The sequence below is a fragment of the Melanotaenia boesemani genome, chromosome 13, assembly GCF_017639745.1.
Source record: "Melanotaenia boesemani isolate fMelBoe1 chromosome 13, fMelBoe1.pri, whole genome shotgun sequence".
NCBI classification, from domain to species: Eukaryota; Metazoa; Chordata; class Actinopteri; order Atheriniformes; family Melanotaeniidae; genus Melanotaenia; species Melanotaenia boesemani.
Genome location: NC_055694.1, coordinates 29,170,144 through 29,278,133, shown reverse-complemented (window position 1 = coordinate 29,278,133; position 107,990 = coordinate 29,170,144). Strand labels below are relative to the sequence as shown.

At 41.4% G+C, this 107,990-nt stretch overlaps 5 protein-coding genes and 1 long non-coding RNA gene across 14 annotated transcripts in view; 2 read left to right on the top strand and 4 right to left on the bottom strand.

Moving 5' to 3' along the window:
* Window positions 1-8,747: 8,747 nt before the first annotated feature.
* On the bottom strand, window positions 8,748-18,338 carry tspan31 (tetraspanin 31). The gene is made up of 6 exons (XM_042004143.1): window positions 18,153-18,338; window positions 12,045-12,212; window positions 11,712-11,792; window positions 11,493-11,633; window positions 11,308-11,418; window positions 8,748-10,134 (listed from the first exon to the last, which is right to left on the bottom strand). Exons 1-6 carry the CDS (start codon window positions 18,213-18,215, stop codon window positions 10,060-10,062), a joined length of 639 nt encoding a protein of 212 aa, XP_041860077.1. The 5' UTR covers window positions 18,216-18,338; the 3' UTR covers window positions 8,748-10,059.
* Window positions 18,339-21,921: 3,583 nt separating this feature from the next.
* On the top strand, window positions 21,922-63,481 carry agap2 (ArfGAP with GTPase domain, ankyrin repeat and PH domain 2). Of its 6 annotated transcripts, none has more exons than XM_042004219.1 (19): window positions 21,922-22,224; window positions 38,184-38,242; window positions 48,603-48,690; window positions 48,793-48,878; window positions 48,963-49,098; window positions 49,537-49,671; window positions 49,796-49,914; window positions 52,345-52,497; window positions 52,627-52,689; window positions 52,967-53,068; window positions 54,779-54,959; window positions 56,062-56,187; window positions 56,274-56,408; window positions 56,568-56,627; window positions 56,932-57,083; window positions 57,538-57,628; window positions 58,346-58,568; window positions 58,985-59,264; window positions 62,343-63,481. In XM_042004219.1, the coding sequence occupies exons 1-19, from the start codon at window positions 22,062-22,064 to the stop codon at window positions 62,547-62,549; spliced, it is 2,559 nt and encodes an 852-aa protein (XP_041860153.1). In that variant the 5' UTR covers window positions 21,922-22,061; the 3' UTR covers window positions 62,550-63,481. The 6 variants fall into 6 exon arrangements, with proteins under 6 accessions (XP_041860153.1, XP_041860154.1, XP_041860151.1 ...); XM_042004217.1 differs by lacking the exon at window positions 21,922-22,224 and adding an exon at window positions 27,177-29,287 and having other exon boundaries at window positions 54,779-54,896; XM_042004215.1 differs by lacking the exon at window positions 21,922-22,224 and adding an exon at window positions 27,177-29,287.
* LOC121651800 lies at window positions 36,694-37,398 on the bottom strand. Its single transcript, XR_006012493.1, has 2 exons — window positions 37,369-37,398; window positions 36,694-36,754 (listed from the first exon to the last, which is right to left on the bottom strand). It is a non-coding gene; the product is annotated as an uncharacterized LOC121651800 (long non-coding RNA).
* Window positions 63,482-72,558: 9,077 nt separating the features above from the next.
* On the top strand, window positions 72,559-78,780 carry LOC121652253 (zinc finger and BTB domain-containing protein 39). The gene is made up of 4 exons (XM_042004928.1): window positions 72,559-72,669; window positions 74,417-75,501; window positions 75,579-75,935; window positions 76,947-78,780. The coding sequence occupies exons 2-4, from the start codon at window positions 74,443-74,445 to the stop codon at window positions 77,898-77,900; spliced, it is 2,370 nt and encodes a 789-aa protein (XP_041860862.1). The 5' UTR covers window positions 72,559-72,669; window positions 74,417-74,442; the 3' UTR covers window positions 77,901-78,780.
* A 3,198-nt stretch (window positions 78,781-81,978) lies between these two features.
* gpr182 (G protein-coupled receptor 182) lies at window positions 81,979-92,201 on the bottom strand. Of its 2 annotated transcripts, none has more exons than XM_042005010.1 (3): window positions 92,122-92,201; window positions 90,271-90,433; window positions 81,979-87,570 (listed from the first exon to the last, which is right to left on the bottom strand). In XM_042005010.1, the coding sequence occupies exon 3, from the start codon at window positions 87,565-87,567 to the stop codon at window positions 86,476-86,478; it is 1,092 nt and encodes a 363-aa protein (XP_041860944.1). In that variant the 5' UTR covers window positions 87,568-87,570; window positions 90,271-90,433; window positions 92,122-92,201; the 3' UTR covers window positions 81,979-86,475. The 2 variants fall into 2 exon arrangements, with proteins under 2 accessions (XP_041860944.1, XP_041860943.1); XM_042005009.1 differs by having other exon boundaries at window positions 90,271-90,459; window positions 92,122-92,200.
* An 8,221-nt stretch (window positions 92,202-100,422) lies between these two features.
* The window catches only part of pip4k2ca (phosphatidylinositol-5-phosphate 4-kinase, type II, gamma a), a 19,702-nt gene continuing 12,134 nt past the window's right edge, over window positions 100,423-107,990 (bottom strand). For 2 of the 3 annotated variants that reach the window (XM_042003826.1, XM_042003827.1), the window contains exons 5-10: window positions 107,582-107,728; window positions 107,377-107,415; window positions 107,154-107,267; window positions 106,474-106,738; window positions 102,954-103,057; window positions 100,423-102,873 (exon numbers count right to left, since the gene is read on the bottom strand). In XM_042003826.1, coding sequence (XP_041859760.1) covers window positions 102,793-102,873; window positions 102,954-103,057; window positions 106,474-106,738; window positions 107,154-107,267; window positions 107,377-107,415; window positions 107,582-107,728 — 750 coding nt within the window. In that variant the 3' untranslated portion in view covers window positions 100,423-102,792. The remainder of the gene's footprint in view (window positions 102,874-102,953; window positions 103,058-106,473; window positions 106,739-107,153; window positions 107,268-107,376; window positions 107,416-107,581; window positions 107,729-107,990) is intronic. The other variant, XR_006012448.1, reaches the window with a different exon arrangement.

The window sequence follows — 107,990 nt, the reverse complement described above, 5'->3', positions numbered from 1 at the left end:
AAGTAATTTTCCATGGCTTCTCTAAACTCTTTCCATGCTCAAGTATCTGCCGAAGCAATGCTTCACTTACCCTGCCGATACCCATCAGCTCCCTCCGGAGTCTCACAAGCCAAAAAGGCCCAATAAGACAGCTTGATGGCATCCCTCAGTGCTGGTGTCCACCAACAAGTTCAGGGATTTCTGCCTCTTATGCCTGAACAAGCACAGAAGTCCAGTAAAAGGGGGTTATTGGACTTTTGTTGATGCATAAGCACAAACAATGGTCAGGACCCGTCCCCCCATCCGAAGGTAGAGGGAGGCTACCCTCTCGTCCACCAGGGTAAACCCTAATGTACAGGTGCCAAGTAGGGGGGGAAGTGAGTATTCCCACACCTATTCAGTGCTTCTCACCAGGAACAACTTCAGAATGGAGGAGGGTCCAGCCTTTCTCGAGGACAGTGGCTCCAGAGCCCAAGCTGTGCTTCGAGGTGAGTCCAGCTATATTTAGTCGGAACCACTCAACCCCGCGCCCCAACACAGGCTCCTTCCCAGCCAGAGAAGGGATGTTCCACATTCCTAGTGCTTGCTTCTGCAGCCGAGGATCAGACTGCCAGACCACGCAGCTCATACTGCACGGCACTCAACCCCTACAGCCCCTCCCACAGGTGGTGAGTCCACAGGCTGAGCCTGACAGGGCCCCATGGACAAAGGCCCGGCCACCAGGCGTTTACCTTTGTGCCCCACGTCCAGGCCTGGCTCCGGAGGGGGGGCCGGTGACCCACGTCTCGGCAAAGGAAACCTGAATCCATTGATTTGACTTGGATCTAGTTGTTATTAATACTAATCTTAAATAAGTCAGATGAATGTTGGAGTGCAAGAAATTGAATAAATAAATGTTCTTAAGTTTAGTAAATGGAAATAAAATGACTACATAAAAAATAACGATGGTGGTGAGAACAGAAAAGAGGTAATTCATTGTGCACAACTTTGTACTTTTCCTTTTGGGGGGTTATAACTAGTTGAAATTACTCACTACTTCTTTATAAAAATTGGTTTATAAATATTCAAATGACAGAAAAAAAAGTTTAAAATTATTTAGATTTAGGAGTAAAAAAGCTAAATAAACTTTAATTTTTGATTTCCAATCATAATAAACTGGAATGTTTCAAAGCTTCTCCGTTTTAGCCCTTTCTTGCATGACATTTTATTAAACAGTGCCACACGGTTTACAAACAATATTTTACTTCAACAGACAAATACACTGATCCTTTTTTATTTCTTAATCACATTTTATTTTTTTATTAATTTATTTTGATATATAATTAAGAGATATTCATAAAATAATGTTTTCATATGTGTAATACAGATATTCCATATAAAGAATGTGGCATTTTTTTCTTACCTGTTTGTCATTGAGGCAAATTTGGTAATATCAATGTATACATGTATATATATTTATTTATTTATTCTACAGCATGCAGTCGATTATTGGATGATTCACTGATGTCAATTGAAGTGACCAAACAAATATACCATTCCTACCTATGAATATTCAAGAAAACAGTTGTAAAAAGGGGTCCACTGTAGTGGACACTGTGCACTAAAGGTTAGCTTCAGGTTTAAATTTAGTTGCTGCCCGTGTTGGAGGCCTGGTCCCTGTGGTCCGGTCGACTCCTCGTGCAGACGGTTCCTTTGATAGTGTTTCCTTACATGGCTCCTCTGTACTCAGCCACATGTTAATCTGAGTGCATGTGTGTGTATATGTACGTGTGGTACAGATGGTAGAGGTAGAGATGGGGTGGCGGGTGGTGGGAGGTGGGGTTGATGAACTCTTCTTTTTAATGCTTTTAAAATCCGTAAAGCACCCGGTGCTACATTTTATTATATGAAAAGTGCTTAATAAACAAAGTTTGATTGATTGATTGATCATAACCGAGATTTGTTAGAAGCAAATGTCATTTTCTCTGCCAATTATATGATAATTATGTGTTGGAGGTGTTTAGTAGATTCTGGAAATTTCCATGTTTCCTGATAACAGCATAATAGAGGAGACGCCTTCAGCTTCCAGCATTCTGTTGTCACTCATGATTCCACGCCTCTATCGTCTGTAGCCACGCTCCCACCACACCTGACCATAACTCTGAAACTGAAAAACCGGAGTCTGAAATTATAAAATAAAAGTCTGAAGGTGAAATAAAAATCTGAAACTGTGGGGAAAAAAACTTTTGACCTTCATAGGAAAGATCTGAACCTGAAAATATAAAATCTAAACTGAAAGAAAAAAATATCTCAAACTTTCATATTCAACTTACATTTTTTTACTTTCAAATATTCCTTTCAAACAAACAAATATTATAGAACTGATTTAGCTCCATAGCTCATCCTGGTTAGAACTTACTTCACTGAACAGAAGTGTCTAAAGTGATGCTCACTCCACATTAGAGGTAACTGATGGTGTGTAACTTTACACTCTTACTTTGGTGAGCTTATGAATAGTTAAAAATACCCAGTGCTTTTTAAAATTATTCTTCTATTTTATTTATTTGGTTGATCAATAATTCAAACAACATAAAAAAATTTCTAATCATTTCACTATGAGGTAAAAAAAAAAGAAATAAAATCTGTCATGTCTATTTTCTAATCATAATAAACTAAAATGTCTTAAAAGTTGGTTTTGTTTAGCTTCCTTTTTCTTCTTGTTTCATTTTGTTGTATTTTAATGAATCAAACTGAGTTATTTAGGAAGAATAAAATGTCTAAACATTATGTTCTAGTAGGGCTGGGCGATATGGCCTAAAAATAAAATCTCCGATTTTTTATAACCAAATCCGATTTCCGATTTTAATCGATTTTTTTTCTTTTCTTTTACAATAGACTTATTAAAAACATTTATTTGTTTATATAGATGAATGCCAGCAAAAATAAAGCATATAATGTCATAGCTTTTCCACCATATAAACAACTTACATAGAAATATGAGACACAATGCATCCGTGATCTCTTTCCATCTGGATCCTTATCGTACAGGATCCACTGCAGAAATAATTCCCCTGATGAAGATTGTCTTAACTAGGGTTTGTGAGTTAAGTTCACTTTGCATCTCATAGAGAGCAGCATTTCTCACTGCAGTTATACGCACAGCTAAATCCCAGGCATGAGTGAAGGGTCACTTCACTGAAAATCTGTCAGACAAACACCGTTCTGGTGTGGAGTGAGGGCTAAGTCTGCTGCTAACTAACTGTAAAAAAATCCCGATTTTCATAAAAATAAATCTGAAATAGAAAATTCGATTTATCGATTTTATCGATTAATCGCCCAGCCCTATGTTCTAGACATAAAAATACAGTTTACCTGTTAGAATCATGATTGATGAAGGATTTATAATTAATGCTGGTGGTGTCATGTGACTGGTCTCCAGTTGCGCATCCCTGTGTTAAAACCGATCATCCAAGCCGCTCTGCAGCGTAACAGCGAGCCTGGTGGTCTGACATTATTTTAAGCTAAAACCACGTCCACAACAACTTCCTGCTGCAGCGCATCAACTATTTACACCTCATCACTCACTTTGAGGAAGCTGGACTACAAAACAATTATGTAGGCTGGAAACAAAAACATGATTTTGTTAAATTTCTCTTCTGATTTTTGTGGAATGTATTAAGTTTCTTCTACAACCTCATGAGCTTACAGCAAACTCAGATTTATCAGCTCCATTTAACTTTTACAAACCCACATCATTCCTGTTAAATAAACTCACTCAAGTTCATAAAAACTTGTAGTAGTTTTAGTAAAAACAACTAAATAGATTGTACAGTGTATGTTTATTATTTACCCACCAAGAAAAACTTCTGAATGACATGTGAGACAACAGATGGATATTAGAGCTATTTGTTTTCAGGGTGCCATATCAGGAAAGAAGTATCAGTCCAACAATGTAAATGTAGTAAATCCAGTTCTCTTTGTTGAAACTAATGCAGGCTGTAGTTTGTGATTGAAGTAGTATACATCATATTCACAGATGCTTCTATCAATTTATTAATCCCATTTGTATCAAAGAAGTTTCTCTGTGAAAATAAAATTACCGCAAAAGTAAATTAATACCTCTCTGAAACTGGTAATCATACTTTACCTTCAATCTTACTGGTGAATGACATGAGTGGCCTCATAGAGACAGCTGGATTGAAAATCCCCCTGCCACCTTCATTCTTGTTATCAGCTTTTTATCCTTTGGGAAACAGTGTTGTCACAATTAAATTTTATGCTGATTTTTTTTTAGCAATAATTGTATTAAATTTGTCTCTTGTGGCCCGCAGAATGAATTTTTCTGCAGCAGTATGGGGCTGCCTCTCTACTGTATGACCACATGGTAATAAACCAGATTAGATGCTAGCTGGGCTTTGTTGTTTAATGTCAGATCTTTACAAAGAAGCTCAGCTGATTGCTCAATCTCCTGTGCTTTCCTTTGAAAGAATTCGAGGGGTTTATTTGCCAAGTCGAGGTGAATAGTTTCCAAATGTCTTTTTAGTTTAGTTGGTTCCAAACTCTCATTGGTGAATTTTTCACTGCATGTAGCACACATGGGTCGAGCTTCTTGGTTTGGAATAATTAACAAAACCATATTTCAGGAAATAGTCTTTGGATGGCCTTGACCTTGTTTTTGTCTTCTTTTGTGGAGGGCCTTCTCCTAATTCCTCACCTGCTCCGTCGTCAGGTTGAAAGCATTCATTAGTTCTGCTTTCCTCACATCCATCATCACTCTGACGTGAAGTAGCTTTGCTAACATCAGCTTTGCTAACATCAGCTTTGCTAACATTAGCTACAATCTTTTCTTTGGCTGAACCTGTCTTTATTTGCCATTGAAGGATCAGTTCAGGTTGATTTTCATGCTGACTTCCTCAGGAAAAGTAGTTCGGCAAATGTCAGTGTTAGACCGGTCTTTAGCTGGGTTTTTCTTCTTAATTAGCAAAGCATCCGTTTCTTTTGGCATCCGTTTCTCTTCTGGCGGAAGTGTGTATATTGGAAACCATGAACATGTTTTAAAAAAACCACAAACAGCTCTCTCATGCGGCTTATAGGTGAACTGCACATATAAAATTTGATCAAGAGTAGTACAGCAGGCTAAAAAATTATACTTTACATGGTGACCCATATAAAATCTACCATGACCCACTTGTGGGTTGGGACCCCATCTTTGGAAAAGACTCGTACAGAATACATTATTCAACTATTTGTCAAGACTCTAGAGTAAAGATACCAGTACTGTGATCATCTGATCAAATCCATCAAGTGTCATTCTTTCTCGCCTTTCTCTGTCTGTCTCCTTTCACTTTTTAAAGGTTTCCAAGTTTGAGGAAATGTTCTGTGTTGTGCTGCGGCTGTGGAGGTCTAAGGTCATAGTTCATAGTGAAGGAATCTAACATGGCTGCCAGCCTGTGGTGCCACAATATGAACTTAGACGAGTAATTTTACTGCCAACATAAATTCTGGGTAATTTTCAACATTTTTCTCACATACAGATTCCCTTAAAAACTTTCAAAAACTCTGGCACTTAAAGGGTTAATAACTTGTCCAGATGCTTGTATCTGTCATGGTTCTTTGATCTCAAAGTGTCTTCTAACGTTTTTCTATTTTATTACAACCAGCAAGGTAAACACTCACAGCCATGATTGATGTACCGAAACACTGGCAGTGCATTGTGGGATTTGTAGTATTATGTTGCCAGCTCTAATAGGGATTAGATGTTTTTCATGCAGGCCAAAGATAATTCATTCACAGGTCGGATGTGGCCTGCCGGTCTTGAGTTTGGCACGTGTTGTGGTGCAAAAATGTTGACAGTAGAGTAACTTTAATGTCACATTCTGTTGTTTAGCCCCTAATGTGAGTCCACCATCACCTTTCCCTCTGAGACTGCATACTGAAGCTGACTACATGTTAACTTATACTCTGTTTCTCCAATCTTATAAGTATTTCTCTGTATTTAAAAAATACAGGAAAAAAGGAAATAATACAGAAAATACTGTAAAATTACATTTTTACAGTATATATATGAGCTACAGTTTTTCCTGATGGGACAGGAATTAAACGTTGTTAGTTGTAAAGTGACTGGTGGATGCTGCCTGTACAGCCACCAGTGGAAAGATCCCAGTAAAATTATGGTAAATCAGTTTAACTAGTTCATCTTTTTCAACTGTTTAAAGCTGCTGACCTTCCATGTAACAACATCTAACATGCATCCCTGCTCTGTTTCATTATTTACAGGATACTGACCTGCTTGTCTCGCTCACTGATGAGAATGATTTTCGTTACTGTTTGTCTTTATTCTCCAGATACGACTCAATTAAAATGTCCCAGGTCTGGTCCTCAGCAGTCTGGCTCCCATTGCTGATGCAGCAGGTTGGCACACTTTACAAAACACATCTCCTCTTTCTGGATGAAAACTAAAACCAGGTTTTTATTTTTCTGTGTTTGCAATTTACTCATCAACATTTACATATGAGTATTTTACCAAATAAACAAACTATAAGGAATTCATTTAAGTTAAATCTGAAAAGATCAAAATGTTCAAATATGTGATTAAAGTCTATTATTACAGAAAAACCATATTACTTCTCAAACCTCTTTTAGCATTTTATGTTATTTTATAAAAGTGATAGAAAAATGAGTGTTTGGTCTGAACAGATTTAATCTGTTCTGATGCTCACACTAAACCAGTAAATACTGGACTGTTAGAGTAGAAATGGTGAATGCAAAAATTTTACTCTGGTAAAATTACATACATTCAATGATAATATAGCAGACATATGTACAAACTGTAATCTAGAGAAAGGGACATTTTTTCAGTGCAGTTAAATCCAGACTTACTGGGAGGAGGTTGCAAAAGTGACGTGATCTCTACTGAAATCCCAACGGACTCAAAGTGTTTTCTTTTAGGGCTTTATCATAAAAGATGTAAAAACTGAAAGAATGTCGATGGATATGTCTATTTAATGTTTATGAAATTTATTTGGAGATGTACCAACAAAATAATATTTTCAAATCTAGTTTTTGACCATCAAGAGGCCTGTGAGAGACCTCAGAACAGGAGGGACGAGTTTGTCTAGTCCATCCATCCATCCATCCATCCATAATTCAGTGAAGGGTAGTGGGGGCGGAGCCTGTATGTACAGGAAGATTTATTGCACAGTCTTGGTCAAGTTGAGGCGCTAAAGGTGTTTTTTGTTAACAGATAAAGATCACAACAAGTCAATGCTGTTTATTTGAATAAAAACTTGTAACAGCATCACTTTAGATCAACATTTGAAGCTGTACTATACCTCATTCTCTATCTCCATAATTATGGCTGTCAAAGCCAATTCCTGAATTATTTGTTGTACAAAATCTATATTTAGAATATTTGCTTAGAGATGTACAGTGATGACTTCACATTGGAAGTTGCGTTCTCAGATAAATTTACCACATTTTTCCCAAACATTTCTCAGGTAAATGTTAAAATGATTCAGTTCTTATTTAAAACTTTGGCTAACTAGACTGGTGCTATAATGATACTTAACTTTGATATATAAAAACATACATAATTAACTATTATTTACAAATGTAAAAAAAAAATAATAATAATAATAACAAATGACATTAATGGGAGTTATTCTATCAGTGATTGCTACAAAACCATTCATTGTGGCTCTGATATAATAGACCAAACGTTCTGGATCCAGTCTTCATGCTCTTGCAGAGAACATGCTATATTGGTAAAAGCACAGATGGCCATCCCTGTTGGTTCCACTCTCCACCGCTTCTCCAAACGAATACTCAGCGCACGGATGTGCATTGGAGGGTGGGGGTGGGCACCGTGCCCTCAAGAGAGCATGCTGGCAAGACAAGGGAAGTGAAATGTGGAGCTATTTTCATAAAGCTGGTCCCCAGCCACCGGAAACACTCACGACCCAAAGGCCTGAGTGGGGAGATTTAACTTGCATCCACATTTCTGGGTCTTCAGAACATGAACCTGCAGGTGTTTGCTGGAGGAGTGGAAATAACCACAGGTCACCCCATCATGAGAGTGGATAGGGGAGGGGGGTAATAGCATTTAGAAATGAGAATGAGGGTCAGTTTATCAGCATTTATAACAACCTTGGCTGAAAGGGATGGAGACAATTTCCTTGTACGTTGTCTGTACCCTTATCAACATGTACTTAAACTCTCCTTCTGTTCTCCCCCCTTTCCCTCTTCCCACGTCTGGGCCAATTCCAGCTGGTGTGTTAAAATGTCTTCAGATGGAAGAATTGCAGCTTGCAACCAAAGCTTCACTTTAGGTGTCATGTTGACAGCACCCACACTCGCCTGGTACCTGTTTATAGAAATCATTAATCCTGCTTCAGGTAATCAGTCAGAGCAGGATGATTAGGTGGTTCGACAGCTGGTGGTCTGTACTGCCATCATGTGGTTAATAGAAGGTTCTTTACGGCTTGTTTCAATGATTTTCAAGCTGAATTCATAAGAACATGGTTTATAAATATTTGCTTTAAGTTTTGATGCTGTTTCTTCTTCTCAGACAATTCATTGATGAAAAATAAAAATAAAAACAGGTGAAGATGCTTCAGGCTGATTTACTATTCTGATCAAATCAAATTTCAAAAAAAACGCAGTTTCAGTCTGATTTCTGAGGGTTTTCCTTTGTTTATTTTGTACATCAGAGCTTTTAATAATCTTGTACATTCTCAGATATTCCTTATTTTATGGTGGTAATAAAAACATGGCAGATCTAGAAAAACTACTCACGATTTTAAAACTTTTATTATTTGGAAAATTATGTTTCAGAAATTCGAGACATTTTGATAAGTAACACAAATTCAAAGTGAGGTGTGAAATACGGCATAAAATCTGTCCAAATGTTTTATTTACACCGCCAACTCCAAACCAGCAGCGAGAAATCATAAGAAAAGACGACATGCTGAAGTAAGACTTGTTAGTCCTTCAAGTTCAAACAAATTCATAAGAGAACACATGTAAAACAAAACGTGTGCAATTATTTATCAACTTCAAATGACAAATAGAGTAAAATCATATCATTAAAACAATTGCTTAATGTGCAACAAACTTAAATAGATCCTAAAAATATTTCACAAGCATATTTTACAACAAACCATTAACACTGATGAACCAAACAAAAACAATTTCACTTTTCCAAAAAGCACAGTCTCACAATTTACATCAGAAAGAAACTAAATAAAGCGGTTTAGGGCAAACTTACTTGATTTTTCCAAACAAACTACACATACTGTTGGACTTTTTAATGATTTGTTCCAGTTACATGTACCTGGATCCAGTTTTCTACCATCAGAATCTATACTAAAGCCACACCACAGGGCAACACAGAGGATGATGGGGAACACAGGAAGGATTGCTCTGGAAGAAAAACCTGAAAGCTAGATAGGAAACTATTTGGCAAACCCACTGAGAATGAGCTAAACATTATGTACAACATGGAGGCTGCAGTCTGTGGCATCGAACAGGACTTTAGTTGGCTCAGTTACAGTTCACAGAAATCTGAACACGTATCAGCCCTAAACTGAGCTCCTAATCCCAACTACGTGATATGTGGAGAAAACATTTAGATAAATGTGGAAAAACTAGCTTACAGCTTCCTCTTCACAGCGAACAGTTCACAGATCACTGACAGCAGACGAGTATATCTTAGTTCAGAGGGGACACTACGCTAGATTCAAGATGCAAACAAGTTATTAGTTGGTGTGAGATGGATGAAGGGCTGTTGGTGTGTGCAAGTGCAGGATTCATGCAGGCATGTCCATCACCTGTTGGGCTAGCCGGCTGCAACTGAGAAATCTGGAACTCAAATCAAGGCATAGCGAGTCATCCTTTCATACACAAGTATCCAGGTGTAGCAGACATGTTCCAACAGGTTCTGGAAGTTTCTCAGTCTCTGGTTAAGCTTGTTGTATCTCGGTGTGTGCTTGTCCATTCTATGTTGTTGTGGCTGCTGTGGCTCTGAGTGTCCACCGCTAGGTGTGTACTATTCTTTGTACCAGTGTGTCAAACTGTATCTACGGCCCTGCACCAAAAGACAGACTATAGGAAAGCACTTGGGTTTGCTCGTGGGTCCTTCTGGTTCCGGTAGCGCACAGCGAGCCACACTCCCAGGATCTGTGAGTGAAGCATTACATATCAGACAACATCTCAAACCACAATTTACCACCAAAACCTGGATTATTTCTCATAATGTGAACAAAAATGGATGACATGAAAGATTCCCAGACGTAAAAGCCATAATATCACAGTAATAACCCTGAAGAGATCTTTTAAAAACACACATATTTCATCCTAAGGACAAAAAAGTCACTATTTCAAAGCTGGTGTAAAAACATTAGATATTAATATTTTTTTCACTTAAAATGAGTAAGTCTTTTAAAACAACTTCTGCCTTAAATATACATATTAGATAATATTTTGTAATTTTTAACCCTTTAAAGGCCAGTTTGCTTACAAAACTCCAGTTTAATGAAGAAAAAAAAACATAAAATAAATAAACTGTTTCATTAATCTGATGAACTGTAGCAACCAATACCTTAACATAAACAAATACCATACTTTATATTAGCAATTCATTTTGGACTACTTCCCTTCTAGTTTAAAGATTTTATACTTGTCCATGTAGCAACCAATTTCGAAACAATTCTGGCCATTTAAATGTAATAAAACCAATAACGTAATGACATTTTACCAGTAATGTAATAAGTTATGCTACTGGTTGGTTATTTGGCCTAACATGAAAAAAATTCAATAACTGCAGCTGATAATGTAATAATAAATAAATAAACATTTCTCAGAAAGACTACTTTTGTACAGTTTTTGTGCAATAAAGAAAATGAAGGCCAAGGAAGATTGGCTGCTAAAAAGACAAATATAAAAATTATACCTAGAAGGCTACTAGTCCAAAATGAACCCCTAACATAAAGGAATGCATTTGTTTATTATAAGAAAAATGTGGCTTCAAAATTGCCATTTATAATGTTTTTCTAATCTTCTGTCCTCTTGGGACCAATGTGTAAGCTTTTATGTAGCTTAACCATTTTAGACTAAGTCAAGGAACCAACACTAAAATTCTAAAACTATCTATAAAAGAATATCCAATGGGAAATTTCAATTCAGTCAACACAGCTGAAATGGTCTGAAAATGATCACTGATATTGGATCCTAGGGTGTCCTTAGGATCTGTAAAGGGTTAACTAGAGTTAGTATTGTGGTTTCCAGCTTTCCTGCCCTTCACAATCAAACCAGCATCACCACTCTGATAAAATGTAGTTGAACTGGGCTCACCTCTGAGAAGCTGAAGAAGAGTCCAACACCCCCGAGGATCTTCAGTGCCTCTGTTGCATGATTCAACATCATCTCTCCACAGGACGAACAGTTACGTCCGTTTCTACAAGGCTGGAGACAAAGACTGAGTCAGCAGCTTGTCACCTAAGCAAGCATTAAAGACCAACACCGGTTTTAAAACTTACAGCATGACAGTTTTGAAAATCCACATCAAACTGCTCTGTGCTGCCGGTAATGTTGAGCAGCCCACAGCAGTCCAGCTGGTCCTCCAGGTCTATCTTGGTTTTATTGTTCAACATCCCCCAGGCAGACTGCAGGAGCCCCTCCTGGAAACAAAAACAGAACTAATTAAGTCACATGCAACTGGAAATACTAAAATTACATGTATGTTGCTGTGTGCTAACCTGCTGTCCTCGGTTCATGGCCAAGCAGGAACATGAAACTCCAAATTGGAAGAGGAATACAATAAACAGAATGACCATGTACTGAGAGAGTCAAAGAAACATGACAAAAATAAACCACACAGTATAAGAACTGGATGTAAACAAAACTCTGCTTCATTTCTAAATAATTCATGCTTGAATGAAAAGGAAGACATACTATAAAGTCCCACAAAGTGGAGCTTTACCAAAACATTTACATTACTCCTTAGAAAATATGAAAAAAAAACAAACAGACCAACCAACTGGGATCTTTCCATGTAAGAGCAAATCAACACCTACACAGATAAAGGATACAAAGAAAAGCATAACTTGGTGGTGGTGTATTGCTCCGATCAGTCCTACGATAGCAATGAGCAGCAGGAAGACACCCACCGCGATGACCCCTCCGATGATGTGGATGCTCGACACCAAGCCAAAGCCCTTCCCCCACGCTGCCACTCCAATCAGCAGCAGCCCGACCAGCTGGAGGGACAGAAGAGGTTATCCATGGTTATCTTTCTCCTGAACAAAGCTCTGGGATGGTCAAAGTTCAAGACTGAGAAGTCATGTTTAGGGTTTGGTGTTAAATAATACATAAGTGATTATTATCCACATTCAGGCCTCGAACACCACCTAGAGGTGTGCAAAATACTTTTAATTTTGCACCTGAGGCCCACAAGCGCTGCAGAAATTAATTTGAGACCGAAGAGATGTTACTGTTATCCATGAGAAGCTCAGTCATAATACAGCTTCCTATCAATTAGTGGAGGTCAGCTGTTTACCAAACTCCAAAAAGCAGAGGGAGACATTTAGGTAGCCTGCGGCCAAGGTATTTAAAACAAAAGAATGAAGATGAAAGTTTCTAAAACCCCCTAATAAACAAAACAAGGCTTCTAGAAACCAAGCATCCAACAATCGTGGGAAAGTCGGGGGAATTTTCAAACAATTAAAAGAAGAAGAAAATGAGCTACAGATACAGAAATTTCTGTCGTGTCTGGCAACTCTTGAACAATACAAAGTTAATAAAATTAATTCTTTATTTAAATGTTTTTATTCAAATAAAAGATTTCGTTTATTTAGTTTTAATTTATTATCACTGAATCATTTTATTGACCAAATTTCCAGTTCTTTCTCATTGGTTTCTTTAAGTCCTTCCTTTATTTTGCTGCAGTAAAATTGAATAATCAGTTTTTGTATTAACAACCCTGACTTGAGTTTTTAAATTATGTTTTTGTAGCAGCTGGTTTTCATTCAATGACCTGTTAGGTGATTTTTGAGGGCTATAAGAGTCATAATTTGTTTAGGATTTTGTGTTATTTATCTTATTCTGCATCATTATTCTTCTACTTTAATTCTGTTCGTTCATTAGATACTTTTCTGTTTTGTTTATTTTTTTCTTCTTTATTTGTAAAAAAATATACAGTACATGTTGATGGCTAGCTTAATTAGTTAAATAGGACAGGTTTATATATAAGCATTTTGCTTCAGCCTGTGCCTTTTCAGTCACCTTTATAATGTTTGTACTAAATAAATTTGTTGTTTATTATGTGACTAAATAAACCTGAACTTGAGCATGAGATCAATTAAACTAATACAGTGTTCATACCTGTATGGGACCCAGGGTCACTTTGTACTGTAAAAGCCCCAACATAAAGAAAGTTTAAGAACCTCTGAACATCATAACACGACATTGAGTTTTAATGTCAACAGTGTTTTATTTCTAACAAGAGTTGGGGCCGATGGGACTCTACTGGGATCCAATGATGACTGAATGCAGTTCAATTCAGCTTTAATTAAACACGACAGTCATTTTAGAAAACACGGTGGGTGGGTGGATAGATAGATAGATAGATAGATAGATAGATAGATACACAGATAGTTAAAATATATTACTTTATTTATTTATTTTAATATATTTATAGATTTAAAATACAGTTGCATCATTGTGTTTACATTTCCACCAATATGTAGTTTACATATTGACAGGTGGACTGCTGGACATCAAATGACCAGCAGATGTCAGTGCTACCAAATGAACTGTTAAATGGGGCGTCGAGTAACGACACTGTTGGCGATGCAATTGCCTCGAAAGACTCAACACATTCACGGGGCTTCATTACACCATCACTACTAGGTAGTCAGACAGCGTTGCAGACAGATTGTGGTCTGCAGTATCACCTCAGAGAACTCGTTTCTGCTGAAGCGAAGTTCAAATCATAGAATTTGCTGTTCAATCTGGCCGGAACGTCTTCATGGAGCTGATTAGCAAGAACTTTAAGTTCAGTTTGAAGATCCCACAAATGGGACTGTACAAGTTGTGAATGCTGCTCAGTTTTACACGCATTAGGGAAGGTATGGCTACCGCTGTGAAAAAAGCCTGTCATGAACAAGCTGCAGCTATGAGCAAATCAACATTTTAGCTAGATTTTCCAGAAGATCAATGACAGATGGACTGCTTGGCCAGAATGATGAATAAGAGCAGTAGTTTTTCAGCAGGGCCCCCTTTTCATCAACGTCAGTTTGGGAGCCAATTAATTAGAGCAGCTTTTCGTGGGCTAATCTCTTCAATTTTCACCTTGTCTGCTGGAAGTTTACTGCTCCAGTGGAAAGCTTCGCTTCCCTTCCTTCTTAGCTGAACCACATTTTATACCAGAAACCTTGGCTGTTTGCATATTTAAAGTTGCCATCTTGCTTTTTTTATGATCCAGATTAAAAATATTCAAATTAGTGACATGCTAAAGAAGCAAAGGCAGCTCATTCCCCATCAGAATTGTCACAGCAGGTGCACGATAGCACTACATCTAAATATGAAACTTGGAGTAATAAACTAAATGATATATAATTATTTACATAAACGAGGTCTAATGGAAATATTTCATGAACTGATTCTGCATCAAAATATTTTGTTTGGCTTAAAGTTGGATAATACTTATAATTTTTAAACACAGGGATGACGAAAGCTCCCTCTGTGGATCGGTGAGGTGGTTCGTCAAATTGACGCAGATATATGGTCTGTGAGTCATGTCCATATTGGAGCCTGATAGTTTTATTGGATCAGTCACAACTCAGTAACGTGTGAAAATCATTTCAATGCGGAATAAGGAAGCTGTAACACCCAAATTACAAGGCGTTGATTCAGGAAAAACCTGTCTTGATTGCACTTTGGGTTACTGACCACTAAACCTCCTACTGGAACGCTGTTATTGAAACTTTGAATAATGAGTCAGGTGTCAAAAATTCAACAAAACCTTACTTGGCCATTACTAGATGTGATGGCTGGTTGAGCATCCATAAACATGGTCTATAATATATCCAGAGAAGAGCTGAATTTGACCAGATTCCAGTCCAAGCAGATTTTTCTCATGAAAGAGTTTAAATATAAATCCAGGGAGTATCACTACCCATGTACACTTATTGGTAATGATATAAATCAAACCTTGAAATTTATTCAAATGTGCTGCTAAACACAGGGCTGGGAAAATTTGTGGGCATCTCAATTTCTTCATGGTCCACTCAAATTAAAGAGTTAGACGCACCAGTTAAACCAGAAAGTTAGTCTAAAGCCCTGATCATCATCATCCTCGAGACACTTCCTTTTTAAATTAGGTCAAACAGGAAGGGAAACAAATCCCCTCAGGGTTTCATTTCCTATTTTAGTTTTTCAGAGAAGAGTTAGTTTTTTGTAGCCGTTGTCAGACCCTGCTCAACGTGGCCTTGATTCTGAATGCTTTACTCAATGGTGACATGGACAGAGACAAAGCTGTCAACACGACTGCTAGTATGTGAACATAGTTCAGCGTTTTCTAAATGGGCGGACGTTCTTTTAGCACAGAGCTGACTGGGACAAAAAGCTCTCACTGTCGGACAGCTTTGCTCATATGACTTCAACAAATAGCAGACTGTTGAGTCAAGACTGATTTCATGTCTAAATTAATAAGCTAAAAAAAAAATTTAAACATGAGGAACACTGACAAATAAAACTGTTGCAAGTAAAATATTGTCTTTATCAGATTAATGATCACAAAAGCTGGAGAAAAATCAATATCACTACATAAAGGCTAAAATAATTCACTGCCCAAAAATTCTGTTGTACCAACAGTTGAAAAATATAAAGGAACAAAATCAAAAATCACAGCTAACGATGTTAGCACTGCATTGTCAGCAAAGTAAAACTAGTAAATGTAGCAAACAGCTGAAAGACTAAACAACTATGATGACAGAATATTAATATACACACAAGATTAATTAATATAAAGTCCAGCAATTTTATTACAAAATTAAAAAACAAAAAAAAAATTTTAACCACCATAACAGCCAAAATAGTAAAGCTATAAACTGTATGGACTCTATGCTATGGATTTTATTTTAACATTAAATGTTTAAAAAATCCCCAGCAGTATGTTTACCTTAAAAACTCAAAAAGACAAACAAACAAAAGAAAAAACATTTTCTCTTCTGCACATCATTCACTTAAGTCATTCAGTAGAAAAAACATGGCATTAAAAACAAACACACAACAGAAAGTATTTATATATTTACACATTTTCCTCCAGCTGTTTTCCCCTTTGTTTACAGTTATTTATGCTACTATTTACCTACTATCCCCACAAAACCAACTCAGCGTGTTTTTGGTGCCACCATGCATCACAAACGTCTTCTTGACTTTAATCCAGCCATAGAGGAGCATTATTTTTCTTCTTTTTAAACACACATAGAACTTTCTGCTCAATTGTTCATCTTTGGCTGCTGCTGATTGGACATTACCCTCATTTTAAGCTCCCTGATTGGTGGAAAGTTTGATAGGTGAAATGTCAGCTCTAAGTTAAATAGAGGTCTCTTAGCAACATAGTAGATGCAGTGATCTTTTTTTTATGATAAAAATGTAATAAATGGGTTGGCAAAATAAGCATGTGCTTCAGATTTTGATTAGTTTAACCAAATTTAACCTAATTTTTTTTTTGTTTGTTTTTTCTGTGGTTTTATTGAAAGATTTTAAAATGCTAATCAATAAACAATATATCTAATAAATAATGGCGTTATCATGGATCACTCATTGTGAATTTACCCTAGAGAGTCTCTGAATAAACACTACTTTTTGTGGCTTGTAAACCTTTTGGATGGGATATAAATGCCTGGAAAACTTCTGTTGATCACAAAGGGTAAACTATCCATCACAATACACCTCACAGCAGGCATGTCAAACTGGTCCAGCAAAGGGCCGTGTGGCTGCAGGTTTTTGTTCCAACCAAGCAGCAGCACACCAGATTTGACTGATTCAATCAACTGATCTCAGTCTTCAGACAGCTGATTGGTCAAACTGTGTGCTCTTGGCTGGCTGGAACAAAAACCTGCAGCCACACGGCCCTTTGCTGGACCAGTTTGACATGCCTGCCTCACAGAGTTACACACTACCAATCCAGAGAAATCATCGTCAGTTTAAGTGAAAGCGTTTTTTGGTGCCAGCAATCTAGTGTAGTTTTAAGTGTTGATAACATTAATTACAATTACTAAAATCTTTTAGGACAACTTTGACACAAACTACTTACCAAAACAGACACATGATCCGGTTCCAAATGACTAATTATTTTTGTATTAATGTAAGCTGAGCTTGCTGGCTGGTTAAAACTATAGATCTGAAGGTGCTGACTGAACATAAAGGATTTGACAACCTCCTAAAGGACAAGAAACTGTTGAAACAAGCTACATATTCTTTCAAACCACTTCTTCAGAACAGTACATCAGTTTTATAGGCGTTTTAAAAATGCATTGTATAATCATCCTTTTACCGTTGAATATTATTTTTGCTATATGCATATATTCAGTTTTACAGGCAGGCAAAACCAGGCTTTTTTTCTGGGAAGGAAGTGCGAGGCTCTGGTTTTTCTTATGTAAACGTCGTCATGAGTATATAAAGCATTTGGACGGTTTGAGTCAGCAGTCTGCTTGTTTACAACCACAACTAACGTTACTTCAACTAGACAGCAGAGACACGAACAGTTAAAACACTTGCTGAAAGGAACCTTGATGACTGATTACACAGTTAAAGAAGAAGATAACCCACTCAAGCGTGATACTGTAGGTCAGCTGGCCTCGCAGCCAACGGCAGCCTTTGGACGCATAATGACGATAGCTAGCAGACTAGTAGCCACTACTTACTACGTTCCTAACTAGATACATTAGCTAAAAGACATAAACTCGGCTGCTAAATTGGTTAAAACTACAATAATGTACATACCAATCACGTGTAGGATGAGACCAGACAGCATGTGAAACAAAAGGTTATATGATCAGTATAATCATGTCTGCGCTATTGCTACGTTGCTAGCTAGCTCGGAGCTAGCATTACACCACTTCATTCAGTAGCTAAGTGCTAGCCTAACTTAACTAGCTAGCTAGAAGTTAGCATCCACAGTGTACACTCACCATGTAAACAACATTCAGGGAACAGAGTGCATTCTTGGAACAGGTGAACCCGCCACAAACCATCTTGGAAATAAACCTTCTTTCAGCAGAGTTCGGTAAGCAAACAGAACTGAACCTGCCGGATGGTCAGGGCAGCTCAAGCAGCGTAAAGGGTGTGATTGATGACGTCTGCGCCAGAGCCGTCGATATACTCAGAGTTGCGACTTCCGTTGACTTCGCTGGAAGAGCGGTCACGTGGGTCATGGAGCTTCCAATAGTTCCAAACAAACCCCGCTCAGTGCGTAGACTCTGCTACGGAACAGACAGCAGCGGTCGGATTACTGAGGGTGGGTACTATATAAGCATATTATTGCTGTACATACACGTTTGTTATTGAATACATTATTATATTAATGTTGATTTAAGTGATGATCAAGTCATGTTTGACAATAGATTAAATAAGTGTAACCAGCACAATAATTTAATAAATTTTTGAATGGAAATATTCATCTCAGTTAACAACCTAGCATTTATTAAAGACCAGACATGATGGTCCTCATTAGTCTCTATATTTCTTACTGCTAACCGTCCTTACAATTCACTTTTGTAAGGTTAAATGATTAGTTTGTTACGGCTTACTTTCATCTAATTATTGAAGCCAGACGTGTGGTAGCATGTAATGTCCCAGCAGTATGGACTTAAAGTCCGACACAATGCATACAACACTGAAGATCCCCTTCAGACAGAACTGTGTCTTTCAGCTGCATTTCAATTGTTTGTATTTAAAAGTCCAAATCTGCACTGTCTCTCTTAAACTAGATTAAAAAAAAAAACCTTGATCATTCATAGTTTATGCTCTTCCCCCGTGTCTTGTTTTTATATTAAATTATGCTTCATATATTATGTTTTTAATGTCTTTGTAAAGCCCTTTGAATCACCATGTTGTTGAATTGTGCTGTACAAATAAAGTTGCTTTGCTTTGAATGTAAAAAGAAACGTCTCACTGAGTAGCTTGGTTTAACTAAAAGCTTATTTGAGCTACTGGTGGCATCAGCAGGACAAGAAAACGAGTGAAATCCTTCAAAACACAAGTTTTTAATGACATACAACAATAGGGCAAGGCAGTGAAGTAAATAAATCAGTTACAGTATCCATAATGAAATGATAAAAATAAACCCTGGGGAAGGAAAAATGGCAAACTAATGGATGTCAGTGTTCCTGCTCCTGAACGAATAATTTTTTAAATGAAAGTGTTATCAAATAAGTGATCAAGTATGTGTGAAAAAGTAATGCAAGAGTAAGGAGGGAAGATAAAACAGTGATAGTGAGTGAATAGAGATGCACAGGGAATCTGTGAAATATAAGTTAATTAGGAATAATTTAGGTGATTATTAGTCAGTTATTGGTGCATGGAACATGGAAAGAAAAAGGGGACAAGGCAGTTTTAATAAATATTTAAACAGTTTAAATAAAATTTAATGGAGAAAAATCAGTAGGCTCTGGATAATTCCCTCACAGGTCATCTGCTCTGATTTTCTATTATATGCAATGGTTATATGTAACATTTTACAGACAAGAAAACAGTTAATCACGGTGAACTGTGCAGTATTTGGATGCTCCAACCAGAATTCCCAATGTATGGATTTCCGAGGGACCCAGAACAGAGAAAGAGGTGGCTTGTAATGGTTGGCAGGAAGGATTTTAATATAGCTGCACATATAAGCAAAAATAAGAAACTGTGTAAGGTAGCTTATGTCTCCACAGGTGACAGAACAATACCTTTTTATTATTTTTTAATACTTTTCCACTAACCGAACTCATATTGAACATCAAATTCTATGAATAACAATGCACTTGATGAGTACATTGAAATAAATAATATAAGACTGTGACCACACTTATTCGACCTAAACAAAAAAGCTGGTGGCCATGGGGTAAAAGTACAATATCTATAACATACTAAGGTAAAATACATTTAAACAAAAACTTATCACATTTAACAGACATAATTATTTCATTGCAGGACGTCCGACAGAGTGTACATGCATTTTCGTGACTTATAAGACTGATATTTCATCGACTTACCTCTGAAAACGAAGGGAATGCACTGGCGATGACCACAGTACGGTCTGGTGTTTGGAACTATTGAACCGATCCTGTAACCCGGAAGTGCGCCGCCATTTTTTGCACACGGGTGTCACGACTCCGAGGGCTCTGGTCTGCGCCACACGGGACGTCATGGCGGTTGCCCCGCCCCCAAACGCCCCCACCCCCCTCTTCTTCTGCTTCTTCTTCTTCTTCTGCTTCTTCTTCTTCTTCTTCCTTGGGCTTTCAAGCAGCTACTGTATGTGGACTTTTTCATTACTGCCATCATCTGGGGATTAACAGTAACCACGAACCAACCAGATGTCTCATTTTCGCTGTATTCTTACAACATTCTGTTCTGTCTTTCCGTAAAAAACAATGTTTATGAATAATATGCATAACAAAATCCATTTGTATAGTTCTACCCATTAAAATGTTCTCATTGTATATTTAGAAAAGCAGATGTCTTTACATTCCTAAAGTTACCAGCCAATCAGATTTTCCACTAGGCTGTTTTTTAAAAAAAATATTTTCAGGAAAAATAATCCAGATTACCAGTACAACTGAATGGATTCCTTGTACACTCTTCGGGCCTGTGGGACCTGTTTTCATTTTTTGTTAAAAGTAAAACGATACAATTTTTTCAGCCTCAGACTCCTTGTCTTATTGTCCCTGAAGAACATATATCCTTAAACATTTTCAATGACCATACACTGTGCATTCCCCTTACACATTTATGTTACATACAGGATGTTCAGGTCTAGTTGACCCATGGCAAATGGGTCAAATTTAATGGGTCCAACAGCCTATGAAGTTCTTCATAATGACTCATTTTCAATTTGACTCAGTCAGTTTGTGAGGTGGTGCAGAAACAATCACCTCATCTTGAACACAAACAAAACAAAAGAGATGATTGTTAACTTCAGGAGGAACAGGAGTAAACAAAGCACTGTTTATAAATGTCTTAAGGTTCAAGAGAACCTTTAGAAGTTCTTCTTATTTATCTGACCTGCTTTAAAGTATGAACCTTCGCGGACCTTGAGGTCTTCTGGTACCGGCCTTTTGGTTGTTCCCAATGTTCAGACCAAAACCTTTGGGTTGGACACTTTCACCATTATGGCCCCCACCTGTGGAACGTCTTGCCTGAGGGCCTAAGGGCCTCAGAGACTGTTTTTAAAAAGAGGGTTAAGACCTACTGTTTTAATTTAGCTTATAACTAAGTTTTATTCCTGTTCAATTTTTAAATTTTACTAGTTAAATTTTTGTATTTATTTACTTACTAATTTAATTATTTATTATTATTCTTCACATCCTCTACACAACACAGTGAGGAGTGAGCTTACTGTGAGGCTTCGTCAAGTCCAATGCAGGACAGAAAGGAACCAGAGATCATTCCTGCCAGCAGGCATCACTCTCCAGAACATGGCAATATCATCTTCTAATTATTATTGTTTTAATAAAAAAAAAAAAAAAAAAAAAAAAAAAACATGCTACAACATTGTGATTTTCCTCTGGGATAAACAAAGTATTTTATTTTAAGAGAAGTATCTGGAATATGGCAGCCTCAGCTTATTTTTCTTTGACAGCAGTCAGTGCTCACTGAGAAGTGTATGGCATAAAAATAGGAAGTGAATTAAATTCAGTTCAGAGCTGCAGAGGAAACTGAGGTGCTCGTTGTCATGATCTGACGTTTGTGGTTTAAAAAGAGAGAGAGAACGACAGACTGAAGTGCCTTCACGTCTTCTTCTGCCGCCACTACATCTTGACTTCTTCTTGTGGAACAAACTGTGACAAATGGCCTGAAGCAGCTCTTTGCTTCAGTTTACAGCTGATTCATATGTGAGGATGACCAGCAACAACAAATCGGTGATTTCCACTGCGATAAAAGCAGAAATAAAGAGGCATGGATCTCTCCAGACTGCAATCAAAAGACTCTTTAAGCAGTTTGAGAGAGTAGGGGATCAACAGCTGTGCTCTGACCTCAAATTTTCCCTCCAGAGCATTCAAGGTAAGATCATCTTTATTAATCTTTCTGTGTGTTGTTATTACTGAAGAAAGCCACATTTTACTCATCCGCCAACCTAGTGAAACACTTAATTAACTTTTGTCACTTTAAGACAGTGCTCAGCAACACGTTACTTGGTGCGATAAACAGTAAAAGCTGTGTGCAAATCATAGAATAGTTACTTCTTTTCTAAGCTTTATTTCTGTGATGTGAGTTGGTGATTGATATCTACCTCACAGCTTCCTGTGTGTAGCTTTGGGGCATGTGGGGGTGGGGTTGTTCATTTTTAGTGTTTTTTTTTTTATTATAAGGTTAAAAATCCCTCAGTCCCAGCTGCTGTTTAGTAGTAGCATTGGACATTACTGGACACAGGCGACCAATGGCGACATCCCTCAGCAGCCATTGCCATGGCAGCAGGATGAAACTTGCCGTGCGGCCTACTTCCTGTCTACCAATCTGCAACTGGCCTCAAAGCCACTTCCTTTCAGACAAACAGAACTCAGTTACATGATCAGTTTTACATCATTTCCTCTTACGGCTTCTTCCCACTGTTTCTTGTTGAAGTGACGTGTCACTGATGTGTTTCTTTCTTTCCTCCTTTTCATTTTGTTTTACAAAACCTGGTTTGTGCTGCAGCAATGCTGAGATTTAATCTGGGTGGAAGTACTCCAATCTTTGAGTTCAGTCAATATTACTAATAGGAAAATGTCAAAAAACAGCAATAAATGTAAGTTCTGCTTTCAGAAGAAGTATAAAAGTAAAATGATACCACTTTACCTAATGGATTTAGTTACACGTTTCAGGCAGAATATCTTTTTTAATCTTTGATATTTATCTCACAGGTGAAGATGATACTGAGATAAAATCTCAGTGGTTCAGAGGAATATGAATACAAATGTGTCTGTCCATCTTTTGTGTCGAGCATAAATGGGCCTTTAGTCAGCACTAAAAGTGATGTGGATACTGAGGTACTCCAGAAAACAGGCTCAAACTTTATAGTTAATTTTCAGCTTCAATGTGGAAATCTTGATTAACTGAGTTGTTTTCTATTTTTTTATACAGGGACAAAATCTCATCTAGAAAGGTGCAGCCAGATATTTTTTAAAGGATGACTAATTTGGAAACTACTTTAAAATTTACTTCAAAGTGGTGTAGTGATACTGGTGATCCATGCAGGTCTGGAAATTGTTTCTGTCCTCGTCCTCCAGTAGCCTGCATCACTTGGGTGGTCCAATCTGATTTCAGAGATGGTCAAAGCCATCCTGCCCCATGGCTGTCCTAGCCCCTCCCCTGCATCATCGATGATTTCCACACAGCAGCCTATAATGTTCAGCTTGTGAAATTTCAATGTAAAATGGGACCTAACTTTTTGGGCAGGTGACATGATTTACGACAGTCTGCACAGCAGGAACATCTGTACCCAACTGCAAGCAATAGGATGATCGGTGACTTAACTGACCCCAGGAGTGAGATTGTGTGGTTTGTCTCTGTGTTGGCCCTGTGATAGGTTGCTAGATAGCAGCTGAGATGGACTTCAGATAAAGTAAACTGAAGTAAAATTTATAGATGTGAGACTGAGGAAGATTAGAGTGAGGTGAATGAGGACATTTGAATGCAAAGATGTGGTGTCTGCAGCAGCATGGCAGCAGAGGAAGAGATTTAGGGGAAAGACAGGGAGGACAGCTCACAGCGAAGGAGAAATGAAAAATCACCCAGCATGACCACTGCCCTTGGCCACTGGCCATCTGACAACACCTGCCCATGGGTGTGTGTCTGCTTGCTGGAGCTTTGTGTGCATAAGAAAATGGTATTCATGTAAGCGTGTGTGTGACTTCTGTTGAGTGAGGGAGTGTCACAATAATGATTTTCACCTTGCAGCAATGCAAACTGTAGTAAATATCCTACATGTATGTCATGTCCTCACATAGCAAAATGCAGATATTTGACACAAACAGCCGTCATTGCCCTAAAAGTGTTTTAAAGACTTTAAACAAGACACATCTCCATCGCTCTGTGTGACATTTTGCCCTCATTTCTGCTTCTATGTCGGAGGCTGCAGCAGTCCACTCTCAGGTTAGGTTTTGCCTCGAGCTAGAGGCACTTGTCAGAGGTCTTTTGTATTCAGTGCGAGTAGTTATTGGTCTCTGACTGGAGGGGAGGAGGAGCAGGCCGAGCAGGTGTATATTCACATTTTGTATGTCGGGAGGATGGTGGACATATAAGACAAAAGACAGAGGGATGTTTTTTCTGACAGTGATTAACATGAAATTACACCTACTGTTAACTCAGTGATGAATATCTGCATCAGAACCTCTCCTCCATCTCCTGTCATCATTTTTACTTGTGTTTAGTCATGCAAACCATCAGCCAAATACATATGTATATATATATATATATATATATAATCACAATTTCAACTGAACAAATACTGTCTGTTAAATTGGCATTTCTATTACATGTGATGAGGAAAATATTTTGCATTTTTCACTCTTTCACATGTTTTGTAGACCAAACTATTTGAGGCAGAATAATCATTATTGAAAATAATCAATAGTTATAGTTGACCTATATATTTAAACACACATTTATTTTACATAATTATATGTTTAAATTATGGAGGACTGAAACTCCCAAAATAAGAAATAAATACAGAAATATAAAACTGGACCTATAAACAAATTGATATGCCAATAAATAAATTAAAAACATTTTTTCACTTAAGAAACATGTAAGATGTGACAACAAATGCAAATTTCTTTTGTCATTTTCAGTTATTTTAATTAGACATTGTATTATATTTCAATTTATTTACTTTTCTACTTCATTCTCAGTTTAGTTTATTTGTTTAGTGATTTTTTTACATGCCTTCCCTACTTCATTTGTATGCTTACATTTATTTCTTTATTATTTTCCGTTCACATTTTCTTATCCCAAAATCATAAATTTCTGCCTTTTTTTGTCTGAAAATTTTATGTATTTATTAATTACGTTTTTTTATTCAGTCATATTTATGTCCTCATTATTTCCAATCTTGCATTTTCTTTCTCTTTTGTTCAGTCCTATTTATTTGGCATCTCTTTTAACATTCCTTCATCTCCTTCTTCCACAATAGCTCTTAATGCCGGGCTCAAACTGCTGGAGGTTGCAGACCCCTGCACTAAACAAATAAACAGATTTAGTAATACTTTTCTCTTTAAACAGCAAGGTTAATGTTGCTTCTCTTTCTTCTTTCTTAAGTGCCAGACTATTATTCAGATTTCTTGTCTATAAATTCTCTAACTTTGCATTCCTTGGTTGACTGTATAGATCAGTGGTTCTCATACTTTTTCTACCATGCCCCCCTTTGGAGGAATAAACATTCCCATAAATATATGACTTATAACTTTGTAACTAAACCCTGCTCTGTTCTGCAGTTCTTCTTCTTTATATTTTTTGGCAGTTGGCTAAAACGAATCGTGCATTACTGCCACCAAGTGGTCTGGAGTGTGGACCAGAATGTTTCCAAGTCCAAGTTGTCAAAAGATTCGTTTGTCTGCTGCATTTTCCCAATTCCATTTGCCTACCTTGTCATGTTGTCATACCCCCCAGTTTGAATTTAGCTTAGCCTCTTGCGCCTGCACCCTCCGCTACCGGGAGTTAAGGGGTTAACGTCTGGTTTTACGAGTATAACATCAGGTCTGTAAATGTAACTATAAACATGTGTGGTGTCCACAGAAAGTCCAGAATCTCAGCTAACAGCTCAGCAAAACCATTTCTATCACCAACAAACACAGTTAAGACAAAGTCTGAAAAAATATGTAAACACAAACTTCGTCTCCCCGTGTCCACCCGAAGGCGTGAACATTGACAAACGACTCCTCTACTGAAAGCTCACATCTTACAGATTCCAAAACTCTAAGTTTCATCTTGTTATGACCAAGATTCACCGAACCAGTGATAAGTTCTATTGTAAGAACATGAATCAAAGTAGCCTGTACTGTATGCAGATGATGCGACCCACATTGGAGCAAAATACATTTTAAAGAAAATATTCTCATCAAGCAGAAGCATTTCAGCTATTTTTGTCAATAATTAATGTTCTACTCTGGTTTATTGTTGTACACAGAGAAATGTGGGACAGTTATGAGCAACACGGTATGTCACTTTATAGTACACCATATAATAATAAAAAAAACACATAAACAAATTAAAATAGTTTATTTTAAATCCTTTTAATTTAGTTGTTCAAATATTGATGTCCAATATACTGTCATGCTCTCATACTTATGTGTGTACTTCATGCAGAGCACCCACTTGTGCTAATGAACACACATTGTATAGGCAATAGACTACAGATCAATAAACTCACAGGAAACCTCTTTTACTCACACACTCACACACACACACTATTCTGATATCCTGAAAGAGATTACAATGCCGAATGGACCAAAGACAGAGGAGGAAGAGGAAGGACATGGGGGTGATTATTATGCCTCCAGAGCCAGGAAGATTGTAACACCTTAGCAACAAACAAGCCAAGCCTCCTCCTGAGGAGGAGCTACACGCCCACCGACACACTTATTTAGTCAAACAGCTGCAGACGGATGAAGAATAAGGATCTAATGGTTCTGGCTGACATGTAAATCAAACAGACACATGGAATTCACATCCTGTCCCTCATTTCCAGCCAGATCCCCTTTTCCTGCCCTTTTTTATTCCCGAATAACCCCATCACAGATCTTTCCTCTACAGCCTCCTGTCACTGAGCAGATCCAGCTTATATGCGCACTGCCGTTTCACCACCAACCGTTAGCCCCCCCTTTCCCTCTTCTGCTCACACAGAGAAAAAATGGAGGGGAGGGGATGGAAATGGGATGAGCAATAAAAAACAAAACCCTGCAAAGTGTGAAGGGAGCAGCCGGAGAAGCAGTGAGGGAGAAAATAAAGGAGGGGAAGCAGCATCTTTCTGCATTGTATGGATTACATGTTAGATTGAGGAGGGGCATACAGAGGGAGGAGCCCCAAAGAATTCTGTCAGTGTGTTGGTGAGAGAAGAGCTAAGCATGTCTGAGGGTGTGATCTGCTTCGGACTGGCTGAACCTGTGTGACGGAGTGTCTGTCAGAGGCTTCGGAGCCGGTGGTGGAGCTGCTGGAGAGCTGACCCCCACTCCCCAGCAGCCTCCTGTGGACCAGCTCCGTGTTGTCATGCTCAGCGTCTGATGTTTTTAAAGGACACAGGCTGCCCAGAAGCCAGGAGAGGGGCGTGATGGCCGGATGGAACCTTACTCATTCATGCATCTCCAGATATTTGCTTGGACTTCTGCTGGCGTCCCCTCCTGATTCCCTCCACCCACCCCTTAGCGAGGCTATCTGCCTTCCTGAATGGAGACCGCTGTACCCACACATGTGAGGATCACTGTGACAGCCCATGATCTGGATCAGACTGCCTTCATCGCACTGCTTTTAGACGATACCTGCAGATTTCTAAAGAATTTACCTATTCACTCATCAGCTGCTCTTCTTCTCATCCTCCATGATTTTAACACAGACAGCAGCTCTCCTGATCTGAATCTGAGCTGACTGATGCTGTCAATGACCAGGATGGACTGAGTTACATGTCAGATGGGGACGCATCACATTAAGATAAGGTGAAGTAAATAAATACCATCAGAGATGATTCATCTGACATGGTAATGAAGATTTATTTGCCTCATTAGCTGCATGCTTACAGGAAGAGATTTGAATGCTTCTAGGGACAAAAGACTGACAGCGTACTGAAGGTTACCAGGAGTGGATTTTGTTTTTGTTCTTTTTCCATAGAAATAACAATTACAGTCAGATCAGAAATCTATAATTGAAATAAAGAAGGTCAGAGACTGGAATCTGGGGGATGGATGATGAAACCATAGAGTCTTCCAAGGAGAAACTTCATCTCCCTCCATGTAAATTTTTAGTTTCCGTTGTGCTGTTAGATTCTCTCTCACCCAACCACGCTGCAGATGCTCTGTCGTTCATGTTCAGTCTGGTTGAATTAATCCACGGTGTCTTCTAAAGCCTGGCCACATGAGTGGAGGCGGCGCCCTGCAGCAACGCACTACCTACCTCATTTCCCTCACCTTGGTGAAGGTAGAGGCTGTGGAGGAGAATGGAGGAGAGGGCAAGAACGCCTCCCAGGGGATGGAGGTGGAGGGTGGACAAGAAGGGAGGATGAGAGTGGAGACTGAAGGTGGAGCTCCTACTCAGACTGAAAATGGGGCTGGAGTGGCTGGAGGAGACAGCAGAACATCCCCCCTCCCAACAGATAGCCTGACTCCTCATGTTGATGTTGGAAGTAAAGGAGGTAAAAGGCCTCCATGTGAGCTCCTGATCTCTGTTCCTTCAGAGACAAGGACAGTTCAGAAGTCTCCAGTCATAGCTGCGAAGATGGTTGTCACCCAAGAGGCAAAGCAAAGCAGATCTCCATCACTGGAGGTGGTAGAGCCCAGCCAGACCCCCACCAGAACGAGTCTCCCAATTCGTCCAGCAGGACAGCGTCCCGTGAGTCTCCTCAAATCTCACAGCAGTGTTGCCACCCGTGGTCGTGAATCCAGAGAGGGCCGAGAGCGAAGCCCTACTTCAGCACAGAGCCTGGATCGAAAGGACTGCCGCGGGCTGACGCGCTCGCCAGGCCCCTGCCGTGCCTCCTGGGCTGAGGCAAGCCGGTCTGAAGGATGGAGGGATGTTCGAGATGAGGCTCAAGCTGAAATGCCTCAGGACACTGGAGTTGGAGTGGCAGCAGTGATGAGGGACATCCCCAGGAAGGAGAGACTAAAAACAGGCTCAACCTCTCTACCTGCACCTACAACACAGGTCTCTAAACCGGCTCGTAAAGGTAAAAGCCGTACGCTGGATAACAGTGACCTGAACAGCCTGTCTGAAGACCTGGGGCTGGCGAGGGAAGCCCAGCAGGGCCAGCGAGGCTCTGCCAAGGACAGGAAGATGCTCAAGTTCATCAGTGGCATTTTCACAAAGAGCAGTTCAGGGGCCATGGGGCCATCCTGCACAGCACCTCCAGTTTATATCCAGAGAGATTCCAGTGAGGAGGAAGGTATGAGGTCACATTACTCACTACACCACTGTCACCAGCTCTAAACCCACAGCCATGGCACAAAATTGACTTCTCCACCTGTACAGAGGCATCCATTTAACATTTTCTTGACTAGTCCCCCCTGTACAGGGGGTAGCATGAGATACTACAGTAAAGAAGATGTTTGCAGACACTAGGAAGCAGATATTCTAACATATACCATACCAAAATGACAATGAGAACCTCAGCCAAAAGAATCCTAAGTATTGGCATCCAAGCCAAACACAGTTCAAACCCCAAGTCATCATATATAAATGTAAGAAAACCATGAGAACAGCTCACAAAGATGTCTGTCTCATCCCTGTGGGACAAAAACTTGCTGTTTTGAGGTGAAAAGTTTTATTCCTGCCTTTGTTTGAATTTAATCAGGAAGGTTCCGGTAGTTTCCATGGAGATAAAGGGGGTTTTACAGTGAAGTATTCAGTCTTTCTATTATTTACTATCTTGGGCTTCACTTCTTACTGGATCCTGTTTCTAAAGTAAATTTGGGGGCAATCCCTCGATTTTCCTGATTCTGACCATTGATAGAGGTGTCTATCATCAACATCATAACATTAAAATAAATATATAAATAAATAAAAATAAAATAAAACATTGACTGATGGCTTCTTGAAATATTTACCAGTGTAACACTTCTATTAAAACACCTGGAAAACTTTCACTTTTTGCTTCTACTGTAGCAGAGATCCTCATTAGACATTATTTTACTAATTTCTAGGACTACTTTACTCATTCCTAGGACCATGTTACTAATTAATATGATTATATGACTACTTCCTATGACTACTTCACTAATTCCTAGGACTATTTTACTAATTATTATGACTACTTTTCTAATTCACCCGACATCTTTACTGCATCTGGACTGAATTTGGAATCCTGGATGGATTGGCCTGCTATCCTTTGGTTTTCACTGAAAGTAATGTGGTTTTCTTTTAGGAAAAGATAAACATTTACATTTTGTACTCTGTTCCAGGTTAATTTACTCTGACAGATTAATACATATCTTGATTCTGGCACTTTTGTAGTAATCTCACATGCTTCAGCTTTCTTTAGAGACCAAGATTATACATACAGCCCGTGTAGTTGTGAATCTATATTTAATTTATTTTGGGTAGGCTATGTCATTTCAGATAGGAGGCAAAGATAACAGACCTTGTCAAGAAGAGGTTAAAACCAGGCGTGCTGGGACTGGGTGGGGTTGCTGTTTATAAAGAACCTTTGAAAGTGGAGATTTTTACAGACTGTCATTCTGTCATGTGTTTGAGGAAGATTTTCTTGACACTATGTATGACTGGAAGCTGATGACATATGATGCTCTTGGATCTGAGAACTGACAATAGAATAATCTCAGACAGTCTTAATCTAATTCTTTTGAAAGCGTGGGCTGATTTCACCCACACCGACACACTTAGCAACCTTCCCAGCATGGGATTAAATCTCATAATAAAGCCAAAGGGGAGAGGAGATAGTGGCTAACCACAGATGGATTGCTCTGCTCCAGTTGATTTCTGTTTTCAGCTATACATCCTCAGAGCTGGAAGGGTTGGAAAGGAGGGGGAGAGAGACACAAGGTAATATTTATTCATTCCAAGTGAAAACATTTAAATCCCATCTTTGATATTCCACCCACTGGAGCTTCATTTCTCCCTCTCTCCCTCTTTGTTCCTGTTGGCTTTTATCTAAATTTATGTCAGAAGCATACATGTGGCATTTCTCAGCTTCCTCTTTGCAGTATGTGTGTTTTAGTGACATGTTTGCTCGGAGACGAGGCGAGTGTCTTTTATGTATTCATTCACTCATTGTGTATTCACACTGTTACACATGCACACTGTGGATTTACTCAGTAGTAAGAACAGCCCTGCCGACCGCGCACACATCTCTCAGGGCAGGAGGAAGTGTTGCCATGGCAACCGTCAGGACTGCTGCTTCTGCTGCTGCTACAGAGGTAGAGCCGGATGAAACAGAGGGTGGAGGAGGTTTATGAGTGTGTGCGTGTTTGAGTGAGAGAGAGAGAGAGAGAGAGAGAGAGAGAGAGAGAGAGAGAGAGAGAGAGAGAGAGAGAGAGAGAGAGAAAGTATTGACTCATGACTTTAAAAAACCCAGAGTTGAGTCATAAATTTGAACATGAGAGTTGTTGTGGAGTGCCAGTGATGGCTTGGAGAGATATCTGCAGGAATCTATGGCTGAAGCTGCAGAGAGACTGCACTGTCTGATCAGTGTTGGCACCAGCAGCAGGTCATGAAAAGAGCTTTTCAGTCAGGAAGACACACAAAGGCAGACAAACTGTGTGTGTGTGTTTCTGTAACAGGAGTTATCCTTTATGCAAAGGACCAGCCTACAGCAGCGGCTCTAATTTAAGCCCATTTTCTTGACTGAAGCTGCATTCATGTGATGCTCACTTGGCTTCTACACGATAGCAGTGGAGCAAATCTTTTAGGGCACATTCACACCAGGATAGTCTGGGGTACTTTGTTCGATACTCTGAAAAAATTTACACTTTTGTTTGGTTTAGTTTGCTTTCACACTGCACTTTACTCAAGCAGACCATGTCACGCAGTTGCAACAGCTGCTTGCTAGGGGGAGGCGTTCTCAAAAAAGGCAGATTGAAATAAAGCACCCGGCCAGCCTTCCAAGGTATGTGAACTAAATGTCATTAAAAAGAATCTTGGCAACGGCGTGCTAAAGCAGATCCTCTACCACCCAAAACTAAATAATGTCGTACAGTACAGCTCCGTTGTCTTCAGCTTCCAGCCGCAGCTGGAAAACCGTTTTCAGCATATTATCAGAGACCTGCAGCCTTTGAGAAAAGAGGAACCCTCAGCTTTCATAAACTTGACAAACGCAAGACATACTGTATGGTCTTGCATGCTTTTTTTTGTTTTGGTTTTTACTTATTCAGTTGGGCTGATTATTGCACTTTTATGAAGTCCTATACTTTTTATTGGACAAACAATTCTGAAAAAAATACGTCCACAAAAAAATTGATAAGTGACTTAATGAAAAGATAAATAATGTTTAAAGGTTTTGTCAAATTTTTTAACTCAGTGAAAAAATTTGAATGATGTACTATGAACTGAACTAGTTTATTTTAAAATTTGTGAACTGAACTTTGAACTAGTTCATGTATAAACTGAACTTTTCCAACACTGGAGATTGATTCATGCTGTATTTTACATCATTACTGGACCTTGCAGGAATAAATGTCTACATCATCAAGAAATGCACTGAAACACACAGCTTAAGTAGTACAGTTTATGAAGGAAATCTTGCCTTCTCACTGCACCTGTCAACATGTACGCAAAGTGTGTGTGAAGCAGCATGTGCACTTGAAAAGATCGCAATATTATTTATACTGTAATGGCAATGTACTCTATTTATTCTATTCTAACAGTAGGAGGAAAACTCACAGTTGCTAAGTGTTGAACTTTCTGGCATAATATATATCGGTCTGTCCTATTATCTATGACCATTATTGGTATTTCCAATACAAACATTACAGCTTGTGCCACTGTCATGTTAGTTGATGAAATGTAGTCATGCTCTGGATCGCCTCTTCCAACAGCAAATTGGAATAGCAACGCATGTCTGTTTATTTGTTGTCTGTGAGCTGGCCAGCATCTGTTAGCACCAATAGAGAGCATTGATAAGCCCAGTGATGCAAGATTCCCGTGCTTTGGAAAATTTAGAACTGGTTTCTGAATGGAACCAGGTTTCAATTCCCATCCCTACTCACCACTCAGAAATTACACACAAAAAAAGAACTAATAAGCATGCCTTTGGACTCCGATCAAATTAGTTTTATCATCAAGAGGATGAATTTTCATCATCAGGTTGAATACTTTTTGTGGTATACTCCAGTGTTTCCCACAGACCAGGTGGCAATTTGTGGTACTCTCCTGGTGCCGGTGAGGGAATGGAGTGTGACGGTGTTGTGGTGGTCAGTGGAGTCGGTCATCGGAGTGTATGTAAAGTGTGTGCAGCAGGCGGCACTCAAACACACATTTTCTGAGCTGCCATATTAAATATACACCTGTATGCTTATCTATTGTTCTTCAGAGTCACCTGCTGAGACAGTTTTATATCTACAAGAAACATTTGCAATTATTCAGCTCAATTTTAATTCTTTTAAATATATTCTTTAAGATTAAAAAACTAAGAGAGCCAATCGGTTTCCAGCAGCATTACCCAAAGTAAACAACTGTTGATAAAAATATATCATTGGTTGTTTTTCTTTATTTTTTCTTTACATTAGATGATCACTTTAGTTGTAATGATCAAGCCAATATTTTATAAAATCTAGACCTTAAAAAAAGGTGTCATTAACGCAGCCTTTTTCCTGGTCAGTGCCCCTGCCTTGGCCATCCATTAAAACCTTTTTTTAGACCCTCCCCTGTATATCCAAAGTATAAATCCTTTCTACCACCTGTCAGCTTCTTTGTTAGAGAAGAGTTCAGACAAAAACAATAGTTTGGGGTAAATATGTGTCGGTTTGAACCATGAACCTCTAGTTTCCTCTTCAGAACCACTGGCTGTTTGTTTTCTCTAATTGTGCTTCACTTTTTACACAGATTACAACTTTAGTTTAATAATCAGTTCATTATTATAAAGCGTCTCATTTACATGTGCCACCATTTCCTGAGTCTGTGACCCTGCCTGATCCAAACCTTATGTTTTTGGTTTTGTTTTTTAAGTCTGTTTTCTTGGATTTCTTTAAGGTTTTGTGCACAACACAAAAGGATGACATGGGACCCCTTTCCTGTGGGCCCACCAACCACTGGAGGGGCCATGGGGATTGGGTGAGCTATGTGGCGATCCTCAGCTGCAAAAGCTAGCTTTAGGAATGTGAGCTGGTGCGCAAGGACGAGCAGTTTTGGCTAGATATAGTTGGATTCACACACTGCTTGGGCTTTGGAATCAGTCTCCTCAAGAAGTCTTTCACTCTGAAGTTGCTCCCAATGAGATGCATCAGGCAGATGTGGGCATACTCGTTCCCCCCTGGCTTGGTGCCTGTACATAGGGTTTTACCCCAGAGTATGAGGAGTGGGGGGTTCCTGACTGTTGTTTGTGCCAACGCACCAAAGTTCAGAGTACCCACCCTTTTTAGAGTCCTTAGGTGGAGTGCTGGAGAGCACTCCTTCTGTGGACTCCCTCGTTCTGCTGCAGGACTTCAGTGCTCACTTCACTGACAGTGAGACCCTGAGGGGTGTGATTGGGAGGAATCCCAAACTTGTTGGCAGATGCCGGAAATGGGGGATGCTGTCAAGCTGAAGAAGGCATACTACTGGACCTTGTGACCTGTGGGACTCCTGAGGCTGTTGTTACCCCTTTTTTATACTGGGTGCGTGTGCGTCACGTGCTTCACCACCGTTTTGTTCCGACCTGCGTGGCGTGGCATTTTATACCAGGAGCATGTCAGGCAGTACACCTAGCGGGATCTGTGAAATCACAAAATCACAGGATAAGAGGAGAATTTTGTGATTCTCCACTTCCAGGATAAAAGTCATGTTGTCTATAATGGAAAAAACAAAAAAAAAAAAAAACAACAACAAAAAAAAAAAGAAAACACTGAGACCCCCTGACCGGTTAAAATCTGCACGAGGACTTTTAGTTTAAAAAATACCGGAAGCACTGCTCCCGTGTCTGATTTCCTGACTGCCCCTATCTGAACTACTGAATTGATGCATTCTGGGTGCGTGAAGCGTCAAAAATGGACTCAGCGCGTAAATTTAGCGGAGCGCCACGACAAGGCGCTTCTGAGACGCTTCTGATACGTGCTGTGGTGCACCTGGTACAAAACAAACCATTGACTAAATCTGCTCAGCCGTAATGTGCCGCAAATGCACCTGGTATAAAACATAGTTTTTTTTTTTTTTTTTTTTCCTCCTGTCAACTTTATTTATATCGGAGTTAACAGGCTATCTAGCCTCCTTCTTCTGCTCCTCCTCTTCCTCCTCACTTTCTTTTTTTTATTTTATTACATACAAAATGATACATACAATGAAGAACATGGATAACATACAATGAACAAAACAGAGGATAATACAAATCCATATCTGCCCAAAATTGTTTGGTATGAAGACAATGGAAAAATAAATGAGCAATAGTCTCTTTGTCAGTTTTGCAAAACACACAGACATCATCCATATTTATTTTGAATCTTTCAGGAGTTTTCCTAACAGGATAAATTTGAAGTAAAATTTTATAAGAAACTTCTTTTACTTTGTTATTAATACAATAATTATAAGTAACTTTATTTGCTTTTTCCCACTGAAAATCTCTCATGGTAGAGTACCAAGAAAAATTTGCAGCAGGTGAAATCGAGTAGGACACTTCGTTCATTTGTTGGTACAGCGTTTGTCAGTGATATCAACATCACCAATTAGTTAAAAAAAAAAAAAAATCAGTGTTAGTCTCTTTGAATGAAGTATTTCTCAAAATATGGAGAGAGCCTGTGGGTATTGCATTCAAGATAACAGCGTATTCTTTAGTTGTAACATATAAATTAAATTTTTGGATGAATTCTAAATATGTCAGAAATACACCATCCAACAACTGACCTACTTACAGAATTCCTTTTTCAGGCCATGGCAGATAAAACAGGGATTTATTCTTATAAAGAATGTCTTTGTTGTTCCAAATATTATTTCTATGGGGGCTGAAGTTATGCTTATAAATCAGCAACCAAGATGAAAGAGCTTGTTTGTGGAAGTCAGCTAAATTTAAAGGGATTTTACCAACAGAAAAATTACATTTCAACAATAAAAACAGCCTTTAGTTACCGGTGAGCCAAGCAGAGTGCAGCTGTGGCACTGCTGAGGCCAAAACTCGGTCATGGGAGAAGTTTGGTGAGGCCTTGGAGAACCACTTCCAGATGGCTTCAAGGAGATTTTGGTCCTCTGTCCGGCAGATCAGGAGGGGAAGCAGTGCTTCTCTGCTTAAGCTGCAGCCCCAGCGACTGACCCCAAATAAACCGATTGTTATTATTAGGGTCCGAGCCATACAAAGTATGGCGAGACCCTATTGTAGTTGAAATGTTTATTCTCCTCCTTCTAAGCGCCTTAAAGCCATATTTGACCCCCTAAACACCCATGAAAAGTTGTGAAATTCGGCACACACATCAAGCCCCGAGCAAATTTCCATATTCTATGGTCCGCATACACTTCAATGCACAAATGGCTCAACAGTGCCACCTAGAGACCAAAAAAATCCCCAAATGAATGGGGTCCCAAAAGTCTACTTCGACGTAGGAAGACGAAACTGGGCACACACGTGTATCACCCCGAGTCGAGCAAAAAAGTCAATGAAACACCTGTTGCCATGGAAACGGGGTGCCCGCCATCTTGGCGTGTGTGGCCATTTTTTTGCCATTTTTTCCACTTTACACACATCGTATTTGAACGAACTAGTCTGAGGGGATTCGTGCGACTGACTCGAAACTTGGTGGGAAGCTTCCTGACAAGTTGGGGACCAAACGCTATTCAAATCTTTCTAATAGCAGAAAGCGTGTTACCGTGGCAACCGACGGAAAATGACCTTCTCGTCATGAAACACGGTTTGCTCATATCTCCATAGAAATACATGGGATCTGCACCAAAGTCCACAGTATTCATACCTGTGACACCCCAAGTCCAGCAAAGAAGTCAATCGAACACCTGTTGCCATGGCAACGGGGTGCCCGCCATCTTGGATTTCACTGCCATTTGAACGAACTAGTCTGAGGGGATTCTTGCGACTGACTCCAAACTTGGTGGGAGCCTTCCTGACAAGTTGGGGACCAAACGCTATTCAAATCTTTCTAATAGGAGAAAGCATGTTACCGTGGCAACCCACGGAAAATGACCTCGCCAAGAAACACGGTTTGCTCATATCTCCATAGGAATACATGGGATCTGCACCAAAGTTGACAGGATTCATATGTGTACCACCCCAAGTCCAGCAAAGAAGTCAATTGAACACCTGTTGCCATGGCAACGGGGTGCCCGCCATCTTGGATATACGCATCGTATTTGAATGAACTACTTTGAGGGGATTCGTGTGACTGACTCCAAACTTGGTGGGAAGCTTCCTGAGAAGTTGGGGACCAAACGCTATTCAAATCTTTTGAATAGGAGAAAGCTTGTAACCGTGGCAACCGATGGAAAAAGCCTTCTCGCCATGAAACACGGTTTCCTCATATCTCCATAGGAATACATGGGAACTGCACCAAACTTGACAAGATTCATACTTGTTGGGTCCTTCATGCATTACACCACCTGTTGTCATGGCAACATAGCATGTTAGCTAGCATATTAGCATAATAGCTAAAAATGCTAACTAGGTATGTCAACATTTCAGATTCTCAGCAGGGTGTTTTACCATGTTACCTACCATGTTACCAGGTTACCTACCATGCTAGGAAAAGGTGTATGAGACGGGTGGCGGGGTCCAGGACGCTCGGACCCGATGGATGCCGCTTGCGGCTTTAATTATTATTATTATTATTATTATTTTTATTTTTTTTTATATTGTTGTTGTTGTTGTTGTTGTTGTTGTTGTTGCTGCTAACTGTACTTTTTTATTTAGTAATGAATCCCTGTCATCAAAACAGTCAACTTTCTGGCACCATCATTCCCTTTTGGACTAAAACTTTTTTACTTTCAACATTTTTAAAATCAGTCTGTTCAGAGTTTGTTTCACTTCACCACCTTGTTGTTGTCCCACCCATCATTCAATCACACAGTAGAAGAGGGATTTATTAACCCTCTCTTCTATCCCCGCACAGGCCCTTAAAAAGGCTTTTATTCTTATTGTACATGCTCTGAACGAGGACTCTGTGGCTTTGCCTTGCTGACTGTTTTTCTGTCTGTTTCTCCAGTAAACATTGCCAACAGCCAGGAGTGGACATTGAGCAGATCCATCCCAGAGCTGAGACTGGTGAGTGTTGGACCCCCTGTACCATTTGCACATCAGAAAATGGAGGATTGTCTCTATTGGCCATAAATCATGTCAAACAATTGATTTACTTTTTTTTCAACTTTGTCAGAGGTTGGGAAGTGGTGGGGTGAAGATTTTAAACGTGAGCAAATATCAACAAGAATATTTTTGGAATAAATGGAACTGATGATTATCTATGAAATGTAGTATCGCTTACCCAGTGGTGTCATAGATGGAGTTATATTAATATCCTTTATTAAAACACTTAAACTGTAATTATTCTTCATTCCAAGTAGAAATACTGTCAAGTGTCAAAAGTGAAATTGTGAGCAAAAAATGTGCACGATGAGGGGATTCATATTCAACCCTGAAATCCTTCCATACATGAACTATTGTTGCTGTCAGATGTTAATCGCCCTGAAACTGTGGACCTCCAGAGCCCTTCAAGTCCTGAGAGGTGGTGCTTCTTCTCCTGAGCGAAGTGTCGACAGTATATGCACAGCAGAAATGCTGTTTATTTTATTTTATTTTATTTTAGTTTAGTTTAGTTTAGTTTTTTGTGTAAGATTATGGAGGCATATTGCATTCATAGAAAAAGCTGAAAAGCTCAGTTTTTCTGAATTAACAAGATAATTGTTAGCAAAGATGTCCACCATGATAAGAAATGTCTTCAGTGCTGAAAGCTGCTACTTCAGGACTTCATTTACCACAACAGCTGCTTCATAGAACTACTAATTTATTAAGAGTCAGAGAATGACAACCACATATTGTGACTTTACTCTGCTTATTAATTTAACAATTTTAATCATGTTTACAACTTGAAATGACACAACAAAAGCTGAAAATGTGCACGAATGAGACCTGAAAAAGGGAGTACTGAGACCTCATGACCCTCAAATTCTAATCTCATTTTTTTCTGCACAGTTAAGTTGTAGGTAGTGATGGTAAATGGTACCGAGGCCTCAGAGCTTAAATCACTGCCTCTAAAACAGAGCGATTCTAAAAACTGTTGGAACATTTATCAAAACACCACTGTCATATGACCGATAGCATCCAAAGATTCAAACCTCATCACTGCTTTTTTTACAGTGTGTTTTGTGGGCTTGACAGCTTTAAGTGGCATCTTTAAAGGTTTTCTTTACTGGACTAAAACATCATGCAAAGAACAAGATGTTTCCTTTTTATTATCCAAACACCTTTATCAGAACAGCCATGCAGTCTTTTCTAAATGTTTATTGCTAACAATAAAGATATATATAAATATCATATAAAGCTTTTATATCATCTGTAGTTGGAACACACACACACACACACACACACACATTATATATAAATATATAGTGTGTGTGTGTGTGTCTTCCAACTACAGATGATATAAAAGTTTTATATGATATTTATATGATATAAAAGATTTGTATACCTATATATACTTGCGGGGTGTCTGTGTAAGGTTGTTACGGTGTCACCACCTTATGCTCAACATAGGTCTGCAGAGGCTCAACACACACCTCATCCAGAGCTGACATGCACCCCCTAGTTGCAGGGCAGTTCTGCAGAAGTACTCCCTTGTGATTGGTCAGTTTACTGTGGAAGAGAAACTACAACATGACGCCATAACCTTATGCTTGATTACAAGAGCACATTTTACCAGCGTCAGCTGCGGTGACCCTACCGTATGCAGATGATGCGCAAGTATAAATAGTTTAGTTTAAAATAGTTTATAAATAGTATAAAAGTTAAGACTGAAACTGCTAGTGGTTGCCATGGCTTAAGTCAGCTCAGTGAGACTGAAGCCTCAAAGCTTTGAATCTGGTTTTGGTACATTCACAAGGAAAAGCCTCACGGGGCTTCTCCTGCACATCACTAGTTATAGGTTTACAGTAAGAATATAGAGTCCTATGGCTAATGGCGCTCGCGCTGTCATCGCGGTGGATAAACTGTTTATTAATGGACAACTGTACCGCGACCCGGACGTCACTCCGTGGCTCTTCTGATCCCAGGTGCTGTATGTCAATCTCTCCAAATGATCACTCTTAACTCGCCATTATAGATCACTGACAGTAGAACACACTGCTCGTCTCACCACAGCCTCTACATCTAGATCGATGTATTTTTTTCTGTTTTGTTTTTATATTTCACACAAATACTTTTCTCACTTTTCACTATCTTTCACGCTTTCACTGTTAATTGTAATCCAGCTCGTAATATCAGCAGCGCACGCGGCCGGTCGAAAAACCGTCAGGACGCACAGCCGCACCATACATGATAAATATAAACACTCGCGTTTTATGTATGAGAGAACACGCATTAAGGTACATATACGGACATTTAACATACGGACAAACGCGCGCAATCAGGCTGCATGCAAACACGCGCGAACACGCAAGAGGGGCGCACAAAGACACACGCGTCAGTAACACGCATGAAGCATTAAACCGTTCACAATAACCATGTTAAAAATCGTCTGTTGGAATGTACATGGAGCCGGTTCCAGGGAGAAGAGGTTGAAGATCTTTAATAAATTACAGGAGCTGCAGGCTGACATTGTCTTACTACAAGAGACTCATTTAACAAACTCAACCATAGACCTTCTTCAAACAGCTCAGTTTCCTCATGTTTACTCAGCTTGTTACAATTCTAGGCAAAGAGGAGTAGCTACTCTTATTAATAAGAGACTAAATTTTGACATAGATAGCACAGTAGCGGATCCGGAAGGCAGATTTCTGATAACTTTATTATCTATTTGTAATATCAAACTATGTATTACCAATGTGTACGGCCCCAATGCAGATGATCCCTCCTTTTTCCACTCCCTGTTTGCTACACTCCAGAATTATTCAGATAACAGAATAGTGCTAGCTGGTGATTTTAATGTAGTCTTGACTGAACAAGATCGCTGCAGCACATCAGGTAGTCATCGAGTCTGGCAGTCGTCAGAAACTATCAAACAGTACATGAAGGATTTTGGTCTTTGCGATGCTTGGCGCTCTCACCATCCTAAACTAAGAGAATACACCTTCTTCTCTTCAGTTCACCACTCCTTCTCTAGAATAGATTATATATTAAATAGTAACTCACTAATGGGCGACATTTCAGAGACTCAGATACATCCAATCAGCATTAGCGATCACGCACCAGTTTCATTCACTCTGAGAAACAAAAATAATAAACCGATTGGTAAAAGCTGGAGATTTAACACCTCTTTATTGAAAGATCCTGAGTTCATTGATTATTTTAAAAAAGAATGGTCAATTTATATAGAAAAAAATGACATGCCTGAAACTTCAGCGTGTCTCCTATGGGAAGCAGGAAAAGCAGTAATGCGAGGGAAAATAATTTCCTTCTCCTCACATAAGAAGAAGAAGGAAACAGCAAGAGTTTTAGAATTAGAACTCAGGATTAAATCATTGGAGGAGGCTTACCGCATTTCCCCCGAAGAGCACACAATGAATAATATAAGGAAAACTAAATTGCAGCTTAAAGAAATTATAGATAAAAAAACACAGTTTTTAGTGCAAAGACTTCGCTTGGAGAACTTTGAACACAGTAACAAATCTGGAAAGTTTTTAGCAAATCAACTAAAAACAAACAAGGAGAAAACAACAATCTCCTCTGTTAAAGATCAAGACGGAAACATCAGCCATGACCCAGACAAGATAAATGACACGTTTAGAAGCTTCTATAAAACATTATATGAATCACAGATTAATCCAACAGATGAACATATTGAACAATTTTTAAACAACATTAATCTACCAAAACTAAAAATGAAAATAAAATAAATTTAGATGCACCTATTACTGTAGATGAACTCCACGAAGCTCTCCAACATATGCCCAACAATAAAGCCCCGGGTCCAGATGGTTACTCAGCAGAATTTTACAAGGAATTCTGGACAACGCTAGCTCCTACATTTTATAATATGTTGTTAGAAATACAGGAAAAACAAAAAATACCGCAAAATATGAACTTAGCTAATATAACACTATTGCTAAAACCAGGCAAAGACCCCACACTTCCATCCAGTTACCGTCCCATATCTTTAATAAATGTAGACCTGAAAATAATTAGTAAAGCTCTTGCCAGAAGGATAGAAAAAATAACCCCTCTTATAATACATCCGGACCAGACAGGTTTTATAAAAGGTCGACATTCATCTACTAACACACGTAGACTAATTAACCTCATTGATTACTCTACTTTACATAATCTAGAATCCACAATCATTTCTCTAGATGCAGAAAAAGCCTTCGACAGGGTAAACTGGAAGTTTCTATTTGCAACACTAGACAAATTTGGGTTTGGACCTTCTTTCATAGAGTGGATTAAAATATTATATAATAACCCAAATGCATGTGTGAAAACCAACGATCAAACTTCTTCAAGCTTCCGCTTACAGAGAGGCACCAGACAGGGCTGTCCACTCTCCCCCTCACTTTTTGCCATTTTCATAGAGCCGTTAGCAGCTGCTATTAGACAAAATATAGAAATTAAAGGAATCCAGGGCAAAAATATAGAACATAAAATAAGTCTTTATGCAGATGATGTATTACTCTTCCTTCAGAACTCACAAACATCACTCTCTCAGACAATCACGGTTATTAATAAGTTCTCATCAATATCTGATTATTCTATTAACTGGTCTAAGACTACAGCCATGTCCATCAACTGTGACCTACAAAACATCCCTAATATCAAAATACAGACAGGAAACATTAGATATTTAGGTATAAATATTTCCCCCAGATTATCAGATTTAACAAAATTAAACTATGTTCAGCTACTAAAAACAATAGAAGATGATCTCTTACGGTGGAGGCGCTTACCCATCTCAATAATGGGGAGAGTTGCCACCATTAAGATGATGATCCTACCTAAAGTTAATTATTTATTTTCAATGATACCCACTAAACCCTCCACCAGTTGGTTTAAATCTCTGGACTCTTTCATATCCAAGTTTCTTTGGAAAAACAAGCCGTCACGTATCAGTCTTAAAACCTTACAGCAGACTAAAGATAGAGGAGGACTGGACCTACCAAACTTTAATAACTACTTTATAGCTAACAGGCTGCAGTACATCTCCAAGTGGCTCAAACCCAGTTATCTGGATGAGCCGTGGCTAGATGTGGAGCAGGCTTTGTGTGAGGACTTAGTCATCTCTGACCTGCCGTTCATCAGCTCAACCATTAAACCATATAAGTGCTTTAAAAGCCTTAACATCCGTTTTTCCTTAATGGCTTGGTGGGAATTCTGTAAGATAACCAGATCTTCCCTCTTTCCATGTAGACTTACACCCATCTGGAACAACCCTGACATCCTGCAGAACAAAAAGATGATAAACTTCACTCAATGGAAGACTAAAGGAATACAACAGTTAGGACAGATAATAGAAAATGGAAACTTTGTATCTTTCAACACAATTGTCTCACAGTATGGAATCAACAGCAATAAATTCTTAGAGTACCACCAACTAAAATCAATTATATGTAAGAAGTATACCCCTGTACAGTTAGACTTGCAGCTTCCTGTCAGAATAGCAGAATTCCTGAATCATAATACTCCAAAATTATTATCAAAAATATATAGATTACTTGCAAAGCTAGAAGACAGGATATCTCTCCCGACTTCAAAATGGGAAGATGATTTATCTAATAACTTTGATCAGAAAAGATGGTCACAAATATGTTTAAACACGTTTAAAATGACTCAGAATTCAAATATACAACTAATACAATTCAAAATTCTCCATAGAACTCATTATACAGGACACAGGATGTTCAGGATGGGCCTTTCACCATCAGATATCTGCCCACACTGCTCTGAGAACACCTCTGATAGCTACATCCATGCGCTGTGGTCCTGCACACCTGTCCAAAGGTTCTGGATTAAGGTGTGTGAAGATCTCTCAAAATGGTTTAAAACTAGTTTTCCTGCAAACCCCACACTTTGCCTACTGGGCGACCTGGGTGACACCAACATAGGAATACACTCCATAAACTTGGTCCTCGCAGTCTTATGCATCGCAAAGAAAACTATTCTTGTGAACTGGAAAGATAAGAATAATTTGTCTATCCAGCAGTTTAGAAATCTCCTGTTAGATCACATCAGCATTGAGACAATGTCTGCCTCCTCCAGGAACCAGTCAGATGACTTTCATTCCCTCTGGTCCCCTGTGACTGGCTACATCACTTAATGTAGGTGGAGGATTGCGGCTTCGCTGGGATGGGGGCGGATGTGGGTGGGGGGTCCCTGGTGGCTTCAGGTCTCCGGTTGTCTCCTGGGTGGGGATCTAGGCTGCTCCGCTGCTGGGTCGGCTGGGGGTTCCGGTCTGGGCGGGCGGCATTGGGTGGGCCCCGGGGTGGGGCTGCCTCGTGGCGGTGGGGGGTGGCTGCCGGGGTGCCTGGGTCGGTGTCCGTCGGCCCCTGGCCGGGTGGCCGGTCGGGCCCGGGGTGGGCCGGGTGGGGGCCCCGGGCTCTGGGGCGTCGGGTCTCCCCCCGCTCCTGGGGGTGGGGGGTCTGCCGCTGCTGGGGGGGGCTGGGCCCGTCCGGATGTGCCGTGCCGGGGGTTGGTCCGTGCCCTGGTGCTTGGTCGCAGCCCCGGAACCTGGGTGGGGGTGTGTTTGTGTGTGGGTGTGTGTGTGTGTGTGTCTGTGGGTATGCTGGTGTGTGGGTGGGTGTAGAGGGACGTGTGTGCCGTATGTGTGTGTGGGTGTGTATGAAGGTCTGGGTGTGTGTGTGTATGTGTGTGTGTGAGTAGTGTGCGGGTGTGTGTGTGGAGGTCTATGTGGGATGTGGGTGTGTGTGAAGGTATGTATATATGAGTGTGTGCACGTGGAGGTCGAGGTGTGTGTGGAGGAGTGAAGGAGTGGGTGGAGGCGTGAGTATGTATGGAGGTGCTTGTGTGTATATGCAGGTATGTATGTGAGTGTGTGTGTAGTGGTGTATGTGTATGGAGGGGTATGAGAGTGTGTGTGTATGTGGGCACCGGTGTGTGTGTTTATAGGTATGTGCTTGACGTGTGTGTGTGGAGGTATGTGCACGTATTGAGGTGTTGGTATATAGAGGTGTGTGAGAGTGTGTGTGAGTGGCTGGGGAGAAAAAAAAAAAAAAAAAAAAAAAAAAAAAAAAAGGGAGTGTGTGCGTTTGCAGGGGGTTAGGACGTGTCCTCTGGGGGGCGCCCTGGCTGGGTGTTGGGGGCGGGGGCCTGGGGTTCCCTTCCTTCGCCTCGCCCCCCTCCCACTCAGAAAGAGGAAAGTGGCCCCTTGGGCTGGTGGCTGGCCCCTGGGGGGGTTCGTGGCGTGCCTGGGTTGGGGTGCCTGCTCTGGGCCTGTGACGCCCTTCGGGGCCGGCGGGGGACGGGGGCGCCCTAAGCCACTGGCAGGTCGTCTTCCAGGGGGGAGGCTTACCCCCCTCTGGACCTACATCTCCTGACCCCTCCCCTCCCCACTCTTCACTACATACACAGGTAGGGCCGTGGGGGGTGTGCTTGTTGCGCTGGGCGGGGCAGGGGGGGTCATCATAGTGGCCCCGTTGCTTCGCCGAGCGGCAGCATGCCTCCCAGCTTTTAATTCCACTTAGTCACTGAGCACAAATAACATTTGCAACATACAAACACGTTTTGGGGGGTGGAACATGCGAGGTCAGGTGGGTGGGACTGCTCAGGTGGCCCCACCCCCTCCTCAATGCAGTTACTGCCCCCCAATTTTAACCCTCTTTTTTTAATTTCAAACAGCACATAATATATTCCCTCACTAGTGGGGGAGGGAGGGGCGATGGGGTCTTCAAGCGCCCCTGTCTCCATGGATGGCCCGGGGGCGGGGCGGGCCGGGTGGCCTGTCGCGTTGGCCCGGGGCGTGGGCGGGCTGTCCCGGGGGGTTTGGCTGCTGGCCCTGGGGGGAAGGTGCTGTTTTGGGGGTGGGGAGTGGGGGACTGGGGCGGGGTGGGGGGGGTGGGGGCCTGGCTCGTGTCTCCTCGCCTCCTGGCTGGGGCTGTCCCCCCGCGGCGTGGGGTGGCGGGAGGATGGTGGTGGGGGGATGGTGTTTGTTTGTGTGTGTGTGTGTATGTGGGGGGGGGGGGGGGGGGGGGGGGGGGGAGAGTGGTGTGTGTGTGGGGGGATGGGTGGTGGAGGGATGGTGTGTGTGTGTGGGAGGGTGGGGTGTGTGGAGGTGGATGTGTGGTGTGTGGGAGGGGGGGTGGTGTGGGTGTGGGAGGATGAATGGTGGAGGGATGATGTATGTGGGGGAGGATGGGGTATGTGTGGGAGAATGTATGGTGCAGGGAGGGGGAGTGTGTGGGAGGATGGATGGTGGAAGAATGGTGTGTGTGCAGGAGGATGGATGGTGTATGGGAGGGAGGATGGTGTGTGTGTGGGGGAGTGGTGTATGTTTGGGAGAGTGGGTGATGGAGGGGTGGTGTGTGTGTGTGTGGGAGGATGGGGTACGTGAAGGTGGATGTTTGGTGTAGGAGAGGGAGGACGGTGTATGTGTAGGAGAATGATGTATGTGTGGGAGGATGGGTAGTGGAAGGATGGTGTGTGTGTGTGTGTGTGGGAGGTGTGAAGGTGGAGGATGGTGTATGTGTGGGAGGATGAGTGGTGGAGGGATGATGTGTGTGTGGGAGGATGGGGTAGGTGTGGGAGAGTGTATGGTGGAAGGATGGTGAGTGTGTGGGAGGATGGATGGTGGAAGGATGGTGTGTGTGTGGAAGGATGGATGGTGGAAGGATGGTGTGTGTGTGTGGGAGGACAGAGTATGTAAGGGTTGGATGGTGTATGTGTGGGAGGATGAATGGAGGAGTGGAAGGAGAGTGTGTGTGTTTGTGTGTGTTGGTCTGGGGGGGGGGCAGGACTGGTTCTCGGGGTGTGCGGCTGGGCGCTGGGGTGTGGGGCTGGCCTCTGGCGGTGGCCGTCTGGGCGGGCCGGGTCCCCCCGGGTGGCGTGCTGGCCCTTGGCCTGTGGGGGTGGGGGGTGTCCCTGCGCTCCTGGGCCCGGGCCCTCTGCCCCGTCTGTCCCGGGCGGCCGGTGCCCGGGGGGGTCGGGGACTGCTGGCCTCGGCCTGCCGGGGCCGGTGCCCTGTGTCCGCGGGGCGGCTCCTGCTGGGGTCTCCTGCTGCTGCCTTCCTGGGCGGGCGAAGTGGTCGTCTCTGTGGACCGGTCGGGATCTGTAGCCTACGGGGGGGCTGGTGGCCTGGGTCTCGGGACCGCTGGCCTGACTCTGGCCTCTGTTCAAGTGAGGTGGCATCTGCATGATCACTCTGCATGGTCACTCCTTCCTGAACGTCTCCACACAGTCTTTGCGTCGCCATGTGGCCGAGTTCTCCAGCATATCCACACAGGTTTCTCTGCGCGTGTTCTTGAATACAGCAGTTTCACTTATATCTATTATCATATTTTTTTTTCTTTTTTTTTTTTATTTCTGTTCTTATTATTATTATTACTCTTACTCTTATTATTATTACTACTACTATTATTATTATTACTATTATTGTGATTATTATTATTGTTACTATTATCAACTAGTTGTGTAATGACCTACTGGCCAGGATGATCTTAGCTATATATGTTGCAAGTAGTATGGATTACATGGTTTTCTGTATAATGTTTTAAGTCCCCACCCGCACTCCCCACACCCTTTCTGTCCCTCTCTCTCCCCTCCCTCTTCTCTCTACTTTCTTTTCTATCTCTCTCTCTCTCTGTCCCCTCCGGTCGAGTCCAGCATTAAGAGTCTGATTTAATAAAGTTTTTCATGTCATCAAGAGGGACTTTATACATGTAGTATAAATCCCTGCTTGATAGAGTAAAATTGCCCAGCACCAGACAGCAGCCAGACAATCATTCTGTTTGCAACGATGCTGGACAAGACAAGTTAAAAAAAAAAAAAAAGAATATAGAGTCCAAAGTAAAGGCTTCTCCTGTAAATGACATTAATTTAAACTTCTATATGTCTTCTTGAACAAGATGAAACATCATCCTCATTCAGGAGTTCAGGCACAGGCGTAGAAAATGAAGACTTTTTCATAGTAATTATTTTTACAGTGTTTATTTGAACATATGGACAAACTTAAACTCTACTTTGAAAGCAGGACTTTAACTTCCACAACACCACTATTTACTATGCTAAGGGTGATGTGAGAACACTGCCTGCATGATCTAAACCATGTCCATATATGGATCACATACAGAGGAAATGACAGATGCAGGGACAGACAGGGTAAACTGATCACCAGGAACCAGAACATTTGTGATGGAGGAAGTGAAATTTCTGAATACTTTAATTAAGTTTGAGTTAAATTTGATTAACTCAGCTGTGAATATGAACAACAGGAATAAACTGTTTGGTGACGCATGTTTCCTTCTTCTTTCAGGGTGTTCTCGGAAGTCTAAAAAGTGGAAAGTCAGCGCTAGTGAACAGATACATCACTGGCAGTTATGCAGCAATTGAGAGGCCAGATGGTAAACTGTTGTTCAGAAAGGTTATGAATTATTGATTCAGATCAGCCTGGTGTGGAATTGTCCCTCTGGATAACTTGTCTATTGCCTTCTTTGTCCCGACAGGTGGAAGGTATAAGAAGGAAGTGCTGGTGGAGGGTCAGAGTAATTTATTACTGATTCGGGAAGAAGTCGGATGCCCTGATGCACAGGTGCTTCTAAGCCTGTAATCCACCTGCAGACCTCCTGACCCATCTGGTGCAGGTAGCTCACATCCGTCCTCTTTGTTTTTCCAGTTCAGCAGCTGGATTGACGCAGTGATCCTCGTCTTCAGCCTGGAGAACGAAGCCAGTTTTAAGGAGCTTTACCAGCTCTACAGCCAGCTCAGTACATTCCGCCCAGACATCCCCATTTTTGTTGTTGGCACACAAGGTCAGAGCACAGATCACACCAATCAAAACCAGCTGTGTTTACTTGATGCTTTGCCTTTCTAGGTGAACTGGGAATTTAATTTTCTAATACTGGGGTCACATGTTCACAGATAGTTAAATTCAGTCCTGTTCAGTCCAGCTTGAAATTGATCCTGAAAACTTCTGCAGTTAAATAAAAACTCTGAATAAGTCATTATTTGCTGAAGAACACTGAAATTACAAAACAAAAAGTGAGTCATCATCTCATACAGCATTATGTGCTGAAACAAGAGGAGAGATGGAGCATGGGAGCATGGTGTTGACAAGACTCATCCTCACACTGAGGATGGAAATGAGACATAACGTCCCAGTCACAAACTGGTCACACAAAACAAGTACCAATAAAACAGCCATGTATGAACTCTGAAAATCTAAACTCTGCTAAATCTTCTTTATTCAGATAAAATAAGTAGTACCAATCCTCGAGTGATTGAGGATCAGCGGGCCAGACAGTTGTGTAAAGATGTTCGTTCCCTGCTGTTTTATGAGACCTGTGCCACTTACGGCTTCAACGTTGACCGAGTGTTTTCAGAAGGTGAGTTGTCTCTCATTTCATTTGTGTCTTTAGCATGCTGGGATTCACAAAGAGGACACAACAGAAGCTGAGATATTTCCTGTTTGTCAGTAAAGCAGTTTAATGGCTGCTGTGTGTTTTTCAGCTGCCCAGAAGATTGTAGCTCAGAAGAAGCAGGTGGCGCTGCAGGCCTGCAAGTCTCTGCCGAACTCCCCCAGTCACTCTGGAGGCTCCACACCGGGATCAGCATCCTTCCCTGGACAGGTATTATGTCCTCACAACTGGAGCTTGTCTCAGGGTTTACAAGAACATTGGCCCTATCTCATTACATGGCACCATAGTTCAATAAATAAACATAAAACATTTACCTGGTACATCTTCAAAACCGACATAAAATCAGGGAACAAAAACATTCATTAACAGAATACCCTGCTCATTCAGTATATTCAGGTATCAGATGACCTCATTCTTTGGGCACATAATGTTGCAGAGCCTAGACCTGACCAACTGCAGCAACCTCAGGCCATAGCACTGCTCCCAAAGGCTTGAACAGTAGATATTAGGCATGATGGCTGCATCACTTTATCTGCCTCTCTTCTTACTCAGGATCAGGGTAAATCAGGACTCAGACCAGATATTCTTCCATTGCGCCAGAGTCCAATCATTATGTTCCCTAGCAAATTGAAGACTTTTACTTCAATTATCCTGTGTTAGTGGATTTCTTATGGTTACACAGCTGCTCAGTCCCAATCCCTTGAGTTTCCTTCACTGGTGTTTTTCTTTGACATGATTATACCAAACATTCGGCAACATTTAAGGGATCACCGATCATTTGCAAATTTTATCTGATCACATTTCTTCCTAGAAGATGATGGTTCCCCATTATCCTTCCAGTTTTTAATAATGTGTTGGACAGTTCTTAACCAAATTTTTGTAGTTTCAGCTTCTCCTTATGTTTTCTTTACTTGATGTCAGTGATTTGACCCTTCTGAAACAGATGAACATCTGCAAGCTGCTCTCCAGTAATCTTCAGAAAAAGATCACATGTTCAAATCATGCACCTGACAGACGGATTCACAAATAAAATCACATTAATAAACAATACTAAAACAAAAAAAAAAAAAAAAAAACAAAGAAAAAAAAAACAAAAACACAATAACGCCCTCTAAATCAACAAAAACAGGCTGCATTTCTACGTGATAGCCAGCTCTTAGCTCACCCGTGACTCTTGGATACTATTGGGGTGAACATACACACACACACACACACACACACACACACACACACACACACACACACACACACACACGTAGGAGGAGGGGCCAATGGCCCATCGGCTGCCGAATCAGGATAATTAGTGGGCAGACTGGTCACACACAAATCCACGTTACTACTGATTCAATGTTCTTAAAATCACATTAGCAGGACAACAATCTGACCCATACATGCATACAGAGGATACTGCAGGACGGTATACGAAATCTGCCAGTGTTTGTCTCGACCAGTCACCAAATGGTTCAAGTGGCTGACCAGTAAAGGTGAAGCCACCTGCTGCAGGTGATTCCTACCTGACTGCAGGGAACAGCGTCCACCACGCTGCAAAGAGGTTAAAGCCAGTGTGAGCATCTAAAGACCACCACAATCTAGCAGGGGAAAGAAAGCTGTCATGTACAGTCAGCCGAAATGCTCAACCACCTCCACTACAGCAGTTAAAGATCTGCCACAGAGCAACCAGGAAGTGAGAATGCTCACTGACTGGCGAGCACCTACACAGATATACTGGCATTCAGCTCCGCCCCCACAGTCAGCACTGATGGATCGCACCTGGTATGTGTGATTGAGGAAGAGGGGGACAAGGTAAAAACCTTTCCCACCACACTTAGTTAAATTCAGGTGGTGCCTTTTACTGTTTGGCCATTTCAGTTTGGTTAAAGTACTTGCGGCTAGGTAACTCATAACGTTGGCATTGTCATATTGACCTACCGCCAATTCTTTTTGTCATACAGAGTGGCTTCAGAAAATGCTTGTTAAATATCAGTCTGCTGGTGTGTAGGGTCACTTTTTTTCCACTTGACTGAGATCAGTAGTGATGGGACTGTTGGGGGGTAGTTTCCACAGTCTAAGAGCACCCCACTGTAAGTAGCTTGACCTTGGGGACTTCTAGCAGAAGCTGACCAGAAAAATGCAGGACCCTGCCATGATTACGGATAATTAAAATATCCAACAAGTAGATGGCTCCAGGCCATTTACAGCAATAAAAACAAAAAACAGAAGTTTAAAATCAATTCTTAAACAAACTGGAAGCCAGTGGAGAGACGACAGTGTAGGGGTTCTGTGTTCGTGTCTGGACGTGCCCATTAATTGGGCAGAAGTGTTCTACAAGTTGGAGATATGAAATTGAAGACTGACTGAAGTCAAAAATATCTGATGAATTGCGATTTTTTTTTTAGACTGAATTCACTTGTTCCTGTTTAAATTTCATTCTGATGTTTTCCAACACCTCAGGTGTTAAAGGAAAATTTAAACATTTGGGGGGGGGGGATCAATCGGAGTCCAAATAATCTGCAACTGTGTGTAAAATATAAACAGAATACAAGAATCGGCATCATCTTCCATATCATCCTCACCATCTCCATCCTCATCTTCTTTTCCATCTCCTTTCCATCCTGACCTCCTGACTCCTCCTCCTGTCAGGCCAGTAATGGCCCCAGTAGTGGCTATGCCTACTCCCTTCCCTCCACCCCAGTGGTGGGTCACAGAGAGCTCCGGGTTGCTCAGATGGAGGGGGGAGGCAGTACCAGCTCCCGTTCACAGAAGACCATCACCAGACGGCCCTCCCTCTTCAAGGTCAGTTGGTGCCTCATACCGCTCTGTCTCCTGACATCCCTCCAACGTCTCACTCCACTCATCCCTCTGGGTCGATCTGGGTTCAAATCCTGACTTTTCAACACCTCTCTGTTTATGGGTTTGTTTCAGAACCGGGAAACAGATAAAAAAGCTGGTGATCCCAAAGGAGAGCGCGGCGTTCCCATCAAACAGGTATCACAACATGTGTCTCAGTACAAAACTAAAACACTGAAGTGTTTCCATGCTGCCAGTTCTTTATTTTGACACCAGGAAGTTAAACTTGTCTTACATGAGCTACAACGCCAAAATTCTATTGTTTGTCTCCTTTTCGGTCTTTCTGATGGCTCGTATAAACACTCTGAAGCTGCTGCTGTCAAATACTTTTTGTTAAGCTGCCACATTCTGAAATGGTTGTATTAACTCTAGATTAAGTCATGAGTGCAATAACTTCCATTCTTGTCTTTAACAGAGCATCCTGTGGAAGAAAAGTCATAAATCTCTGAATAAGGAGTGGAGGAAGAAATATGTGACTCTGTCAAACAACACACTGTCTTATCACTCCAGCTCCAATGTAAGGAAACAAGCTCCCGCTGATCAATTAAACACAGAAAAGTGTCAGGAAACACATCACACATCTCATCTCCTTCTCTTTACATTTGTACTTTTCTTCTGATCCATCATTACAGCAGACATGCACAATTCTCCTCATATCTGATGCAGGCCGTGATACCAAACAGCAGAAGCAGTTACACCTTTTATATATCCTGCTACTGGACTGTGTCAGAGACCTCTCTGAACAGTCCAGCTGGAGTCCTATCTGGTGTGGCAGACTCTGGCCTTGGTCACCCATCCAGCTAGACCAGCCTTCTCTAGACCAGTGTTTCTCAATTCGGGTCCTTGGGACCCACTGCCCCGCATCTTTTAGATGTTTCCAGCTCCAACACATCTGATTCAGATTTATTGAACTCTTCATTAAGTCTTTTGCAAACCTGTTAATTATCCATTTATTGAGGCCAGGTGTGTTAAAGCATGAAAACATCTAAAACACTTAGATCAGACATATGAGTCTGTGAACTACCTGGACAACAAGTGTATGACCTGATACTCGAATGTGTGGAACGTTACTTCATCAGGACACTTAATTAAAAACTCAGTGACACTATGTCGGCCAACTCAAAGTCACTATTTTAATATGAGTGAACGACTCGACCACTTGGAGCCATTCTTCCTCTGAACCCAAAAAATAATTCCAAGATAAATCCAAGAATGTCAGGTGTAATATGTCTGTACCATCAGGGTAAACAAATAGCAAATTAATCTTGTTGAACTTGGACCTGCCTAGCTGACATAATCCGAGATCATTACGCTACCCACTGAAGTTTGTACAGTTTGATGAGTTCAGGACTTCATCCACCTTTCTTACCCTGACACAGCCATCACATTAAACCAGTGTAAACCTGGGTTCATCAGACTTTTAGCATTAGGGATAAATCCACCCCAATGACTCATCAAATACTAGAAAAATCAGTTTCCTGCACTGAATGGCATCAGCTAGAAACAAAGGAACGAAGACAAGTCTGAATATTTAGTTTCCTTTACAACAGCAGCTAATCTGCTACCATAGCAACTAATCTGATACCACAGTAGCTAATCTGCTACAATGACAACTAATCTGATACCACAGTAGCTAATCTGCTACAATGACAACTAATCTGATACCACAGTAGCTAATCTGCTACCATGACAACTAATCTGATACCACAGTAGCTAATCTGCTACCATGACAACTAATCTGATACCACAGCAGCTAATCTGCTACCATGACAACTAATCTGATACCACAGTAGCTAATCTGCTACCATAGCAACTAATCTGATACCACAGTAGCTAATCTGCTACCATGACAACTAATCTGATACCACAGTAGCTAATCTGCTACCATGACAACTAATCTGATACCACAGTAGCTAATCTGCTACCATAGCAACTAATCTGAAATGACAGTAGCTAATCTGCTACCATGACAACTAATCTGATACCACAGTAGCTAATCTGCTACCATGACAACTAATCTGATACCACAGTAGCTAATCTGCTACCATAGCAACTAATCTGATGCCACAGCAGCTAATCTGCTACCATGACAACTAATCTGCTACAACAGCAGCTAATCTGCATTTTTACTGACCAAAGGTGTTTCATGGCTCACATATCCAACTTTGTCTTTACCTGAATCATCTCAACACTGCTTCAGTTTCATCCGGATGTTTTGTTTCTTCAGGACTATACACAGAATATCCATGGAAAGGAAATTGACCTGTTGCATGTGACAGTCAAAGTACCTGGGAAACGTCCTCCAAGAGCTGTTGCACCTTCAGGCCCCTCACCTGTCCCCCCAGGTACTTCACCTGGGGTTAATGGGCTGAGTAAGGAGCTAACAGCAGCTGATGTCACCAGTACAGGTACATGCTGTAGGCAAAAGGAGTTTGAATGGATTAGTAACCAAGCAAATAAACGCTGCTGTTTTTAGATGAATGCAACTTTACATCATGTGCTGAAAGACCTGATATGACACAAATAGCCCAGTTTTCTCAATGAGGTTTAAATCTGCACGTAATACTTAGTTCAGGTATTTTTCAGGTGTTCGGTAAGTCAGGAAGCAACATCTCAAGGAGAATCAGATTGTCCTAGACAAAAGAAAATACTATACATTTCCAGTTATTGAATACATCGTGAATGAATAAAATCTGTTATTGACATTATTTTTTTAAGAAATTCTTGATTTAAGTTTGAAAATGTAAAATAGTATATTATACTATATATACAGTTATTATATAGTATGGTATGGATTACTAATAATCAGAATAAAGTCTCCTTACAGTGTCAGACTGATTTGACTTAAAGAAGGCAGCAACATGTCACAGTAAAAAATCTGGTTATTTCCAGGGCCGGTCTAGGAAATCTTTTATAGGGGGACCGGGCAGGGGCACAGACTGGAAAAAAGGGTGACAAAAGAAATGTCTCAATTTAAGGGAATAACTAACTTATTACTGATTACAGTGGTCATCTGATGTAAAAATTAAAGCAGAATTTGTTAAAGCAAACAGCTGATAATGTTTTTCACACTTATATTTCAACGATGATGAAAAAACATCTTTGATCCAAATGATCAGTTTTATCAGTCTTTCTTTATCATTATTGGTTGTTTTGCATCACATCTGGTGGTTTTCTGACTTTTACATCCTCTTCATCAAATATAAACAGACTGAAGAGACATATATTATCACCATGGAGACAGCGGGTGAGGTTACGCTGTATAAATGTTGTATATCGATCTAGAATATGGTGGTTCTGATGGAGAACAGCTAGAAGTACTTTATGCTTAATTTACTTACTCTTGGACATCTGAGCTTAGAGCAGGTACACATCAGTTTATGTTAGACCCTGGAGCAAGAAAAGTAAACAAGCTTTGACAATGGTAGAAAAAAAAAGTTAATTTAAAGCCCTGGTGGTTACAGTACATGTCAGCTGATTTAAATGATTTACTTCCTGTCTGCTCATCAGTTCCTCAGCTGTGTCCAGCGACTCTGTCTGTGGTCGATGACCAGTTAGGTGGTTTGTCTCCTCAAGGAGGTGAGAGAGGACTTCAGCGCTGCCCTTCCTCTCTGTCCACTAAAGCACAAAGTGTTGGTAAGTATCAAGTAAGTAACAAAACAAGAAACTAGCTCCAGGCCACAGGGACTTCAGATATCTTAATATTTATGGACCTATTACAGACGGCCTTGAAGGGACAGCTGGTAATTTTGCTGGGAAAGATTCTGGCCAGTCATCTCCCATGAGTGATAGGAAGAAGAACAGGAGGAAAAAAAGCATGAATCAAAAAGGAGATGCAGCTGTCGGACAAGCTGAAGGTAAGGAAATTTCTAGTTGTTAGTAGAGTTAAGTTTTTCTGTCTCTTCAGAACAGATTCAGACTGAAGACATCCGTCTTCCTCTGAAAATTGTAACAGGTTCCTGTCTTTTTCTCCCTGTTTCCCTTTCCTCGTCTTTTGCTTATCTCTTGCTCCTCAGCCAAACGCAAAATGTGGAAATTAAAGAGCTTTGGTAGCTTGAGAAACATTAATAAGACAGGTAACATGTGAGGGTGATGCTGTTTATCTGCATGTGCTGTTTTTCACATAAAGCATCTGTTTTTTGTTTCTTTTCTGTGTGCCTGACACTGATAATTTATATTTTAAGCATGCATTAACTTGTCATTGAAATAACCCTAGTATATTTCTTGGCTCACAAGAAACCATCAAGCTGTTGATTAATTCTACTTTATCTCTTTCTTTTTTTTCTTTAACTCACTAAAGGCTCAGCAGGATGCCCTCTATATATTTGTTGTAATGTGATTCAGAACTTACAATTGCATCTGCTTCTCTTTTGCTCACAGAGGAAGAAAATACAGACTTTATCATTGTTTCGTTTACTGGGAAGACGTGGCACTTTGAGGCTCAGAGTCAGGAAGAGAGGGACTCATGGGTGTCTGCTATAGAGAACCAGATCCTCGCCAGCCTCCAGTCCTACGACAGTGGCAGAAACAAGGTAAAAAAAAAAAAAATTCTTTTAATTTTTTTTTTTCCTGGTTCTGAAATGTGAAGAAATCTTCTGGAAAAAGTCCCTGGATGTTCTAAGTAGCTTGTGAAAAAGTTTATCTTTCATTATCCAAAATGAAACATCCAAGCTCCATGAATACATTATACATTTCCTGAGTACAATGTCACACTCTTATTATCATCCGTTAATGTGTACAAACATAAACTTTATCTGAAAAACAAGCATGGCGGCTTTTATTTAGCATTTTTATTTACATGTATATATATATATATATATATATATATATATATATATATATATATATGATTTTCCCTAAATTCCTTAAATTCATATTATGTGGAATAACAACTTTTTAACCACTTCTACATATAGTGTGTGCTCTTCCAGGTTTATAGTGTATGTAAGTGTGTGTTAATGTAGATTTTGGTGTTTGTGTGTTCAGGCTCGGAGGAGCAGTCAGAGCGAGGCCATGGCACTGCAGGCCATCCGAAATGCTAAAGGCAACAGTCTGTGTGTGGACTGCGAAGCTCAGAGTAAGTTCCTAAATGTCTGTTTGGTGAGAGTGGTGGAAGAGGACTGGATTAAGGTGGCGAGAGAGAACTTGTAAAGACTCTAACTTGTCCAGAGGCCTGTACGATGAAGCATGATTAAAATACCCCAGATATCTCTCTGTTACCTGGGTTGACCTACACGGACATTTAGGACCTGGATAAGCGGTATGATGAAGCTGGTTATCTACTCAGTGATTCAAGCAAAGGTTTTCCAATCTTGATCAGTGCGCGTTAACATAAAAGGGGTGGTGTCTGCAACGTGTGACCAACCACATAAAATAAATTTAGGCATTAAGGGGTTCACATTAAGAGCACTAACAAGGAAAACAACCAGCATTAATGCTACAAACAGCAGTAAATACAGTGGAAGACTGTTTCATGGTTGAAGCCCACAGATTCTAGAATTATGACCAGTTGTGATGAGCTCAGCTTGATCATCTGTGATCTGATAAAAACAAAATCAGTAACCAGGTAAACTTCTTTTGAGACTGGAATTTGGGGGACTTGACTGGACTGCATCCAAACACACCTACTAACAACACACAAGCACTACTCACAACCCTCTTAAAAAACAAATAAAGTAATGAAGTAATACAGAAAAATTTCCTCTCTACACATCATCCTCCCCCTCATCATCCTCATCCTGCAGTTGTTGTTATTCTCTCCCATTTAGTTTTCTCTCTCTCTCTCTCTCTGCAGATCCAACTTGGGCCAGTCTCAACCTTGGAGCGCTCATCTGTATTGAGTGCTCAGGGATCCACCGAAACCTAGGGACTCACCTGTCCCGTGTCCGCTCATTGGACCTGGATGACCTGCCGGGAGAGCTCACACAAGTCCTGGCCGCCATAGGGAACCACATGGCTAACAGCATCTGGGAGAGCTGCACCCAGGGCCGAACAAAACCCACACCCAACGCAACAAGGTGGGTTTGACCAGGCCAGTCACATGCCACAGACATGATCATAGTTCAAACAGCCATTGGGTTTTACCCTTAGATATCCTTAGAGTGCATTTACTCCAGGATAGTCCACTAGACTCTGGGACTGGGTTTAGTTGGGGGGGGGGGGGCAATATTCACCCTTCACTTTTCAAACGAATTGGACCATTTAAATAAAAGGTTCCACTCTTCGCCAGAGGTGGCGCTGCACCAATAATTACTGAAGTAGAAGATGGGATGAATAATATATGATATATATAAATTTGCTTGTATGACCACTGATTGGGTCACAATGAATCGGCTTGAATTGATAATGTCTGTAAAGTGCCCTGGGGTGACTGTTGGTGACTGAATTGGTGCTATACAAATAAAACTTGGTAGTTTTGTTCCTGTTTCACCAGAGAAGAACGGGAGTCCTGGATCCGAGCGAAGTATGAACAGCGTGTGTTCGTGGCTCCTCTCCAGCCAGTCCCTGGGACCCAACCTCCAGAAGAAGGCATGCCGGCCCTGCTGCTGTCTGCGGTGACTGAGAGAGATCTGCCCCGGCTGCTGCTGCTGTTGGCCCACAGCACCAAGGACCAGATCAACACCCCACTGGGTGGATCGTCCTCGCTGCCGCGCACGGCTCTGCACGCTGCCTGTCAGCTGGGTGATGTGGTCATGACCCAGCTGCTTGTCTGGGTGGGTTCCTCCTTTCTGATTACCATCACCAGTGAGATTATGTGTTGTTCCACCACTACAGGTGTCCTTTCTGTCTCCACAAAGCTGCATGCACAGCACTGACCTGTGACTACTTTCTTCTAATGAAATAATTATTTCCTTTCTTAGTAAAGCTCTAAACAGAACTATCTGTTACAAGTCTTAGCTGAAGTGTTACATGAAGTTGAACTGAACAGCCTCTTCTCTGAATGAAGATCTAACCTCTAAAAGTGACAGGACCCATCCCTTTTTTTTTTTTTTTACACATTTTACACAGTTTTCTTAGGTTGTAATGAATAATCTAAAATTTGTTGATCAAAATTAAACATTTCAGACTACAACAGCAGGAATTTACATCTCTATATTCGCTGGCTTGTTAAGAGACCTTTGCTCCACTCCAACCATGTCTAACACAGCATCTGCCTCTCATCTGGAAACATGTTATGTGACTCACTCTACCACACACCAAACTCAGAGAAAGTTACTGCACGTTTTCCTTGTTGCACCAAAGGTCAACTGGAAGATTAATACTTACTCAACTCAGTTGGTTAATAAAGTATAAAAAGTCATGTAAATTCTCTTTTAATAGAAATGCGAAAGCAAAAGACTCCCTGGGACAGTGAATGCATCACGAGATGAACTGAAATTAGGGTCGAGATGAGGATGTGGGTTTTCTTTTACTCTGAGTTTGGAAGTGTGACCTACAAATGGCTCAAATACAGGAAGCCATAAACACACTGCTAATGTTGTGGCTGTTTTTGTTTACCTCATTTACATGATGTTTAATATGATAATCAGAAGAAGTATGTTCTGGTTCCAGAACAAGGACATCCAGGGAGAACAGGGTCAATGTGTGGATTTGGCCTTTTTTCATATTTATATTGTTAATAATTAAAGATTCAAGATTCAAAGTTTCTCTGCACAAACAAATTCTTTCTTTGTTGGACACAAAAAATCTCAAATAAAAATAGAATAAGAAAGATAAAAGCAGTCTTAAAAAGGAGGCAGTTGCTGAAGGACAGCGAGTAAAGCAGAACTTCTATAAACAAACATAGAGGACAATTACCGAATAGGTGCTGTTATAGAGGCAGTTAATGATCCAGTTATAGGTGCAGTTACGTATGTGTGTATTTATAAGTGCAGTTGTGGGGCAGTTGTGATAAATGAGGAAGATGCTAGTGATCATGGTGACATGTTTCAGGTTCAGTGTAATGTATTATTACTCAGGTTGGGCATGTTAATGTTTTATTATTGCTGCATTGGGAAAGTTGTCATCACACATGTCAGCCAATGAGATAATCTGTGGATGAACTTCTGCACCAATCACATGAACAGTTGTCTGTCGATGTTTCTGCACGGGGGAAATAAGCAAAGACTTGTTCCCAACATAATGCGTCCATTTTGTTGAATTACTAAGAAAAGTGTAAATGCAAAAAATATGTTTAAAGCTTTTCTTATTATTTTATGGTTTAAGTCTTTTGTACAGACTAAACAAGTAACTTCCTTCTTACTGATCAGATGTCGCTTTATCTACTACTGCTTCTATGTCATGATGGGAATTTTAAGAGAAAATGAAAAAGACAGAGATCATGTTTTCAGCGTGTACAATTGTCTGTCAACATAACTTAAAAAGTATCGGAGGGATTTTGATTACATTTTCTGGAAATGTCAGAAATGGAATAAATGACCATTACAGCTTCTAACTAATCAGATTAATGCCCAGAATCATTAGCAAATTAAATAAATACATAAATAAATAAATAAATAACAAGATGTTACAGATGTTATAATCTGGCTTGTTTGACCTGGATCATTTTGATATTGTGGATCTGGTGATCCAGAAGGTTCCATATATAGCAGATACCAGGTGAGCTGTTGGGCCTTTTGGGGTTTTCTCGGGTGAGTGACCCTATGGCTTGGTGGAGGTCTGGAGGTCTCAGAGTGCTTCTAATTATCTTTATTTTTCTCTTCAACACACCTGATGTGTGGATATTAATCAGATATTATTTCTTCTCTGTTTAGAAGGAAGGCAGCTTCACACCATTTTAAATTCATCCTGACAAACCCTAACAAATCCTGAATTATTCATCCATGTAAATTTTATTTCATCACATTGTTTAAGTTGAGATTTACAGGAATGTTTGAAAAAATACTGTGTAAAGAGATCAATCCTGTTAAAAAGCAGTATGAATTTTAGAAATACCAGTTTTAAACATACAGTTACTGAACGTTGGTTCATATAGAGATATGTTTCATATTAAAGTTTGCAGTAGTACACTACTTTAACGTATTTAATTTTCTGTGATTAATCAAATCATACCAATAATAGTTATTAAAAATTCCAATTGTTTCCCAGTATTTATTTAACAAGGACAGAACATATATACATAAAAAAAAGAACACTTTTAAATATGAAGTGAAGAAAAGATTGTGAGAAAAACAATTATCAATCTAAAAAAAAAGACAATAACAGAGATAAAACATTGGTAAAATCTAGACACCGTAGAGACAAAACCACTAAATAACATAGAAAAACAACTACATAAAAAACAATATCACTCAATCTAAAAATCTAAAAATATTAGTCAATAAGCCAAAACTAATCAGAAGGTGATACAGCAGACACAGTTGATAACAACATTATCAAAATCTACACACCACTGACACAAAGCCGCTAAATCACAAATCAAGGCAACCTTAAAGAAAAGTAACTAAAAATGTGCAGGCAGGTTTTCTCTGTTTCTATGTGACTCGCAAAGAAATGAGGAGCAACTTTAAGAAAGAGAAATATCCAAATCAGGTGAAGAGCCTGAGTCCTGGATTTTAGTTCATTTGAGACTTCTGTGGTTGATATTTTTGACTGATTTACTATAAATCCGAGTGATTAGAAAAGTATATGAAAAAGCTTAATTTTAGTCTTTTTTATATATAAAAAAACATTGTTGGATGTTCAGATTCAAATTTCAATTTAAAAAGTTTGAATAAAAAAGTTTTACATTAAATTTTTCCATATGTTTTCCATGAATCGATTAAAATCTGATCTTTTTCCATCTCCTGCAGTACGGAATCGATGTGAAAGCAAAAGACAGCCAAGGTCAGACAGCCATAATGATGGCCAAGAAAAGCGGGAGCAAAGGCTGCATCGATATCTTGGTCCAGCATGGGTGTGCCAGCGAGACGTTGCCCACCCCCGCCACTCCTGTTCTGTCCCGTCGCTCCAGCACTGCCAGTCTGGGTCGAACCAGCTCCAGGAAACGGGTGTCGTAGCGTGCTGATGCTGCTGCTGGAGGATGCTCATAGCTTAAAAACCATAGGAGGAAGCAAACGTGAGAGGTGTAAGAACTGTACAAGACTGCTGTATATCATAAAAACATTTTTTCTGAAGACTGAACAACATATCAAACAACTTAAAAGCAATATTCAAAACAATCTGTTGATGACAAACATCACTGAAAAAATCCTGTTTATCTGTCAACTTCATTTCTAAGTAAGTGAAGTAGAAGTGTAGTAGTCTTCTGTAATCTGTTCCACTTCCTCCTGAAGAAGTGCAATAATCCAGCTGATGATGAAGAGCAACAAATGTTAGTGTGAATCTTGGGCTCAGAAGATTTGTTGTGACTGGACCAAAACTGGCATTTTTTCTTTTGGCTTTACGGATGTGTCATAAACCTCCAGTTTGTCATGTTGCTAGTTGTTCTCCTGCAGTTTTGCTATTATAACCGGTTTCTGTGACAAATCAGCTGAAATAATTCTGCTTAAACTACAAATATGAATGTTTGGATTTTGAAATAAGTCAGTGTTATGATTAAAGATGACCAATATGACATTTTATTATACTGTAAAAGTACCTATATATGTAATGTTCAACTCTGTAACAAAGACACACATGAAGAGACCAACACAGTTTTGTAAATGATTTCTTACCAATAGTTTTAAAAATCTAATGTTTGTTTTTCATTTTCTTATTCTACATTTCATAGAGCAGTGAACAGATGGTTTTATGTACGTAAACATGTGTTAAAGTGTTATCTGAGATGACCGAGACACCACAGGAAGATGTTCTTCACATTACTATTACTGATGCGAGGGTCAATCCTGTGAGCTCAAAGCAGTTGTGCTGTCTCCTCTGACACTTTGTGGGTCGTGTGAATTCCTCATGAGTTAAAAAACATCACAATAAATTTTTTTATTTGCATTAACATGGTTGTTTTCTATTTTATTTGGAGTTTTTGTGTTAACACTGGTTGATAACCTTTAGTTTTTTCTTTTGATTCACCAGAGAGTAACTGAAGCTTTGAATGTGTCCACTCACCGCCCACTTTATCAGCTCCACCTAATATCCAATCAGCCAATCACATAACAGCAACTCAATGCATTTTGTCATGTAGTGTTGGCCTGTCAATCCAAGTATCAATAATATCAATATGAACATTAGTATGTATGTTGATCGATACTTTAGTTTCACTTTCTCTCCTGTATGTCCCGACAAAACCCTGAGGTAAGTATTGCAGAGGATATCTAGGTAAATAACGTTAGTGAAAGCAATTAATTCAATTAATTCTCAACTCTCCATTTGTTACCTTAGCTAATTTTAAATGTATAAATAATGTTACGACCTTAACATACTTAATTTATTCCACTGAAATGTGCTTTTTAGATTAATACATTTACTGAAATTGAAGCAAATACATGATATTTTTGACTGAATATAGCCTTCTGCCTTTGGATTTGTTTAGTTCCAATTCAGCTTTATCTGTATAGCGTCAATTCATAACAGTCATCTCAAGTCACTTTACAGATATAATCAATTCAAGCCAGTTCATTATGATCCAAGTGAAACAAATCCTTTGTATGATCCACATTAATTAAGTTTACAGTTGTGTTCATATAAACCAGTTCATAACAATAATGACCTAGCAAAGGAAACCAATTGATTGGATCAAATCTTCTTTGATTTAATCCTCCATCCTGAGCTGCACGAGTAGACAGTGGAAAGGAAAACCTTTATCAGAACCAGAACCAGGAAGGAAAACTTCCATCAGAAATAAGAAGAACAGCCATCTGCCTGGACTGTTTAGAGCAGGGGTGCCCAAATCCAGTCCTCAAGAGCCACAATCCTGCAGGTTTTTGATGTGTCCGTGCTCCAAAACCACCTGACTCATTGTGAGTTATTGTGTAAAACTAAATAGGCTGTTGGATCTATTTAATTTTAGTCAGGTGTGTTGTAGCAGGAAACATTGGAAAGGGCAGGAAAGAGGCATCAACAAGCAGTATAACTCTAACCCAGAGATACCTGCTGCGAAAGAAGAGAAACACAAATTAATGGCAACAACATCAGATATTTCTACATGGAGAGTAAAGAGAGCTAGACTAAATTAAATGTTCTGTTGTTTACTTATTAACTATCCACATTTTATCCCTTTTTATCCAAAGCTGTTACTGGTTATCATTTGACACTGAGGCATTGTGGCAAAAACAGTTCAGCTTTGTGTTGATATTTTATCTCTTTCCGAGTCAAACAGTTCTTAGTCAGGCAGTTCTCAGTCAGACAGTTTCCAGTCAAGCAGTTCCCAGTCAGACAGTTCCCAATCAGGCAGTTCCCAGTCGGACAGTTCCCAGTCAGACAGATGCCAGTCAAGCAGTTCCCAGCCAGACAGTTCCCAGTCAGACAGTTCTCAGTCAGACAGTTCCCAGTCAGACTGTTCCCAGTCAAACAGTTCCCAGTCAGACACATCCCAGTCAGACAGTTCCCAGTCAGACAGTTCCCAGTCAGATACATCCCAGTCAGGCAGTTCCCAGTCAGACAGCAGGTTCAATACAAAACATGACTCTGCGACATTTACTGGAGAATGAATTTCAACATAATTATTTAGACTAGGACCTGGAAAAACTAGTCCATGCTTTCATCTTTAGTCGGTTTGATTATTGTAACAGTGTCTTCACAGGTCTACCTAAAAAATCACTTAGACACCTGCAGTTTATTCAGAACTCTGCTGCTCGAGTCCTCACTAAGATCAAGAGAGTGGACCACATCAGTCCAGCTCTGAGGTTTTTACACTGGCTGCCCGTTCGTCAGAGAATAGACTTTAAAGTTCTGCTGCTGGTCTATAAAGCTCTGAATGGTTTAGTGACTTCTTGACCCAGTATGAACCTGCCAGAACCCTCAAGTCATCTAGTTCCAGTTTCTTATCAGTTCCCAGAGTCAGAACCAGACATGGAAAAGCTGCATTTGGCTTCTATGCTCCACATGTCTGGAACAAACTCCCAAAAAACCTCAGATCAGCTGAAACCCTCAGTTTATTTAAATCCAGGTTAAAGACCCACCTGTTCTCTGTTGCATTTCACTAGGTTTTATTTAGAAGTCAAAATCTAAATCTGGTTCTTTTAAGGTGGAATCATGCTTTAATATTGTCTTTCCTCACACTGGAACTTTATTTCTTGCATTTTATCTATTTTATTTTAGCATCTTCGTTCTGTTTTTCCATCCATCCATCCATTTTCTGCTGCTTATCAGGAGCCGGGTCACGGGGGCAGCTGCCTAAGACGGCCCAGACTTCCCTCTCCCCGGCCACATTCACTAGCTCATCCGGAGGGATCCCGAGGCGTTCCCAGGCCAGCTGAGAGATGTAGTCCGTACAGCGCGTTCTAGGTCTTCCTCTGTGCCTCTTTCCGGTTGGATGTGCATGGAACACCTCACCAGGGAGGCGCCCAGGAGGCATCCTAACCAGATGCCTGCGCCACCTCATCTGGCTCCTCTCGATGTGGAGGAGCAGCGGCTCTACTCTGAGCCCCTCCCGGATCATCAAGCTTCTCACCCTATCTATAAGGGAGAGCCCGGCCACCCTTTGGAGAAAACTCATTTCAGCCGCTTGTACTCGCGATCTTGTTCTTTCAGTCACTACCCACAGCTCATGACCATAGGTGAGGGTAGGAACGTAGATTGACCAGTAAATCGAGAGCTTTGCCTTTTGGCTCAGCTCCTTCTTCACCACGACAGACCGAGGCAGAGTCCGCATCACTGCAGACACCGCACCGATCCGCCTGTCGATCTCCTGCTCCATCCTTCCCTCACTCGTGAACAAGACCCTGAGATACGTGAACTCCTCCACTTGGGGCAGGACCCTATTGCAGACCCAGAGAGAGCACTCCACCCTTTTCCGGCTGAGGACTAACACCCCAGCTGCGTCTAGAAATTCTGTCCATAAAAGTTATAAACACAGAGTCAGTAACAGAGGGCAGCCTTGGAGGAATCCAATCCTCACCAGAAATGACTTTGATTTACTGCCGGTGATGCGGACCAAGCTCTGACACCGGTCGTACAGGGACCGGATAGCTCGTACAAGGGGGTCCGGCACTCCATACTCCCGGAGTAGCCCCCACAAGAGTCCACCGGGAACACGGTCGAACGCCTTCTCCAAGTCCACAAAGCGCATGTAGACTGGTTCAGCGAACTCCCATGCCCCCTCCAAGACCCTGAAGAGGGTGTAGAGCTGGTCCACTGTTCCACAACTGGGACGAAAACCACACTGCTCCTCCTCAATCTGAGGTTCGACTATCCGACGGACCCTCCTCTCCAGCTTCCCTGAATAGACCTTACCAGGGAGGCTGAGGAGTGTGATCCCCCTGTAGTTGGAGCACACCATCCGGTCCCCCTTTTTGAAGAGGAGGACCACCACCACAGTCTGCCAGTCCAGGGGAACTGTCCCCGATGTCCACGCGATGCTGCAGAGGCATGTCAGCCAAGACAGCCCTACAGCATCCAGAGCCTCAATATAGCAGCTGAGGGCTCTAGAGGGCTGCAGCGGCCGGAATCCCCACTGTACACAGTGTTGACGGAGCACTGCTTTTCCCTCTTGAGCCGCCGGATGGTGGACAAGAATCTCCTTGAAGCCGTCCGGAAGTCATTCTCCATGGCTTCTCAACTCCTCCCATGCCTGAGTTTTTGCCTTAGCGACCATCGAAGCTGCATTCTGCTTAGCCTGCCAATACCCATCAGCTGCCTCTGGAGTCCCACAGGCCAAAGAGGCCCCACAGGATTCTTTCTACAGCTTGATAGCATCCCTCACTGCTGGTGTCGACCAACAAGTTCGGGGGTTACCGCCACGACAGGCACCGACGACCTTACGCCCACAGCCGTGGCTGGCCGCCTCAACAATAGAGGCACGGAACACAGCCCACTCAGACTCAATGACCCCCGCCTCACCTGGGACATGGTTGAAGCTCTGCCGGAGATGGGAGTTGAAATTCTTTCTGACAGGGGACTCTGGCAATGATACCCACTAAACCATCCTCCAGCTGGTTTAAGTCACTGGACTCACATATATCTAAATTTTTATGGAAAAACAAGCCATCACGTATCAGTCTAAAAACTTTACAACAGACTAAAGATAGAGGTGGATTGGAACTACCCAACTTTAATCACTTTTTCTTAGCTACCAAGCTGCAGTATATCTCCAAATGGCTTAAACCTAGCAGTCTGGATGAACCATGGTTAGATGTAGAGCAAGCATTGTGTGAGGATCTGGTTATCTCTGACCTGCCAGTCATCAACTCAACCATCAAAACACATAAGTGTTTTAAAAGCATTAATATCAGTTCCTCTTTAGTGGCTTGGTGGGAATAACCAAATCCTCACTTTTTCCATGTAAGTTTACACCCCTCTGGAACAACCCTGACATCCTGCAAAACAAAAAGCTTATCAATTTCACTCAATGGAAAAATAAAGGAATAAAACAGAACATATAATAGAAAATGGAAACTTCTTCTCATTTAATATTCTCACTTCACAATATGGAATCAGTAGCAAAAAATCTTTAGAATATCACCAGCTTAAATCTATCACATGTAAAAAAAAAATATACCATTAATCAATTAAGCTTACAGCTACCTATTAGGGTGGCAGAATTCATGAATCCCAATGCCCCAAAGCTATTATCAAAAACATATAGACTGTTATCTGAACTAGAAGACTCAATCTGTCTTCCAACTTCAAAATGGGAGGGTGACTTATCCAGTAACTTTAATAAAGATAAATGGTCACAAATATGTTTAAACACCTTTAAAATGACTAAGAATTCAAAAATGCAACTGATACAATTCAAAATTCTGCATAGAACTCATTATACAGGACAAAGGATGTTCAGGATGGGTCTGTCACAATCAAATATCTGCCCACACTGCAATGAAAACACACCTGACAACTATCTCCATGCCTTGTGGTCCTGCACATCTGTCCGCAGGTTCTGGCTTCAGGTATGTGTGGACATGTCAACATGGTTTAAATGTAATATTCCTGCAAACCCCACACTGTGTCTACTAGGTAACTTGGGTGACATTAATATGGCAATTAACTCTGCACACATGATACGCACAGCATTATGCATCACAAAGAAAACTATCCTTGTGAACTGGAAAACCAAAAATAATCTGTGTATTCAGCAGTTTAGGAATCTCTTAGTTGACCACATCAGTAGCGAGACAATGTCTGCCTACTCAAAGAACCATTTAGCTGAATCTCATTCCGTATGGGTCAGACGGCCGGGCTATTCCGGGGCAGGCTGGGCGGGGGTTCTGGGCTCTGGTGCCTGGGGGTGGTCACCCTCCCTCCGAGGTGGTGGGGTCCGTATGTGCCGGGGGCTAGGCCTGCCCAGATGCGCTGCTATGGTGTGGGTTGGTGCATGCCCTGGTGTCTGGTTGCCGCCCTGGTACCCAGGGTATGGCCTGGGGGCAGGAGGGTTGTAGGGGTTTGAAGGAGGGCTGAGTGGGATTCGGGGGATTATAGGGGGAGGTGCTGGGGTGTGAGACAGGTAGTTGTTGCAGTCACTGCGTGGCCTGGTCGTGGGGGGCGGCTACCTCTGGCCTGTCTTGCCTTGGGGGGCCTCCTGGGGTACGGGGGTGCCTAGTGCTGTTGGCAGCTCACCATCTGGAGGGAGTTTCTCTTCCCTTCGGACTTACATCCCTGGACCCCTCTTCTTCCCTGCTCCCTACATACACACATAGACACACACACATAGGGATTTGGGAGGTGTGCACGTCATGTAGGGTGTAGCCGGGGGGCCACCCAAGTGGCTTCCTTAGCTGCACCCTGTGGCGACTCGCCTCTCGGTTTAAATTACACCTAGATATCAAAACACCAACACAACACACAAACAACCTCTGGGGGGCGTGTCATGTGGTGCATGGAGGGCGGGAGTGGGGGGTAGTGCCCCAGTTTTACTTGCAAGAAACACACTCACCACAAACAGTCATGAGCGGGGAGGAGGACAATGGGGGCACCTCACACCCCTCTTCCCCGGGGCGCCGCTGGGGGCTGGTGGGGGAGGTGGTTGCCCCCCTCCTCTTATTTCCCGCTCTCTCTGTCTCTCTCTCACACACACACACGTAGGGAGTTGGGAGGCGTGCACGCCATGTGGGGTGGAGTGGAGGGGGCCATTCAGTGGTCTCCTTGGATGCACCCCATGGCGACTCGCCTCTCAGTTTTAATTGCACCTAAACACCAAAACACAAGAAACACAACACACAAACAACACCTGGGGGGCAAGTCATGGGGTGCATGTCGGGCGGGGCCACTTAGGTGGCCCGGCTCCCGGCTCATTGCGGTCACTGCCCCTAAATTTTAATTGCAAACAACACACACGACATAAACAGTCAAGAGCAGAGAGGGAGAGGGTACTGGGGACCTCTCACACCCCTGTTCCCCCTGGGTGTGGTGGGGGGAGGTGGTTGCCCCAGGGGCTGGGTCCCAGGGTGGTTGCGCTGGTGGGCTGCTGGCTCTGTGGGGGCTCTCTTTGGGCTCGCTGTCCTCTGGTCCGCCTGGGGTGTCCCCCACTGGGCATGGCGGGTGGGTTATGTGTGACGTGACTGTGTGATGGTGAGTGCTTGTGGGTACGGCACAGGGGAGGGTGTGGGGTTATATGGGATGCAGACTGGAGTAGGTGGGGGGAGGGGTCGATTGCGCCCTGGCTCCCAGGGTGTGCGGCTGGGACATTGGGGTGTGTGCTGGCCTACGCAGGGTGGCTGTCTGGGGGGGCCTGGTCCTCCTAGGCATGTTGCGGGCGGTTGGGGGTGGGGCGGCCCCCTCTGGGCTCCTGGGGCCCTGGGCCCTTTGCTTGGGCTGCCCTCGATGGCCGGTCCCTTGTGGGGCCGGCGGCTGCCGATCTTGCCCCACTGGGACCTGTGCCCCAAGACCGTGGGGGGCTCTTGCTGGGGCTCTCCTCTGCTGCCCTTCGGGTAGGGCTGGAGTCGTCTTCGTGGTGGGGTAGCTTGGGTTAGTGCTCCGGGTCTCTGGGCTGCCCTGGTCTGCCTCTGACCTCCGTAGAGGCATGGTCGCATTTGTACTGTCTCACTCACCACTCTTCATCACTGATCACTCCTTATTCCTTATCCTCTGCATGCTGACACAGTCACTGAGTTGTCCAGTGGGTTTATATACTACGAGAATCTTTATTTTTCCTGTGAGTTAGTATCTGGTCGCTGTTATGCTACTTTAATGATATGTCTTTTTGATTTGGTTATTATTTAAAAACTCTTAATGACTAGCAGCTCAGTTTGTCTTTGTTTTTTGTGTGTGTGTGTTTCTGTTTTTGTTTTTTGTAAAAGTTGTAGGAAATTTTTTGGTGTGTTCATGTCCAGGTGTAACAGTTTGTTGTCTGGTTATGGTGTGGATTGAAGGGTCGTTTCCTTCTGTCTGTGATGTTTTTGTCTCCTTTCTTCTTTCCCTTTTCCATCTTTTTCTGTCCCCTCCGGTCAGGTCCAGCAAGATTACATAGATTTCGTGATTCAAAGTAAATAAATAAATAAATGAATCAGGTTATCAAGAGGAGCCTTACCCATAGGCCTCTCCTTGGCAGAGCATATTTGTTCAGCACGATACAGCAACCAGATTATCATTTTGCCTGCTATGATGCTGGACAGGACAGGTTTAAAAAAAAAAAAAAGGGGGGGGGGACTCCGCCAGACATTGCCAACAGACCCTCACAACATGCTTGTGTCTGTCAGGCTTGACCAGCATCCTCCCCCACCATCTGAGCCAACTCACCACCAGGTGGTGTTCAGTTGACAGCTCCACCCCTCTCCTCACCCGAGTGTCCAAGACATGCGGCCGCAAGTCCGATGATACAACTACAAAGTGCACATGTGGACACTCTTATGCCTGAACAAGGTGTATGTTATGGACAATCCATGACGAGCACAGACGTCCAACAACAAAACACCACTCGGATTCAGATTAGGAGGGCCGTTCCTCCCAATCAAGCCCCTCCAGGTCTTGCTGTCATTGCCCACGTCAGCATTGAAGTCCCCCAGCAGAACAAGGGACTCCCCGGAAGGAGTGCTTTCCAACACCCCCTCCAAGGACTCCAAAAAGGGTGGGTACTCTAAATTGCACAAACAGTCAGCACCCGTCCCCCCACCTGAAGGCGGAGGGAGGCTACCCTTTCGTCCACCGGGGTAAACCCCAACGCACAGGCGCCAAGTCGGGGTGCACTGAGCATGCCCACACCTGCTCGGCGCATCTCACCGGGAGCAACTCCAGAATAGAAGAAGGTCCAGCCCCTCTCAAGGACAGTGGGCCGAGAGCTCAAGCCGTGTGTCGGGGTGAGTCCAACTTTATCTAGCCAGAACCGCTCAACCTTTGCACCAGCTCAGGCTCCTTCCACCAGAGAGGTGACATTCCATGTCCCTAGAGCTAGCTTCTGCAGCCAAGGATTACACCGCCAGGGTCCCTGCCTCTGGCAGCCGCCCAGCTCACACTGCACCCGACTGCTATGGCCCCTCCTGCAGATGGTGAGCCCACGTGAGGGGGGGCCCCTGTCACCCTTTCGGACTGAGCCCGACTGAGCCCCATGGGCCAAGGCCCGACCACCAAGCGCTCGCCCCCATGCCCCACCTTCAGGCCTGGCTCCAGAGGGGGGCCCCGGTGACCCACGTCCGGGCAAGCAAAACCTGGGTCCATGATTTGTTGTCATTATGGGGATGTTTTGAGCCGCAATTTAGGCCTGCAATTCTCCATATTGGATATTTTACCTACCATCTCTTTAACATAGTCCTGTATATACTTCTGTACATCCCATCATTCTTTCCAGACTTGTGTTTTGCTAGTATTCTTACCCTTATTTTATTGCTATTTTAAGTTTTTATTAGTCAGACATATTTTTTATATGTGCACAGTCTTGGAGTGATTTGGTTTACATTTCACTGATGGAGCATGTAAAAAAATTAACATCTTGCATCTTTCGCCTTTGACCTGTAGAGGGCGACGTCACTTATTTTGTTGACATACGTCACTAAAATGCGACGGAGAGTCCGAGCGATTGTGTCTGTCGGTTGTAGCAGCTAAGTCCGTCTGAAAACAGCCGAGGAGCGGAGACAGTTTCACATATGTGAACGGGTGAGTGGAGAACCGGGACGGGTGGTGTTTGTGGTGAAGATGGAGTGTTATATGTCTGAGCTGTTGGTGAATTAACAGGATGTTCCTGGCTGCATGAAAAATGTCTTAGCACCGACTGCTTTTATGCAGCTGATCCTGATTACTGAAACAGGAAACACACACGGAGCTCCGGGGAAATTAAACATTCCCACATTCATCATAAACTGGAAATCCCGAGATAAATATCAGCATGTACCTTCCTGTTGAAATTGAAACCATCAGCCGTTTATCATCAGGGGATTTTCAGACTGCTGTCAGGAGATTGATCTCAAAAATCATTGCTTCCAGGCTGTCTTTGAATCACATTTGTGCAGTTATCATAGCCAACCAAACACCCACCTCGAACACACAACACAGGAGAGCCAGATTTACACGTCCAGATTCAGAGCTCCATCAGCTTCTTAGAGACATCCCTGTTGCCACGTGTTGCATATATTTTACTTTTGCAATGATAAGGTTTGTATTTATTTAAAAAATAAAAAATGCTGTAATGTGGTTTTTCTAATAGGCTTTAATATTATCATGTAAGCAGCGTGACTCGCGCTGTTTAAAGAGTCCCAATTTTGACCTGTTAGACTTTCTTTGAGACGACTTAAATATTCGGTTGGTTTCCTCAGCTAGGTAATTGTTTGTTTTACGAACTGGCTGGTGTGAAAACAGTTGTTATAAATTGGAGCAATGTGGATTTGCTTGAATTGAGTCTGTAAAATGTCTTGGGAGGACTTTTTGTGAATTGGTGCAGTACAGAAAGAGAGAAAGTTTCAAAAACACTTTTATTAAAATGACCACAACACCAACAACAAAGCAAAAGAGAAGAAACTTAAACCAACAACAACAACAACAAAAAAAAAAAAAAACTCGAAACACAAAATATAAATCATTAATAAACAAATTTCAAACCTTTCACACCTAACAGTACTTAGAAACTACAGAACCAACAACCCTCAGAAATGCAAAAACAGTCCTCTCACACACAGCACATCCCGCACCCCCCCCCCCAAATGCATCAATCCTTTCAGTAAGTCTGTAAAACTCAAGCTCCAGCCTCCCTGTCAACATCATCACCATGTCCACCGTCCCCACACCCCTCAACTAGCTTTGCCTAACCTGAAAGGAAGTTAACAAGTGTGTACACCTCTTTGTTCCTCGCAGAATACCATGGACCATAAATAAACAAACAAAAAGAAAACTGTACTCCTAATCCCTAAAAGTCCCCAAGAGCCTAAAGAGCCAGACTGGTCAACAGTCTGCTGGACTTGATGTTGAGCAGCCTGGACAAATGTGTAGTAGAAAGCCTTAGCAGATCACCGAGCTTCACACAGACCCCCTCCCTTAGTCTGGATCTTAGGCTTTCAGAGTCCAGAGCCTGAGGAGTGATGAGGCTATTACCAACCAGAGGCTCCTTCGGGACCCACATCCCCACCGTCAAAGAGAAAGAAAGAAAGGAAGGAAGGGGAGAGAGGGAGTGTGAGTCAGTCAGTCAGTGAGTAAGTTAGCCTGGTCTGGGTCTGACTAGTTAACCAGTACTGTTATCATGGTAACTCAGCTTAGACAAATTTAAGCCACAGTGATGGAGAACTCTCACTTTGATGATCCAGCCTTATAGAAATAACCATCCCAGTTTTTCCTTCAATAACATTTCTATTTCCTGACGTATGGAAGCTGTTTGTCTGAGTTTGTTTTTCGTGTTTCTTGTGTATCCCTTTAGGTCCTCCCTATCCGTCAGCAGCAGGGATGCGGATCCAGCTGCAGGGTAACTGTCATGCTGCCAGCCTGCTGGCCGAGCTCAACAGCTACCGGCAGACGCGTCAGTACTGCGATGTGTTTCTACAGGTGGGAAATCGGACGTTTGCGGCGCACCGCGTAGTTTTGGCCTGTGCTGGGACGTACTTCCATGACCTGTTCACCCGTGCTCCAGCTCCGGCCGCCTTCTCCCTGGAGTTCATCTCTCCGTCCAACTTGGAGAAGGTGTTGACGTTTGTGTATACAGGACAGATTCTGACGGATCTGATCGACGTCGGGGTTCTGTACGAGCTGGCGGAGCGGCTTGGCGTGGGCGAGCTGGTGAAGGCGTGCCACGCCACCTTCCCTGACCTGCAGGCTGTTTCTGACAAATCTAAAGTCGGCATTGATTCGAGCATGGTCACTGCTCCTACCACCATGTCTGCGTCGTCTGTCTGCTCCTCGGCCACTTCCTGTTCCTCTCTGTCCTCATCAGCAGGTCCGTCTGCCGCCCCCTCCTCTCCTCTTTTCCAGACAAGGATGTCCAGGCTGGACGGTGAAGCTCCGGGTCCGTCTCTGAACCTGAAGGCAGAAGATGTCATGCCACATATGGATCATCTTTTAACCAGTCAGGATGTTCTTCATCTGAAGACTGAGCCAGGTATAGAGGATGGGGGTGTAGGAGGGAGCACAAACAATGGGATGATTTCAGAGAATGCCGGCAGCTCTCTGACTTTGAACAGGAATCCTGCAGCCTCTGACTCCTGCTCCTTCCCAGACTCTTCCGCTCAACTCAGAGCCGAGGCCTGCACCTCGTCCTCTTCCTCAGGGGAGCCTCTCGGTTCTGTCAGGGTGGGGTCGGTGGAGGAGGGCGTGGTGGATGTACAGAAGGATGGCAGGGTGGTGTTTGGTGAGGTTGAGATGGGGGAGCAGAGAGAAGGGATGGAGGGAACAGAGGAGTTTGGGGGGGAGATCATAGAGCTGAGTGATGATGAAAACTTCATGGAGGAGGGAGATGAGGAAGATGATGAAGATGACCTTGTTTGTGTGGAGAACAGCATCAGCAGCCAGGTAAGGACTATGGTTCAACTGTAAGGTCTTTATGGTGTGCATCTGTTCTGCTGAAACTATCTTTTCTCCACCTGTAGGTTTCAGGGAACATGTTGTCCTGTAACGTCTGCTCAGCGCCTCTCCCTGCAGACCCTGCTGCCATCAGGAGACACTGTGAGACCCACCTGACAGAGCGGGGGCTCTGCAGGGTGTGTGAGGCCTCTTTCGAGAACCACACTGACGCTGTGTCCCACTCCCTGTCCCACGTCGGGGTTCAGCTCTTCACTTGTGACATGTGTAACCTGCAGCTGTGCAGCCTGAAAAAACTGCTGCGCCACCACCACCAGACTGCCTCCACCTATAGCATCCCACAGGGGGCACTGACCACCGGCCAAGCCCCCAACTCAGAGCTGCAGTGCGCAGTGTGTTCCTCGACCCTCAGTAAAGTCTTCCAGGTGAGTTCAAGGCAGACGTTTTAAAGGTCATTATGTGTCATGCGTTGACATCTGAAATTTACTGAGCAGATTCATTCAGCTTCAAATCATGGCCAATAAAAATTCACTCCAGTGTGCGGCTGGAACATCGGGGTGTGTGCTGGCCTACAACCCGGGTGGCTTGGTGGCTGTTTGGGGGGGCCTGGTCCTCCTAGGCATGTTGCGGGCCCTCTGCCTTTGGGGGGTGGGGCGGCTGCCTCTGGGCAACTTGTTTGATTTGAATCATTGGTTTATTTTGAGGATTTCAGAAACCTGAATCCAGATGGTGTTAGGTTCATCGCGTGCTAACATCGCATACTAACATCTCCCAGATGCAGCATGAGGCTTGCTAACATCTGCTGAATGCAGCAAGTGTTGTTTCATTCAGAAATAACTGCGTTACATCAGCCTTGTGAGTTCGATGCCTTTTAGTCGACAGTGTGCAATGGTCTGTAAAATAAAACATATGTAATTCCAGATATGTGGTCTTGTTTGTTTTTCTCCACTGTTCCAGTATTATTTGTGTGTCAGGCAGCATCTATTCTGCCAAATTACAGCTGGAAGCTTTAGCTGTGTTTCTAAATTCTCTACTCAGCTTGAAAAAATATGTTCAAAAACATTTTTATAGTGAAGTTTCCAGAAAGAAGACTCCTAAGTCCAGGTAGAGATCCTGCAGCCTTTTCCGTCTGTTTCCTGTGAGAGAAATCCAGAGTTAATTTGTAGCATTTATTTATTCTTCACACAGCAGAAGGGAATTAGTTGGAATGAGACTTCTTGGTTACTTTACTTTGTTTCTATATTATTTCTTTATATATTGACACCAAAAGATAGAAATAAATAAAATAAAGACCTATAGGGAGTTTTCATGAGATTTTACGTTTTTATTGTGTTGGGAAAGAATGCAGAATAATTGTGATTATTATCTTTAGTAGCAATATAATCCAGAATGCTGACATCTGTAGTCTCACCTGTGTGTGTGATGTCTCTCTGCAGACTGTCCGGGACCACCTGCTGAGCCACGTCTGTGTCCAGACCCTCACCTGTGGGATCTGCCACCTCCCCCAGCTTTCTCTCTGCTCTCTGCTGTGGCACGTCCTCGCCCACCTCTCGTTGCCTGTTTTTTCCTGCCCACACTGCGTCCGCTGCTTCGTAGAGCGCCCCAAGTTGGACCGACACATGGCGGAGCACGCCCAGGAGGCGGCAGCAAAGGAGCAACTGGTGCTGAGGGCCCACAGATCGGGGTCAGACGGAGTTGGGGTGGAGGAGTTGCAGTGTTTCCTGTGTCCACAGACTTTCTGCTCCACCTCCACCTTTCAGTCACACCTGAGCCTGCACAGCAGTGAGGCTCCAGGGATTGCAGGGGCCCCGCGGGGCCACAGCTGGTCAGGCAGACGTAAAGGCAGCGAGTCTCTGGATCTTGCCCCCTCCTCCTCCTCTTCTCCACTTGACACTGGTGGGCTCAGTAAGATGAACAGCCTGGGTTTGGGTCTGGGAACTGGCTTCAGTCTACCAGAGAAGTTCTTTCAGGGCCCGGTCCCCAGCTTGTCTTCAGAGGCGCTGACCAACGGGAGCTCAAGGCATGAAGGGGGAACCGGGGCAGCAGGCATACGTGGGAAGTGGTACCGGTGTCGCTACTGTGGTAAACGCTTTGCTCATTCCGGGGAGTTCACGTACCACCTCCGGATCCACACGGGGGAGAAACCCTACCAGTGTAAGGTGTGTCTGCGCTTCTTCAGAGGTCGCTCCACCATGATCTGCCACCTGAAGACGCACGCCGGCGCCCTCATGTACCACTGCACCGTCTGCGGCCTCTACTTCTCCACCCTGAAGCTAGTGTCATCCCACATGGAGCTCCACAAGGACCACCTGCCCCCAGACTTCAATATTGAGCAGACATTCATGTACAACGACCACTCCAAAGAACCGCTGCCCACCGTGGAGACCTGAGGGTCTAAATGGATCTGAGGGTGCAGAGGATCATTTAGAACTGCAGTTGAACATCATTTTCAGTGTGGGACATATTTATGACAACATGGGATCTTCAGATTTTCCAGAACCCAGAAATGTTTCTAATAATCAGTCACTGAAATGTCTGACTCAGTATTTTTGTTGTTAGGATTTTTAACAAATTGTTCAGGCTGCAAACTGAAACAAAAGCAAAGAGAAATGTTTATTTGAATGAAGCTGGGAATCAGAAATCTTGTCCTTGTGTCTAAACTGTAGCTGAAATTCATTTTATTATTTCTGTTGCTCTTTAAGAAGGGGGTAGACTTCAGCAACTGAAAAATCTGAGACATTTCCAGTTGTTTTTTCCTCCTAATGGCCGACGTCATCAGAAATCTACCCCTCTAACCTGTTGATGTCATCCTCCAGATATCGTTTTAACCTGATGCTTTGTTGAGATCTGAGCATACGCCTGCAGATTGTGGATGTGAGGACAGAACCTCTAAAGAACCAGCCGATGGCAGTGTTTCTGCAGGTTTATGTTGCTGGTGACTGATAGCACTGTTATTAAAGTAGCTCCTCTCTGTAGCATCAACTTTCTAATTTTCTAGTTTTTTTTATTTTTTCCATCTCCAGTAAAACTGTGATGACATGTCAGTTTACATTTAGTATTTTATCTTCAGAGAACCATAAACACGGTGTGTTTTGTTTGTTGCATCTGAAGCTCTTTATGATCTTTAAGTGCCTGTCTCTACATTTCTTAGTGATATTTTGTCTTGACTCATATTTATGACAGCTGAACTATTTATCTTTTTTATGCCTTTTATACACGTGTGTTTGTAAAGTCGTGTATATTGAACAAAATAAAATTAAGGAAGAGCTAGTCTGAATTATTCTTTGAAAAACATCCGTGGTCAGGATTTCAAAAACTGAGTCGTGCTTTTACAGGAGCAGAGGTCAAAAAGAGCTGGAACAATTCTTCTTTCAGGTCTTTTGACCTCTGCTCCTGTGAAATCAGACTTTTCCTCCCATTGTCCCAGCTGTAGCCTGAAAAACCCTTTTTTTTATCTTGCGGTCTCCTCTAAACTGTTGAAGATGACGCTGCAGAAAGATGAGCTGTGAAGGAGAGAGGTTAGTAAAAATAAACATTCCAACAGTCTTTGACATTAGTCCACCATCACACTGAAGCAGCTTTTATCTGTAAAAGCTGTAAGTGTAAGTCATGGCTTAAAGATGGATTTGTGAAACAGACTAAGTAGAGACCATTAAGATCAGGGGCTAAGAGTTGCTTTTATCCACTCTGAGTATCATTATCCAGAGTTAGAAACCATAACAAAAATCAATCATCAATGTAGTTGTGATACCTGTAGTCACCATGGCAACTACTGACAAAAAGCTGCCAGTTATTTCCCATATTGTAATGAGAAGTTCTAATAGCAGCGTACAAGGAATATGAGGAGGAATTCTGGGGAAAAGGGAAGATTGTTGCTGCTGCTAAAGAGAGAGATGCATCAAGTTAAGGTAAAAGTTAATTTATATAGCTCTTTTCAAGGTAAAAATCACAAAGTGCTTCACATTTAAACAAAAACAACACAGGAGACATAAAACAAAACAAAGCAAGATTAAAAAGATGCATTTTTTTTTAGCTCCTTTTAAAATGAGATCACCGGTTCTGCATATCTCAGGCTAAGAGGAAAGGAGCTGCAGAGGGAAGGAACCACTGCTGCAAAGGCTCTGCCAGCTTTGGTTTTCAGCTGAGTTTGCTTCACAAGAAGCAAAACCTGATCAAGTGATCTCAGGGACTTGCTGGGAACTTAGGGCTGCAAAAGGTCACCGCTTTAAACTTGCTTGATCAGTTAGAGCGCTATGTGTTGAAACCAGAATTTTATAAAGCACTCTGTAATGAATAGGGAGCCAGTGCAGCCAGATAGGGCTGACATAAAGCCTTGGTAAAAGGTTCTGGATTACCTGATGGCGTTCCACAGCATCATGGGAGAAAACTGCTGCCAGAGTCAATGTGAAAGTTGGAATTCACTAGTCTGGATGTAAAACTGGAGCATGTGAGTTAAAATATTGGTGAATAGATTCAAATCTGAGTTTTATGTAGGTTCAATCCCACTGAGGAAAAGCACACATGGAGGAAACTGAAGATGAAGAATAAAAACATCCTTGTTTCAGACCATGTCTGGAGAGCTTTTATTTCTGTTTCACACCCACTGAAATATAAAGTAAATATTCAGTGGATGTTTCTACATTTAGTCATTTAAACCCCCTAAACTACTACCCTGAGACAGACTGCTGTCCTTCATCAGAGAAAGGACAAAGAGGAAGTCATATTATTTAAATTTACCTTTAATAAACCTTAAAAAAAAAAAAAAAAAAAAAAAAAAATTTACCTTTAAACATCATGTTTTTTTTTTTTTTGTTTTTTTTTTGTTCATTTGTCAGATCTAAATTACAAAGATGAAACTGTCATTTTAAAATTTCATTTTAAATGTTTGATCCTTTCATATCAATAATAGGTAAAGTCTGTTAAAACCACCTCTTCATGGCTGAACATCACTGCTCCTCTATGATCCACATGAGCAGAAATCTGATGTAAGAAATCATATTAAACAGATTTTTATCCCTGTCTGATAACAATGATCTGTTAGAGCCACTCTCCCAGTTTGGAAGTCATGGCCCTCAGTTGCTGGTGCTTTCCAGCTTCTCGTCTTCCTTTTCGATGTTTCTGTTGTTCAGGATCTCTACATCATTCTCTGCTGCAGCCATCACCAGTTTATCAATCTGGATCTGGAAGTCCCACAAGTTTTCAGTTATGTCATCTGGGGGTCTCCAATCATGACCCTGAGACTTCCAGTCCAAACATAGTAAATTTGTTTCTGTACACCATTTTTTTTTATTAAATGGGAGTACATATATATTTATATATAAATAGTATAACTATATAAATAGTCTCCATGTTAAAAATTAATAATAGTGTAATAAACTTTTCAATAAACCAAATATAAGCTTATAAGTTTAAAATTATTTTTAGTTTAGTCTAACAAACACAGATCATCTTCATACCAGGATTTCTGACTTATCCAGATCAAACCAGATAATTTAATCACCTGAAACCTGGTTAAATCATAGCATCGATGCCGAAAACCTGTCAAGAACCAAAGAGGGTGAAAGTAAAGCCAGTAAAAGTCTGTCAGCAGGGGCCCACGACTTGACAGGGGCCCAAAAGATATGCAAAATATATAAGAAAACTATTAAACCTTCATTAGAAATAATATATCCATTATTCAAAGATAATAACAAAATAAAGCAGTAAAATAAATTATCTCAATTATTTCATTTGTTTTTTGGCAGTAAACTGCTAAACAAAAAATAAATAGATAAATATTGATGTTGACCAACCACTCCTATAAAAGGGCATGAAATGGTTTGGTCCTGTTTCTTTGTCAGGAGAGGTTTGCAAGAACTGGAGCCGTTTATTAACCTACCGGTCATTAAAGGACAGAGAGAAAGGAGTGAGATAAGACACAAAATAAAGGGCCCTGAATTCCTGGCAGCACCACTGTCTGTCAGTATCATGGTGAAAATGTTTCATTGGGATTTCGGTCTATGAACTGCTACCCATGATTCTGATGAGGGTAGAAAGTAGCTAACAGCAGCATGAAGCCAGAACATCTCCAGCAGGATCTTCCAGAAACACCACCCGTCATACTGAGAAGACACCTGACTTTTTTAGGAAGACGTTCACTGAAGGCTCCATGCTAAAATCCTCCAATACATCATCTGAAGCCCTGGATTTTTCTTCTATGTTGTCTTGCTGGGAGCTAAGAGCAGATAAAAACCTGATGATGTGTAAAGACCTCCTCCTGCTACTGCTGCTGTTCTGCAGAGACGATGATGGACAAAAACTCAAATCTGGCTCTGATGACACAGTTTGCTGCAGGACAGATAAAATGGGAACAGACTCTGCTAAACAGACCTTTTCACTCCATCTGAATGAATCCACAGACGAGAGTGGAAATCCACAACTTGTTGCTTTTGTTCCAGACATTGATAGATGATATTTACCCACACGTTTTTATTGATAAAAAAAAAGGTTTAACACAAATTTAGTCATGGATTATTGTCATTTAGAATGTTGGAAACATGTATTTCTATTAAAATTTGTAATTAAAGATACAAATATTAAAAAAAAAAAAAAAATGGTCATGGCACTGCGTTGTTTACCTGTTTACAACCAGAAAAGATTTGCATTAGTTTGAGGGTACTTGGCTGAAAAAGGTTTGAGAAGCACTGCTGTCTACTATTCCAGTTGAAACTCTAGTTAAACTGTCGCAAATATCAGATCAAAGCATGACTTATAAATACTGCTTTAATTAAATCATGTTGTTCTCTTGAGCACTGAAAGAAGAAGAAAAAAAAGACTCGAATCCATCCAGATAGTTTTGAAAAAGATCTGCTGCTGATTATGATGTTTCAACCAATGTGTACTCCTATGACTGAGTCAATGAGTCCTAGGAATTAGTAAAGTAATCCAGAATTAGTGAAGTATTCCTACTAATTAGTAATGTAGTCCTAGGAAAGACAAAAGTAGTCTCGAATTAAGAAAGTACTCCTAGGAATGAGTAAAATAGCCAAGAAATGTGTAAAGTAGTCCTAGAGATAAGTCAAGTAGTCCTAGAAATGATTAAAATAGTCTTAGGGAATTATTGAAGTAGTCCACAGAAGTACTAAAGCAGTTGTTGGATATAGTTAAGTGGTCCTCAGAATATGTAGAGTAGTCATTAATTAAAGAAGTATCTTGGGATTTAGTACAGTATGAATGAGTGAAAGTGTCCTCGGAATAAGTAAAATAGTCCTACAAATAAATAAGTACAACTAGAAATGAGTGAAGTAGTCCAAGGAATGCGGAAAGTAGTCCTAGGAATCACTAAAGTAGTCCTAGGAATGAGTAAAAAAAGTCATAAGAATTATTAAAGTAGTGCTAAGAATGAGTAAAATAGTCATAAGAATTCTTAAAGTCGTCATAGGAATTAGTCAAATAGTTGAGTAAATATTAAAGTATTCCTAATAAATATTAAAACTAGTCTGGGGAATATGTAAGTAGTCCAAGGAATGAGTAGCGTAGTCCTAAAAATTAATAGAATTGTCCAAAGAATGAGTAATGTATTCCAAAATAATTATGAAAGTACTCCTAAGAACAAGTAAGTAGTGATAGGAATGAGTAAAATAGTCTTAAGAATGGGGAAAATAGTCCTATGAATAAATAATATTCACAGGAATGAGTAAAGTAGCCCTAGAAATGAGTGAAGTAGTCCTAAGAATGAATAAAGTAGTCAAAGGAATGAGTGACATAGTCCTAGGAATGTTTAAAATAGTCCAGTGAATGAGTAAAGTAATCATAGGAATTATTAAAATAGTCCAAGAAATAAGCAAGGTATTCCTAGGAATTAATAAAGTAGTTATAGAAATAAGTAAAGCAGTCCTAGGAATGAGAAAAGTACTCATAGGAATAAGTAAGTAGTCCTAGGTGTATGTACATTAGTCCTAAGAATGAATAAAGTCATCAAAGGGATGAGTAAAGTAGTCGTAGAAATAAGTAAAGTAGTCCAAGGAATGGGTCAAGTATTCTTAAGAATTATTAAAGTAGTCATAGGAATAAGTAGTCCCAGGAATATGTGAAGTACTCCTAGGAGTGTGTAAAATAGTCCCAGGAATAAGTAAAGTAGCCCTAGGAATGAGTTAAGCAGTACTAGGAAATAGTCCAAAGAATGAGTACCGTAGTCTTAGGAATGAGTAAAGCAGTACTAAGAATTATGTAAGTTGTCCTAGGAATAAGAAAGTGGCTGTAGGAATGAGAAAAGTAGTCCTAGAAATGAATAAAGTAGCTCCAGGAATAAGTAAAGTGGTCCTAAGAATTAGTAAAATAGTCCCAGGAATAAGTAAAGTAGCCCTAGGAATGAGTTAAGCAGTACTAGGAAATAGTCCAAAGAGTGAGTACCGTAGTCCTAGGAATGAGTAAAGCAGTACTAAGAATTATGTAAGTTGTCCTAGGAATAAGAAAGTGGCTGTAGGAATGAGTAAAGTAGTCCTAGAAATTAATAAAGTAGTTCCAGGAATAAGTAAAGTGGTGCTAAGAATTAGTAAAATAGTCCTTAATTATTGAAAATAGAAAAGTAGGAATTAGTAAAGTAGTCCAACAAATGTGTAAGGTGGTCATATGAATTATTAAAGTAGTCATAGATATAAGGGAAGTAGTCCTAGGAATTAGTAAAATAGTACAAGGAATGTTTGAAGTGGTCCTAGGAATGAGTAAAGTAGTCCTAGGAATGATTAAATTAGCCTTAAATAGTCTGCAGAATAAATAAGTATCCCTAGGACTGAGTAAAGTAGACCTAAGACAGAGTAAAGTAGTCATAAAAATAATACAGTTGTCAAAGTAATGAGTATCGTAGCGCCTGAGAATGATTAAAATAGTCCAGTGATGAGTAAATTAGTTATAGAATAAGTAAAATAGTCCAAGGAATGAGTAAAGCATTCATAGGAATTCCTAAATTAGTTCTAGGAATAAGTTAAGTAGGCCTAGGAATGAGAACAGTCATCCTGTAATTGAATAAAGTAGTCAAAGGAATGATTAAAGTAGTCATAGGAGTAAGTATAATATTCCAAGGAAGGAGAAAAGTATTTCTAGCAATTATTAAAGTAATCTTAGGAAAAAGTAAGTGGTCCTAGGAGTGAGTAAAATAGACCAAGGAATTAGTAAAGTAGTCCTAGGAATGAGTAAAGTGTTCCTATGAATGATTAAGTTGTCATAGTAATGAGTAAACAATGCTAGGAATGAGTTAAGTAGTTCTAAGATTAAATAAAGTAGTCCAAGGAAGAAGTAAAGTAGCCATAGGAATGATTTGAATAGTGTCGAATGCATAAAGCAGTCGTAGGAATAAGTATAATAGTCCAAGGAATGAGTAAAGCATTCCTAGGAATTACTAAAGTAGTCTTGGGAATAAGTAAGTAGTCCTAAAAATAAATAAAGCAGTCCAAATATTGAGTGAATATTAATACTGAATAAATAAATAATACTTTATTCATCCAGTGAAGAATAAATAAAGTATTCCAACGAATAGGTAATATAGTCATAGGAATGAGTAAAACAGTATTTCTAGGAATAATTAAAGTAGTCCTATGAATACGTAAGCAGTTCAAGGAATGGGTAAAGCAGATCGGTATGAGGAAAGTAGTCCTATGAATGAGTAAAATAGTCATAGTTATATGTAAGTAATGAGTAAAGCTGTCCAAGGCATGAATAAAGTAGTTGTAGGAATGTGTAGCAACAGTAGAAGATAAAAAGAAACTTGAGGAATTTTCCAGGTGTTTTAACAGAGGTGTAATGCAGGTAGATATCTCAGGAAGCCATTGGCCGATGTTGATGATGGACACCTCTAACAATGGTCACAGTCAGGAGAATCCAGGGATTGCCCCTAAATTTACCTTAGAAACACCATGAGGATCCAGTAAGAAGTGAAGCTCAAGACTGTAAACGATAGGAAGGGTGAATACTTCACTATGATACCCTCTCCATCACCATGGAAACTACTAGAACCTTCATGATTAATTCAAAGAAAAACAGATTCATATAAGAACACATTAGCAGAGTTTTTAGAGCTGGAATAAAACTTTTAACCTGAAATTAGTAAAAATATGACATGATTTCTGATTCTGGCTGCTAGCTCCCAGTTTTTGTCCCACAGTCACAAGACAGACATCTTAGTAATTAGCAGAGTCATATGACGCCTTGTTTACGTAGTTTGCTTCAAGTGGAGAAATTATCAGAAGCTCTAAAGTGGACAGTGCTGTTGTCATGAATGTTGTTACATTCCCATATAATTTCTTGGTGATGGATCCCAATGCTTAGTAGTCTTTTAGCTGAGTTTCTCCCCATCATTTTGGTATGCTACGTGGTAGAATTGCTGCTTCCTAGTGTGTGAAACATCTTCTGTACTGTAGTATCTCTTTTTGGCCCCTGTACAGAAGAGGTTAAACCTAAATCTTACCCTGGAGGAGCTCTGATTATTCTCCAGGAAATCAACTGATCAGTTGATTCAGGACCACCAGGACAGAGAAATAAGATTTCTGTTAGTCTGCGTTTTTAATGTTCTTACTCATCCTAATCTTAGCCCTAGAAGTTAGCAGATGCCTACTACATCAGCATCCAGACAGATAAATATGCATTAAATAATATATGATATGATTTAATTAGCTTTAAAACAGTTATATGTTTATATCTGAGGATGTTTAAAAGGACGTGGAGGTTGCAGCTGTCCGATAAGTCCAGATTTGTTCATGCAGATCGGAGGCGTGGAGCTTTTCTTCCGCTTGTCAGATAACAAAGATCCTGTGGGAGTTGAGCAGCTTCTCAGAAGAATCAACATTTCCTGTTCTGCTCTGTTTAAATGTCACATGCAAGCTACAAAAAAAAAAAGAAAAGAAAAGAAAAACCTAAAGTGGAGTATATTGATGCTCCACAGAAGAAAGAGATTTTATTCATTAAAGAAAAAAGTTTCAGTCATGATCTTGTTTATGATGCCACATCTGATTGGCTTGTGCTGGCGTTACTTAACTTGCGCTGGTTTTCCGAGTTTCTCTTCCCTCCGTTTGGCGTGTTGGGCTCTGCCCTGGCCTCCCCCTGGTCTGCAACACCCTCTCTGGGTATGCAGTTTATCACATTGTTGATGAGGTTGTTACGGAAACTCTTGCTGAGGAAGTTGTAGAGCAGAGGGTTGGCGACGCAGTGGAAGAGCGAAAGGCTATGCACCACACTAAAAGAGAAGTAGAGCGCCTCCACTGTATTGCAGCTGAGCAAAAATGGGTTCAGGTCGTCTATGATCAGCAGGAACATCACTAGGTGGTAGGGCAGCCAGCACACCACGAACACAAGAGAGTACACATGTACCAGCCACACGTCCCTCCGACCCTGCACGTCCGGTGCCGTTCGAACCGCTCGGCCAATCAGAATGTTGCAGATGATGATGACGGCAGCAGGGCCAAGGAACTGGAAGAGCAGGCAGAAGAACGCCACAGACAAGAACCACTCGGTGTAGTTTTGCTCAGGTAGCATGTAGCAGCCCGGCTCGTCCCACTCCAGAAGATTGACATGAATGTTCTCCATCAGAGCCAAGAACAAGGAGAAAGCCCATAGGCCCCCACAGAGAAGCCAGCGCCTTCGGCCTGTCACCGGGAAGCAGCCAGCTGACGATGGCCGGGTCAGGGACAGGTAACGCTCCAGGGTCATGAAGGCCAGGAAGAAGGAGCTGCTGTAGAAGTTCACAACATAGATGAGGTTGGTGACCTTGCAGAGAAAATGGCCCCACAACCAGACTTTGTCCAGTGTCACCTCCATCATGAAGAAAGGCAGGATCACAATCACCATCAGGTCTGACAGGCTCATGTTGATGATGCAGAAGAGGACTCCGTTGGCCGAGTGGCGTCGGCGCCAGTTGACCCACACCACCACCAGGTTCTCCAGCAGGCCCACCATGAAGACAAAGAGGTAGAGCAGGAAGAGGGCAATGCGTCTATGGTTGGTGTTCAGCTGCATCGTGCACTCATACACAAACCAGGGGGTCCCATTCAGGAAGTCCAGGGAGTGGTTGTGCTCGTGGGCACTCATGGTCTGAAGGAAAGGCAGAAAAAAAAGTGATTTGGGTTTATTTTAGAGGTTATCTGATGATGTTTTCAGACATTGCATAAGGCTGAATCAAGAGGAGAGGGCTGGTACAATGTGGCTCCAGAGTTTGGTTTGATTTGTGAAATCAGATTCATGTTGGTGACCTGGCAATTTGTTATTCATCAAAATATATCATTATCACCCAAAACACAAGTCCCAACAAATAAAAATCTTGCGAGAAAGAAAATGCATTAGTTGATAAAAATATTTTAACCCTCTAATGCACTGAGTTGGCTTCAGGCAACACAGCAGGTTTTATCCTGCATCCATTTGAATGATGTAATACTTTATAAAGTAGGGAAAACCACAGGTGATAGGTATGAAATAAGACACAAAGAACTCAGGCTGAGGTTATCACCATCGCGATAGGGAGAGACAGTGGTTCAGCACTCAGAGAGTAACGAATATATTGGAACAAATACACTTTTTTGATAAATTTAGTTGATTGCCATCGGAGAACTAGTGGAATGATGTCTCCTAACCCTGCAGTATCAGTGAGCTGCACTGAGTGTGAGCAACTTTCTTTGAGGATAATACAGCTGGAGAAGAGGATTGAAACACTGCAAGACCGCTACAGACCTGGCTGATACACTTCCCTGGATGTATTCAAATGACACTGGAATAGCTGGGGAAGATCCCAAACCAGACTATCATGCAGGCCATCATGCATTAATGAAAGAACAAGTGCTAAGTTTATGGAGGCCATAGCTATGTTACCAACAACCAGTGCAGAGTCAGTTGACGGACTCCTGGATCATTTCAATCTGAAAGTCCTGAATGTAATGGATGTTGTTGCACCGGTAGAATCAAGAGCACTTTGATCAAACAGAAAACACCATGGAGAAACACCACTGTGGTTACCAGCCTAAATAGAGAATGCAGAAAAACTGAGCGGAAATGGTGGAAAAATAAACTTCAAATTCACTATGAGCTGTACAAACAAAGCCTGCGTAACTATAACAATGAGCTGTGCAAGGCCAGAGAGCTGCATTTATCTGAAATGATTAACAGGAATGTCAACAATTCTCGCACTCTGTTTGCTATGATTGAAAAACTTACAAATCCTCCTATACAGATAAGCCCAGAGCTCTTTTCCACTGAGAAATGCAACTAATTTGCCAATTTTTTAGCCAAAAAATTTAAATAATTAGGCAAAATATTAATTCCACACAGTCACACAAGAAAAGTAGTCTGTTAGTAGTATGTAGTAGTAGTATGTTCAGAGAATATAAACCTAGCAGAGCTCTTAGATTCAAAGACTCTGGTCAACTAGTCCAAACCAGAGTCCAGACTAAACATGGAGAAGCAGCATTTAGCTGTTATGCTGCAAACAAGTGGAACAAACTGCCAGTGGAGATTAAACTTTCCCCAAATGTAGACATTTTTAAATCCAGGTTAAAAACATTTCTTTTCTCATGCGCCTATGCATGAAATCTGCACGGTAACTTTTTAACTTATCTAGCTTTTAATCATTTTAATGTAATTTATTATTTTATTGTGATTGTGTTGATGCCTTTTACTATTTCTAAATCTCTGTAATGTCTTTGTTTTATGTAAAGCACTTTGAATTGTCCTGTACATGAAATGTGCTATACAAATAAACTGCCTTGCCTTGCCTTGGTGTGGAGTCTGTTACTGGTGGAGCAGTAAGAGATGCAAGTGGGGACGAGGTCGGGGTCAGAGTAGGTGGTGGTCCGCCTCTTCTGGGAGTACCCTGGGTGGCCGAAGCAACTCCACCCAAGGGGCCTGGTGCGGGCTGAACAGGTCGGTTCCGTCTACTTGGATAGACGGGACCGGTCTCGTTATCACCAGGTCTTACAAAAGCTGCCATAGCAGCTTCTTCGCCCTTCTTTCTTTCCTTAGACTGTCTAATATAATCCCTGTGAATCATTGACTCCTCTAACCATCTGTGTGCACATTCCAGCTCCTCCTTTTTCTCGTCTGCCTTCTTACCAGTCTTACCACTTACACTTGCTTCCAACCTATCTACTACTGTCTGCCCCTCATCTACCTTCAACTTTCCTGTCACCCCATATTTGGGGACCCATTTTCCAGAAACTTAACGTTATCTGGATTCCTCTGATTCATGTACTTCACATCATCCTCTAAGGCGACTGAAGATTCACTGTTTCCCATATTGGGTCTGCGTTGTGTTATGAAACTATGACCTTAATCTCGAGAGGCAAATTGACCTACTTCACCAGACCACTGGCTTGTGTTAACACTGTCAGGTTTCCACCAGTGCGATGCTTCAGTCAAATCTACTTCGAGCACTTACTCTCAGAGTCACTCACTTACACACACTTCTGCCTAGGCTCTATCCCTGTGCCTTCTTTCAGACTCTTTACCTTTAACACTGCTCCCAAGGGTTCTCTGGCGTGCGTTTTTACACTGCTCCCAGAAAATTTCTGGCGTGTCCTATAGTGCTGCTCCCAGACTTAGTTTGGTGCACTACTAGGTGACTGACCCAAAAAAAAATTGGCATCGATAGCACTGCTCCCAGGAACACTTGGCATGTATTACCAACACTGCCCCAGACCTAGTCTGGCATGTTATAACAAAGACTGCTCCCAGATTTAACCTGGCGTCTGTTATTTCTTTCCCTTTGACTGCTCCCAGGTAAAACCTGGCGTCACTTATACTCACTCCTGGTTCGGTGTCTTCCTCAGTCACGGATCCCGTCAATCCACCACTGGCAGGATGAGCATGAAGTAAGTCACCAGCCTGTTGGACAATCTAGTCGTCAGGTCTTAGCCTCAGCCGTCCTGATGATGGCTGCCCGCGCAGGTTTCGGTGTTCAGGTCTCCTCCTGTCAACGAATGGGTATGTTGGAATCTGGGTCACGGCACCAAAATGATAGGTATGAAATAAGACACAAAGAACTCAGGTTGAGGTTATCAACATCGCGATGGGGAGAGACAGTGGTTCAGCACTCAGAGTATCTGATGTCAACTCCAAAGTCTCAACCCCAGCGCAGCCTTTTTAATATGCGGATTATGCAAATTACATGAATCAGTAGTGCAAGCAAATCAGAATGGAAAAACACAGCATTCATCATTTCATGGCCTTTATCGTAAAGAGCAGTTGTAGTCACATCCTGTGTCCTGCAGGACAGGCAAGACTGGGAGTCATTACACAAGTTTAAAAGAGGAACTTTAAAATGTCAACACCTCTGCTTACTTTAACAACAGGGAACTGATAACAATGCTCTACTTTGTCAAATGCCTCTCAGGAAGCCAAAATGAAACCTTTTTAAGTGGAAACAGCTTTATTATGTTGTTATTTTCCAAAAAACATCATTTCCTGCCTTTGCTTGTCTAGAAAAATATATTCACACTATAAGGAGAGTAAACCTTTATTTATGATAGTTAAATGCAAGATATTTATTGATTAAATAATCAAAACTTTTTAAAATCCAACTGCTGCCCTGATGGAAAATTGCACATGTTGCCTTCAGGCAACATTGAACCATGATGGAATCAACATGCTGCATGAAATGCTGGTTTTGTGTGTTTAGATATATTTAGTGTTAAAAAGCAGATCATTGATCATTTTTGATCTTAATAATTTAACAAAGATAAATGTAATGTTGGTGTAGTTACATCATGTTCTGTAGAACGTAGACCAGTTAATCTGTCTTAATTACTCAGAATTTCCACACATTTTTCTTTCCACATTCTCTGTTTCAGAAAGAAGAGAGTAGAAAAACTGCATCACGGAGATCCATCAGCTTTGAGCAACAACATGAAAGAGGGTGGCAATGCATGTGAGGAAAGAAACGTTAAATAAAATGAAGCAACGATGATCAAACTCTGGAATCTGACTCTCGATTCTAGTTCAGTAAATTGTTGGGATCTTTGTTTTTATATGTTTGTATAACGTTTAAGAAATGAAGCTTAGACGTTTATGTTAACAGGTTGTTCAGTAATGGTCTGATGGTGCCTACAGGCAAGACCCTGACATAAAACCTTTAAACAGACTTCCTTTTATAAGACTTTTACAAATGAATCTGGATTTTTTCTTTTTTTTTTTGTAACTTGTATCTTTTCCTCTTCTGCACCATTATGGTATAATGTTGCCTACCAGCAACTGGACCCCAGAAACTTACAAATAAATAAATAAATTAATTAATTAAATAATGTTCATTTTGCTTAATTTTAGACATAAAAAATTATTTAGTCCTAACTAGCATCATAATGCAGTAGAAAGTTTAAAATGCACTTTTAGAAAATAAAATCATAAATATTTAAATGTTAAAGATCAAATTAAAATCATGATTGATCTTTACTGAAACAAAAACAAATTGTAATAGAAATGTAGGTTTGCTCAGAGACTCACGACTGAGTTCATTTCACCCGAGAAACTTCAGGTTTTCTTTAAAAAAATGACAAAAACTTTATCTATCTTCTGCTGCTGCAGAGACAATCAGACTGATGGAGATATGCTTCCTGGGTGGATTCATCTCAAAACGTAGAGGAATAATGAAGTGTATCCTACCTCGTTGGGCAGGTTCCTCCTGATTTCTTGTTTGTCTTCTTATGTTTCTGCAGCACACACTTGTCTCCTTCCACCTCTGAAACTCAGGACTATCTGAGCATCAACCAGTCTGCAGTTTTTTCCCTCCCATTTCCGATGGACATGCACACGGATATTTAACAGGACATCCTCAGTGAGTGGTGAGAAGTGGAGGAAAACTCCAGGGAAGGGGGGGATTTGTCCTTTTGCTTTAGCACACCTACCTGAAGCTTTATTTACCCAGTGAGAAGGTTTCATCTCTAACTTCACCTTCACCAACCAAAAACAACACTGAACATCTGGCTCATCACCTGAAATTGCTCTACCTTTGAAAGAAATCAATATTTTACAGAAATATTTTCAAGTAATTTCCTGGAAATAAAGTAGATGCACTTTAGTAGATACACAGTGAGACACACTGAGACAGTCAGAGCTGGGGACCACGTGGAAGCTGCACCATGGTGGTCAGAAGGGTTTCAGATAAAGCCTAGCATCAGTAATCTGGGAGGATAACATCAGTTTGGATATAAAACATTAAGGCAGGAGGAGACTGTTTGGCTGCAAACACATTTTTGACTTTGAGTCGTCAAAGAAAATGTTTGAACTTTGTCCTGCCATGCAGCAACAGGAAATCCATGAGAACCTTAATAATCCAGACATTAATGAACGGTTATGAGAAGATTTTAGGATTTATCTTTATTACATTTACTAACAGGGCTGCACGGTGGGGTGGTGGTTAGCACCGCTGCTTCACAGCAAGAAGGTTGCTGGTTGAACCTTGGCTGGAGGGAGGTTTGAATAGTGGCCTTTCAGTGCATGTTCTCCCTGTGTATGCATGGATCCTCTGGCTTCTTCCCACCGTCCAAAGACATGCATGTTAAGTTAATTGGTCACTTTAAATTCTCCCTTGGAGTGAATGTGAGCGTGAATGGTTGTTTGTCTCTATGTTGGCCCTGCAATGAACTGGCGACCTGTCCAGGGTGTACACTGCCTCTCGCCTGCTAATTGCAAGGATCAGGCTTCAGCCCCCCGCGACCAGGGATTGCACAAAGCAATACAGAAAATGATTATTTACTAACACAGATTTCTCCAGCCCCACAGGGTAAACTGAGAAATCAATCTCCAGTCTGATGTAGATGATGACATTAGGTCCATTTGGATAGACGGCGTCTATCTACTCTCTGACTTCATAGTCAGACGAGAACTTTGTGAGTCGTCGACATGACGACTGTAAGAATGGAAGATCTTGTGCATTTGCCTTCATCATTGCGGATGCGATCGATGCAAAGGAGATATCCATTTTTCTTCAGGACGGTGTAATTGTGCAGCAAGGGTATAATTCTTTCAGTAATGTTTTAATGTCACTGCTTAACTGTGTGTTTAAATAGCATAGCCTTTGTAGTTACTGACCAATGTGGAAAAATAAGAATAAGAAAACCTTTATTAGTCCCTCAGTAGGGAAATTGCTTTGTTGCGACAGTACAGGTGCAGTAAGCAGAAGCCAATCCATCCATCTATTTTCTACTGCTTATCTGGGGTTGGGTCACTGGGACAGCTGCCTTAGCAGGGAAGCCCAGACTTCCCTCTCCCTGGTCAGATTTGCCAGCTTGTCCGGGGGGATCCCAAGGTGTTTCCAGGCCAGCTGAGAGATGTAGTCCCTCCAGTGTGTCCATCCTGGTCAGATGCCTGAGCCACCTCATGTTGCTCCTCTCAATGCAGAGGAGCAGCGGCTCTACTCTGAGCCCATCCTGTATCACCAAGCTTCTCACTCTATGTCCAAAGAAGAGCCCGGCCACTCTGCAGAGAAAACTCATTTTGGCTGCTTGTATTTGCAATCTGATTCTTTTTGTTACTATCCACAGCTCGTGACCACAGATGAGGGTAGAAACATAGATCGACTGATAAATCGAGAGATTTGCCTTTTGGCTCAGCTCCCTCTTCACCACAACAGACCAATGCAAAGTCTGAATCACTGCAGATGCACCGATCTGCTGGTCGATCTGTGAACAAGATTCATGAACAAGACCCTGAGATACTTGAAGTCCTCCACATGGGGCAGGACCTCATTCCCAACCCGGAGAAAACACTCCACCCCTTTCTGGTTGAGGACCACAGTCTCGAATTTGTAGGTGCTGATTCTCATCCCAGCCGCATCATACTCGGCTGCAAATCGCTCCAGTGAGAGCTGAAGATCACATCCCAATGAAGCAACAGAACCACATCATCCACAAAAAGCAGAGACCCAATCCTGAGGCCACCAAACCGGATCCCCTCAACACCTCAACTGCACCTACAGAATCGGTGACAACGAATGTGCAAGCTCTAGCACTGATTGTACAGGGACCAGACAGCTCGTGCAAGGATCTTGAGTGACTCCATACATCCCCAAATTTCCCTGAGAACTCTCCGAAGGGATTAATAAAGTATTTCTATTCTATTCTATTCCATACTCCAGCACCCCCCACAGGAGTCCCCGGTGGACATGGTCGAATGCCTCTTCCAATCCACAAAGCACATGTAGACTGGCTAAGCAAACTCCCATACCCGCTTAAAGATCCTGAAGAGGGTGTAGAGCTGGTCCACACTGCTCCTCAATTCAACGTTTGTTTATCCAATAGACACTCCTCTCCAGGACCCCTTAGTAGACTTTACGAGGGAGACTGCGGAGTGTGATCCCCCTGTAGTTGGAGCACACCCTCCGGTCCCCTTTTTTAAGATTGGGACCACCACTCCTGTCTGCCAGTCCAGGGGAACTGTCCCTGATGTCCATGTGATGCTACAGCATCCTGAGTCTTAATAAACTCTGGTCGGACCTCATCCACCCCAGGGGCCTTACCACCAATGAGCTTTTTAACCACCTCAGCAACCTCCGCTCCAGAGATAGGAGAGCCCATACCAGGGTCCCGGTCCTTGGAAGACATGTTGGTGGGATTGAGGAGGTCGTCAAAGTCCAACGGGGTAAACCCCAACATACAAGTGCCAAGTTGGGGGGCAATGAGTATGCCTACACCTGTTTGGCCCCTTTCACCGGGAGCAACTTCAGAATGGAAGAGGGTCCATTGGTTCCAGAGCCCAAGTCGTGCGTCAAGGTGAGTCCAACTGTATAGCCGGAACTGCCCAACCTCGCGCACCAGCACAGGCTCCTTCTCTGCCAGAAAGGTGACATTCCATGTCCCTAGAGCTAGCTTAGTAAGCAGAAGCACACACGATATCAAACAAGAACACACACACACAAATAATAAAATGTACAGTATATATTCTGACAGGGTATTTACAGTATATAAATATGTACGTAAACATGTACTGTATATAAATGTGTAAACACACTTTACATGTGTTCATTGTAAAGCCTGACAGCAGCAGGGAGGACCTGCACTGTCTCTCCTTCGTACGAGGATGGATCATAATAAATGATTGACTTCAAAACAGAGATTTAGACTAGTGGACAAGTCAGTGCCCAGACCCTAACCCAATAGAGATGCTATGACCTGAAGAAAGTCATACACCAAACACATCCAGGGAATATGACTAAGTTAAAACAGTTCTGTCCAGAAGAATGGGCTAAAAAATACTGAATATCTGACCAGATCTAATCAAGTGCCTACTATAACAAGGAGCTTTTCCTTGCCTTTCTTGCTCCGGGGTGCATCTAATAATAGACTGTTCAGAGTATTGAGACAGCATTGTTGTTGGTGCTAATTACATGGATTTGTACTGTACCATTAGAAGCATCTTGTCAGACAGAATATTATTTTCCTGTTAAGGTGCAACATAAAGGTTAGCAATCTGGTAAATGTTCAACCTCAAATATACAAAACTTTAATGTTTTGCCTTGTCAGCTGCCTGTCAATAGTCTGTCAATAACAAGCAGGGTATAGGAAATCAGAACAAATACAATAAATGAAAACATTTATGTGGATGGGGTAGAAATAAATGTAGGCTATAATCTATTTCTTCCAACACTTAAACAGGACAGAATTTGATTAATTCAAGTCTGTGCTGTGGATTCTATCTTAGTGTTTTTCACTTTTATTCCTTCTTATTGTCCAAATGTGTTGAGGGTCCTATGTGGCACCTATAAATGCAATGTATTATTTTAATACTACTATTGGTGCTACTACTACTACTACTACTACTACTACTATTGTTATTGTTATTTTTATTATTAATAAAGGTTTTGGTGGCTGCACATGAGGGGGGACTGCAATGGTGGCATGAAGTAAGGGACACACCAATAAGTATTACATGGTAAGCATTGAATATGAAATACCAAGGCTGTTTGAAATCATTTTATGACCTATTAATAACACCGAAATGGATTTATTACTGGGAGCATTAAATGTAAGTCCAGTCACCAAATTTGAGTTTCAGGGTGAGGTGGAACCAATCAAGATCAAGTTTTGTGGTCAATAGAGCCAGGTAGACAAGCTGCAGTTTGTGAGCTCTAGCTGCACTTCAGGTGACTATGATCATGTGGTATGGTCACATTTTTTCCGGTGCAGTCCAGGACCACAATCCCTTGCTTCCAGACGGGTTGTGTTGCATAAAGCCGAAGTCAAACAAGCCCATTAGTTCCATCACAGAGAAACTTAACTTCTTCATCACAAGACCTACTTTTTCTGCCTCCTGTCTGAGATGACATTTCCAACATGAAGTGTATTTTCAAAACTACAAGGACTGCATGTTATCATCTGTGTCTCTACAGAAAGCTGAAATGCAAGACGATTCAGGATCAAGATATGTGTTGTGTGTGTCAGAGTAAATTCACCTGAAGTGTATATTTTACAAGCAATAGTCTGGTAACTGTAAATGAGTAATGTGTAGCAGTCATCTAAAGTAGTGGTCTCCAACCTTGAAAATACCCTACATGCAGCTACAACAAAGCCAAGGGACCTGGATTTAAAAGTTTTCATGAAGTAGATACATCTCAACTCGTGTCTGTGTGGACATGGACTTCATTTTAATAATGACACAGGATCTGTACAGTCAAAACCTCGGGGACACCCTCTGCTCTTCCGGGACGCCCTTTGGGTTTCAGGGACCCCATATTGGGAACCAGTGATTTAGTGGAATTCAGAGCATTATTGTGCTTTCATAAGCCTCAGTACATGGTTGTAGATGTGACCATCTCTTTTCTTAGTTTCCTGGGAAGTATGATGCAGTCCAGCTTGGGAATAGAAGCTGTACCTGCACACTAATCATAATCAGACCCTAACTTCATCCATGAACTGAGGGGAGAGCTTTCAGCCATATTCACACATCAGAAACAACTAACTTAAAGCTAAGTTCAGAAATTAAAGTTCTCAAACACCAAACTACACTTCGGGCATAGAACAATTTTCTCCGAATTTGTTCTATTTTACAAATTTTGGCCTGAACAACTATTTAGAGACTGAAAGGCCTCAGATTGATCCCTGACCTGTAAATTCTTACATCACACTACCACTTTCTTTAAAGAGGGCATTTCCTCTGTTAATGGAGGACACCAGCCCAGACCTTCAGGGAACTATGGATGAATGTATGTATGTATGTATGGACAGTGAGGGACCTTCTTTACTGGGGCACTACAGTTAATCCCATTTAAGGAAGCATTTAAGGTTCTGTCGTTTTTCTGTAAACATGTGTGCCTCAGTTTTGTTTTGTGTGTTGACTTTATTAATTCAGCCAGTTCAATCCTATACCTACACTCTTCTCCACAAAATTTAAGCTCTATCATGCAAGACAGCCATATGTGAACAGGATCCATAAACACTGCCGTCTTCTCTAGACCAAAGCTCATGTAAAATGCTCTGAGGCAAAGTGGAAAACTGTTCTGTCAGATAGATGAAAATTTGAAATTCTTTCTGGAAAGCATGGACGGCGTGTCCTGCAGACTAAAGAGGAGAGGGAGCATCCAGCTTGTTATCAGTGGACAGGTGAAAAGCTGCATCTCTGATGGGATGGGGCTGCATTAGTGTCTATGGCGTGGGCAGCTTCCACATCTGTGAAGCTCCATCAATGCTGAAAAGTACATGATGGTTTTAGAGCAACATCTGCTCCATCCAGAGAAAGTCTCTGTCAGGGAAGGCCTTTCAGATTTCAGCAAGACAATGCTGAAGCACATCCTGCCTCCATCACAGCAGCATGGCTTCACAGGAGAAGAGTCCGGCTGCTGAACTGGCCTGCCTGCAGTCCAGATCAGGAAGCTCAGAATCATTAACATTAAATCTTACACTTTATTCAGGATACAGGGAGCATCTTCTACCTAATGGGTCCAGATCATTCGGATATCGCCTCTTGGGTAGATATGTTCAGACTGGGGTTGCAAATTATTTTGTGAATGAGCTTGCATGATTCTGTATGTTTATTAGTGGCAGAGATGGAGCTGAAAGATCTCCAACATAACAGAGAACAATGACAGGAAGCCCGCCTCCACCTCTCTGAGCCGTGACAAGCATAGCGTAGCAGAAGGTGGGTCGCGTGTGAAACATTAACCTCAGTGAGGAAGGCGGCTGTTTAACTTCCTTTAAACATCCTCCAAACGCTCATTAAACCAGCACTTTTTACAAGGAGCTGCAGTTTGCTGTTAGTTCAGCCTGTGCAGGTGTTGACAGAGCAGATAATGAGCTTGTGGAAACCTCGAAGAGGCTCAGACTGGATGTGAACGATGATGGATTAGTGAAACAAAGTGCATTTGTGATGAGGCAGCTCCTGATAAGTGAGGCCACATACATCTCTGCAACAGGCTGCTGAAGTTAAAACTTTGGTCAGCATTATACAGAGGGAACACAGGAACGTTTGTTTTGGCCATGATTCCTGATGTTTACTGGGATGTGCTCCCTGGACCATAGTGTTCTTACCGACTCAAAGGATGGTCAGCAGTTTGTAGCTAAGTGACCCCATAACCGCTTCCTCCTTCTGTCCTGTTGCTCATCCTGTCTGAAGTCTATTGTCTAATTCCACTCGTTTGCCTGGTAAGAAATGTAGGAACCTGTCAGCAGACTTCCTCTCCTCTGATGAAACAGGAAGGAAGCAGTCAGCAGAAACATTGACACCGACCTAGCACATCTTACCAGTCCTCCTACAGCAGGGATGTCACACTCATCAGTTCTGGTTCTAACAATCAGCACAATCTGGAGCCATATTCCTAAAAATTCTTAGTGGACAAATTCTAAGAAAATTTGGAGAATTATGATGTCTTAGAATTTCCCTTAAAAGTGAAAAGTAGATCCTAGTAAAGATAAAAGCTATTCCTAAAGAGTCTTAGCTCTGAAGAAGGTGAGATCTGTTAAGAGCAGAAAAGAGGACTTTTAAGATGTTTAAGAGTTCCTTAAGCAGAGGACGAAATGTGGGACAGAAGAGGCAGGAGAGGAACACAGGATTGAATTGAATAGAATAGAATAGAAAGCCTTTATTGTCATTATACAGAATACAAACAGATTTACAATGAGGACCAGAGGGCGGGAACACATCACACCAGTTTTAAAATTGCTGCACTGGCTCCTCGTGCATTTCAGGATTGATTTTAAGGTTCTTTTAGTAGTTTTTAAATGTCTTAATGGTCTTGGGCTTTCTTATTTATGACTTGCTTTTAATTTAGACTGGCTCCTAGTGTGGTTGGATCCCCATGATATTGTTTCCTCACAACAGCACCGGCCCAGATGTTTATCACTCTTAGTATTTTATACCTACATTCAATCTAGAGACAGAAATTAGAGCGTCATGTTTGTGCATGTATATTATATATGTATATTTTATATATATATATGTATATGGCAGGAAAATATCTAAAACCAGCAGGACAGGTGGTGATCCTGCACTAAGGTGCAGCATATTGGCCCTTCCATCTATATTCAGGAAAAAAAAAAATGTTATGAACTACAGTAGTAGTATTTTAAATTTCTCTCTGGGTGCAGAGAGAAATTGACAAAATTATGTTAACATATGTACTAATCTGAATACATTTTCATATTCATCTACAGGTTTTCCAAATTCAGTAAAGCAAGGAACTTGTTCAGAGGAGAGGGACAGAGCATGTGTCAGTTTCCGAGCTGTTACTAAATGCTGGTAAATAAAGGCAGAGTGGGAATTTTAAATTCTCTGAATATTAGTATATGCAGACCAGACAGCAAGCGTCATAGATGACTCATTACAACTAAAAGTGACTTGAGACTTGACTTGGACTTTTTAACGTCTCTGATGGAGCCTCCAGGATTCATCCTGATACCTCTTAATGGAATGAAACTGTATACATCAAGGTTGAGGTATTCCAAAGACAGAAATGTCAAAAAGCAGCTTGTAGAATCAGGAACACACCTTTTTATTCTGTTTCAAACCATTTAACACTTAGTGAGATTTGTCCAGATTAAAGTGGCCACGCGCCCATTTCCTGTTTGTCTTTTTGCAGCTGATTTATTGATCAAAGTTCTCCATCAATGTCATCCACACTAACACACCGAAGCAGGAATAACAAGGCAAACATTCCAGAAAACTGTTGTAAAATATATTTTGGTCCAAAAGCTGATTTGCAAAAATACATGGTTAATGAAGGAGAACATGAGTCATCACACAAGGAATCAGTCCATCACTCCGCCTGGTTCAGGAATCATTTCACTAAGTTAAGGCCAAGCTGCTGTAATGTAGTGTTACCATCACAGCCGGGTTTCCAGGCCTGTTTATGATTTCATTTAGAAGATGTGTTTAAAAAAAACAAAACAAAGAAAAGAAAAAAAAGCAAACAAAAAACAAAAATAAAAAAAGATTGAAAATGTAAATTGTTTTTTTTTCACCATTTCAAAGCAGACTTGATGTGCATTAGGAATAAAAAATTACCTAACTGGCTGCTGTCTTTCCTGACATGATAAATCAGTCCATTCTCCCAGAGATGAAAGTAATTCCTGATGAAGAGCTCTCACCAATTTTCCCTTGTGGAAATCAACTGGAATATTTTTGTCCTCCAGGTCACAGCTCCAGTTTCCAGTCAGGACACTTAGGACTGCTGTTGAATTACGGTCATCAGTGGAGAGTTTACTCTGCCACCCTCGAGGAACACTTCGTGGTTTAGTTTATTTACTGGAAACATGTCCGATTCACATTTTAACTGCAGCTTCTCTAAAGATCAGTACAGATGGAAACCCGGCTGTTAAACACAGAACTTTTAGTAGAACTAAAGCCTAAGTGTCGGTGATGCGTCATCTCACTGCTACACTTCCTACATCTTAGTCATCACACTGACACCTAAACACACAAAACTCTACAGTGTGTTCAGAACAGGTTCTGGAACTATCCTGATGTTCTGAACAATAACAAATGGCATGCTTAATTTTAAAGGCAGAATTGTTCCCAAAAGTGGGCAGGAGCAAGAGCCAATGGTACCACAGCCTGTAAGAGGTGGCAGTAAAACAGCCCGCAAGAGCTGACGGTACCACAGCCTGCAAGAGGCGGTACCACAGCCCTCTAACTATGACGAACCGCTGTGGTTCCTCATAGACAGAACTTTAACAGTAGTCAGCTTAGAGACTGGAAATGAAGAAACCGCCTGTGTTTGTCCAAAAGTCTGCCTGCCCACAAGAGGCGGTACCACAGCTAGGTGTGGTGCCGCCTCTTGTGGGCTGTGGCACCACATTTTGCACCAGCCATGCTGACGTGATAAATACTTTGACATATGAATGCGGTTCTGGAAATATTATAAAAATGAGCAGTCGAAACCAGAATTTGATCCGTTCACATTGGGTTTGGTTTTTAAACTCTGTCAATCGATTCCAGGCAAAGTGCAACTTCTGCTTCATTAAAGCTTCTCTCTCACACATTTGGCACTCAACGTTCAGACAGCCTGCTGCTACACAGAATAACTTACTGCACACTGATCTAGACAACAGCTTATCATCAATACCAGCCTATTAAACATTTAAAGGAATATTTCTAGGAAAACTAGCATCTGTGTCTGTCTCTTGCATAGTTAGAACTGTAGTCAGTTAGCTTAGAGACTGGAAATGAAGAAAAAGCCTGTCTTTGTCCAAAAGTCTGCCTGCTCTCAGTTCTTATGTCCACAACCTGACAGATGATGCAAGGATGACCAAACAAAGACTCATACTAGTTTTTATAGTCAAAAGACACCGGAATCTGCTTACAGGAAGTAAATCTGAGGATTCTTTGATGATATAATCAATAGTTTTATTGTTTCTGACTAAATAATAAATGAGTGGAGAAACTCATCATGGGTTGTTTTGTTGGAAGCAGGTGTGATTATTACCTTTGGACAGAGAAAGGCCCCTCAATGCTAAGCTAAGCTAACCATTTACTGCACAGACATGTCTAATATCTATGTTTTCATCCAACTCTGCAAGAAAATGCTTCTTTTTAGCATTTATGTAAAGTTCAGTTCAGGCTTGGATACAAACAGGAAAGTGAGAAAGATGAAATGTGAACACTTTTGACATCGATCAACGTTTAGTTTCCAGTTAAACTATCAGTTACACCTACCAACACCTACAGAAATACATCTTAAATCTTAAAAATAAATATATGCATCAGAAGTATTAAGTTATATTGCTACAAACCAAGTTTTTTCTCAGATCATCAAACTGAAATGACGATCTGTGTCTGCATATTAATGTTGGTCAAAGACTTCAGCTCTCAGCTGGAATGGCTCCTGGCCATGTAGGCGCTTCAGTTTTATGCAAAAATGTTTGAGATGAAGTCACGAAATCGTTTGGCGTACTGTTCGGGGTGAACGGTGGATATTTCTGCACCAGCCTGCAACACAGAAAAGAGACGAAGAGTTAGATCAGGTCCTCATCATCATCTGGAAGACGCTGCTCTGCTGAGGTGCTCACCCCATGTTTGACGGTTTTAGCTGCGTGAGCGGCTTTCTTCTTGGTGTCGTACTGAGTCAGAACATCGATTAGACCCATGAAGTACACTTCCCTCTGGGGGGCTCCTGGGATTTAAGACAGAACCAGTTGGATTATTTTGTGTGTGTGTGTTAATGGCAGCAGTCACAAACGTTTGGACACACTCACCCCATCATTTCAACAGAGTCCTCCAGTTTTTAACTGGACAGATTTTCAAGAAACTCTGACTTTTAGATCTTGTGCTGCAGCTAAATCTGTGTGATTACTGGAGCAGCTCTGAAAACACCATATTTCAGCTGCTGGCCTATGAAAGAATTGTGTCACATAAGCACAAAAAAAATCTTTATTTACCAAACATGCAGAGGTCAGTAGCAGCAGGTTAGTCAGTAATCAGCTGCTGATAAATTCCACATGTTCTACACCACCTGCTCGTCCAATTCATGGTCATGTACACTCAGAAGTGTCCTTAGTTACCCAGATACAGAGACAACACTGTCCTTCGAGTGTCGAATGTGTTCCTCCTCAGAGTCACTACGTTTACATGGAGCATCTTTAATCCGATCGAACTTCCCGTCAGAAAAAAAAGGTCCAATCCAATCGGCCTCAATCAGAAAGAATGTTCAATCTAATTAAGAGGTGTGGTTTAAAACTTTTCACGACTGGATCAGCAGGAAAAAATAACCATGTATACACTCACTCCGATCATATGTTGGTGTATGTTGTTTCTGCGCATGCCCCCACCCCCGGGGGACCTAATGAGTATCAGGGAAAACTTGAACAATGGCGGCAGCAAAATAAAAAATAAATAAATAATAAATAAAAAAAACACTTCTTTTCCCCAACTAGTAGGCACTGCAGATGTCAACAGCATTATGATCGTATTAAATCTGTCCATTATGTAAATATAACTGATCACTTCATCTAGCAACCATGTAAACATGTCAGTAGGAATCTCTGATCAGATTGACTTTAAGTGGATAGATGAAGTATTTTTCCATGTAAATGTAGAGCATCCCAGTTACGTTCACTTATTCTGGATCAGTTAAAATTTCTTAAAAATAATAGATTTAAAGCACACTTGCAACCATTTAAGACTAAGAGACAAAAATATATATAAAATAAAATAAAAAAAAATACTGCAGAGAAAAAAAAGGTAAAGTCATCCGATATCAAATTTGAACAAGGGCAGCACATGGACGAGACCTGGAGCTGGAATCAGAACCCAACAGAAGCAGCAGAACTTCGGCTGGTTGTCGTAGTTTACTCCGTTGCTCTTTGGTTAATCTGGTTGGTTTTATATGTTCTGTAAAGATAAGGAGGGCACGTGGGGAGAGTAGAAGGCTGGACTTTCTCCTCCTATGTTTTGTTTCCAGTAGTGGAATGTTACAAAGTATAAATACGTTGTTTTTGTACTTTGAATGTTTTTAACGTATTTCTACTTTACTTTAGATTTAGTTGTGGATACTTCTGACTTTTACTTCCCAACATATACATCTCTCTGTACGTATCTAATATCTCATTACTCAATTGCATTTCTACAGTAAGTTGCATTTTACATTTCAGTCCATTTATTCATTAATTTCTTTATATTTGTTGGGAACCAAAAACATTATTCTCAGAGAAGAAAAGACGCATTGCACCACATTTACCCGCCAGCTAATTTACATCTGCGTTCCCAGGGAAGGTAAACAGTCACGTTGTGGGTTTTTTTTTGTTTGTCTTATTTCAAATTATTATGGATGACTACTTTATATTAATGTCTTACTTTTATTTTTACTGGAGTACCTTTATGTCTGTTTATTTACACTTTACCTAAGTACAGACTGCCAGTAGGGCAGGTAGAGGTTTTTAAAATTGCCATGTCACTGTATTTTACAGCAAACGTAGGTTGACATTGTCTTGCTAAAATAAGAACAAAAACTCTGACACAGACGTCACCTGCTGCAGAATCTTCACGAATCACATTAAAGACACTCTTTGTACAAAAAACTAATTAAGGACAGGTATTAAAGTAGCTCTATATAACTTTCTGGCCTTAGAACTCCTGTGTTTCTGACTCATTTATTAGGGGTCCAAGTCTGCACAGCAGGGCAGGGCCTGCGATTTACCAGCGCTCCAGCATGCTGGAACTCTACTGAATTTGGTTAGTTTATTATTATTATTATTATTATTTTCCTCCTCCACCTCTGAAATGCGCTGGCCAGCCTAAACTGTAAGACGTTTGAGAAAGTTATTCTCAAGGCTTAGTCCATACCACAGCATCACGGTCAGAAAAAAATGACACTTGTCAGCCACAAGGTGGCGCCATGGCAGAAAAAGTACATTTTGGCTTACAATCCCCAAACTATCTCTTGGGAAGGAAAATTTTAAATCAGCTTGCACCCTGAATATTGATGGATCAGGTGAACCAAAGAACTTGAAACAAATTTTTTTTTAATTAATTTTGCAAAAAATATTAAAACCTATTATCATTAACTGGTCAAAGGGCTTTAACCCAGTCATTGTCAAATTTTGACTCATCAAACTTCAGTGCAGGGGAAAAAGATTTGTTTCGACACATTTTTAAATGTTCACATTACTAAGAAGAAATGTGCATCTAAACATTGTGCAAAAACTTTGAAAGTAATAAACAGAAGATAATGACATGAAATTCATGGACTAAGAGTGGAACTTGCTAGACATGTGTGCACATTTTGAAAAAAGTCAAACACTAGGGGGCGCCAAAATGTGAGTACTTTATATTGCAAAAACAGCTGCATGGATCCAAACTTAATGTGCAAATTCTCCTTGTCATTCGGAGAGGAAATTCTCATGGTAATGATTGGGGAAGGTGGATGTAGTTTATGAACAATTGAAACTTGACCTGGAAAAATTACTCGTTTGTCCTACAAAGCTAAGATTTGCAGGTTTTATCCCTTGAATCACACCAAACATCTCAATTGCTGACTTCTACTCCACAGAAGTCAGATGCACATGAGCTCAACATGTGTATCCATAACAGATTACTCCAGTGGCACCAAACCTGCCACAGTGATGGTCTGGATGGTCCAAGATTCATCAAAGCCAAACCTGCATTACTCTTACCAATTTTTCATTAAGCAAATTTCAATCTGAGGGGCACCAACGGAAATCTCAACATTTTAAATGCAGTTCACATTATGCCAGAATATTCTTTTGTGAGTTTTAGACTAACTTTGTATTTTTTATCAATATTTAAAAATTTCAACAATCACAAAAGGATTAAATATTCAGAATTAAATGTTTTTTCCACTTTTCTTTTATTGGAAAGCACCATTTCTTCCTGATTTTCTCTTCCTCTACATGTATCTCCATCTTTCTTATTATAAAATATAATTGTGAAGATTAAGCTCCATTTCTGCGGATGGATCCTCCAAACCTCAGAAAGGAGTTTCATGGATTCATTCTAAGGACTGGTTTTGGACAGAGACTCAGTAGTTTTACACCCGATGGAAACATTTTGTGGTGTGAACCAAGCATTCACCTGGACAACTCCTCACAGCGTACACGTCCACGTAGGGATCAAACTCGCCGGGTCCCAGAGGTCTGCAGGACGACATGTAACCAGCGATCCCCTCAGGAGAGGTACCGTAAGACCCCCCTGTAGGTCCCAGCGCAAGTCCATTTTCAGCTTCCGCCTCCTCCTCATTGGAGACCTCCTCACCCTCCTCTTCTTCCCGCTCGGCCCGGCCGACGTCATGGATGCCGAGCAGCAGGCTGTAGTCCATGATCTTCAATTTCACCAGAAACTGGAGATGTGAAAGAGTGTCAGGAAATTAGCTGCATCACTCCTCTGAAAGCAGAAAAACCTGAAACTCTGACGTGTTAAAAAGTTGGTCTGCCCGATTAAAAGTGTAAAAATAATCAGAACCCCTTTACACTCGACAACTTTGATGTTTCTCAGCGGAAAGCTGTGGGAAATCCTATTATTAACATCATGGTCCATAATGATTAATTTCTAAACACGTTTGATGAAACTGCAGCAACAACCACAAGAAAACTCACTTAATAATAATAATAATAGTAATAAATTACAAACATGTTGACTTATTATTCATGTAGCAGGATCTAAATTCATCTCTCTGACAGGAAACATGGCATTTTGTGGAGCCACGCTGAGCTGATGCTACCATCGTGTGGCCAAGGTCAGCAACAACACCTCACCTCCACGTCTCTATTCAGCTTCTCCATGAACTTCTCCTTCTGCTCCTCCGTCACATAAACCTTCTGCATGTTGTTCCTGAAGTCCATGTCCTTAAAGGTGGGAAGCTCCTTTTCCTTCAGAAAGCAAACATCTTTAGTCAGCTGGATGCAGTGAGGAGTCGTCGAGCAGCAAACGAGTAATGTGGAACAATGACATGGAATTTAGCCAAACGTTTTCATTTACCCTTTCTTTATCACTTGCTTCACGGTCCACCAGAGAGCCCTGCAAATGAGAGGATACATTTAACGTTTTAAAATGAAAGTGAGGATTATCTTTATGTAGCTTATTTTGTTTATGAAAGACAGGAAATGTGTTTATGTGAACTTAAAATGCAGTGCTTAAAAAAGACTAGTTTTAATGAGTAAATGTTTGTGACAGGTTTCTTCACCTTCAGGTCATACTTCCTGTGGACCAGCAGTCTGTGGCTGAACATGTTCCTCATGACGATGAGGTAGGTCTCCTCGCTGTCCACGGTCACCCGGTACATCCCCAGGAACTGGGGCAGCAGGGTGCTGCCATGACACTTCACTATGTGCTGCAGGAGGGAAACATTTGCATGCAGCAGTTTTATCAGATGCACCATCAGCAGCAAACCAGTCTGACCAGTTCCACACATTTGCTGCAGGGTAGTTCAGTCACACAGCTCCACAACATCATGGAAGTTCATTTAGAAAACATCATGTTCTGAAATTTGATTGGTTTATGAATGAATGAATCAGTTACCATGGTGTCATTGTACGTGTACAAACAAATTGGATGGCTTCTTTTTCAGTGTATGTACATAAAGAGCATGAATA

Bases quoted from the DNA above. Each gene is read 5' to 3' on its own strand.
- agap2 (XM_042004215.1), top strand. From the start codon at position 28,264: ATGAGTGGAGGCGGCGCCCTGCAGCAACGCACTACCTACCTCATTTCC. The intron at 49,099-49,536 runs GTCAGAGCACAG...TTCTTTATTCAG, and splicing joins TTTTGTTGTTGGCACACAAG to ATAAAATAAGTAGTACCAAT. The intron at 56,409-56,567 runs GTAAGGAAATTT...CTTGCTCCTCAG, and splicing joins AGCTGTCGGACAAGCTGAAG to CCAAACGCAAAATGTGGAAA.
- tspan31 (XM_042004143.1), bottom strand. From the start codon at position 18,215: ATGGTTTGTGGCGGGTTCACCTGTTCCAAGAATGCACTCTGTTCCCTG. The intron at 12,213-18,152 runs GTGAGTGTACAC...CTGTCCCTCCAG, and splicing joins CCCTGAATGTTGTTTACATG to CTGGTCGGGCTGCTGCTGAT. The intron at 11,793-12,044 runs GTATCCTTTATC...TGACTCTCTCAG, and splicing joins ACCAAGTTATGCTTTTCTTT to TACATGGTCATTCTGTTTAT.
- gpr182 (XM_042005010.1), bottom strand. From the start codon at position 87,567: ATGAGTGCCCACGAGCACAACCACTCCCTGGACTTCCTGAATGGGACC.
- LOC121652253 (XM_042004928.1), top strand. From the start codon at position 74,443: ATGCGGATCCAGCTGCAGGGTAACTGTCATGCTGCCAGCCTGCTGGCC. The intron at 75,502-75,578 runs GTAAGGACTATG...CTCCACCTGTAG, and splicing joins AGAACAGCATCAGCAGCCAG to GTTTCAGGGAACATGTTGTC. The intron at 75,936-76,946 runs GTGAGTTCAAGG...GTCTCTCTGCAG, and splicing joins CCCTCAGTAAAGTCTTCCAG to ACTGTCCGGGACCACCTGCT.